Here is a 127189-nt window from a genome sequence, read left to right on the forward strand (position 1 = left end):
AAGTAAATACATCTTTAGCAATGATAATCTAAACCAAAGTATTATCACCTATATGTTATTATTATCACCTATACAAAAGTCATTTGAAAGCCAAGGATGCACAATTATTGTCATTGTTTTTCCATTCCCAGCAGAGAGGTTAACAGGCCTACCCATGCTCTAGATGGAAGAAAGTAAAAAACTTCTCAAGACAAACTGAGAAACTTGATGCTAATCATTCTGCTATAACCTGAAACATCATCAACACATTTCCATCTCCAGGTTTAAACAGTCACCTTGAAGCAAAGGTTGAGTTGAAATGTGCCTGGAATATTTTCCCAGGACAAACATTCCCTTCACCAGTTTACCAGCTATGTCTACACTAAGAGCTTCCCCATGCAAAGAGTCACTCCAGAGGTGTTGCAGCTGCACTTCAGGATGAGACTCAGTGTCTGGGGGGGCATTGAGGAAAAGTAGATACAGGGAAAAAACAGGAAGAAAATGTTCCCCAACATGCTTCAATTCACTCATGACTATCCAGATTTTTAGTTTGGCTTATCAATAGATTAAGATTGCAGCACACATGAGTTCTTCTGCTTAGATTCAGTTTTTCAATGAAATTTCATCTGTTCTGCATTTAAGAAACACATTTTCTTTATCTGCTTTTCGCTTTTAGCAGTAATGTCCTAATTTACTTCTTGGAACTAAAAAAACAGCTCCATGTTAAAAGTGCTAGAATGTCAGTCACAAATGTTGCTTTAAACAGCACTATTTTGATTGCTTTCTACTTCTCAATGTGTCTTCTCTAGTATTCACATGTTTGTTGAATTCTGGAAATTCTTCAGAAGACAAATTTCCAGAGACAGTTTCGACAGTCTTCATAGTCACTGAAATGTTGACAGCAGAGGGAACTAGATAGAATCATAAAATCCTTTCGGTTGGAAAAGACCTCCAAAATAATTGAGTAAACCCAAGATTACCATGTTCACTGCTAATCCATGTCCTGGAGTGCCACATTTATGTGTCTTTCAAACACCTCTAGGGATGGTGACTTAAACACTTCTTCTAGCGCTTGATTTCTTCTTTCAGTGAAGAATGTTTTCCTAGAATGCAGCCTAAATCTCTCCTGGCACAACTCTTGTCCTGCCACTTGTTACCCGGGAAAAGAGGCCAATCTCTCATGGCTGTACCCTCCTGTCAGGGAATTGCAGAGGTTAGCAGGTTTTCCCAAATCTCCTTTTCTCCAGGCTGAGTGCCCTCAGCTCCCTCAGCTGCTCCTCATCAGATTTGTGCTCCAGACACTTTCCCAGCTCTGTTGCCCTTTTCTGGACACACTCCAGCCCCTCAATGTCATTCTTGTAGTGAGGGGCCCAAAACTGAATACAGGATTTGAGACGTGGCCTCACCAGTGCCTGGCACAGAGGGACGATCACTGCTCTGGTCCTGCTGCCACACTGTCACTGATACAGGCCAGGATGACATTGGGTACCTTGGCCACCTAAGCACACTTGGGCTCATGTTCAGCTGCTGTAACCAGCATCCCCAGGTCCTTTTCCTCCTCTCCAGGCACTCTGTCCCCAGCCTGTGGCACTGTCTGGTGTTGGTGTGACCTAAGGGCAGGATCCAGTAATCGTCCTGATTGAGCCTCAGACCAATGGCCTCAGCCCATTGATCTAATCTGATCCCTCTGCAGACCCTTCCTGCCCTCCAGCAGATCAGCACTGCTGTTCAGCTAGGTGTCATCTGCAAACTGCCTGAGGGTGCACTCGATCCCCTCATCCAAATTACTGATAAAGAGGTGGAACAGAATTTTCCCCATTACTGAGCCCTGAGGGCACCAATTGTGACCAGCAGCGAATTGGATTTATCTCCTTTCACCACCACTCTGTGGGCCTGGCCATCCAGACAGTTTGTAACTCAGTGAAGAATACACCTGTCCAAGCCATAAGCAGCCAGTTCCTCCAGGAGAATGCTGTGGGAAATGGTGTCAAAAGGTTTATTACAGTCCAGGTAAGAAAACACCCTCATCCTTTCCTTCATTTGCTAAGCAGGTCACCTTCTCATGGAAGGCCATTGGATTGGTCAGGCAGGACCTGCCTGTCACAAACAGAGCTGCTGGGTCTGATCTGCTGGCTGTCCTACAAATGCTGTGTGACTGCACTCAGGATGGTCTGCTCCATCACCTTCCCCAGCACTGAGGCCAGGATGACAACCCTGTGGTTCCCCTTATACGCCCTCCAGCCCTTCTTATAGATAAATGACATATTTGCCAATTTCCAGTCATCTGAGACCTTTCTGGGTTAACCAGGACTGCTGGTAAATGACTGAAAGTGTCTTGGATAAAAAACTCAGGAAGCCAAGAGAGTGAGATTGAAAAGAGTTTTTCTTTATTGTTTCTGGTGAAGATTTTTGGGAAAGGAAAAGATGGTATGGATAATGAGGAAAACAGTATGAAAGTAAGAAGTCAACTCTTACATGGAAATGATACCATGCCCCTCCACTGCACAGTTCAGTGTCACCCCCAGGTTTAGTTAGAGGTAACGTGAGCGTCAGAGTGAACACATCAGCAGATGCACATGTAGGATGATAAAGTCCTGATCTTCACAACAGCACTGAGATCAGAAATCTGCTGAGATGCAGAAATTCACTTTCAACCACTCTTTTAGAATTACCCTTGTTCAGTGGGAATCCCCATTCAATGTATAAAATCAACTGAGAATTGCCAGGATGAATCATAGCTGTGGTTCAGCCTGCCCTAGCCAAAACCAGAGATGTTGTTCCAGACAGCTTGGGCTTAAAATCACTAAAAAATATGTTGCTTTTTAAAGTCAAAGCTTTCATTTGCCATTATTTCTGTATGAATTTTAAGCCCAGTCTACATAAGCCATGTTTCTTCATCATAGCTCTAAGACTGCAGTAATCACAAAGAGACACATTTATTCATACATATATACAAAATTAATAATTCTTTTTAAATTGTTGCCTGTAGCTTGGTGGCCAAATGATTTAGGTTTTTTTTCTTCTTTGTGGCAAAAGCATGAAGATCTGCAAAAATTAACATAAGCAGATTTCAAGAGATGCAAACATTTAATAAGTCAGAATGATCGCTGAACAGTATTCATATATATCACAGAGTAGAACAGCTCCACCCTGGGATGCAAGAAAAAGCTGGAATTATAAGGGAACTTAATGGCATGTATTTATCCAAAGGAAATAATAGTCATCTCACTGCCTTCTCTCCCCATCTGTGATTTAGAGGCCTTAAAATACAAAAATAAAAAGACTCATTGCAGGTGCAGGTCCCAAGAAGGAAGCAGATTACCAGCCAAAAATGACATATAAATGTTCTTTAGGTAATAGCCTTTCTCAAGGTTTTGTTACTAAGGATCTAAACAATCATTTCACTGTCTTCTCATGTGCATCATGGTGATCTCCACGGATCCTGCAGAAATTCAGGTTCTGATCCTACAAATTTATTCTACCTTAAACTTTTCAATAGTCCCATTAGGTTTTCCTGGAATTCCTCTTTCACATGAAGCCAAGCGCTGTTATCACAATTTCTGTGACTACAGGAAAGTTTCTAAAGCTCATTAAAATATTTTTCAAAGAAGCAGGTTGCTGAGTAGGCCACTAGGAGTGAAAGTGAGGTGTAGGACACTTCATGTCAACCCAAGGAGAACTAAACACAAACTGAATATTGCTGAAATACCTGAAAATTGCTGAGCATATTTTATCTGAAATGCTCCTGGAATAAAATAATTTGAAATGTATTCAATAAATTAATAGTGAACTAATTAAAAAAAAAAAAAAAAGTAGTGAGAACAGGTATCATTACTTTTACTACACTTAATGCTTCACAAAAAGATAATAGATGCACTGTCTCCTGACACACTGAACAGAGCAGTTCTCACTTCTGTGTGCACAACCTCTATAGTGGGCCTGTAGACCAGGAGAAATGAAGGGAAGGCATCACTTCATCTTCTCTGAGAGCAGAAGACAAGTTTGGGAGCAAACTTCCCCTATGGCTGGTAAGAACCCTGAGTAATTTCATATTAAAGCACAAAGTTTCAGCATGAAAGGTGTAAAAGAAGAGGTTTTAGATTTTCCCTGTAACATTCCTAAAAGACCTGTCAAACCATCCCCACACTAGTGAGATTCTCAGCTTAAAATAACCACAGGCCACTACAAAAATCAGATTCATTTCTTGAACAGAAACATGAAGAAGTGACACTTGTGTAAGACTCCATATTCTTTCAGTTTCAACTAGTTTTTCATTCTGGGACTTGATTTTTAATTTTGAATAAAAGATAGTAGTTGAGTTCCAAATTTATTTAAAATTAAAACAAAAAAAAATTCCAGATGAGATTTTCTACTTCAAATAGAGAAATTTGTCCCCACATCATTTTTCTAGGTGTTGAGACATTGGAAAATCAAAAATAAGTAACAGTTGCATGCGACAAAAAATAAGATTATACAAGATTTTCTATTTAATTTAACAGTATGTTTTCACAGTTTCTCTGAATAAGTGCATGTATGATACTAAGGTATCATGTATCATACATATATATATATGTACCATACTAAGGTATTAGATATATAGATATATATATATATATCTTTGTTCTTAGAAATAATTCATATTTTCAGTCTTCATATATTTGCATCCAGCTTTTTCCAAAGTCACAGTGAAGCAAGTGAGAGTCTTCAATAGATACAACATTATGATATATATGTAGGAACAACATGAATAAATCCATTTATTCTCTCCAGTCAATCTTTATCAATTTTACATAATATTCAGACAAAATGAAACCTGCTATTCTTATGGTATATGTCCCATGGGCTTCAGTGTTAAGATGCTAGTTAATATGGGTTTGAATAACCAACTATTTTTAGGAATCCATTCAACTAATGAGTAACCACTGTTCGTTGTTAATGCCATGTTATACCCTGCAAGAAAATTGGCTTCCTACTACATCAGTGTTAAATTTAATTATATATTCCAGATGATAATACATTTCTTTCTATTTAGCTTTATTTTATAGTTTCTTAGCAAATCTGTTCCAAAGGAAAAGTCTGGAAAACTCATACTGCTTTTTAAAAATAAGTAGGAACATGTATGCCAATGCAAAAGTTTTATTGTTGTGGTTTTAAATTAAATATCACTAATGTGTTTCATATTAATGGACAAATTACCTTTCTTAGTAGCCTATCCCCCAGAAGGAACTGAGAATCTCAGATTGCAATTGATGTAACTGATTGAAATGAAGCATCTTTTCTTTTCCAAGTCCTTCTAGGTCACCCTACTCCACAAGTTAATCTCTTCGCTCTCGTGACCAGTGGCAGGACTCAAAGAAATGGCTGGAGCTGAGTCAGGAAAGGTTTATGTTGGATATGAGGAAAAGGTTCTTCACCCAGAGGGTGGCTGGGCACTGGAACAGGCTCCTCAGGGAAATGGCCACAGCACCAAACGTGACAAAGTTCCAGAAGTGTTTGGATGGCACTGTTGGGCACATGGTGGGATCCTTGGGGTAACCTGTGCAGAGCCAGGAGTTGGACTCCATGATCCTGATGGGCCCCTTCTAACTCAGAGTATTCTATGATTCTTCGATTCTAACTTTGGCTGAAATTCAGCTTAGACTTTTCTTTAAAAAATAATTACTTTTTTCCCCCCGTGCATGTGCGTGTCTCAGAAGTCAGTCAGAATATAGTAATTTTGTTTCATAGGGAAAATGTTGTGGCTAAAACACAGTCCTGTTTTTAAAAATCTGATAAAATTGAGTGGCATTTCCTGTTTGAAAGAGGGGAGCAGCAGAGTCTTTCAGGAGCGTGCAATGCCAGAAACACTCAAGTGGTGCAACTGCTTTCATAGCACAGTGCTCTGAGCAGTGGGGTGTGGAGTAACCTTTGCTTGCAGCTCAGAATGTAAGAAAAAGCATTCCCTGCACTCAAACCCATGTGTATTGTCTTACCTATTTCACCAGGTGGTAGGAATGCAACATCAGAGGAGGTCCTTAGTGCACATCTAAATAAAGGTACAATGTGTACTTCTGCAAAGCTGTGAGTAAATTCCTTCCCTACCCACCTTTTTATGTTTGTGGCATTGCTAGATTATGGCAATGCCATAGACTGTGATCTAGATTATGTTAGAACTAGTTTATGGATCCAGTCTACTAACTCCAAACAAATCTGATCATCTGAATATGGCAAGCCTTTAAGGGCTCAAATATGGGTGTCATAATTTGGACTTCTGCATATAAATATCCACAGAAAGTTTTGATGTTTAGATCAAGATAAATGTTCTTGCATTGCATTCCGTAAATAAGAAACTAATCAGTTATCTGCAATCCCTGCCTGTCAAGAAAGCCTTCACTGTGCCAGAAGATGTCCAGTCTCTCTCCTTATTTACAGCCTTTGGCAAGTAGAGGTCATTACAGGTACATTTACTCAGATGGTTTTTTTGAGCCAAAATTGATAAAGTCCATGTAGTATCTTTCATAAATGGATTTCAGATGTTTTCTTTACTTTTTAACTGTGGAATCTTAGAGACTTATTTGGATCATGTTATAGCAAATTCATGCATTCATCTGCAACATCATATGTTTAAAATAAATAAATTTTGTTAATTCACACCTGAAATATTTTAGAATAACTCTACAAAAAGTTTGGAATTGTGTTCATGTTGCTAAAGTTGGTAATCAACACTGGATCTCAAATCCTATACCTATACAACCCCTGTTTCAGGAGAATGCTGAGATTAGTGCACTTCCTTGGGCTCTTCTGGTTAATCTAAGAGTTAGGCTGGGCTCCAGGAATAGGATTCATCTGAAAAAATGTAGTGTCTAGCATAAGTAAACCTGAGCATCTGAGGTAAATGTATAGGTTTTCTGTGTAGTCATGGAGATAAATAGGTCTTCTAGATTACAACTCATCTCCATCTAAAGTAGAAATCTAAACCAGGCCAGATGAACTGTGTCCAAAAGAGTATGTTTCTTCCCACTTACAGATTGCAGAGAATCTAACACAGACACAGATATCAATATCATTTAAGTCCATCTCATGAGATTAACCCCTTGTCAATGACCTAAACTTGCTTGCATTCAAGCTCAAAGGGACTTCAGAATCACCCTGCTCCTGTACAAAGTCCCAGATCCATTAAAATTATTATCCCTGGAACATCACTGGCAACAAAGGACTCCATGAACCTCTTTGTTCACTGCATATGCAGTAAATCTTGAGCAAGAGCTGACCTTTTCCATGCATCCAGACCTGCTCAGTTCTAGTTTTCATATGAAATAGTTAAACTCTGCGCTAGGCAACTCTTACTGGGCTTTTGAAATATCCAGTGTTGGCAAATATTTGGAAATCTATGAGGTCACCATGTGCTGCAATAGGGCAAATGAATTACTATACAAATGACTATCAATTGTTTAAACTAGTAAAATTAGAACAGTAAATGTAAAATAAAGCCATATCCCTCTAGTATGACATACAGGAGACAAAAACACATTTATCTGGACAAGCTAGTTTTTAGAGTTCATTTTTAAATGTCTGGTTTTTTTCAAAAATAAAGCATCCAGGCAATATATGTCATGCACAAAAGTCCATGTGATAAATGGTGTGTCTGTAAGTAAATGAACACATATCCTTATACAGGATTAAAATAAAATCTAAAACAAGAATGAGTGTATAAGTTTATGAATAAGTGAAAGTACACAAAGTTAGGCATATGTAAACTTATCTTGTGTTATATGAATCATTCTTGACATATGACTGTAACGGTAGCCTTCGTTAGAAAGGGGAACAGCAAAAACTTCTAAGAAATTAAATGGGAATGCTTCCTAACGTTCAGTGGTTTGGCATTCTTTGTTTAAGAAGGTGAGGAAGTCATAAACAGAGCCTGAATGCATTTCATGAGTCACTTCAGAAACTCAAATTTTGTGCATGAAACTATGTCACTTTGAAAAGGGGATATCTCTGTGGAGGACAAGAAAATACTAGACGCATTTCTTGTTATTAGTTTTGGATGTCCTTTATAAATGTTCCTCTTTCAAAGGCTGAAATTTCAGAGAAGTGTGTAACATTTAATACCTGAAGGTTTTCTTTTTATCCTAGAGTGTGGGTACACCATGTAGAAAGGGATTTTAGGATCTGGGGCAAGAAGTGTGCATGCATGTGTGTCAGTGAGTTGTAACCTTGTACATTTTCTGGAACCATAAATTAAATTACAAATCTACTGATCCTCTATCTGATGTTGTCTAATTTTTTTCTGAAAATCATTCATCAACACGTTTAGCAGTCTGAGAAGTGCCCACAGTCATACAGCAAAGACCATTATGGCCTGGGGTGGAGATGAAAGAGATAAATCCATGTTAATGCACACACAATGATTATATTCAACCTCCAAGGGCAGACTGAGCAAGGTCTTTACATGTCCTAGGAGGAATGGACTTTTGCTTGCAACCAGTTTCTTCATCTCAAACTATCTTCCCTTGGGTTAAGGTGCTTTACAGCTACAGATCTGTGTCATCTCTCCCAACTAGATCATCCCTTTCCATCTCACCAGCTCTGCCTTGGCAACAAACTTTCTGGCCAAATAAATGTACTTTTGCATGCTGAAAACTGGAAATTCATATCAATTTATCTCTTTGTAGCATCCAATGCACAGCAACACAGTTGTCTGATGTTTTGAATCATTAGATGGGACTATGTCCCACAAAGTTTCACTAGTGCTTAGTTGCTGATAGCTACTGCATGGAGCTGAAATGACAGAGGTAAATGTCCTGGCTGGTACCAGATCTTCCTTGTTCTACTCTGCCACCTGTTCTTCCAGCAGGACAGGAGAATGCAGGGTAAAGGAGCACAAGCTAAAAGAATGAGATTCTGCTGTGGCTACATTTCACTGGGCAGAGCACAACATTGAAGTGTTGGGTTGTTGGGTGTTTTCCTTAGCAAACTTGGACTCAAGAATTCTGCAGTAACATCATAGTTCCAGTTTTCATTCAGGGAAGCTTGCAAACCTTCATGGCTGCACACAAAGAAAGTAAAAAAAAATTTCCTAAAATGGAGAATACATGAAGGAACAGGGAGAAAAAAAAATGTTTTACCACTTCTAAGTGAATATGCTGGCATTTTGCTTCTGACCAAAGCTTTTGCCCTTGGAGACATCACATAGAGTGTGTCAAGAATCCAAAAACATAGTGCAAATTTATGATGACCATAGGCCTCATGGAAACATTTCTGTTTCAAAAGACTTTCACTAAGTAGGGAGCAGCGTTTCCCCTGGTTTCCTGCCACCTCATCTCTCCCAGTGAGCTCTGCTCACTGAGGCCTCTGGCCCCAGACTCTTACTTGCCTTCTACTAGGACTGCCTCAGGACCAAACTGCCCTAAATTAAAGTAAGACTTTTAAGATGCCTTAGCAAAAACTCCAGCAGTTCTGGAGGAGCTGGAACCTCGGTCCCTGCTGTGCCCCACTATGCAGGGTTTTATGGAGTCTCTTCCGAAGCCAGCCATTCTCCTGGGCTTGGCACTTCATACCAGGGATCAACCACTCCTGTGTGCCAGAGCGTAGGCTCCTATAACACCACAGATTCTCTGGATTGAAATACCTGCCCACAATTTGATGGCTATTTCTAGCAGCCACTGATTTGCCCAGACCTCCAACTGCATCACATTTGAGGAATCGCTCTTCTACTTCATTTTCATGCAGTGACCTATGTGTCCAGGTTAGTCTTTCTTAGGCTGAGGTAGCTTGAAATGCTGGAATATTCATATAACTAAAACCTACATGGAAATTATGGATAGATAGATAGATAGATAGATAGATAGATAGATAGATAGATAGATAGATAGATATACTCTGATATACTCTGCTACACTGTCACACTGTCAGCCACTTTATTAGGAATAAAACTACTTCTCAGCTCATATGTGTTGAGGAAATCTCTGGTCTGTAGTATTTTAATTTGTTTTTCTCTAGTTCCAGAAATGTAGATGATCCAGATCCTACTGTTAACAGACATGAGTGTTTAACCCAAGACATGACTGGCTGTGTGAGGAAAGACTCCCATCTCACAATCCTCAGTGCTGCCATGTCCTTTTTTAAAGATATCATGCTAGTACATGTAGCTGTAACTTTTCTCAATGAAGGGCTTTGTTGCTCTCTTTCCAACAAGACAGACATATTACTTCATCCCTCTCTCCAACAGAGAAGAAATCTGTTGAGGCTGTGACTCAAAATAAAAGTGATGGCCCCACTGAAGGCCACTGCCTCTCCTTTGAAGGCCATGTTAGGTGTGAGGTAATAACATGACTTTTAGGTACATAATTACTGGTTGGCTGCCCAAGACAACCTGATGCTGGCACCACATGCTGCTATATCCTCAAGACTTGATTATTCTAGTTCTGCCACTGCCACTTAGAGAAGGCTGTGATTAGGAGCCCTAGAGCTCCTCATGGCATTGAAACACCCTGTCCTCCCTGCAGCCACAAGCTTCCAGGATGCCAGCCCAGGAAAGGTAGACCCCATTGTTCCTTTCTTCTAAAAAGCTAAATAGAAGTGACGTTATAGTGATATTAGTTATAGTGGCATCTTCCCTACCCAATGAGTTTCTGCTCCCAGATATGATTTTGTGACACTCTCATGCCGAAAAATCTTTCTCAGAGGTGTTACCTCCCTGAAAGACCTCTCCACTTTTTTATGTGTTGTTTTTGTTTTACTTACCTATTCACCCATTTCTTAAATGCAGAGTGCTTGTATCTAATGAAAATTTTTAATGACTATGATTCAGCAAATGAGTTTTTAAATTATTTGTTGTTGCTCTTACTCTGTTGCTACTGCTACTTTATTAATAAACTTTATTGATATTTATTAATTCACATTACTAACATTTAAAGAGAAAATATAAATGTGGGACAAATTATAAAGTTATTCAATTTTCCTAGCAACACAGAAAAGCATAGAATACATCTAAACATGTAATTTTTTATTCAACATCCCTCTCCCTCTAAGACACAAAAATACTTACTACCATAGTACCAGGCAATCTCTTTTCTTTCATTAATCTCATGTCTCTGTAGTACCAACCAATATTGTCATTAAGGGTATCCTGGGAAGGAAATATTCATCATGGAGAAAAAAGGCACAAAATCCCGTGTACTTTACAGAAAAAAAATCATTGATTGAAGACTGACTTCTTCAGAAATTTTTGAACTTTTGTAGAGCTTGTAAAAATTCCCCACCCACATTACTGTCTTTGAAGACCTCACAGAGCTGCTCCTTCTTGCCATAAAGCTGTCAGCTGAGTGTTTGACGGTGTGATACAGCTCTCTATCGTACAGGAAATTGATCTAAGTCATTTTCCTGTGAATATAAAAAAAGGAAATAAACTCCATTAACCCTTTCAGTACACGTTGTATTTACACACTTGTAACCTTGCATGTCATGCAATAAAGAAAAACAGTCTCAGTGGGAAACAGCAGTGGCTGTGAGGAGGGTTTTTTTCTTTATGAACTTTTTGTTCTACTCACTGGGTAATTTATTTATCCACAGAAAATATTTATGGGTGTTTTCATGTTCTTTACAACATTGTTTTTTCTAACAGCTACAAAATATTTTTATCATACAAAACTTTAGCATACTCTCTCAGCCTAGAAAATTAACATCTGTTTTTCTTCTTGATTTGGCAGCCTAGTATGTTCTAGTATGTTGTTGAAACAGAGGTGTGCCATGAGCTCAGACCCAGCTCTAAATTACCAACTCATGATAGATATTTCTCATTTAGTTCTTGCTGAAGTCTTTTGCTGGATGATTATAGATGGGCAGACTGCAAGGGGTTAGGAACTGTGAATAAAACAATGCAAATTCATAATCGTTATCTAAATTTTCCTAGACATCTAGACAAAGAGAAATTCTGGAGCTGTAAGGATACCTTGCTCTGTGGAACTCTTAATGATTCCTAATGTTCTGCAGATAATGGCTTATCAAAATAGACACTCACTTAAAAGTATCCTAATATTCCATATGGATAAAATTTGTGGTACAAAGGGGAGAAGACAGGGCAGAGGTCCTTAGCTTACACCATAACAAGAGGTGAGCAGTGATCATAAACTCAAGATTCAAACCCCAAAATATGTACCATTAACTTCATCTTCTATCAGAATATTTTGTCTATTATCTGTGAGTTTTGCATTCTTTTCCAAGAAATCCTTTATCTTGCTATATTCTACCTGAATTCTCCTGTTGGAACCGCTGAATGACACCAGGTTGGAACAAAATTCAATTACAAGATCAACCTAATCTCACTGCATCTGACCATAGGGCAAAGTGAGTAAACTCAACCATCAAAGAGAACACAGATGCCGCTCAGGAAGGAGCAGCATGCAAATCATCTTTAAAGGCAAAATAGGCCTTATTTCAGGGAAAGGATTTTTGACTTTCCATAAGCACTCAGAAAAAGCTGCAGACAGCCCCTAAAATATTGTCAGCTCTTCTCTTGCGAGGAAACAAGAGGCTTGCCATTCTTTTGCTTTTGTATTCAGTCTTACATTCTCATAACTTCTGAACTGCTGTTCTACTTCCCACACTTTTGCTGAGGGTATATGACCATGTACTTTTGGAATTTAATAATAATATTTCAGTAAGTTCAAACAGTTAGTGATTATTTTTGAAGGCATATGTCCCTTGGTCCAATTTCACATCTAAAACTACTTATCTGATCTGGGGAAAGGTGGGAATAAGAGAATACAGCATTTCATTCACAGCACTAACCTGGCTTATGCAAAAAAACACCCACAATTAAAACTCTCAGAAATACACTAAAACCTCTGAGAAAATAAATTCCACAGACTTGCCATTTTATTCAGCTTAAGTGATCAATAATCTAAAGAAATTTTCTTCTGATTCCCAAAAATTTAACCCTGACTTTTCAGAAGGAAGTGAGAACTGAAGGATTTGATACCTGGTCTGCCCTTGGGGGCATTTACCTGTGACCAACACATTTTTTCTGTGTAACTTGTATAAAAATCATAAAACTACTGTTCTGACTGCTCAGGGTACCTATTCTCAAATGCCACATAATGAAGGCATACAGTAGCAAATGGCCTACAGAGAGAAGGAGGTTCCACAGCAGTGAAGGCAGTCAGAGTATTCTGGTTTCCCCTTCTTATGGCTGTATTGAGAAGGCACCAGCAAAGGAGGAATGAGAAATGATGCATCTGACTTCATCTTATCAGAAGGCTAAATAATTACTTTATTATACTACAATATTCTGTGCTGTATTACATTACATCTAAACTGCCAAGCACTCCACTCTGCACACAGCACTGAATCTCGTGACTGTCAGCTGACACACACACGCTTGGCCCTGATAGGCCAAGGAAACAAAACACCATCACTTTGGGTAAACAACCTCCATATTGCATTCTACTTTTGCACAAACACAGGCACAGCAAATGAGATAAGAATATTCTTGGGAAGAATTGTGCCTTGCTTTTCTCTGTGAAGAGAAATGTGGCTACACATTCTCTGTGTGAATACAAATGCAACAGTTGGGCTAGGATGAGAGAAAACCTTCTCTTTTAGTTTTGGGTTGAAGCTTAGCTGTGATCCCGACTAAGACACATACCAGATGTTTTAGCTTAATGAGGGACCTAAGGGGTTTGCGAAGGTCATTTCTCAAAGATGGTGTCATGTTGTCCCATGCCTACCAACACCAAGGGTAAAAAAAGCAATAGAAACGTAAAACATCCCTGCTTAAGGTTACAGACATATTTTTGTGGTCCCAGCTTGGACTAAACACATTTTTGGGCTCATTAACTTCCTCAGTTGTATTTTCAATGCCTAATGGAATTGTAGACTACATTATGCAGCTGAACAGGAAAGCTCCTATGAGTTCTTCATGAGTAGATATATTGAAATTCAACTTTTATGAACTCTGCTACAAAAGCATCTTTTGCTATTTCATTACACATGCAGCACTTCCCTCTCCTTGCTCCTTTTTTCTCCTGCCAAGCCCTGCAGGGATTTCTCTTCTACCTGCCCTATATTGTCCCTTCATTCCTAGAAATCAAGTGGAAAAAGCATGCATGAAAAACATAATGAGAAATAAAGGACTGAGTCACAATCTGATAGAAATTAAAATTACTGAAAGCCTAGTTCTCCGTTAAGAGTGAAAGGCTGTAATAAAGAAAACATCCAGAAACTATGCAAGCTCCAACTGTAAGTTGAGGACTCTGTTAGGAAAAATGACATTAGGATATAAATGCAAACATTATTCTTTGATGTCTGGATACAGTTCAAAGCACTTAAAAATTACACAGAGTATTTAAGCATTAAAAAACATCTTTTTAATTATATCTGAATTCTATTCAGTCACATTTACACTTATCCAGGACGTATTAAAATGTGTATTTTATGACCATAACCCATTCTGCCATGTAAAGTTAATCTCAAAAGCAATTCACATTAACACCCATTTCCTTCTTGTATTAAAAATCTGCTAACTAGTTCCAGATTTCATTGCTCTCTGGGACTGAGTCTTTCCCTTAAAGTAGAAGAAATCTGTTTTCCATAGGATCCAGCTTTTCAAACATTCTTCTCCATCACTGCTGTGTCTTTCCAGGGCTTGGCCATGGGGACTTTGGAGTTCATGTTCCAATTCTGATGTCCAGTTTTTTCACTGGAACACCCTTCAAGCTGCACTCCACCATCTGCACCACCTGCTTATTGTTCTGGTACATGCTCCTGGATTCCTCACTGACCATTTTGACATGAATGGAGGAGCACCACAAGGTTTTCCTGAGCCTGCACATCTCCTGGGGCACTGGCTCTAGCTCTAGGTCCTCAGAAAAAACAAGTTCCAAGTAGATCCTGCAGAGCATCTTCCTTTTGTGGCAGATTTAGAAAGCAGCATCTCCATTGCAAGGACAAGGAAATGGACAAGAAAGAGAAGGCACTGTTCATCAGATTTAAAACTCCACCAGAAAAGGAAGATAGATCTGAGCAATCACATTCTGTCTTCTCTCTGGCTCATCAGTAATTTCTACTGTGATAATTTCATTATCACAGTAGAAGGCACTTAAAGAGTAAGTCTGGCAGAAATTTGGTGTCCACAAGAAGAGCAGATTTTCCTACAAAAGCAATTAATTTTATTTTAAGACCCAGGATTGCACAACTTGAACAACCAGAAACTGTGGCAAAGGAATACAGGAGAATGGGAAGAGATGATTTTAAAAAGCTTCAAACATCCATCTAGATTTTTTTAGACTGCACAGTGTGACAAGTACTGATTAAAACATATTAAATACTTTTTGGCTAACTGAAATGGTGACATTTAAGGAACTTTTTTTCAAAAATATCTTGGCTAATAAATGTCAAAATTTCCATGAAACTATTAAAAGGGTACTGCAAATAAAAATTTACAGGCAGGTCTTATTGCAAAGACAAATTTTAGCAATTTTGAAATATTCAATGGAAAAAGCTTCATTAAGGAACAAAACTTATTTCAAAAGGGGAAAGATAAGTCTGGAAAGTCTGAAAAAAATTGCAGCTAATTAAAAGAGAAGCTGGCTACATGTAGATTTTTTTATTACATTTCCCAGTGACCCATATTTTAAAGCTTGGCAATTACTCATGAAGAAACTCCGTTTCAAAATAGTACTTCTGTCATTAAGCAACTTAAATTAAACCTAGCATTTCCACCTCCTCCACTGTCTATTTTCTAATAGAGCCAAACTGTGGTTTGCTCCTGTCTCTGGTAAGTTATTTTGAGCCTTAACCACTACCTCAAGTGAAGTTAGAGCTGAGTGTTATGGGTCTGACCAGTGTAATCCTCAGCTCAAACTCACCTTCAATCCCATCAGTTTTGGACTGGAATCTATTCCTTGGATGAATATATTGCTCATAGGAGACAGGAAACTCAAACGTCTTTGCCTTGTCATCCAGGAGATTTATGTTTCTATGTAAGCTGGACAACTAGAAAGACTCCAGAGCTTTTTTACATTCCTGCAAGGTGAAATTGCTTTGGGCCTCACAGGAGCCACTGGAATCATATGAACACACCTTAAAATACAAATAGTGTTTGTCCTAATCTCCCTGGAAATTATGCTGCACCATACTCAGGTGCAGAACCACGCTGATAATGCTGAAAGGTGCTAAATAGAGTTTAGGGAGGGAAACCCAGAGGAGCAGGAAGAGATCCTGGGACAGCCTCAGCACCCCAGACCACAGGAATGCCACCAGACCACCTCACAGCATCTGTGGCCTGAGCATTTGGAGCTGCTTTTCTACCTGTCTTCAAACAAACCCATGTACAGAACCCTAAACAGTCTCACCCTAAGTAGGCATCTATACCTAGCTGAGTTATCCTGCTAAATTACCTGTGCATATTGTTCTTAGCAACATTAGGATTTTATATGTTGTTTAACCCAAAATTATGTATCAATCAATGCATCAAGTGGCGTTTTCATGCATTTAAAATAATCCCTTACAAATCTGGTAATATTTTGAGTGGCAAAATGAACAAAATCTTATTGCCTTTAGAACTGCAAAATTGTGATATTTGATAAGAGTTGAACTCCAATTACCATCCTTACCACAAAAGGAAATTTTAATAAGGTCTTGTCTAATCTCCACATTTGTTTTCACAGAAATTATAGGAGTTTCATATCCTCAAAATATCTCTTCACCATCAAATGTGTTCAAATTAATCCCTGATTTCAAGTTATTAGAGAGGAGACCAACAGATATGCTCACAGATATACAAAATAATTCCCTAAGTCTCATCTCCTTAGGTTTTCAATTTATACTGAAATCAAACTAATCAAGCAAGTTTAAAAAAAAACAAGAATATGTGGTAAAAATTAAGAAATTGTCTTGTAATATGATCAGGTTGGAGACAATCTCAGTGTCCAATCTCACACTTGCTTCCCATAAAATCTGGCCCCAAGTTTTGGCCCTACATCAAGTACCACATGGGAGAGGATCATTGGGGAAGAGAACCAAGCAGCTCAGGATTTTTCTTTTTCCTCAGTAAGTGCCCAAGAGAAATCCAGCCTTGTTTCAAGGCACAGGTGCAGGAAGAGCACAGAGAGGTGTCTGCCACAGCCTCCCCAGCTATCCAGAGGCACCAGCACCAGAGCTCAGCCCAGCTGACCACCCGCCTCTCCTCCTGCAGTGCTCCCAAAGCAGGCGCCCTGGGAGACAAAATTGTGTTTCCAAGAGCTGCTTTGCCTGGGATGTGTCAGGGAAACACCAATGCTCCAGCCACAGCTTCAAACTCATCTCTATAACCACGGAAGCCAAACCCTATCCCATTGTTAATGAGCAATGAGGGTCTGATGGAACCATGGAAGTGCAGATCTGAGCACAAACACCAGAAACTTAATGTGGGCTTACTGGGGAAAATTAAGACATTTATAATCACACACCTAAAACCAAGAGAACAGCAGTATGTTTAAGGTGGGATTTGATGGAATTTTTTCCTTATATTTCAGTGGTTGGTAAATGGAACTGTTGTGTTTCAGCCATCTTAGTGAGATCTGAAAGAAAATATTATTAAAAGCATCATAGAACTTCCAAAGCTCAAGGCAAAAAGATCCTGTATTCACAGTGAAAATATATTAATTTTGAAAAGATACAAACCTCAGTGTCTGAGAAAAATCAGGTGATAGCAGCCACCATTTTTGCTGCTGGAAATTAAAATAAACTGGATTTTTCAGAGAATATGTTCAGAACCTAAGGACTGTATAATACTGTATCTCCTGTCCATTTAGACCAACCTGTCTTTCCAGTTGTCTGCAGTAGTCTTTCAATGGTGTTAAAAAATGCTATATAATTTCAGTAACAGGTTTCCACAACCCACTGGTTTACAGTCCCCCACATACACCCTAATTTCACCAAAGTATGTCCCTGGTTTTAGAGGTTTTGCAGCTGTTCCAGCTACAGCTGTCCAGTGTCTCTGAACATTTCTTGAGGGTTTTTTTTTGCCTAGGTCTGCCTTGGTTAATTGTTACACAAAAATTCCATGCAGGACGGCCCTGGATGCAAAAGGAATAGAGAGAAAAGTAGGAAACACCTCACCACAGTGGACTCCCTCTTCAGTCAGAAGATACTGGCATGAACTCTCTCTCTCTCACAACATACCCACAACCTGTTTAAGTGTTACCAGCACCACTAAACAATCATTTGCATTATTATTATTACTCAATTCAAAGGCTGATGTCAAAATGTCTGAGGCAAGGAAAGTACATGGTGCATTTTTAAAAAGTCCTCAATTTGATTGGAGTTTTCTGTTTTCCTTGGGGTTTCTCTACTTTTTTTCTTCTTTTTTTTTTTTAAGCTCCGTTCTAAGAAAAGGAAAGCGGGGGATTTACTAAAAGCAAGGCGAGTCGGTTGGTTATGAGTCACCTTCATGACTTATAAAGGGTCTCAAGTTGTTTGGAGAGGCTTTCTCCACCTAACTCATGCTGACGGGATACCAGGAGCCAGCCAGACCAACACACCTCTGTGGCAACTATTCCTGCCTCGTTTTCCATTTACCTTCTTTCTCTGTCTCTCCTTAAAAAGGAAAAGAAAAAAAAAGCCAAGCTGAGTGATCATGGTTAATCTGTGAGATGGAACAAAGGAAGTCTGTGGCCTTCTTGCTGCATTGGTTTTGCTTGTGTCTCTGTGTAAAGACACTGCCTCATAGCAGGTAGGTTTTTTTAGCTTGGTTCTTTGGTGTTTGTTTATTTTTGCGTGCACTCTCTTTTAAAAATGAGAAGCTCCTGTGCTAAAGGGACCAGGCCGAGGGAGGGGCCCCCAGGGCAGGGCTTAGAGGACTCAAGAGACAGAGAGGCTGAACCTCAAACTTTTGCACACATGCAGAAATGCTCTAGCATTGCGGAATATGCCTCCAGCCATCCAAACTCAGAGAATGCAAAGGCAGTTCCCTTGCTGGTTTTGAATTCACCTTCATGGTGACCTCATTTATCTGGTGGGACAGCGCACAGAGGAAATTGCCTGCATGCGGCTTGTCAGCTCATGCACTCCTCCTTTTGCTCTGAGGTCAATAGTTTAGAAGAACATGCAGCATAGAATAGAATTTCTACAGCATTTACTTGCCTATATGGAAGAGTTTCATTATGCATCTGCAGTTACTGTCTTGCCTACAGCTTGTCAGAGGCATTTTGAGGTGTGGAAAACTAACTGTGTGACTTTTAAATTTTGACCAAAGAAGTAGTTCTGGTTAATGTGTCAAGTTTTTATCCTCATTTCATAAATAAACAGCAGAGAAATGCCTTCTTTAAAATACACCCATTAGATTTGCATCATTTACTATGGTTTGTTTTAATTCTTTTTAAAATTAACATGATTCAAATGCTGATATAAGAACTCAACATAGCTTTCTTGAAATCCCTAATCATATCAACAAAACAGGATCTCCATGCTCATCATTAACACCTGTCTGGCAAAAACTCTAAGGTTTTATTTGATGATTAAAATTTGCTCTGGATTCAAATTTTGGCAGCAAATATCTAGGATCAATAATTTATTCTACTGGTTTTTCAATATGGAAATTCTTAATTTACAAAAAGGAGCAAGCAAAGTAGGTGAAAGTTAGTATTAAAAAAGAGATTATCCAGCTACTGAGACACAAAATGGAGGTATGTTTTATTATACAGAAATGTTTTGGGCAGAAAAAAGCTTTTCTATCTACATACACATCTTTGGACCTCTTCCAGTATCTTAAAAACCTGAATTCAATTTTTTTTAATGTTTTTAAAAGAATAGCTTTGTTTTCTGAGAAATTAAATGAGAAGACTTAAAAACCTCCTGAAAAATGTAAACAGGATATCTCAAAATGGATGGTTGTATATTGTTTATATTTAACAGCCTTTCGTAGGTGATTAAAACATTCATAGAATTTTTAATTGTATTAACTCTAATTCTCTTTCAGTCAGAATTAGATTTCTGCTATTCAAAGCTAAAAGCACCTCTGAAACTGGTACATTCCATTTTGGTCTTATTTTTTTACAAAAAATGGGGTTTTCCATGACTGCAGAACAGTAAACTTTCTCACTACCAAAGCATCCAACTTGGGGTCTGTCACAGTCTGATTCTTCCAACAGGACTGTGAGTTTACATACTTATACATGAGTTTATATACTTATACACTGCAGATTTGTAGCCTTTGTGAACTGCCTTTCCTCCCATCAGAAAAGGACTTGGTAGATGTGACAGCACAACCCTAAGCATCAGCAGATAAGGCTTCCCAAACGCAAGTTCTAAATTATTTTTGCTGTTTGGAGAACACCTTTTATCTTTCTAAACTGACTACTGAATTTTGCAGAGTTGGCATTACTTTCCTAAGCTGCACATGCTTTTCTCAAAAAAAAAAAAAAATTATATTGGGAAGTACTACCAAAGCTTGCATGTCTTCTTCCTATCCAGCCAGGGACAAAAAGTTGAATTTTATTCCAGATTTGTGACAAAGAAGCCCCTCCACTTGGGCAACAAGTAAATAAGAATTTGCTCATTGGAACTGGAGAGGCAAAGCTGGCTAAGATTCACAAAACCTGACTAATGAGCTGGATGCTTCTAATCCTTCAGTGGACTACACTGAGTCCCCTCAGAACCTTTAGGTACTATACAAAAATGTCCAAATGTGCAGGTGGGGAAAGAAGCATTTGTCACAGTTTAACTGAAGGGAATCTGACTTTTTAATTGGACAGCTTCCATGGAGGCAGTGGCAGTGAAAGCAGATACAAAGTCTGAAAATGAAAATAAAACACCCACCTATCTGAGGTCACTGCAACAGGTGAGGGAACAGAGAAGCAGATGAGTGGATAGGGCCTAATGACCAGAGGTCAGCAGATAAGATAGGAAGGATTCATGTTTTGTTCTGATTGCAGGGGAAGAAAGTCAGTGCTGGAAAAGGGAAGAGGAAGGTCACACCAGGTCTTACGAGCTTTTTCTTTATTAATGTTGCAAGGGAAATAACAGGGGATTTTATTTCGTTACATTTAAACCTGAGAAGATGGTCGCTGTTTCCCTGATGTTGAGGCCACATTTTTAGAGCTGTTTGAGAAGACAGCAGGGAGCAATGCAGGTATTTCTTCATGTAAAAGAAACATGACAGCTGTACAAAAGGCTGTTACAAAGGTTCAGCAAGAGGAAACACGTGTCATTTCTCACCACTTCCTGATAAAGCATGATTTGTATTTCTGCCTTTAGCACACAGAAGCCAGACAGTTTGCAGTGTTGGAGATGCTATGCAGCTTTTAAATCCAAAACTGAAATGCAAGTATAGCAGCCTAGGCAAAACTATTCCATTACACAGATCCAAGATGATGGGAGCAGAAAAGCCCCAAAGCAAATTCTCATCTGTGGTTATGGCCTTGTGCTTTTGGCAGGAAGGGCTGGCTCTGGAGTACAGCTGCAGAGACCACGTGCTGCCCAAAGTCTCTCACTTCTATCACTGCTCAACAATACTGCTGGAAGTTGGCATGGGCAAGTACAGCACTCATTCAGCTTCTAGAGAAACAATTATTAGATTATTTAAGTGATCTGTTTCAAAACTATCTCTTCTCCAAGTCTGAACACAGGCAGGCTGAAAAGTACAGTCAATCACATATGGCTGCAGCAAATCACAGATAAAAACTTTTGCCTTTTAGCAAAACCCATGTAAGACATTAAACAATTAGAATTTGGAAGCATGGTGTAAAGAATAGCAACCTGGAATACATTTAAGATAATGCAAATTAACAAACGTATTCTACAAATATTCTAGGGGCAGTAGACTTGGAGGTGACAGAAGTTTTGGTATGAAAGCTCTGTCCTATTGCCTAAAGTGATCCTTATCCAAAGCTTAATGAGGACAAATTTAGTGTTTCCACAGAAGGAACTGATGTTTTGCATTGAGCCCTTCATACATACCTTTGCTTACTGGGTGAAATCAAGTGAATAAGGACTTAGGGACATTAAAAGCACAATAATTGAATTCAAGAATAATTTAGGTTAAAAAGATTCTCTGAACATCATCAAATTCAAAGCCCTGCTCAAAGAAGGTTCAATGCAGAATTAATTTGGGTAAGACAATAACCTTTTGTTGACAGAAATTACACGTTTGCTTTCTTCCTTAAAAACAAACAAACAAAAACCCAAACAAACAAAAAACCCACCAAAAATTAATACCTTAACTTGGATCTTTTATCCTTCTCCCCTGGCCTTTGTCCCTCATCTTACAAACACATACCACAAATAGACACACAACGTTTTATCACAGGTTTAAAAACTGTTCACTTCACTGCCCACAAATGCAAATCTCACACCACAGCTCTCTGTGCCCAACTTTAGTGGGAGTTTACTCTGAACACTCACCAGAGCTCTGAATCATCACTTTAAACCTGAGGTTTGGAAATTTCTAAACCGCCTTTTTTCTGCCTACCAAAATTTTATATTCACCTTGGAATTTTTGCTTGACACTCACATATTGCAGCCATGTACGAGGCTGGTTTCATTTAGAGTGGTACAAAGTGAAAGGTAATTTCCCTAAAATCTCTAAATTAGATCACACTCTTACTATGACATTTTAACTTCCCCTTAAAACATGTGTTAGTAACAGTAAGGAAGTTATAAAAGTACATCAGTTTCTTTAAATTTACATACACAAAAAGATCTCCAAAACTGCCTCATATATAATGTCTCATTTCTCATACAAGCTTTCTTGTTACTTTTTGATTAAACAACAAAAATGTGTTGGTTTTTTTTTTTAAGCGGTTACTGGGAGACCAAAGAGAAAACAAACAAGATTCAACTATTTATGGACTTTGCACAGGAGCTGATACTTTATTTCAGAAGGATAGATAAAGAAAAATATATTTCAACCAAGACGTACTTAGCAGAGAACTAAATGGGCATTACTTAGGCCTTTGTAGAACTGCTTGGAAAGACTGTCTCAACAATTCAACCCTTATTACTGATGTAAGTAACTGAAAATTGTAAAAATAAATCAGGTAGTTTAATATATAATGATGATTCTCTACCCTTGCTTTTACTGAGTGTATTTCTGTGTCATGATGTGATTTCTTTGCAGATATTTGAAATTGCTGTTTTCTAGAACTGTATCTCCTTGTTTGTTTCCAGAGGAGAACTGATAATAGGCTGAAATAAGTAAAAAAGTTTTCAACTTTGGTCTAAAAGATTCAGCACATTAATTTTAGGTCAAAGCATCAGTTAATGGACTAGTTAATATTATGGAGCAATTAGCAAATGGTTCAACACAGGCAATTATATTAATTCATCTCATTCTAATGTACTGGTTAGAGGTGTAGGGTGTAGGAGCCCTGCATATGCATTCTAGAGCAGCAACTAAATCTGTCCAAAGGGTTTTCTTTCTGCTTGCTCATTTATACCAGAATCCAAAGGAATATTTGTTGCCTAATCATTAACCTTGTATACTGATGAAAGTATGATTGTGTTTTAGCTCTGTTTCACACATCCTGTAAAAGACTCAGCTCTCCTGAGAGACATTTTTTCTTAGCTAAATCAGAATAGATCAAGTCATTTTTGGTTTTGTTTTTTGGGGAGTTTAAAACATTTGGAGGAACTAGGTTTATACTAGAAGTCTTCATTAACTGAGATCTAAAGGGACACAAAATTAAGCAAGACCATGCTGCAATCTGTAGACTGCCTGCTCACAGCAAGCTCAACACACTCACTGCTCAATGCACTCTGGTTCTGTCTCTCTAACTAAAACAATGGCAAGTTTGACTGGATTTACATGTACAGCAGATGGTTCCTGTGTATTTAACTGCAATAATTCCCTCACTGATATTTCTCATCCTCTGCCATAATTTCTTGATATGTTTTTTTTTTTCTTTTTCTTTTTTTTTTTTTCCTTTAGGTATGTCAAGGGGAAAACCCAGTGCTTTGAGTTCTTTATGTCTCATACTCCAGCCTCTGGGGTTCTGCGGGCTGTATGTTGTTAATGCTAATCGTGATAGGGGTTTTTACCTATGACTGACTCCTACACGTTAGCATTAACACTGTACCATGCCTCTTACCAGAATTCACACGGAACAAACTGGTGCAGCTGTGGGAGGAGAGCAGAAATCATGAATCAGTCAGTGCTGTGCTGGGAAAAAACCTCTGCTCTACATGTAAAAAGACAAGTTGTTCTGCATACAGGCGTGCTTGTTGGGTATAGAGTCTGGAAAAGCAGTGAAAAAACAGCAGCTTTGTGTATTAGCAGGTCCTTACCAGGATGTCAAATCTGTAACAATTTGAACACAACAATCTATGTTTTACTTTATCACTTTTTAGCTCTTTTGGTCTTACTTACTACACAAATATTTCATTTCTTCCTTTTTATTTAGGAAAGAAAAAATATGGATTAAACTTTTGGCGTGTACAACTTCTATTCATTTCTATAGAATTTAATTATACATAAGAGAAAAACTGACAGAAAATTTTTCTTTGAGATTCCATTATCAGTTCTTTAGGAGAAATGGGTCAATGGGTCATTAGGAGAAAATGAAAGTATCTTTAGTTTACTTTCTATTACAAGCTTCAAGAAGTCTTAGAAAATTGTAGAGAAACAGGAATGTATTGTTATATTTATTTTGTGGAAGGCCAAAATAGTTCCTGAATATTCACAGTCACAAAACCTGAGTTTCAGAGCCAGTCCTCAAAACTCTCTCTTATCTCTACGTAAATCTGCTTGGGGAATAGTTTAGTTATGGAACATTAATTTGATGGGAGAACAAAAGGGAAAACTAAAGAAGTCAAAGAACTCACCATAAATTAAGAAATATGGTTAATGTTTGTGATGTATCAATATGAACACCTCTTTCTGTTAGCAGTGTTCTGCCTGTGAATCCCCAGTACAAGGAATGATGACAGAGCACTCAAGACCACAGAAACTTAGAGAATGTTTTCCAAACCAGGCTCTAGGTTAAGTGGCTCCCTCAGGATGCATACATCTGGGGGGCCATAACCACCAAAAAGGAAAAGCCACTTTTATCCCTTCCAAAGTCATAGCCACAGCTCTGAGAGGGAACTCCCAAAGTGGTGCAGCATATTTCACTGAAGAAAAGCATAGTCCTATTAAATTTCCAGAGAAAATGGCTTTAAAAGCAGGAAGAAGATTGTGGCAAAAGAGAGGAGAGTCCAGAGGCAATCTCATTTCTTGGGTGACACTGAAGTTCAGTTTGATTTCTCTGTCCATTTGAGGCCACATTCAGCAGCATTGGTTTGCTGAAGCAAAGATGATCCTAGAGCATCTATCCTGTATAGACACATGTCAACAGAAGGTGTCCTAAGGAAGAAAACAGATCTTTCCCCTCACCATCCTGATTCATAGTCATGCCATAAAAATCAAGTATTTGCTCCCTCACATTTTCTCTCTTAAAAATGTGAGTAACTTGCAAACTTAAGAAATAGATAGCTATTATAAATATGGTCAAATGCTAGACCAATTATGTGTATTCTTTCTGCATAGCTGGTTCCCCAGAAAAGATGACATAATTAGGTAGTGGATATTACTTTAGCAGATACTAAAATAATAGGGGTTTTTTCACTCTGAAAAAATGTTAATGCTGTCCATGACTGGGGTTAAGTCTTGTGAAAAACCACAGCATGATAGCATTACCATTTTCAGATGGTTGGTGTTCTTCAAGAAATACCCACTGTCACCTCTTGCCATCAAACACTTTTATGCTGCCAAGTTCCTGTGTCTGTAAAAATAAATAAAATAAATGTAGCAAGTTCACGGGCTTCAAACATAGCAAAGTACTGTGCTGAGTGGAATAGTGCTAGATAAGTTACCAAAAAGCAGTAGAAGATTACACCTTGACAGAAGTTAAAATTGGAAGGGAAACTTGTTCTGCCTGCTTTCATGAAAGGACTTGATGTCTACTGATGATTGTTTTCATCACTTGCATGTGTTCAATTTCCCAGGGAAGACCTTTACTGCCTGGTAAGGAAAAAAACCCAACTCTTTCTTAGCATTTAATTCCTTCTCTTATGAAATAAGTCATACCAAATCCCAATTGCCTTTTCTATCTCCAAAATCCATGATAACATGAAATACAGAATATTTCTTTGGAAAAAAATTTCTCAGTTGGTTACCTGTGTCAGCTGATACTGCTCAACCTTCCTACTGTCACCTCTTAGGATCAAGACACCATGTAGCTTCAACCTTAATATAGGGTTTTCTTTTTTTTGGACAAAACCAGTAAAGAAAAGGGAAAAATTAAAAGTTTCAACTCTTTCAAACAAGATGCAGAAGGAGGAACAGCTTGAATGTGAGAAGACATGAAACTACTGCTGAGATGTGAAACAAGGAAGAAGGCTTCAGGTCTTTTCCCCTGTCACTATAGAATCCTGGAATGGGTTGGGTTCAAAGAGACCTTAAAGATCATCCTGTTCCACCCCTCTGCCACAGGCAGGGACACTTTCCACTAGGTCAGGATGCACCAAGCTCCATCCAATCTGACCTCAAACATTTCCAAGGCTGAGGTACTCACAAGTTCTTTGAGCAACAGGTTCCAGTGTTGCACCACTTTCACCACAAAAAATTCTTATTTATTCCTTATCAGAATCTGGCCAGTATCAGCTTCTGTTCATGTATGTTTGCCTAAGTGACCCTGCCCTCCCCTTTCTCCACTTTGCAGCATTGTGTCCTCCTAGACACTTCCTTACTTTTAGCTGGCTCTGCAGTTCTTTAGCTGAGTAAAAATTGCCTCTTTACACACAGAAATTTAATAAAAAGAAATAGCCAAGAAGGGTCTTGGCTAAATTCTGCAGTCTCATTTGTCCATCTATCCATCCCTAATCTCTGCAGTTTTCTATAGCATTCAGTATAGAAAATAACATCTACTTCCTTGTCTCTTTTTGAACTGATCAATGATGGTGCCTTCTGACTATTTCCAATGGAGAAGACTGGGCCATGCCCCAGGGAGGGCGGGACAGTGCACAAACATCCAGAATCCACACTCAGTCAGAGCTTTGCCATATCCATTTGGTATTTTATATAGCCCCATATGTTGAAGTTTGGCATACAGTGATAGTTGCAGGTGTGTGTCTGAGCACAGCCCCAAACATCCAGCCAAGCTGGAACCACCCTGCAGTTCAGCTGAAGTTCAGAAAACCTAAGTCAAAATGAGAAAGGAAGCATCACTCTGGCTCAGCTGCTGCTGAGCCTTCTCAGCAGACAATTCCAGCATTTTATGCACCAACAGGCACTGGTAAAACAAATGGCCTTGAGCTCAGGGTTGTATCTCCCTGCTGCTCTGTGGCTGCTGGGGGAACTGAGCACTGCTTCCATTTGTTCTCACCCTAGTTTCAGAAATGTTCAGGACTTCTCTAGCAGTGCCATCACTTAACACAGATCAGGCAGGGAGTACTCAAATCACTGCATGAGCCATCTCCCCCAAAAACCACAGATGTTTGTGACCCTGTTCACAGGGGTCCAAGGATGAGGAAAGACTCAAGGATCTGACTCCATGTTTCAGAAGGCTGATTTATTATTTTATTATATATACTAAAACTATACTAAAATAATATAAGAAAAATTTCATCAGAAGGCAAGCTAATAATAGAAAAAGAAGGAATGATAACAAAAGCTTGTCTTGGACAGAGAGTCTGAGCCAGCTGACTGTGATTGGCCATTAATTAGAAACAAGCAGATGAGACCAATCACAGATCCACCTATTGCATTCCACAGCAGCAGATAATCATTGTTTACATTTTGTTCCTGAGGCCTCTCATCTTCTCAGGAGGAAAAATTCTAAGGAAATGATTTTTCAGAAAATATCATGGCTACAGATGTTCTTCTGTATTTCATGTATTTCATGTATGTATTTCATGATAACATGAAATACAGAATATTTCTTTGGAAAAAAATTTCTCAGTTGGTTACCTGTGTCAGCTGATACTGCTCAACCTTCCTACTGTCACCTCCTAGGATCAAGACACCATGTAGCTTCAACCTTAATATAGGGTTTTCTTTTTTTTGGACAAAACCAGTAAAGAAAAGGGAAAATGTGGCTCTGAATCCCATACTGGCAGAACAGACTTCAATCCACATTCCTGTTTCAAAATCTGCTATGGTGAGAAAGAAACGAACACTACTGCCCAGTTCTCTTAACTGTTGCTGTGCTCTGTGAGGCTCCTGGTGCTTTTCAAAGGCATCCTCCAGCTACATCTCTCCCTAAAGAAGACCTGCCTTCTGGACCCCATGGAAGTCAAGGTGTGAGACAGCCCAGAGTTCTATAGAGGTTTGAGCTTCCACCATTTTATGCACAATCTCCAGGGAAGGGTCTGCTACAGACATCAACAGCATTTTCAGTATTGTAGTTGCATACTTGCAAAAGTCTCTTTTGTGGGGATTCACCTGTAGGGTGACTTTCCTGCTGCTCCAACCGAAAAATTCAAACCCCAAACATAACAAACAAACAAACAAAAAAAACCCCGCCTCTCTCCCCCAAAAAAGAACATGCCAGAAAAACTCTGAAATTCCAGCCAAGGTTAAAAAATGTATATTCCTAAGTGATAACACCCATCTCACCTTCCTCTGCAGCTGGTGGAATCCAGGAGGAATTCTGGATACCCAAAATGGCAAGCAGACATCAGGAGTCTTTCTGGGTTGTAATAGAACAAGCTTAAGATTCAAAACAGACCACATGGATTGGATCCCAAAATTCAGATGGCAAAATTTCACCAGTCTTGGGTGAAAAAAACATCCAGAATCCAGATGGCAAAACTTCACCAGTCTTGGGTTAATCAAAGATGGCAAGTACTACATTAAACAACAAACAAAAACCAATCAACCAACCAAGCAAAACTAAAAGAAAACCACAACAAAACCCAAAAAAAAAACCCAACAAAACAGCAAATTTTTGTGTTTCTTAAGACAAAAACAACGCCTGCTTCTTCAGCAGCACCAGAACAACAGGTTCAAAGCCAAAGTACGCTCCAGCAAGTTCAATTTAATGAAAATATACAGAATGTGTAAATGCATGTGTGTGCATTGAAGGTAAAGTGCAAATCAACAATCTTATTTAAAAAAAAATAAGCATCTGATACCATTATAAACAGTCCTCTGCAACATTAAGAAAGAGGAAAAAAACCCCATCCATTTTCCAAGTATCCTGAGAAGACATGGGCTATACCTAAATGTATTTTACTGAACCCTGCTCTCACAAAACAGTGGTGTCAAATGATTAGGAACCATGTGATGCAGTTAATGGTAAAAATAATAATTGGTATGAAATTCAGAGAAAATATCTGCACTCACTTCAAAAAGTAATAAAAATTTCCTCTGGTATAATGAGAGCAGTTCTAATTAGTTAGGGATGAAAATACAAAACATCAGAAAACATCATCTAACAAAACCCCCTTGCAAAATTTAACTGAAGTTACCATGTTTAGATATCAAATGAAGAAAATGCATAATAAATCTCAGTACACTGGAGATCCAAGTAATGAACTAAATTCTTGGCATGATTCTGGAAAATTATCTTTAACAGCACTTGTGCAGCAGAAAGAAATCATTAAACTCCAAGAACTTTCTGTCTTCTACATTCTACTATTTTTGTATTGGCAAAGCAATGGCAATTATACCTTTACATAATTTTAAGGGTATCTTTTTAAGATACTATTTGTCTCAACTTTCAGTTGCCGTAGGCAACAACATATGGATGGACACATGCAATTACTGTTGTCAAGGTAAGGACAGGGGCAACTTGCAAGTTACTGCAGATAAAAAATTAACTTCCCTCCACCCGCCCTTTTTTTCTTTAAGGAAACCTTTAAAGGGGACTGAAACATTTTGTGTATACCGGTGTCTATACTTATCTATGATTTATGTCACAGAATTCAAATTAATTACCCAAGGTATTTTTGTAAGAGGCACAAAACAAGTCATGTAAAAATACACAGTTTATTATGTACATTTAGAGGTTCAACCTAATTTAAACTGATACATGTTTTCCTTCTTCAGTTCCATCTTTTGCCTCAAGACATTGTTCTGCTGTTTCCAAATATTCTTCTTCAGTGACCTGCAGAAAGATATCAATTTTGTTTCAATTTTAAAAATTATTTCACTATCCAGGATTTTCTCCTGAAAATCCTCCCCTCATACTGTCATTGTAACAAGAAAGGACAATCTACAAAGACTATTATCTCCAAAATTAAACGACCTGAAGAACAAGAATATTCAAACTAAGTGCAGGGAAGATGCCATGGGGCAGGCTCAGAATATATCCAAGGCTATCAAGTTTCAGAAGACATGAAGTACTTTTTTATCCGTCTCTTGCCAAACAAGTAAGTAAAATTATTGATTGAAAGGCTCTACAACAGCTGCTCTTTAATTCTTACAAAGACTTCCTACATTTAAATATGTCTTGATAGTGGTTATTTGGTCATATATATTGGTGGGTTATAATATCTTTATATTTACCTTCAGGTATTTTTAATTGGACAAATCATATCAAATAGTATATGTTTTTTAAATGGCACAATGCTTTTTAATAACAGACCTCAGAAACAGTGCTACCACATTCTCTATTAAACAAGCCATTAGATTTCTGATTTCTATTCCCCTGTGAATATTTCCATTCCCAAAGATCTGTTCTTGAGTATACTACCTACCTCTAATCATTCAAAGTGTCCTCTATCAGAGCATACCTTTGTATTTGGTAACCTGTACTTCACCTCTAGTGAGACTTACCAGCCTCTTTGATCTTTCCAGCAGCTTGTGCCACACAGTGTGGTGAGCCTGTGTGAAATGCCATTAAATGATGTTAGCAGAGGTAAAAAATAATCTAATCATAGAATAGATTTGACAAAGGTACAGAAATGACACCACAAAAGCATAATAATGCCCAGTTCAAATGTTCTGTTTTAACAACTTAAAAATTTGGTGTCCAATTTTCCCATATCCATGTGGGAGACTTGAATAAATGTCTGCCCATCACATGCCCCATCCCTGAAGTGTTCATGGCCAGGTTGAATGGAGCTCTGAGCAACCCAGTCCATGGAAGGGGAACTGGAACTGTATGAACCTTAAGATCCCTTCTAACCCAAACCATTTTATGGTTCTATGATTCATCCACTGTGTGGAATCCTTGAGGAATTAACTGCCAAAAAAGGGAATTATGCTGAGGAAGGGAACACAGAGATCAGCTGAGGAACTCTTGAAAACCTTCTCCAACTAAGACAATAGTACATGTGCTAGATAACAAGGTCAAAATCACCTTAGTCAACACAAATGGGAATAAAGACTCCTGCCTCCATCTTCAGTTCTTTATTTAAGCTCATTAGAACTTGGACATTTTTTGTTGTTGCTACTTTTTACTTTGGTGTCATGAAATTCTTCTGCTCTTTTAAGCACTGTCAGTGACCTAGATGTCAGAAGACTGGCATGCACAACTTAGGTAAGCAGAATGAAATATCCATGCAGGAATTATAAAACTGAAACAACACCTTCCATACTGAAAAATAACATCACATGCCCTCTCATGCAAACTTTTCTAGTTCTGACTGCACATCCACAACTGCTTCAGGAAAATGAACCCCAAATATCCAACACAGTAACCATCAGGGGCCCTCCCTTTCTATGGCTCTCAACTATGAATTCCCTTTAGCTACCAACACAGCACCTAACAAAAATGGAAACACAGGTAAAATGCTCTAATTTAAAGAAGGGAAACCCGTGCAAAATGGATCACTTACCTTCAAATGAACTGGCAAGGACACACCCTGGAATCTCCTTATCAATTCAGACTGGTCAGTCTGAAGATTATGGGCTGCTGTTATCTCATACTGGAAACAGAAACTTGTCCTTGGAATATGAGGACCTTCACTGACATCTACAAAGTCACCAAACCTGGGGGGACAAAAAAACCCCAGTTTATATGCCAAATATATTTGGAGCAAAATACAAGGAGATTAGGTTTTATTTTGATTAGCAAACTCCTATCAACAGAAATAAAATCCATACAAAATCCCAAACCAAATCTAAGCAAATCTCCAGCTCAGCATTTTGAAGTTTCCTAAACCAAAAGTACAAGTCACACAATTTCCTTAAATGAACTTAGAAAATTTAAACCTCAAGTCTGGGAAAGGATGTTAGGTTTAAAAAGTCTTTAATGCCATGTTGGCTCTAAAACTGGGATAACTGTCATTCACCAGAAAAAGATTTGTCTCCAAGATCACCTGTTTTCCACAATACAGTGTTTACAACCTGCACAGTTATTTCCCTTTACAGTTCTTGGAAAACTGCAAATCAATTAAGAAAAGAGAGACAGCATAGTACAGCAAAGAAATACTGAGAATGAACCTCTCTCAGAAAGCAATAGGTAAGCCCATTTTCCCCTTTATTGAGCAAATCAGAGTGGGAGGAAGGAAAGAATGACACAACATTGTTCTAAAATTTCAAGAACCACCACTGCAAAGACATCTGTTCCTTTAGATAGATGATGCTCCTTAAGATAGAACAAAAACAAATTAGGAACTCTTTACACATCTACACAACTGAATATCCTACAATAGCCTAAGACAGAGAATGGCCTGAGATGCAGGCAATTAACCTGCCTCCAGACTAAGAACTCTGTACCTTACACTGTATCCCCATGATGCTGTTCTATTCTCATCTCCACCACTATAAAGAAGTAGATTGCAAGTTAGGAAGATCTTGACAACTTTGAAAGAAAAATCCATTATACAATGCTAACTCTTGTTTTCAAACCAGTATTTGGTTTGTATTTTATTCAGCATCTCAAGCTCTAGAGATTTATTTAGTTTTCAAGTATAAGCACAGAAAACAGTAAGACTTCTCTGGCACTTGGCGCCCTTAACATAACAAGAAATAGAAACGTAGTATCACAAAGTATCACAAAATAATGGTTACATTAAAAAAAACAAGCAAACAAACCACACCAACTTAAGATAGACCACAGACAGTAATGAATACAAGTGATCTTTAAATTTAAAACCATCCCAAGTAACTTGCTCTTCTCACTTGCAGAGAGTACCTGCAATATACTCAAATGTTCCAGCAAATCATTACAGAATGGGAGTTCAGTTTTGCTTACCTATGCAATGGTACAATTCCTTCCATATTCTGAGCAGCTTTTCTTTCTATCATCTCCATTTTGTATCTGGACAAGAAAAAAAATTATTTTAAAAATCCTCACTTTTAACACTTTGCTCTTATAAGAGCACTTCAGAAACTAGTTTAATTCATTTAAAATTCCTAAAAATCATGCTTGTATTTATGTGAGCTTTGAGACTGGTTTAAATTCCTAATGAGAACACATATTGACATGCTTTCATTAACAGACCTGTTAGTTAACCTCAGTTCATGGAAAAATTACAGAGATTTTACTGAGCACTACTGAAAGGCACCCCAAAAATAGTGCAATCATCAGGCACTGCCAACATGGGATCCTGAGACAGGATGTTTGGGACTGGTTTAATGCTGGGAGGTGGTTCAAACTGGACACTAGGAAGCATTTCCTTAGGAGATAAGTGTTCAAACACTGAACAGGCTTCTTGGAGAGGTGGTCAGTGCCCCAAGCCTGTCACTGATTAAGGAGCATCTGGGCAATGCCTTTAATAACTTGGTGTAACTTGTCAGCCCCACATGAGTCAGGCAGCTGAACCAGGGGGTTGTTTTGAGTCCCTTCCTATTGAAACATCTATTCCAGTCTATTCTGTGCATATTTTATAGGAGGGCCATGCTCCCACAGCAGTTTTATTCAGAAAGATACAATGGACCTACTACTACAAATAAGAGATTTCAGGTCACCTGTAAGAAAACACCATGACACCACTTAAACTGACTTAATGCAATGTGCAGCCCTTAATAGCTGGTTGCCTGCAATACAGGGTAGTGTTCTCTGGGCTTTCTATACACAAAATCTAAAGAGACCATCAAAAGTCAGCTCCCACCTGCTGTCAGTGCAGCCAACAAAGTGGAGATGATGATCCATATGTCACATTAAAATAACCTTCAGCATTAAGCTAAAAAAATTGCTGTTTTGCAACTTTAGCTTCATTGTAGTTTAAGTTTGGTTCACAAAATGATAAATTATTTCTCATTTTCCCCTACATGTCTCCAACGACCAAAAAGCTGAGGTATTTTTTTCAGCAAAGAAGATGGGAGGTTTTGAACAAACCTTTTTTGTATAGCACAGACCCATTTTTACCCATTTTATTGGGTAAAATACCCAAGTATTTTACCCATTTTCCCCTGCACAATTCAAAAACTGCATTTCATGAAATCTTCATTTGAAGATAACAGGACATGAAAAATATACATTTCTTTAAATATGGAAGCCTTGCAGAAAAAGCCACCATGTCAAGGCTAAGCACCAGAGTTTCAATTTAATAGTAGTGGAATCTTAAAGCTCACTAGTGAACAAAAGAAGTCTCAGTCTTTTCTCACAAAACTATGTCCAGTGAAGGTGCCTGGTGCTGGCCTCTGAAGACAACAACAAGAACTAAGTAAATTGGTGTGAGTAAGTTGGTGGGAAGGGAATGGAGGCAGGCTCATTCAGAGCAGTGGGAGAAGTACCTTCTTATTTCACATCTTATTTTAGATTTAAAAAACCAAGCAGAGATTTGACTTGATTTCTAATTGCCTCTTCGAAAGAAAGGAAAATTCAGACACTCACTTATTGTGCTGAAACATTTCACGTGCTACTTTTGCTTCAACATGCAGAGTTTCAAAGGGCAGGTCTTGATAGATTAGTTTTTTGGCATCCCTTGTAAAAGAACAGAAGTTGTCCTAATAAAAGAACAGAAAAACTGTAACCACCTTTTCACAGCTGTAGTAAACAGATAAAGCACAACAAACACTAAATATCAGTCAAAGCAACAAAGATCATTTACTATGAAACCTAAATACAGCAATTTTACTGTAGGAGTGTCTTATTATTATCATAATAGCACTACAGATCATCACTGTTTTAATGCACAGACTCAATGTCCAATCATTTCAATGAGAAATAGGCATTTTTCCATCAAAAACAATATATATTAATTAAACTGCCCATGTAGGCAGTAGGTAGTTTTGATAGTAGGTTTTCCCTACATGGTACTACACACACAGTCTTGCTACTGCTGAATACTCATCTATAACTCTTGTTTCCCAGAGTACAGTCTTCACTTATAAATAAGCTCTATTATGATAGATCAAAGTGAAAAAAATGTACTGAATATTTATTAAATAAAAATTTGTAACATTGGACCAGAATCTGTAGTTCTGTGTAATTCAGATTTAGTCATAAATAAGAAATTGTTATGAGGTGGAATTACATTTAAAATGTCATGTAGAAAATATTTCTAACTAAATTACTTCAGCCACAAGATCATATTGAACAAAAATTCTGCATTGTACCAATATTGCTTTGCTAGCCATACACCCCTCAGCTGGTTTTTGGGCACAAGAACAAGAATGGGCCCCAGATGGGTAAAACATTTGTGATCACAAATGGTTCTGAGATTTAGAGCATTCAGATTATTAGATTTACTGCAGAGCATGAAACATAAGCAAGCCATTAAGGAAAGCTGCAGCTGAATGTGCTCACAGATTTTATTCAACAGCAAGCTGATTCTGCTGTAAACCACCAGAAAATATGCCTTATACACACTTTTATTTTCAGAAACTCTACTCACACAAAGACTGTGGCTGCATTTACATTACCAGGCAAGAGCAGCTGAGCAGGAACAGATCAGTACAGTAACAAATATGGCACTGAGGTCCCAATGGCCCCATCAACTGTTTCTGAACTTGTACTTCAGACTAGAATTTTCTCTAGCTCCACAGACCTAAAGCCTGAAAGCGTGTGGAAGACAGCATAAAGTTTATTTTTGTCTGAAAGGAAATTGAGAGCACTCTGCCATAGCACCAGTGTGTGGTAAATGCAGAGATCAGCTCCCAAAGACTACTCCAAATGTGCACTAACAAAAAGGGAAAAAAAGCTCTGCCTCTTCTCCCCTATCAAAAAACAACAACTGGACAAGGACACAAGCTCTGGAACTTTTGGGGTTTATGCCTGAAAAGTGCTTACGTTTGTTGGTTTCCAGTCATTCAGTTTATTGTCCAAAACCACATCATAACAGAAGGCTCCAGAGATCACTGCAATTCCAATCCAAAGACAAAAATATTCATGTTTGTAACAAAGTATGCATTTTACAATCATACCATTTTCTTACAACAAAATAAATTAGAAGAAAAACAGAATTACTTCTAGAAATTCATCACAAAAGTTTTCATCTGTGATTATACTATGAAATGACAGATTAACTTGTGTTGTTTTAGTTTCATTTCACTGAATGAGAAAGTAATTTGAAAGGAATTTTAATGCAACGTCAGTATAACAGAATCCAAATAAAAACAGGAAAAAATAAACTGCTTCACAAAACTGCATCTAACACTGCAGAAAAAAAACCAAAACCACTCACTTTAAAAATACTTCACCGTTTTTCCATTGTATGCCTCACACAATAAATGTGAGCTATTAAATTATAAAGAAGAATTTTTTGCATAGAGAAATCATACAATATTAGAGCTGTTTATCCATTACACAAGCAATGCACAAATTTCTGGCACAGGCAACACAAATTTATCTAACAGTTGTCAGAACACTCTTTTGTGTATATTGAGTTATGGCCTTTTAGAAATCAAATCTATAAAACCAGTAAGATCACACTATTTCTATACATGCAGTATAATGATATAGCTGAGTATATCCAAGATTATTCCAAATTCTGGTAGAACTGAAATATTTACCTGTACTTACCAATCACAAAAAATGCTAAAATTGCTAAAAAGAGAAGCAGTTATAGCACCCTACATAACCAGCAACCAACCTTCTCATATATTAAATGCATTATTATGCAGGTTTTGTTATTGAAACAACCACTTCTATTGTGCATTTTCTCACTTTTCTAAATCTTAAATCAGGTCATGGATGAGCAGAAGTTGTTACTAAGCTTGTTTGTACCTCAGTAATCTTCCAATTTGGTGTAGACATTGTCATTTTTAGAAACTCAAGTGATGGACAAGGTTATGCAGTTATTAGAGCAAATTCCACAGAATTTGTCTCATTTGATGTCTCATCACATCTAGAAACTTTGCTCAAGTCACTTCACAATACAGAGGTTTAGTTACTAATTTCAGCCAGGAAATCCTAAGTGGAAACACAGTGGCCACACAGACCTATTTTCTGAACATTGATAACAACATTGTTTCCAAGTGTTGTTATTATAAATTAAAGGCAACTACAACAGCATGTAATACACATATCAATGCTAAGTACCATCAATCATTGGAAATAATTTTTTTCTAAGTTTGGTTCTTAAACACTCACTTGAGAAGCAGCATAAGACAATCAATATAAAACACTTTTATCACCTGGCACTTCTGGAGCTTTAACTAGGTTGACTGAGTATTCATCCTTGAATGCTCTCTTTAGCACACAGCCCATGATCATGGCACAGGAACGCCAATATGCCTGCAAAGAGAATTTCAGAACAGGAGTTTAATGCCTAGAAGCTAATTATTCAAAAAAAAAATCACCCAAAACTTAACTGGATGATGCACAAATCTAGCTGCCAAGCCAAGCATTCCACCCCTGAAGTGTTCAAGGCCAGGTTGGACAGGGCTATGAGCGACCTGGTCTAGTGGAAGGCATCCCTGCCCATAGCAGGGAGTGGAACTGGATGAGCTTCTAACGTCCCTTCCAACCCAAGCTTTTCCATGATTCTATGATTACTTTCTTTAACATTTAAACTTCTGTTCAGAGATGATTCTCCAAACAGAATCTAATTTTTTAAAAAAACCTGCAATTAGAATGCAAGCCAGACGTAACCCTGGAGACATTTAAATCTGAAATCCCTGAATAATACAAGAGTTGAAAGGAAAGCCAACAATTCACCTAGCCCACACACTAGTCCAGCCAATGATAACCATGGTGCACCCACCATTAAAAAGACATTAAAAATGTCTGAACTTTAATGACAACAAAGTTCAAGAAAGCAGACAAGCGTGGAACTGAAAGGTGCACACAGAATCATGGAGTCATAATTAGGGCCACCTGCAATGAGACAAGGTACAGAGAACCAGGGTCACCTACAATGGAACAAAATAATAACTTACCTTGTTTACTTCCTCTGGATCTTCATCTTTGAAGGTAAGGAACTGAATTTCACATGATTTGGTCAGGGGTCTGTACATGTCCCAGACTTCGCCATCCACAAAAGCCAGAACAGAGTTCTTGCAATGCCATTCACTTAAATCTAAAAAAAAATTAAAAACCCTAAAGTATTAGTTAGTTATTAACCATATTTTTCAGGATCAGCAGTTCAGACTGCTGCATTTCTAACAACTGCAAGTTTCATATTTGGAAATGACCTGGAAGGATGAACTGTGAAATAAACCTCCAAAAATTAACTGTTTCTATTTCAACTAGCAGCACTACGTTCAGCACGAGAGGCTAATTCAGAAGTGCATCCACTTACGCATGGCACAGTTGTAGGGTGTGGACAGAGCCTTGTTCATGACAAACACAGTGCCAGGGTGTGGCTTCCCCGTGTATTTCACTTCAATCTTCTCAATCCGTGGGTGAAGGGACAATTGTCTCTCCTTCTCTTTGGTGAAGAGCTCATTTCGCATCCGAACCACCTCATCGGATGTCAGCCGAGAGACGGCCGGTGTGGAGATGTACCCTGGGCACAGGAGAGACACTGAGTAAGCAATAATCCCACAGCAAGCAGAGTGTGAGTCCAGCAGAGCATCCCTGTAATGAGGAAAGCCTGAGGGAACTGGGGCTGTTCAGCCTTGAGAAGGGATGAGTGAGAGGGAACCTCATCGGTGCCTGCAGGGAGGGGTCAGAGCAGGGACCAGGCTCTGCTCAGTGGTGCCCAGCAATGGGGCAAGAGGCCACAGTCAGAAAGAGATGCACAGAAGTTCCACATGAACATTAAGAACTTTCCTGTCCAGATCAAGCACTGGAACAGACTGCCCAGAGAGGAGTCTCCCTAACTGGAGATATTTCAGAACCACCTGGACGCAATCCTGTACCATGTACTCTGGGATGATCCTGCTTGAGCAGAGAGGTTGGACCAGATGACCCACTGTAGTCCATTCCAGTCTCAACCATTCTGTAACCCATTCTGAGTTTTCAAAGCCTCTTTATAAGGTTTTGGTTTCTACAACACTACTGATTACCCACCTGTCTGTCTCAACATGTACAAGGTAGCACTTTTGCAGCTCCAGCATGCTGGGACCCTGCACTGCCTGCCCAAAATCACAACAGGAAACTCTGAGGCAACAACAGGGGTCAAAAAGATGATGAGGGGGTCTCAGGCATCTCTCTTGTGAGGAGGCACTGCAGGATCTGGGCCTGTTTGGTTTGGAGAGGAGAAGACTGAAAGGGAATCTCATTAATGCACATAAATATCTCAAAGGTGGGTGCCAAGAGTTTGGTGCCAGACTCCTTTCAGTGGTGACCAGCAATAAGACGACAAATAATGGCCATAAACTAAAACACAAGAAGTTTCACTGCAACACGAGGAAGGAATTCTTTCCATGGAGAGGGGCAGAGCACTGGAATAAGCTGCCCTGGGAGGGTGTGGAGTATCTCCCTGGGGACATTCCAAATCCACCTGGACACGTTCCTGTGTCACTTGCTCGTGGAGCGGTGTGGATGATCTCCAAAAGTCCCCTCCAGCCCTAACTACCCTGGGTTGTTGATCCTATGCAAAGGTTAATGTCGCTCCCTGGCTGCAAAGGCCCTTCCCTCAGACATGCCAACTCCCCAGCGGCCTAAAAAGGCCCCCTCAGCCCCTGAAAGCATGGCCGCAGAACGAGCCCGAGCTCGGCCTGCCTCCCTCCGGCACTCCCGGTTCCCGGCTCCGTGCTGCACTCACGTTTCGCGGCCCGCAGCCCGCGGGCGGCCCACGGCGCGGCCATGCTCCCGCAGCAGCCCCGGTGCCTCCTGCCCGGGCTCCGGCAGCAACAGCGGCCGCAGCCGCGCCGTTCCGCCGCTGTGCCGCCCGCGGCCGCCGGGAGGCGAGAGCCTCCTGGGCCCGGTGCCGCCGCCACAACTCCGAGCCACAGAGTGTATTGGGGCTTGGAAGGGACCCGCAGCGGTCGTCGGACAGTCTCATCCCGGTAGGTGAGAAGATGGCCCTGGCCTGGCCATTGGGAGCCCAGAGCCCCCCGTGTGCTGGGCTCACCCAGAGCCCGTGGGCAGCAGGGCAGGGAGGGGATTCTGCCCCTCTGCCCCCTGTGCTGAGAGCCCACCTGCAGGGCTGCATCCAGCTCTGGGCTCCCAGCACAGCAAGGACAGGGACCTGCTGCAGCCAGCCCAGAGCAGGCACCGAGGGCATCAGAGGGATGGAGCAGCTCTGCTGGGAGGAAAGGCTGGGAGAGCTGGGACTGTTCAGCCTGGAACAGAGAAAGCTTTAGGGTGTCCTAGTTGTGGCCTTCCAGCACCTGAAAAAAACTTACAGAAAAGAGAGGCAAGACTGTTTACCAGAGCTTGTAGTGACAGAATGTGAAAAATGCATGTATTTTATGATTGGCTTTTCGCAAATATTAAAATGAATATGTGTTGTGTTAGAAAGTAGTGTTGTATTAATTCTCTTAAGTACTGTGTTAAATATAGTTTTAGGTTATAAAAATTGTTAAAATAGAAACTATGCTATGTAAGATACTTTTTTGTAAAAGGCTCAAAGCGAGATAGCAGCCACAGGACTTGGCAGCCACCTAAATCTTTCAGAGAAAAAGAATTTATTGCCCTCTTATCAGAAGAAACGAACTTCTTCCCACCTCGAAGGCGCTGTTAAGATGCGGAGGAAGAAGCTGACACTGACCAGACAGAATCCTATATTTGAATGGAATTTATGCATCATGTATGAGGTGTATGAATATGCAACAGGCTATTCTTTTTAAGGGTTAATCCTCTGTTAACGTGTGTCTTTTTTCAGGCTTGTGCTGCCCAGAAAAAGGTACCCGGACATCCGTAACTCTTTGTATTTGTTGTCTCATATTGTCCTAATTCAAATTGTCCAAATTATTATTACTCTAATTGTATTACTATTTTTATAACCATTTTATTACTATTAAACTTTTAAAGTTTTAAAAACAAGTGATTGGCGTTTTTAAAACAGAAGAAGGAAAAATGGCCTGAATTGAAAGAGAGTAGGTTTAGATTAGATATAAGGAAAACATTCTTCCCTGTGAGGGTGGTGAGGCCCTGGCACAGGTTGCTCAGAGCAGCTGTGGCTGCCTCCTCCCTGGAATGGTTCATAGCCAGGTTGGATGGGGCTTGGAGCAACCTGGTCGAGTGAATGGTGTCCCTGCCCATGGCAAGGGGTTGAAACCAGATGACCTTCAAGGTCCTTTCCAACCCAAACCATTCTGTGAATCTATGACTCTGATTGCAGTCCAGCTCCTGGCCCTGCACAGGACAACCCCAAAAATCTCATCACCATGTGCCTGAAACAGAGCTTGTGGAGTCACACCATGTTTACCCAGAGAAATTCTGGAGTCTCCCTCACTGGAGATATTCCACAACCGTCTGGACATAATCCTGTGCCATGTGCTCTGGGGTGACCCTGCTTAAGCAGGGAGGTTGGACCAGGGAGCGTCTCCCAATTCCATTCTGTGATTCTGAGAGCATTGTCCAAACACTGTGTGAGCTCTGACAGTCTTGGTGCTGCTTCCAGTGTCCTGGAGAGTAGTTCTGAGCATTACTCTAGGCAGGAACATCATCCCAGGATGTTGTGCCTCCACCACTGCCCACCTGCACTGGGTTTGCATGGCTAGGCTTTGGGAAGATGTGGCAGTTTCAGTTTGAAACCAGGCTGCAACATCAATTTTGTGTAGTGGTTTAGGTTTGTTAATTTGAGATTTTTCGGCCAATGCACTAATTAGTGTGGTGGCTTCAGTGCTGGCCAATCACTAATGTACTCACTAGAATGTACTTACTCATCTTCTGTGAGGTAGGATTAGAAGAAAGGCAAAGCAGGCCCAAAACTTTAGAGGGTATAAAGAAAAATTTATTAATAGTAACTAAAAGAAAAAGTAATAAGAATAAGAATCAGAACAAAAGCTTCAGGACACTTCTCCTCCCCCTACAACCTTTTCTTTCCCACAACGTAAAGAGACAAACTTAAAATTTTCAGTCAGTTTGCCACCTCTAGAATAGTCTTTCTTCGGTTCATTTAGGTAGAGAAGTCCCTCATGTTAATGTTATGGAGCCTTCTCCACAAGAAAACAGTTCTCTCATGGCTCTCCATTTCTATGAATAGCAGTTGCCCAAGGAAATCTGCAATCGTGGAATTGCTCCCATGTTCCACAAGTTTTTCCTACAGCTGTGTTTGTGGGCCATTTCAACTTATGGGGTACTGATTTAAAGATGAGCTGTTCAAATGAAAAGGTTCTTCTCATTGTCTATCTCTGAAACCATCTTCATCTCTAGGAACAGAGATCTTCTTCTCTCCCTGGGGGTACAGGATCTTCATCACTCTTCTCTCTTTCTATGTTCAAATTTCTTACAGCATCACAGCTACTTTAACATCTACTTACTTTAGCATGGGGGCCTTTGCTTGATATATACAATTTGAACATTTTCATCTCCCCATACCTTCATGCATTATAGTGAAAAAAAGAGTCCTTCTCCATAGCTTTACAAGAAGATTTCAGCTTAAAAGATTGAATGCCAGTAGAAACTAGCTGCTACCCAAGTAGGAAAACCATGGTTCACATAAAAAAAATAAATTTATGAGATAACTGAAGAGTTCATTTTGGTGCTTTACAGTTAGCTGATCATGGTCTTCATTGCAATCCTCAGCTGGCAATGATATAAGTAGCCATCATGAAACCAATGTCAGACAGTGGCACTGAATTAGTGTCATTAAGAGCTAAAGAATGTAATTAAACTCAGCATTAAAAAAATAAAAGACATGGCATTTTCCACTGTGGAAACACATCTGTGGAGCAGTGGGACAGCTGGGTCCCCTTGGTTTGGTGCGGGACACTGGCTTCCCTCTTTACCTGGGCTCTCATCCATAAAAAAAGGGGTGTGAGTAAGGTTGCTATTTGTGCCTTTGGTTACATTATTTGATAGGTTAAGAATTTCAGCAACTCAATCATCCTACTTCTTCATTTTTAAAATTAGTTAAATAAAAGTTACATAGAATGATGCCAATATTTGCATAATTACAGCTCAACTACACCATTTCTCCTGTTAACTCAAGGAATCAGTTGCAGTGAATGATCACATGACAAATAATTTTGGTTTAAATGGTTAAAAAGCCATAAGCAAAACAAGGTTACTAGAGTAGGGTATAAAAAGAAGACTTTTATTCTATAAGTAGATAATTCAGAATGTCCAGAGAATGAGAGACAGAAACAACCCTGTTCTGTCACTCTGAGGGAGTATTGAACGACAGGAGTAAAGTCCCACTTAATACTGCACACTTTATTATACATATCTATATTAAACTGGCACTTCCCAATCTCAAAATCTTCTTTTGTACAAGTATTTGCAACTTTTTCTTCAGCTGAATCTTCAGAAAAAAATGATTATAGAATATCTGCTCTGTACTTTTACTTCCTTGATGTAGCTCTGGAAGCACAATGTAGATTTTAAAAAATCTGGAATTGGTAACACACTGAAGACTTTAGAGAGGAGCAAGGTTATCTGCCTTTTGGTAACCCTCAGCCAACAGAATGACAGTGCAAAGCTGTACCACGCAGAGAAAATCAAAGTAACTCCAAAAGTGCTGGGAATTTCACCCAGGGTTCATTGAGAGCAGCTTTGTGTAGAAGGACTTAGGGGTGATGGTTGATGAAAAACTGAACATGAGCCAGCAGTGAGTGCTCATAGCCCAGAAAGCCAATTGTGTCCTGGGCTGCATCCAAAGGAGCCTGGGCAGCCCACCCTCACTGCCTAAAAAAAAACAAAGAAGAGATCACTTAACAGAACTGTCCAAGAATAATTACATTCTACCAGTCTTCATAAAGCCCTTTAACTTCCAGGAGAACCATGTCTATTATTTTATAATGGTCAGAAAATATGAGGTTTCTCTCTGAAGCAACAGGAGCCCTATAATTGCTCTTAGGCCATGGTATGTGACCCAACAGAAGAGTGTAAGCAACAAACCATGACTGTTTATCACCCTCATAGTCCCAGAGCCAGCTTTGAGCTCACTTAAAGATTGCTTCAAAAGTAAAATTGGCTTTAAAATTCCTGAGCCTCCCTTTGCCATTCTTGGCTGTTTCTCACTGCTCATCCTCTAGGTAAACAACTGTAGCCGCACTGTGCAAGGCACTGAATGCAAGGTCGCTGAAGTGATACAATTTGCAGGATGATTACTGCTGAGAGATAATGTTTTATTCATATGATTAACATTATTTCTTATACTAATTTTCATGCACAAGCAAAGTGAGAGCAGTAATCCATAGCCAGAAGCAGCAACAGCCTTGTAAGACAACATGCAGTGTAACTACATCTTAAGAGTGTGTTCTTCATAACCCCATGGAATTATAGAACATGGAATCATTGAAGTTGGAAAAGACCTCCAAGACCATCAAGTCCAATCTTTAACTGAATACCACCACATCTACTAAACTGTATGACAAAGTACCACATCTACTTATTTTCTAAACATTTTCCACCACTTCCCTGGGCAGCCTGTTTCAATGCTTTACAACCCTTTCTGTTACAAATTTTTTCCTAATATCCAACTTGAACCTCCCCTTGCACAGCTTCAGACCATTTTCTCCTGTTCTATCACTTGTTACCTGGGAGTAGAGACCAGCCTGGCTACACCATCCTGGGAGGTAGTTGTGGAGAATAGTAGGATCTCCCCTCAGCCTTCTTTTCTCCAGGCCAAACAACTCCAGGTTCCTCAGCTGCCCTCATCAGACTTGAGCTCTAAATCCTTCCCCAGTTTCATTGCCCTTCTGGACATGGTCCAGCACATCAATGTCCTTCCTGAATTAAGGGGTCCAGAGCTGAACACAGGTTTTGAGACGTGGCCTCACCAGTGCTGAGTGCAGGGAATGGTTCCTGCCCTGGTCCTGCTGGCGATACTTTTTCTGACACAAGCCTTTGGCTTTCTTGGCCACCAGAGCATGTACTGGCTCATGTTCAGCTGCTGTAACCAGCACCCCCAGGTCCTTTTCCTGCTCTCCAGCCACTCTGCCCTAGCCTGTCCTGCAGGGGGTTGTTGTGGCCTAAGGGCAGGACCTGGTAATTGGCTTGGTTGAACCTCAGACCACTGGCCTCAGCCCATTGATCCAGCCTGTCCTGCTTCCTCTTGCAGACCCTTCCTGCCCTCCAGCAGATGGACATTCTCACCCAACTTGGTGTTATCTGTAACTGACTGGGGATGCACTCGATCCCCTCGTCCAGGTCATTACAAAGATATGAATCTGGGTTGTCCCCAGTATTGAGCACTGGGGACACCCCTGGTGAGCAGTTGCCAACTGGATTTAACACCACTCACCAGAACTCTGGGCTCTGCCATCCAGGCATTTTTTTACCTAGTGAGCAGTAAAGCATTAGGAACACTGTGGCAAAATGATTCTGAATTCTCCACCAGCAGCATTGTGACTAAAGCATTGTTCACTGTTCCTTAGGCTGAACTGTGTCCAACAGTGCCATCCTATGTGATGATCATTTTTGGAAATGTACCTTTAATTGCTACTGAGCTGCCTACTCAGTGGCAGTAATCTTGCAAGTTCAGTTAAAAAAAAAAAAAAAAAAAAAAAAAAAAAAAAAAAAAGAAAGAAAGAAAGAAAAAGGCATTGATTCTGTACTTTGCAAGTCCAAGATAACATCATACAAGACATTCCAGAAAATGAAGGTGGGCTGTAGGGGGTTTCACTGAAAAACACTACTGAGAACAAGTAATTTGTATTGCTCTTTACTTCTTCTGCCCTCACATTTTGTGGCCTTCTTGGCTGAAGTTTGGCAGTCCCACTAGGTATGAAATATTTTAACAGTCTAATAGCAATGCAGTGTTCTATCACTACTCTAGCCCATTGCATTACAGCCAGGCAGCTAATCCATGGCATACTCTGTCTTTAAACAGCCATCAATTACAGCTTGGAGGAAAAAAAAGTATCATAACATATGAAAATATGTTTTTGATTCTTTTATCAAAAACATACTTGGTCACAGTTTTTAGTTTCAAATTACAAAACAAGCAGATAATGTGTCAGATGTTTTTTTCCCCCAGATGTGAGCTAAAACAATTCACATGAAGCTATAAAAAATAATAAAAAGCCACAGAACTCAAAAGGATACAAGGCCTTCTGTAACCAGGGGAGTGGACATCCATTAAAGAAATTCCCCAGGACATTGTAACAAACCAGGTGTGGTGATAACTAAAATTGCAAAGGAAAAAAAATGTCCCTTAAATTGGAAATATCAGCCTGTCTACACACTTACATATAGCTGCTGATTATTCTTTACAGTAAAAGGCAAGGCTTTCAAGCTGATAGATTCAATGTACTGCAGCTGGCAGTCAAAGCTGCACAAAAAATTAATAGCACATCAATCAATGGATTTTAAAAAAAAATTGTGATACAGATTGTAAAAAAAGCATATTGGCAATTGAGCTAAATTCAATGGAGTCTGTTTTAGCAGTTTTACAACATAGTTCTCTGTCAACTTGTCCCAAAGCTGTGCCTGGAATCACAAACCAATGGTCCCTTCACAGCTGTATGCTACTGTATTCAGCATTTATTAGAGCAAATATATGTGACAACAACTTAATGTGCTTAGAAAAAAGATGTGTACAGAGATCTTTTGCAGAGGCTATGGCACCAAATCTCAAATGGCACCTCTGACCATCTCAAACATAACATTTCTCTTTTTTAGAAACATGAAAAAATCTGTTTCTTCTTCGTTAAATATGGAAAAATATTCAAAGGTGTCTTCTTGATCAAAGCCTGAACCATGTGAGTTCCAATAACAGTAAGCTCTCAAATCTCCATATAAAGAATGATAGGCATGCTTATGCTTTTTTTTTTCTGTGTCTTTCATTTTCTCCCTTTGTGGCTCCAAATTCTACATCTTCCCCACTGCTACTCTTATCATTATCAGGCACAGTTATTATCAAACTTGCTGGGTTATCTTCTATTATAGATGAACCAAGAGACACTAAAACATTTAAAGAGCAATCATGGTAGGAAAGCACAGGAAGAAAAAGGAAAAGCAGCACAGAACTGCAATCCTTTATGCTTTGACTGGCATTTCAGTCTGCAAACAAGAGAACAGCTACTCCCAGATCATCAGACATCTATACTACCTGCTTATCAACAGGATAAAAATATGTGCTTTCTTACATGGAATGAGGGTTCCATTATTTAATCTACTTAAATTCAGTGAGTAAACTTGAGATATGCCTGAATGTGACTGACTAAGGAAACATTGTCTTTCATGAAATTTTTTCCTAAAGTTATTTTTAATGGTAGTGCAGGGATGAACATTCATTATCTCTGCTGCAACTATCTTCTAGTCTGGCATATGCAAGGCATAACAGGGAAGAGATTCCATAGAAATTAGCATCTTACTCTTCAAGGTGCTAATTAAACAGCCTGTTCTCTTCATGTACTGCACTGCTTTTGCCCCTCTTCTATGCAGGTTTTTGAGAAGAGGAATCAGTGATCTTCCTTGCTAATCTATCTGTGATAGGTGTTTGAGTATCTACATTGCAACAGCTTTGCAACCAAATTTAGCAGTTCTAATTTGTTATACTGATTTTTTGTTGTTGTTATTTTACATCAGAGCTATTCTAGAAATCAGCATGCAAAATATAATCTAGAGAGATTTTGTTCCCCCTGCAAAATAAAATATATTTTGAATGGAGAAATCACCAAAAGGAGGATTCTCTTAATATAATTTGATTTATCTTTATTCATTTTTAGCATCCTACAGCTAGGAAAGATAGAATGTTTCCCAAGTGAAGAGCCAGAGGCTTATGGTCTATCACAGAATTTTTACAAATTATTTTTCAACACAATATTTCTGTTAGGTTAGGAGAAAAGAACTCTTCAACAGTATATCACGGACTGAAGTGGTTCATGCTTTAAACCTTGTTATGAAGGAGTTTTTCCCATTATGGCAAAAACTGTATAAAGAAACTACAACCTCAGAAGCCCATCCCTCCTTGAAGATGCCTGACTGGAACTTGGCGCTGTGAGTTAAGCAGCCCGGATAAGATAAATGCAACATTATGTTCAATCATCTCAAGTCTTCGGGAGAAACAAACAAGGCTGAGGGAGAAGAATGCATCCACAAGAAAGCCAAACCCAGCACAGAACCATCCCTGGCTGGTTTTGGGGTGGGGAGACCACAGCCCTCAGAGGCCAGGTTTGCACAGACTGCCCCCAACCGAGGGGTGAGGAGGAGGTTTCGGATGTGTGGTGTAACCTCTGGTCAGAGGCAGTGAACACCCATCCTCCCTCACACAAACCAGCCCAGCTGTGAAACCCCCAGCCCCACAGGCCACATCCACGGGGCATTCACGTGGGAGGCAGCTGAGGGGGTGCCATAATCCATCAAAGATCCTGAAACTGCATCCCAGAGGCCTGGCACCACAGGAATGCATGGATGCAAAATGATGCAGCAGATCCAGAGTCTGCTGGAAGAGACTGCCTCCTTCCAGGGGAGGTGCCTGGGCATTCTCAGCTGGCCTGGCCTGAGTGTTCATTAATCCATTGGATTCTATGTTTTTCAGGGAGAACCTTCACCACCACGACCAGCTGGAGAGGATCAACAGAACATCATTGGGATTCACAGAGTAGTGATATTTTCTTTGATCTGTCTCTATCACTCTCTTTCTGTCCCCCCACCTCTTTTCTATTTCTTTCTTTCTCTCTCTCCTTCTCTCTCTCTGTCTCTCTCATATTTATAATTAAATAAAATCCATATTATTTACTTTGGCATATGATTTTGTTTGCACCTTAACTCAAGCAGAGGCATCTCTAATAACTCTAAAAATTGGACCGTAACACAGTGATGCTGCAATAATAAAAGAGGTGAACTCATTATTAGAACAGATTATTGTCAGCACTTCACATTTGCAATAGAAAGTTTCATTTAGAAGAGGAAGAATTCCATTACGATGTACAAATGTAGATTTATCTAAAATATTGTCTTATAAAATGAGGGCAGTCTTTCATTTTATTAATTCCTGAGATTGCTACAAAATATCCAAATCTTGAAATCATGTTGCAATTACACTCACTTCTTCAAGGCTTTTCTATACAAAGAACTTGACTAGAAAAGCTATCACAAAATAAGAGAGCTATTCTTGACTCGCATTTTGTGTGCAGATGTTAATTATAGACTATTTTTATTATTCTAAAAAGGAGTGTCTGTGGAAAGTTCTCCAAGAATAACTGTTAAACTGAGCATCTCAAATTCCTCCATTTGGGGCTCTATGTGTGTTATTTAATGAAAACATTTCTACTCCAACTTTAAAAGGTAAAAAATATGGATAGCAGTCTTGAGCCCTTCTAACAAAGTATTTAACAGTATTTTTAAGAATGCAATTGTTGAGCAAAGTACATAGAGAAAAACTGTATATATTAAATGAACTATATGTATTACAACCACTTTTCCAGTAATTCTGTAAATGCCTTCAAAATACTAACTTTTAACTGCTGGTATTTCCTGTAGTTGTAAAAAGCAAGTGGAGAAACCATGATCTAGTCATTGCTGAAATAAAAGAAGGGAATAGAAAGAAAATATGAACTCTACTAGAAACAGTGAGAGAAATGTGGGGGAAACACTAGGAACTTGCTTCAATTGCAAGAGAAATGAAATAGTGAACAGAAGAAAGGAACTTTAGTCTGACCTCATGCTTGTATAAAACCTTTTCTTTTAAATGGATTTACTATAGTATAAGATCTGTGTAAATGAATCACAGAATCGCAGAAAACTTTAGGTTGGAAGGGACCTTGAAGTCCATCTCATTCCACCTCCTGCCTTGGGCAGGGACACCTTCCACTAGACCAGGTCACTCAGAGCCCCATCCAACCTGGCCTTGAACACCTCCAGGGATGAGGCAGCCACAGCTGCTCTGGGCAATCCATGCCATCATGCTCACTGTAAAGAATTTCTTCCATATGTGTAAACCTAAGTTTTCCCTCTTTCAGTTTGAATCCATTATTCTTTGTCCTGTCACTACATTTTCTCATGAAGAGTCCCTCTCCTGCCTCCCTTCAGATACTAGAAAGCTGCTGTGAGTTGTCCATGCAACCTTCTCTTTTCCAGGCTGAAGAGCCCCAAATCTCTTAGCCTGTCTTCATCAGGGAGGTGCTTCAGCCCCCCATCACCTTGGTGGTCTCTGGATGCACTCCAGCAGGTCCCTGTCCTTGCTGTGCTGGGAGCCCAGAGCTGGATGCAGCCCTGCAGGTGGGCTCTCAGCACAGGGGACAGAGGGGCAGAATCCCCTCCCTGCCCTGCTGCCCACGGGGCTCTGGGTGAGCCCAGCACAAGGTGGGGTTTTGGGCTTCCAGCACACATGGCCAGGGCATGTTAGTTCTTCGTCAGCCATCAGTATTAATAACATCCTATCACCTATCCTTTAATTTCATTCCATACTGCCATTTCTTAACATTCCCCACGTTTATAACTTTTCCACCAGACTCTTGCCATATTTAAACGTTATATCAAGACAATATTTCCATCACTGTCTGACTAAATAGCAAAACAGTCCCACTGAAATCAATGAAGCTTTGTACTTGCCTAATGCTATGATGTGCTGGGACACACAAAAAACTTTTCTGTTTTCAGTGGGACAGTTTTGATTTTATTAAATGCATGTCATGATGCTGGTAATATATACTGGACATACATACATACATACATATATATATATGCATGCAGATTTCTTTTAAGAAATATTACTTGTGATCTGTATACATTTTTTCTACGTGAAAAATAAACTAAGAAGATTTTGCCATGAAGAGCATCGTGGCATCCTAATTCCTTGCTCTCCATTAAAATAGCTGTTAGAGATTTTATTTATAAATGATCTTTCTTCATTTTGTTGCCCTCTAACAAAATATAGCCGACATTGCTGTTCTGATTACCAAAAAAAACAAATACTTGTGATACTTTTCTTGTTATAGAACTGCTTTACATCAGTGGTAATGCATTTTTAAGATGTCATTGGAAACTACTCAGAGTATTAACTGTCAAGATGAGTAATTTTCCTTGATTCATAAATTTAAAGAACCATTACACCACATGTATATTTAACAAAAAAACTTTCCTAATCTGGTACAAAATAATAACTTAATAAAAATGTTTTGAAGGTCACTGTGTGACCCATCTCCTGCTCCAGGTGGGATTCTGTCCAATCCAGCTGTACAGAGAGGCACAAGGAGTCACTGTGACTTCTTTCGCCTTAAAACAGCGCCTCGCCTCGCCCTCACATGGCTTTTTTTTTTTTTTTTTTGTTAGCCGGAATATCCAAATGTTTGTTCCGTGATTTCACCCCGTTATCCCTACTTCCTCCTTGGGGGAAGCCGGAATATCCAAATGTTTGTTCCGTGATTTCACCCCGTTATCCTCCTTCCTCCCTGGGGGGGATTTGCCTGAGGGAAACGCACCGACAGGGACAACGCTCTTCTTTGAGAAATTAAATCTTCTCCTAACGAAAAGTTTATTCTGTTGCAACAAATGTCCTTGAGTTTATGAAGATGTCCCCGCTTAAAAATAAATAAATAAATGAACGAAACGGATAGAACTTCTGGGTTCAGCCCAGCGCAGCGCCCGGGCTGCGGGGGCGGAGGAGGAGAGGGATGCTCTCGGCACCGCAGCCCGCCGCGGCTCCCCGCTCCGGGCGGGCGGCCAGGGCACATCCCCGCCTCAAGCCCCGGAGGAGGAGACGCCTCCTCGGACACGTTAAAAGTTTGGGGCGGCTCCGGCTCCGGCTCGGAGGAGGCAGAGCGCGGCCGGGCGCTGCGAGAGCTCCGCGGGCTCCGAGCCCCCGGCCCCGGGCACCGCCCCACGCCGCCGCCGCCGCGGGAAGATGGCGAGCCGCAGCCTGCGCCTGCTGCTCCTGCTCTGCCTGGGGCTCCTGAGCTGTAAGTGTCCCTGTCCCGCCGGGATACCCGGGATACCCTGTCCTATACCCTGTCCTCCCCGGGCTGCCCGACCCGCTGGAATCTGTGTGTGTGTGTATGGAAGGGGATAGCTCCCAGAGGTGCCGCTTCCCTCCCTCATCCCGGAGCGAGAGGAGCCGAGCGAGCCGCGTCTCCAAGAGCGAAATGCCACAAGCGCGTCCCCCGCCACGGCCGGGGCGGTGCGCGCTGATTCTTTCCATGTGTTTTTTTCCATGAAACCTGTTTAAGGCCGGCCTGGCTAAGTGCGAGTCAGCGGCCCCCTGCCGCCGTGCAAACTTTAGGATGCGAGCTGTTAGTTTGTTTTTCTGGTGGCCTTTGCAAGGTGAATGAGAGAGGGGCGGGAGGTCGTTTTTTGTTGCCAGGGCTGGATGCTGCATCTTCGGAACAGAGTTGAGTGTCCAGTATTTTATGGTCCTAACTCCTTAAAAACAAAAGGATAAGGTTAGAATAAGTTGGGCGAAGATTCCCCTGCTGGAAAGCACGCATAAATAATAGGAAAAAGAGATGTGCAGCAGGTACCTGCAGAGCCACTGAATTAATGCTACTGTTAGTAGTGCCAGTTGTGATAAGGCTGTCACTCTCAGATCTCGTCTTACAGTGCTTCTGTTCAATGCTTTTTGTGTCTTACTGATGTTTGGGGAAAGGGCAGTACATGAAAATAGTGTTTTGAAAAGACTTATGTAGCACTGTCTTCCAATGAAATGACCACCTAGGACCAGCCCAGGATGGGTTCTCAATCGACTGTAGATGTGGAACGTCCATGGTACTGATGCTGGGTATATTTCAAGGTTTACCTTTCATTCCTCCTAACAGAACATCACCAACCAGAAAGCTCTGTGTGTGTAAACTCTCCTTTTTTTTTTCAGTGTTCTGCAGTGGAGATACTTGAAATTTTGTATGTCTGATAGGTCTTTGGCTTGGAAATTTTTTTTCCTCTCCTTTTTCTTCTACAAGACCCTTATGGAAATGTTGGGCTGTTAAATGAACAGCTAGTGCAGAAATTCTCTTTCACATAGTAACCAATAATAATAATACACATGGTTTTCTTTTTTTGTTTTTTTAACTTAATTTCTTCTTAATTGCATGATATATCTGAGCAGGTGAAACTGCTGTGATTTTTTCTGGTGACAGGTTTCAGTGTGTTCAGGCTGCTCAGCCTCCTGGTTAGCTGTCTGTTGGCAGTGCTGGCTTTGACTGCTAAGGAAATGATAAAGCAGTGCAATACAGTGCATCAAAGTCTGGTGCCTACATTGCTATCAGACTTGGAGGTTTCTTCTTGGTGGGCTTTTTTTCCCTTCCTGTCACAATTCCAAAGAAACACTAGGTGGAAAGCAAGTTTACAAGCAAGGTGCTGATAAGGAGTCTTTTTGTGAAGAAAGTGATTGTAGGTGTATGGGTGTGCAGATGCCTATTGTTTGTGGGAGCCAGAGGAAACCCAGGAAGAAATCCAGGCAACCAGAAACCTGCTGCTGCTCCTGTGGCTGGAGTGTGTCTACATGAACAGTAAGGCTGAATAATTCAGGTGTCCAAGTCAGGCATATGGGCTGAGCAGTCTCTTCTGTGGGACCCATGTGCTCTGGAGATGGAGAATGGGCAGAAACCAGTGAGGGAAAGGAAGGAGTGGTTGATACCTCACAAGCAGCGTAGGAGTTGGCCTCTTCTCCCAGGCAGCCAGCAACATGGCAAGAGGGCACAGCCTCAGGCTGAGTCAGGGGAGGACATCAGGAAGAACATGGAAAAGTTGTTAAGCACTGGAATGGGCTCTCAGGGAGGTGGTAGGGTCACCATCCCTGGAAGTGTTCAAGAAACAACTGGACGTGGCACTCACTCAGTGCCCTGGTCTAGTTGTGAAGGTGGTGATTGGTCAAAGGTTGGACTCAGTGATCTTAGAGATCTTTTCCAGCCTAAATGGTTCTGCAGTTCTGTGGTTAAATTGTGGAGCAGGTATAGAGAGCTTTCTTGGTAGATGAGCTGCAGAAATCAAAAGCTGTGTAAGTTGGTCACAGGGCATCAGCCTAGCCAAAGCAGATGATGTTTGAATTGGTTTTCATTGAGTACTTGCTAAGAAATATTCATGACCTGCAGAAATTGTAGTTTCTGTGAGCTAAGCTTCCCTTCCACCTTTAATTTTGGGAAAGTAAGGGAGCTGGGAGTCTTTAATCATGTTCTCTTTCAGCACAAGCTTCTGGAATTGACATCTCAAAGTCGTCAAAGGTGCCACAGCCTAAGACTTGTGAGCTCTGTTGGCAAGACAGAATAGGTACAGAAATTGTTATTAATTTCTAATGGCTCCGTGTGAGGAGATAGTGTGTACTGACCAAATGGCCTTTCTGAGAAGCATCTAGATGTGATTTTTTCTTAATATTAGTGCACATTGTAATTAGACTCCAGGTGGTGATGCTGGAAGCAAATGCAGTACAATACGTGTGTGTGAGGACTATGCAGAGGCAATAAATAGTAGTCTTACCTAAATATTTGATGGAGCTCACTGGGGTAGTTTGAGCAGTAAGTAAGGTGATATTTTGTTTATTTGTTTTGGCTCAAGAAAACCCCACTCATTTCTTTCATACAGAGACAGAGATTCTAGACCAAAGAAGCCTTTTGTTTCTTTTCTTCCCCAACCCTGACAAAAAAAATCACAAAGCATGACTGCGTTGTTCTAGGAATTGACAGTGGAAGTGTTTAAACTATGCTTTCTTGACTATATGTGATACACAACTGATGTACTCAAAATTGAGACTATTGTCAACCCTTTTGCTGAACCCTCTTTGTTTGCTGGATGAGCTTGGTAGGAACTGATTTCTAAATCAGACCATATTCAGGTGAGATGGGATTTCTTAAATGTGTAAGACTGCATAGTTCTCTAGTAATATCTGTTCAACATAATGCTATAAAGCAGACAGCCTGGTTTTGGAGGAGGAGAGGGGGAAGAGGCATCAACTGAATGCTCATTCTCTTGCTGGTTTAGGTGAGAAGCAGTATTTCTTTGCTAAAGGCTGCTCAAGCTTTACAAGCATGCGCAGACTCTTAGACACTACAACATAAGTTGTAGGAGGATAATAAACTGCTAATACATAAACAAACAAATGAAAACTAAGTACAAAAAAAGCCATGTTTGTTTCTAGTCTTCAGCTTAACATTTTCCATTTATGACTGTGGTGAGACTGCACAAGATTCCCATATGCTTCTAAAACTGACACAAATTGACATGGCAGGAAAGACTATTTCTGTCTTTAAAAGGGATACCTGCTTCTGTCTAGCTTACTTAATAACCTTTACAATTTTGCCTTCTTGCTTAGATCCTCACGCTCAGAAGAAACTGTCTGTGAGTTATTGGTATCTCTCTCAGAAATCATGGCTTTTGCTGCATTTCAAAACAGCAAGTCATGCTGTTTTCCTTAAACCTAGGTGTGCTGCTTAGAAGGGCTCTGTATTCCTGAGAGGGCTCAGCCACAAGTGCTGCTGTTCTGTCTCTCTTTCTGTCTCTCTCCAGCAGAGAGGAGGCAGAGGGAGCTCCTCCTTGGTTGCCCCCCATGGTGTCATTCTTCTAGGCTGCTGGCCCCACAGACTGCTATTGGATGCCCAAAAGAGAAAATGAAGGTGGTGGCTGTCTTCCCTGACTGTATAGAGGAGACAAGAAACATGCCTGGAAATGTTACATCAGGACAGTTGCAATTCCTTGTTTTTTTTAAGGCGGATGAATGCAAGAGGAGGATTTGCTTTTGTAATTGCTTGGCCTCTGAGGTCCTGTTTTCTCAGCTTTAAAGTTGCAACAATTCTTTGTTCATGTTGTAGGATACACATTTCTGGTAATTGTGAACATCATAGGGCATCTGGCATGAATAATGACAGTTAAAGCTATCACTGTGATTCACAGATCTAATTAAGCCTGGATGAGGTCTTCCCATTGGCTATTTAACTGAATTACAGAAAGATATTTTTGTGATTATTTCCTGTATTACACCTGTAATTCCTGCTGCAGCCTGTTTTGGTAGCTGCCAGGCTCTGCTTCAGAAACTGGCTGATGCCAGTGCAAATGATTTGGTGAGAATACAGAAGCAGCTGAATTTTGACATCATCTTTTCAGGTGATTGATTTAACAGAACATCTGGTTTCATCTTTCATGACCTAGAGCATCCAAACTTGTCTGTGTTCACTGGCTAACTCCAAATATTATTTGGGGTGTGTGCAGACCTGTTTTTAAAATGAACTAAAAACATTACAGCAGACACTTACCCTTCCTCCAAGGGTGCCCCAAGTGCTTTAATTTCTTCTCAAGTGCTGGTAGTCACTAGGAAGAAGTCTGTAAGACAGAAGTCCTCTTGTGAAGTATGGGAGAATCTTCTTGTACATCTGATATTAAGAAAATTCAGTTTCCTCATACATTCACATGAGTAAATAATAGTATTTATTCACTGAAGATAGACAGTGACATGCATGTGAACATTCTGCAGTAGCAGTAGCCAAGCTTCCTTTGTTTGAGGGAGAAGAGATTTGGGTTGGTGGTGCTTTTAGAGAGACAGGAACAGCTAGTAATATAGTTCTGCAGTTGGGATGTAAAAGTGTCCATCTGGTATGATCTACTTAGAATCCATCAACACTCAAAGTGTAATCTTCATGTTGGAGCACTTCTGAAGACACTTGCTCCCTGCACATGGTGAACCCTTTTATGATCACTTTTCTTAAAGTAAGGCTTAGTGTCATATACTTTCCCTTAGAAATGCTAGAGGTGACTCCAGTACAAATGCTTATGTAAAGGAAGGTTACTTAGAAAATAAATATCTTGTCTATTAAAGCAATTGAAGCAAAGGCAGACATATGTATTTGTCCTTGCAGACTGTTTGACAGGGCCATATGGAATGGCTAAATTCCCTTGAAGTTATATAAGGATATCAGGCAAAACAAAATTTGCATAAAATAGTGTCCTTGGGGATGTGTACAATGAGCTGTCTTACTGCTGTTTTTTCTTGTTTTGCTGGGATTTTTTTTTCTCCACCCTGTTAACTTTGCGGCAGTTTTGCATATTTGTGGGAAAAGAGATGGTTTACAAGTTCTTACTGTCTAGTTCAGGGTTTAGTTTAGTTCTAGTTCAGTACCACGGGGAGAGCACTTTAATGGAAACTGAGGGAAATGTTATGTGGAAGCTGTTAATTTTGTTTCAAGTCATTTATTCTATTCTGGTTAGCTCACCCTCTCTCCCACCCCGCTTTTGTTAAGCTAACTTTGTTACAGTTTTACTTTCTAGCATGTCTTCTCCCATCCCCAGTACTTTTGAAAGATCCATCAGTTTCAGCAAAACATTTCTGCAGAAAAGCCTCTCACATCTCCCTCAAAGCACTATGATTGTTCTGTAATTCAGCTTCAGGAAGCTTAAAGAAAATATTATGGTGTGTTGTAATCAAGACAAATTATTTGTTTCCTTCATCTAAATGCTGGGGTTTTTTAGAGAATGGAATATGAATTTCAAAGAATGAGACAGCAGATGAGGCTGGAGAAGCATTTGGATGATTGCCATTGCTTGCACTCACCTGTATTTCCAAAGTCACTTTTTTTCCTGGAGGACTCCAACTGATTTTGTGACCTCTATGCTCACAATATATCAAGCACTCAAGTGCTTACATAAAATTTCTTTAACTGGGCAGAAAGTAAGCTTGGCAGCTGAACATCTGGTCCTGTTCATTTGTTGGTTTCTAACGCAGTAGGAGGTGGAGGAGCTTTTGGAGAAAGAAGAAGGGGAAAATGGCAATTTCTGAAACGAGGAAGTCATGTAACAGTCGTAGCTGTTGAACCACTAGTAAGTCTGTCAACCTTTCTGATTAATAAAAATTAAAGCAGGCATCCAATTTCTCTGAAAGATTATTTGCAGGGGAAAACATGAAAAAAAAAATCTGGTACTGAACCTTTTTGAATTATTATTCCTTTTTAGAAGTTCAAAATTTTAGCAGTTTTCAGTAAGAGATGGGAAAATAAAACTTGAATTGAAATAGCTACAATTTGATTCTGATTGTTTAAAGAGGTACAAAATGGCGAGATTTGAGCGGGAAAGAACAGACCCTACAAGTACGAAGTTTCAATAGATATATTTCATAGCTCTTAGGTGGATTAACATCCTAAGGATTGAAAATGCTTTTGACCCCATCCAAACCACTGGATCAGATTCAAAGGGGAACAAAACATATTATTGTCTGGATGGAAAAATTATTTATTATCTGTTTTTTTGATACTAGATAATTTTAACAAAATAGGCTTTATTTGTTGTTCACAAACTTCTAATATACTACTTGGAGGTAATGATGGAAAATCCCTGAGAAATTACATTTGCTCAAATTAATATAATATACAAACCAAAATTATTGTATCTCAGCCTGCAGAAAGTGCCCAGCATGAACTGGGAGGCAATAATGGGGGTGTTATGCAGACTTGTCTATGTTTGTTAGAGTTGGACAAGCGTTTGTGTTTGGCATACTTGTAAAACTACGAGGAAGAATATATGCAGCGTGAGAAACTACCTCTCATTTTAGGATTTCAAAGGTTTACTAAACCTTAATAAATACAACAAATGACTGAATAAGGAGAAAGAAAGAGCAGTGCTGGGAGCATGGAACTAAACCGCCACGTGCTCACCCACAAAACGGCTGCTCCACCTTTTACACTCCTGGTGTTGCATCAGGTAACCCCAGCCCCTACCAAAGTCCATCAGCCAATTCTTCTTTGCCTTCCAATGATGGAGACTCCTTTCTTGCAGTTTGATTTAAGATCAGGTGTTGCCATGCTGTGCCCCCCCAGCAACAAGCCTTCCATCCCCCCAAATGCCCCGACTACCAAGGCCACCCTGTGACAACAATAAAATGGGAGGGGAAAGAGGAGTATGGGGAGAACATATCACAATAACATAACCATACATCAATAAAACTTCTCTTAGCATACACATAATATTCATTTCTTAATTGTGGGAGCTAACCACCCATTACCCAACTATAACCTGCAGAAAAACAGCATTTTAATGCCTATTATGTGAGGCAGACAGCAGTTTGCCACTAGAATGCATAGACAGTACTTGTCTCTGGAGGCCCTGTCTCAGAACTGAAGCCTTCTAGTAGCTAGCAAAAATGAGTAAAAAAATATTGGAGGTTGGGATTTTTCCTTTTTTTTTTCTTCTTTTTCTCAGGGAATTTTCTTCCATTTGTTGCCTAAGAGATGATAATGAGGATACTTTTGAGAAAAAAGATGTGGCTGAGAGGAGAAAGAGGAGGAGGGGAAAGGGTGCAGTTGGGTATTTGCAGAAGTTAATGTACTTGCCTTCTATAGCAGTTGTCTTCAGACTCTTGTTTTGGGGGATAAAAATCATCTGGGGAGGCTCTGTCAATGGGAAATCAGCAATATTTGTAGAGACTGACTAAAGATTTTTTCAGCTCTGCTTTTTCTCTGCCACTGCACACTCATTGTTATTTCATTTATGTTCCAGTTGTATCTCTAGCTGTGTTGTCAAAACAGGAACAATTCCATGCAGTTCCTACTCACTTTCCAGTTGTGTTTCACCTTTCTAAGGGGTATGGAGGAAGGGAAAACAGTGCTACAGAGGCTTTGCCCAGTTGCTGAAAGACAATGGCTTTCTAGCATAAGTAGGTTTTGGGAGGATTGATTTTTGTGAGAGAAGAATTAAGTGATGTCTCTGTAAGCAATTGCACATATTTAAAGTTTATTCAAAGCTTTTGAAAGCTATATGAACAGAGGAAGAGGAGGGGGACAGCCAGTTCTTTTGTAGGTATGGACTTTCAGGTGCAGAACATATTTCCTGAGCTAGGCATACTGTTTAAATAGTATATTCAGTGTAGATATATTAGTAACTTAAACACTCTCAGTTTTGGGAGGGGACTAATCAGTTTTGAAATGGGAAAAATTTTCTAATACTTTGTGTTGCTGTTAAAGCTGCAATCCTGCAACTGTATGCTGTGTTTGAATCCCCTGTACCTTTATGGAGACCTGAAAAAATCTGGTTATTTTAGATTGCCAATTGTGTTGACTGAAGGGTAGACAGTTCATTCTTAAGCTGCCTCTGCTGTGGGATGGGATACATGTGCTGGGTGGACACATAATCTCCAAGGAAGTTTTATGGCTAAATGGGACAAGAAGCTTTGTTATAAAATTAGACTGTTTAGGTACAAGATATGTGTAGACTTGGCTATGAAGAGTTGTGTACAAAGAGTTGCATTACATATCTGTGAACTCTGAAGTGGATAATCCTTCCTGTATGAGAGTAATTAATTTTGTCCTGTAAAGAACCTATTCCTTTTCTGCCCTAAAATAACACCTGATGCTCATAAACAATAAAAACTTTCAGGCTTATTTTTCAAAGGTTTTTTCAGCAAAACTGTTGAACTTTGACTGAGTTGGCAATGGTTTCTCTTTGGGTATCTCTTGGGTAGCAATGTATTATTCAACAAGCCATCTTGTTCTCTTTCTTGATTTCTTGGTCACTCATAGAACTACTGATGCGCTGTACCATCCAGGCTCATTGCAATAAGTTCAGCCCTGCAACAACAGTGGGAATAAATCTGCAAATGTGCCTAGATCCTGTTATAAAAATGAAACTGTTCTGTGAATTTAGAGCTGAACTCTGAAGACCTTATTTTGTGATCACAGTATTTATGCTGATGCCTGAATAAGTTGTTTTCCAGCACAGTCCTTGGACTGTTCTTCAGTCAAAGTGGTATTATTTTGTCTTAATGTAATCAGGACCAGGGCAATGATTGTCCTCCTCTCCTGGGCACTGGTGAGGCCACCCCTCAAATCCCATGTCCAGTTCTGGGCCCTCACTGCAAGAAAGACATGGAAGTGCTGGAGCATGTCCAGATAAGGGCAGCAGAACTTGGGAAGGGAACTGGAGCACAAGTCTGATGAGGAGCAGCTGGGAATTTTCAGCCTGGAGAAAAGGAGGCTCAGGGGGCAACTTCTCACTGTCTACAACTCCCTGAAAGGAAGGTGTTGCCAGGTGGGGCCATGCTCTTCTCCCAGGGAACAAGTGACAGGACAACAGGAGTTGTGTCAGGGAACATTCAGGTTGGACATTGGCAAGAAATTCTTCTTGGGAAGTGATCTCAAGCATTGGAATGGGGTGCCCAGGGAGGTGGTGGAGTCCCCACCCCTGGAGGTGTCCAGTGAATGGCTGGACATGGCACTCAGTGCTCTGGTCTGAGAGACAAGATAGGGATTGGTCACAGGATGGACTTGATGATCTTGGAGGACTTTTCCAACCTTAATGATTTTGTGACTTCCAAAGGAAACTTTAAGCAATAATTGTGTCACCCAAGTTTCTAGACCATCAATATGCCATGAGCAGTTGGTTATGAAGGGAATACAGGCAGAAGTAGGAAAAGTACATGACAAAACATTAGCTTAAAGCAGCATATATGCCTATATGGCAGGCATGGCTTAATAAAATATGTTGATCTATTGAGTAACAAGTATTCTAGAAATGTAATGTGGATTTCTTCTAATCAGCCTTCTCCTTTGAGTGTGAAAAACATCCTCTGTTTGTTCTAGCTTCTCTAGACAAATGTCAGCCTTAGAGTGGCTTCAATCTTGTTCAAATGTGCCAGATGTTTCTATAAAATTTGGTACTAAACAACTAAATTGATGATATTTTGTGTTACTGAGGTTTTGCAGACAGCCACTTTAACCACCAGACTTTTAAGCACAGAAGTTGTGCTGGAGATAGTAGTGACACAGGGGGCAGAATCCTTAATTGCATGTGGTTTATTCTAAAAAAAAAATCATGGCTTTAAAAAATATTTTTATTGTGTTTTTAAAGAATTGCAAGATTGCTGACATCTTTTTTTTGTTTCATTTTTGTCTCAGTTTGAGACGATTTAAAGAAGAACACTGGAATGAATTGCCTCCTCTAAAGGGTTCCAGCAATTCCTTTCCAGCAATAGGAAATGAATACTAATAGATGAAAATGAAAAAAATGCCCAAGGGTTTGTTAACAAACAGAATGCCCACAAGGCAGGGAAAAAAGGAAATAACTGCTAGATATCAAACTGTTAGATTACACCCCAACACACTGGAACAAAGACCCAAAACGGCAGAGGTTACCTGCTCTCAACCTGCAATCCGGGATGGTGTCAGCTTCCCTCTTGGGAAGGCAGAAGCTTTCAGGGAGCAGTTCCAGCAGCAGACGGAGGCCCAGTGGCTCATCTGGCATCAGCCTTCTCCCCAGGACAAAGTCCAGCACATGCCAGCAGGTAAAGCAGCTGGGCTGGAGCCTCTCAGTGTGTTTTCTTCCCAGCTTGATGTGGTTCATGGAGTGTGGCTTGCATTGGAGTAGGGCAGCTCCGCTCCTGCTGACACAGTGTCCCTGGTCTCTGAGCAGGAGCTGCTCAGTTCACCTCAAGGCAGCTCAAAGGCTGCTGCTGCAGCATCTCTGAGCCAAGGAGAGGAAAAGCTTTTTGCCTGGGCCGAGAACCAAACCAGCCCAGCAAAACCCACGCTGCACAGAGCCATGAAAATGCTGGGCAGGGAGCTTTTAAAAATGCTCATACAAAAGCAAAACTCTTCATCACCCTGGTCCCCCACACACCGAGTCTTGGGCTGCAGGGTGTTAAAGATACAATACCAATTTTTGGGCACAGACCTGAGGATTGTGGAATACATTATTGTAATAAATCCCTCTAAGATGATTTTTGTGACAGTGCAACAGCTTAGTGTAAGTACCTGCAGACAAGATCATCAAATCCCATTACTTGAAGGATTTGACCACTGAACCACTGAATTGTGAATATTGGCTCATGTTCTGAGCTTCCCCTTCTTCTGATGCAAAGCTGCAAAGTGTTTAATCCGGGAAATACTTTAGAGGATGTGGCTCCTAAAACATCTTTCCTGTGCAAAGCTGTGATGATCACCGGGTTAAGATTTATGCTTGATTTAAAAATGGATAAGGCATAGAGTTTGTTTATTCCTCTTTCCTGTGTAACTTTCCAGTGTTGTTCTAATTTCTTCTAATCTGAATACCTGTATGTTGCTTTGCTTGTGTAGCTTTTACTGTGATGAAGACTGTAGTGATTTTTAGTTGGATTTTTTAATTTTCTTTGTCCCCTTTAAGGAAAACTTGGCACACCTTATACTGTGACCTATTGTTCCTAGCTCTGCCTTCCGGAGGATTTCTTCTAATCAACCTCCTCCTTAGAGTGTTAAAAACATCTTCTGTTTGCTGTAGCTTCTCTTGGTATGCGTTAGCCTTAATGGAATTAGAGTCGCTTGTCTTGTTCATATATGCCAGAAGATGTTTCTACAAAATTTGCCATTAAACAACTAAATTATCTATTAAAGGCCTGTAGAATTAGAGTTAAAAATATGCATTCATACTGTAAGCTACAAAGCTGATTGAAGGTACTGTTCATCAAACACAGCTGTTAGTAGCTTCTGCCAGGAGGGGACTATTGAGCAACCTTGGCAATGTAAAAGAACTTGTGAATGAAAATGGGATGAGCAATTTGGCCATTGCATTTGGATTTTAGGAAGGGTTCACAATATTCTTTTAGCTGTGAGAGCTGGTAATCATGTTCCCTGCTCATATTGGCAAGGAACCTGGTCTTTAGTCTGGAGGACAAAAAGCTTAAAAATCAAGTTCAGTGCTGCCTAATGGGATGCAGTCCTAAAATTCATGGTTCAAGTGACATTTACAGAAGTGAAACCACCACTCCTATCCCCAGTTACTGGAAACATCTCAGAAGTCCTAAATTCACGAAGCATTGCACAAGACCCTTGCTGAATATTTACAGAGCATCCTACTAGTGTTGGAAGAACTTTTTTTTTTTTTCTAAATGGGCATACTAAATAGAATGAAGTCATAGTACTGTGTCCCAAAGTCAGAAAAATTTGAATGAGAAAAAGCATATGTAATGCTCTTTTTAAGAACTCAGCTCAAGGAGTTACACACATTGTATATAGGAATATATTCTAGGTCAATATTTGCTTCAGAGAGAATGGGTTTTAAAAAATTTTAAACTATTTCAGATGTTTTATCGCCTTCATTGGTGGAACATAGTGGGATATAAGGTGGCAATGCTGACTTGGTCATTATACTTTGCTGCAAATGAGACATTTCTCTGTAGTGAGCCAAATTAGCTATCCTGCCTGCTATTTGAGATGCTTGCTGTGCACGATTCTGGTTAGTAAGCTACTCCTATAACTTTAGAAGCCAGAACTTAATACAGAGTTGTATGTACTCATCCTCTGCAGTGTGTTCAGTAGAAATATTGAGATTAATCACAAAATGTTGAGAAGATCCATTTGAGAGGGACTGAGGATTGCAGACAGGTTGAAACTGCATGATCTTTAATGTTTTTTCCAACCCAAATCATTATATAATTCTGTGATGCACAAGAAATTTGGTTCCAGCTTAAATTAATAGGACCAACTACAGGATGAGACACCCTCTCACTTTACCAATGTATTTACTTAGAACAATTTTAATTTATACTGTCAAGGTGTTCCTCCTAAACATCTGGAAATATGCTCCAACAGTAAGGGAACTTATCTGACTTCACTGGTTCTGAATGAGCAACAACTCCAGTTTCATATGGAGTATACTGGAATTGTGAGTAATACTGGTTGATACAGTTTGAAAGTAAACAAAATCTGTTTTCAGGATTTAAAGATAAATAATGGGTGTATTTATAGGTTTATAAATGAGGTGACTTCATGAAAGTGTTTATTCTTTCCAAATTGTTTGGCAATTCCAGCAAAAGTCACTTAAAGCTTGTAGGAGGCTTCAGAGATCTTTATCACAAATTGGGGGCCAGAATGGTTGTGTTCATTTGGGGAATGCTGGGGTATTGTTTGTTTCTTCTGGTTTTCCAACTCTCTTGTAGTTGATGTAAATCAGTCTTGGAACTATTGACTTCAGAGGAACATGCTGGTTTGCACGGGGTGCCAAGCTTTCTTTTGCACATTCAATAACATTATGCAGTTTCACCAGGTGTTTGCACAGGGAAGTGTTTCTGCTGGATTGTTACCCCCTAGAAATGCAAAGGGAAATCTGTTTGTTCAGCTTCAGCTTTGCACTGTTTGATATGAGGGGGGTGGGACAGCAGTCATAAGGGGCTTATACACCAATGGCCTATTCACACAGTCTTTTGAAAAATGGTGGCACTAGACACATGTTCTCAGCATCTTGATGCATCTTAAAATAGGCAACAGCTGAAGCGGCTATAGGCTCTCACTGCATTTACAAGCTGTCTTTGAGCTGCCAATGAGTTGCTGTGGAAACCATTGCTGGGCAGGACCAGGAGATGGCTGGAAAACAGGCTTTTTCTGAGAGCCTGACTAGTTCAAATCCCCATCCCCCATTTGCAGAAGCTCCCTCTGAATTGCCATGGAGACAAGAGGAGTACTGGTGTTTTGAGAGTTGTAAAAGTGCAAGCTATAAATATTTATCTGGCTAACAGCACATGCTTTCTGTGGTGTCTCCCTGTTGGAATAAAGTCCGTGCTACATTGAACCTTTGCAAGTTGCATGTTCTGTGCATTCAAACCCTTCCTCTCTTCTGTGTGAGTAGAAAAGAAGGAAGCAATATAAACATTGAAGGGAATTAAATTTTACATTTTGATTATTAATTATAAAACATTAAATTATAATTTTTCCTCAGTATTTCCCCCTCTCATGCAGTATTTTTTTCAGTGTCTGGGACTACTGAAAGCACTTAGGAGGCTGTTGAGTTTATCTAAAATTGTTGTACTTCTGTGTTCAGTTTTTCAGAAAGGCTGACCTAAATAATCTCTTGCTTTCTTGCCCTGTGCCACTTGACTTTTTTTCCCTTCCACTTTCTTCTCTTCAAGCACTTCAAGTTTTTTGTTTCCAGAGCCAATTGTCCTTGGGGCTCTGAAATGAAATTAACCTTAAATTCTTAGGACTCCCACTGATAACTTTAGATAATTGGCTCTGAAAACTTCAAAAGTCTTAACAAAAGCCTTTTGTTAAGTTGCTTTTACTTTAAAGTTTTTTTCTTTTTTTTTTCCTTAACTTGAAAACTAAGACACCATGACGGATGTGCTGGCTTTCCTGATTTCACTTAACAGTCCCCACAAAGCTGAGGATTAAGGTAGCTGAGTGACTGAAACTGAGTTTCTTTTGCCTATTTTCCCCCTAGTGATGTGGGATAACTTCCTCTAGCTCTTGTTCAAAATTTGAGGTCTTAATGCTGTGTTTATGTTGTTAACTTAATTACAGGGTCGCAGAATGGTTTGGATTGAAGGGACCTTGTTGGAGACTGAAATGTTATGGTTTATGGCTTTAACATCTTTATGAAAGACTTTTGCCTATTATAGCAAAAGTGTATAACACCATTGCACCAGCAAAACCCACCCTGGATGGACCTCCTGACTGAAAACCCTGAACTGTGGGTTAAGCCACCTAAGGCAGATTGAGATAAAATGACACCATTGTGTGAAGCATCTGGAAGAGCATCCAGGACAGGGCCCAGCCCAGCACCTTTGGGGTAGAAGCCCCAGCCCCAGGTTTTTCTGCTGCCAGGCTCCCACAGATCCCTGCACCAAGGCAGGGAAGGAGGAGAGGTTTTGGTGTGTGCCATGGCCTCTGGCCAGATGCAGTGATCACCCATCCTCCACCAGACAGACTGGCCCAGCTGCGGGGCCTGCCACCCCTGCAAGGCCACATCTGTGAGGGACAACTGAGGGGGTGTCAGGGCTCATCAAGGGCCCCCCACCAAGGGGGTCCCCAGACCCCGCACTGTGTGTGATCCTACATGATGCAACAAATCTGCAGTCGTGCAAGGGACAGTGCCAAACTTGTCCCCCCACCAGGAGGTACCTGTGTGTTCCCACCTGCTCAATTGTATAATTATCCATTGGATTTTATACTTTTTGGTGGGGGACCCTCACTGCCAAAGAGACGAGATGGAGGGAAGCAGTGAGATGTTCTGGGCCTCTCAGTTTGGGAAGGACATTGAGATGCTTGAGCACCTCCAGAGGAGGTAACGAGGCTGGTGAGGGGCTGGGAACACAAACCCTCTGTGGAACAACTGAGGGAGCTGGGGGTGTTCAGCCTGGAGAAAAGGACACTCAGGGGAGACCTTACCACTCCTTACAACTTCCTGAAGGTGGATGTAGCCAGGTGGATTGGTCTCTCTCTCCAGGCAGCAACTGACAGAATGAGAGGACAGTCTCAAGCTGTGTCAAGGGAAATATAGATTGGCTATTAGGAAAACGTTTTTCACAGAATGAGTGATAAAGTACTGGAATGGCCTGCCCAGAGAGGTGGAGTCACCATCCCTGGATGTGTTCAAAAAAGACTGGATGTGGCACTGGGTGCCGTGGTTTAGTTGAGGTGTTGGGGCATGAATTGGACTCGATGATCTTGACAGTCTCTTCCAAGATAGTCATTCTGTGAATCCTGTGAAGTATGGCAAAAAGGGAGCCAAAACAGGTGTGCTTAAATACCGTGACAATGGCAAAACTCCAGGTATCATTTGAGTGCCTTGCGGTAGGTAGTTCCATGGCTGAGAAGTTTGCATCAGCACCTAATCATGAAGCTGCGGCTTTACCCTGAAGTGGTCACGTCTGAAGGATGCTAATGCCAAACAGATGTCTGGTTTCCTTTTCTCTTTCAGGGACTTCAGTGAGAGAATTGGCATTTAGTTTTGAGATGCTGGACTTCCTAAATTTACAGTATCCTCAGAAACCCTTTGTTAAACTTTGCTTTAGACCACCTGTTGTTTAGAACTTGGCAAAACAAACGCAAGACTGTTTTTTCTCTTGTACTTATAACTTTGTTTTGATTCTGTTCTCATGTAATTTCTTCCAGGCACACTGTTTCTTTTGATTTGATTTGACTAATATGTTTTTCCTTAATGATTGGTCTAGCTAGTAGTTTCAGTTTACAGCCATAAGTGTTTATCAAAGGGAAAGTGTGGGTTTTTGGAGTTTACTTCTAAACAAACATAGCTACTGACATATAAAAGCAGCTTTTTTTCCTTTTTTTTTTTTTTTTTTCTGATCTTTAAAAAGCAGCCTGAATAAAAGGTTTACTGGTACAATAATATGTCATCTTTTCACTATTGCTCTTTATATGGTGAACTAAAATCCAAAGCTGAAGACTTGGATTCTGAATATTTGACACAGACATTTCCCAAAGGATGTCTAAGGGAGGAGATGCTCTAGCTTTAAGGACCTCTCCTCTCTTTCTGCTTGACCAGAATATATAATGGTTTTAATATAGTCAGCTGTCTCTGCACCACCTTACATTACTGTTTGCACTCTACAGCTTCTTGAAAAGGGTCTTGTATATGTGTGGTTTGTGTGTGTATGTTGAACTTCTTTCTCTCCCTTTCTCCCCCTCTTTCTCACATTTTCTCCTTAATTGTATTGTATAATAGAATCTTCATGTATTCTATAAATCCCTTGATGTAAGGGTAAATATGAAGACTTTCTGCAGTTGCAAGCTCCCAATAAAAAGCATGCAAAGTAATTCTGTAATGACTTCCATAGTGGTCCTGCCCCAGAAGTCATAAAATATGTTTTCCATTTTTGGTTTCATATTCTGTGAATATTTTGATCATGACAATGAGCTGCATGACGCCTGTATTAATGAGGAGGGGACAAATTTCCAGGCCCATGAAACAGAGAATGTAATAGAGTGGTGAATTGCATGTACTAGAGCTGTTCTGTGTCCAGACAGAAGAGGCTGATGAGACAATAATTTATAAATGGTTTTATCCACACACTGGACACCTAGAAAGGCTTCCTTTTGAAATGTAATCAAGTATTAGCTGTTGTCAGTCTCAGAATAAAATGCTCCTCCCCATCATGAAGGAAGATGTTATTTCAATAGATAAATGTGATTTGTTAACTATTAGCATCTAGAATATGGGGGAAGAGGGATATTGTTCTAGAAATATGGTTTGGGTAAAAGTCACATGTTAATTCTTTCTCATAAATCTAAATAGGACCTAATAGGTTTAAAAGAAAATTACTTACTGATTCTAGGCTATTCTAGCCTGAACAAAAAAAGGAGCTGGGCTGTGTAGGGACTTGCAGGAGAAATTATTGCTTTGGGACAAGCTGGAGAAATGGTTTCCTCCTCCAGTTTCAACAGGGTGTGAGGGGTCTTATACAGAAGATTTTTAAAATTTCTTTCTTTCAAGTTTAGTAGGAAAGTTTTCTTACTTAGAGTGATGGAAAAAATTTCTAAGTGCTATTTGTAGTGCAAATATTTTTTTGCTATTTCAGTATTCTCAGAGTAACATGAATTTCATTGCTAGAATTCTTCATGTCTTATTTATTTCATATTACAAACTTCTGATTATAACTTTTGGCGTAACATTAAGTGGATAAAATTTAAACATATTACAGACAGGATAGCTATACCCAATTTGGATCTTTTGGTAATGTGCACACATGAAAATTCACTGTACACTGTCGGGTGAGGCTGTGTTCTTTTAGACACAAGAATTGTTGAGCATGTATTTGGAAGGGGATGTGAGATAGTGAGAAAGCACCACAGAGAATCCATGTTGGAGCAGGTTCCTGGCAGTAACTGTGACCTATAGAAAGTAGCCCATGCTAGAGTAGGGGAGAACATGAGAGGAAGGAGCAGCAGAGAAGAGCACATGCCCACAACTACTGCATTTACTCTGTTTTAAACTGGCAGTAAATTTAATTTTTTTTCCCTAAATTTACTCTGCTTTGTCTGTAATGGTAACTGCTAACTAAACTCCCTGACTCCCTGTCTTTCTGTTGACCCATGAACTTTTTAATCTTATTTTCTCCCTGGTCATGTTGAGGAGGAGGAGCTGTGTGGGTGTCCGGCAGCCGCCCAAGGTCAAGCCATCACAATATACAGTGAATGAACTCTTGCTACAGTGTCAGGGCCTCAGATAACATTTCTGAGTGGTGCTCCATGACTCTGAGGCAGTGGTTATAGATACCTGTAGAACTGTAATTTGTATTTTTTAAGGATGCTGATAAAAACTGCAGAAAATTCAGGAGGAAAAAGGCCATAGGAACAGAATGAATGAAGAATTCCCTCTGTTGTGTCAGACTTAAACCATAAGGAATGATCTTTAATTAAGAAGAAAACTATGATAGGGTACTCTGGTGTATGGGATCAATGCTATTTTGTGTCTTCATTATTTACATAGACAAAGCGATCAAGTGCACCCTCAGCAGATTTGCTAATGACACCAAGATGAGTGGTGCTGTTGCTGCACTTGAAGGATTTGATTGTCATCCAGAAGGACCTGGACTAGCTCAAAAACTGGCCCATGGGAATGTCATGAGGTTTAAAAAGACTGAGCACTGGAGCACTCATAGTTCTCCACCTGGGTCAACCCCTGGTATCAATCCAGGCTGGGGGATGAACAGAGCAGGCCTACAAGAAGGACTTGGGGGTGCTGGTGGGTGAGAGGCTGCACTGGGAGCCCAAGAACCCCCTGTGTGCTGGGCTGCCTCCAAAGCTCTGTGGGCAGCAGGGAAGAGAGGGGATTCTGCCCCTCTGCTCGACTCTGGTGAAGCCCCACCTGCAGGGCTGCATCCAGCTCTGGGTTCCCAGCATAGAAAGCACATGGAGCTATTGGAACAAGTCCATAGGGCCACTAAAATGATCATGGGGATATGGCATGCCTCCTGTGAATATAGTCTGAGAAAATTTGGATTGTTCACCCTGTGAAAGAGAAGGCTCTGGGAACACCTTACTGCAGCCTTCCAGTACTTACAGGGTGTCGGTTTCTCGGCTGTTTAGGTGACCTGGAAAGGCCCGGGGTGGCCTTGGACAGCCCGCGCTTCAAAGGACGAGAAGAGGCTTCAGATCTTTTCTCGATCTCGGTGTTTATTAATTGTTTATCTAAAAGATTTTCTCTTGGCCCGACAGAGGTCTGCACAGCAGCCAGCCATGAGCACACTGAGAGCCCCCGGGGCGGTCACTTATCTTTATACTCAAAGTTACGTATACGATATTTATTAATTTTCCCCAATGCCTTTTACCCTTATTAACCAGTGCACTTTTAGTAATTACCAATCCCAAAGTGCCAACATCACCACAGAAGATGGAGGCCACGAAGAAGAAGAAGAAGAACAGGACACGCCCCAATTCCTCCATCTTACTTCTTTAGACCCCCCTGTACAGAAATCCTAAACCCTGTGTCTTACACTCTAATTAACTTATCCCTTCACCATTTACCCCAGTGAAATCCTCCTATCCTCATACAGGTGTCGTCTCCTGTGTAGGATCAAAGTCCAGCCACCAGACACTTCTGGCAACATTCCAGGACTCCCGAGCCTCCCAAGGGTGATCTCGGCCACTCTGCACCTCAGTCCTGAGGTGCTGAGATCCCACAACAGGGGACTTACAAGAAAGATGTTGCCAAACTTTTTAGTAGGGCCTGTTGTGGGTTAGGACAAGGGATAATGGCTTAAACTAAAAGAGGGTTGATTCAGACTAGATATAAGGAAGAAAGGTTTTACAGTGAGAGTGGTGAAACACTGACATTCAAGGTCAGGCTGGATAGGGCTCTGAGCAACCTACTCATGTTGAAGATGTTCCTGCTCATTTGCAGGGAGCTTGAGATAGATGACCTTTAAAGATCCCTTTCAACATAAACCACTTTGAGATTCTATGATGATATCTTCGAACAAACAAAACTTTGAGCACTGAAAGCCCAAATGGACTCACTCAAGGCAGAAGTGAGGCACTAATTTCAACAAAAGTAATCAACTGTTAAAAGAAAGCCATAAGAATCAAGAGATTGTTAATTTGTTTGTGTTTTCAGGTCAAGACTAGATATTCATCTGCTAGGGTGTGTGCAACTCTTCCCCCAGGAAGCAGGGGAAAGGGAAATTAATTAGGGATGGACAAAGGAGGTCTGTGTGCTTAAGAACATCTAATCTTGCCATTTTCCTAGTTTTTATCAGTCAAAATAAGATTATTTTTAACCAAGTCAAGTTTCTAAACATTGATGGAAATGGGTTCTCAGTTCTTGTCCGTATCCACTATAGCAATTGTCCAGTTGGCTGATGCAGACGGAGGAAATAGACTGCATTAGAAGTGTCTGTGCTGTCTTCAAAGCTAGTACTAAACCAAGAGAACTTGAGATGCTTTTGGGGAAAAAAAAAAAAGTAGACCTGTGTAAAGACCTGTGTAAAGACCTGTGTTCAGTTGTTGTTAAGCACTTGCTAGCCTGATGTGGATTAATTGTGATACCTGTGCCCAACTCCTGGTAGCTGGGTGGGGGTTGATGTAGGTCTAGTGGTTATTTCACTTGTTCTTTCTCGAAATTCAGTGTTCCCAATACATGAGTGTGAGGAACCAATTTAATTCTGAGTTCTGTCTCAATATTGTTTGAAATTACCAGAGGTGTGTGGAGAGGGGCTGTACAAGTGCTACTTGCAGTGTTAATGTTCAGGAATACATAATCATGGAATGATTATATGCAGGTGCTTCTATCTAAGAACTCTGGGTGTCAGGGATACACAGACTCAAATCTGACTCCGACATGGTTTCGAGCTAAACGTGTTTTATATTCTATCATTATATAACTTACATATTAATTATTAAACTTACATTGTTCTATTGTATACATTGGTTTCATCCAAGCATGGATTTCTCGTGATCTCCCTCAGACCCTCAAACATAGTTTCTCATGACTCTTCTTATGATTAAACAATAATTACACCTAATTATTAAGTAATCATCACACCTAACAATCATATCATTTATCATACACTGATTACACTTGTGCAGTTGCACATGATCTAGCAAACACAAGGCCTGACATTTCCTAGGGCCTACCCTTAACATTTTCCCAGGGCTTACTAAGCCTAACTTTCTTTCTTGCTCCCCAGATTTTCTATGATTTTAAAATCTTTCACTATCAGGAGGCAGCTAGGAGAAGATGGAAAGCCCTGTCTCTCAGGAGCCTTTGCCCGGCAGCCATCTCACATCTCACATATAACAGGCTGTCAGCAGGAGGCCACCAGGGACACTGACCTCCAGAGAGGTTCTCCAGTCAGATGGTGAAGGGACAATGGGTTGTTCTGGAATGTTGGACTGGGCCAATGATCTCCTCTCAGCATTGCAGATTTTGGGATGAGGCAGGGTATAAAAGTAACTGTGTCACAAGCTTCAGAGCTTTTCGTCATTTAGCCCTGACTAGCTGGACATTGAGGGCCACTCTGAGGTTCTGCTGGTAATGCCCATTTTTTCTCTCAGTCACCCCCCCCCCTCTTTCTCTGCCCATTTTTCCTTCTCCTTGTTCATTTTCAGTCTTTTCTATTCTTCCTTAGTAGGGCAACATCCTTTTCACTACCAATAAATGGTTCTCAGATAGAATACAATTTCACACAATTCCATTCTCAGCCATCTATTTTAGAAGAACCCCCTGCAGTTCCTCCAACAATATCCAAGAGTATATGGGGATTTTTTCTTTCTTTGAGTTAAAACAAGATAAATCTTTATTATCTTCCTTCCCATTTCAAGAAGAATTTGAGATAATTGCCAATTACTGTACATATTTTTTACCCTGTAGAAATTGTAAGTGGTATTCTTCAGAAAATATGCATGCCTTGTAATAAGAATGTTATGGAAAATACACCTATGGATTAATAGATGTCTCCCCAGTTATAAACAGACATTACCATAGCATAAAATGTTTACTAGTTATATAGAACTTCTTACATGTTAATGTCATTATGCCATTGCAAAAAAGAATTACTTATTTTTTACAGATGCCAGAACCTGGAGAAAAAAGATAAACTGTTCAAGGCCAGCCCTAGTCTAGCTCTTACTTTGTACTCTTTTTCGTAAGCAATGTCTAACTTGTACAGTGTGAGGAGGTCTCAAAAATATTGCTTGTAGCTGCCAAAGCACAAGCAATGTGCTTTGTGTGAAATCACAAATGTTTATTGCTGAATTGCCTTTTTTTTGCTGTCCCCTTGCAGATCCTGATGTGTCTGGAATCTCCATTGAAACAGATAACAAAAATGTAAAAGCAGAGGAGTTTAAAGGTACAGTATGGGCATTGTTGTGGTAGTTTTTAATACATACACAATACATGCAAACTGTGTATACAGAAGCTGTGCAGACATTGAGGTATTCTTGCTCCTTCCTGAGGGGTCTTGTGCCCACTCTCTCCACTGATTCTGCCTTATCTTGGTCTTGTCCCCGTTTTCTCTTACTCGAGGTGGGATTGACCTAGGTGCTCCCCAGACATCCTTTCCAACCTCACCTGTTCTGTGCTTCTATGACTTGTTTGTCAGTCCTGTAACTTCTGCCTGGTTTCCTTCCACACAATATTATGGGACCTGATGGAAAGGAGAAACATTAAATATCTTAAAAGACAGAAAAGTGAAGGACTAGAAAGAACAGATTAGTTAATTTTAAGTAACAATAATTGAATGGCTATTTTTACTTGTCAGTAACTGTAATGGCTATTTACATAGTTATATATGTATATATATATGTCATATGTAAAATACAAATTATTTCCAATAATGGGGTGGAGAACTTACAGAGGAAAAGAGGAAAACCTGTTTGGTGGGTAGATGAGAAAGGGGAGTACTGTAGAGTGAGGTTTGTGGGTTATGTGGGTTTGTTTTTTGAATTTGCTTGGTGTGGAGAGAGGTGGAAATTTGGGATAAAGAACCTGTTCTCTGAGCTTTAAACCTTCAGCATTTTGAGGTAATAATCAAATATTTTAGAGGTCTCTAAAACTGTCATGTAGACTTCTGTTAAGTATTCTCTTGACAGAATGAATTTAGAGCTCAAGGCAGGCAAAAGCAGAGAGAAATGCCTCAGCTAATATTAAAGCTTGATTAGGTTCTGTATTTTTATATAGTATATGGCTTGCATTTTTTCTTTTGTTATTTGTACATTGAATGGAATCAGTTTAGCACAGCCCACATGCCAAGCCAAGTTCTCCATGTGTAGCAGCACTAAGGGATGGCAGGGCCAATGGACAGCTATTCCACTGAGTGCAGCTGGTCTGAGATGCATTTTCCTTTTCTCCTCTAACTCCTCTGACTGTATAGGAGGATGGTCAGGCACTGGGACAGGCTGCCCAGGGGAGTGGTCATGGTACCAAGCCTGACAGAGCTCAAGGAGCATCTAGGTGACACTCCTGGTCATGGTTTTGTTCTAGGTAGTTCTGCAAGGAGCAGGGAGTTGGGCTCACTGATTCTTGGCATTCCTTCCAACTTGAGATATTCTATAATTCTATCACCAATGATAGCCTCCAGACCAGATGTAAATCCAAATTAAATATTGTGCAGATCTCTCCAAGATTCCATTGGGCTTTTGCAGGCCTAGCAGTACCAGTGCTGATGCACAGTATCCAGTGGACCTACCTTAATGCAAGTCTGGAAAATGCCTCTCCCTGACTCTATTATTAGGGGGAAAAGCATAACTAAGGGACAATTTTATTATGTTGTCTCTGTTCTGTGCACACTCGCTTTCTTCCATGCATTCCATTTCTCTGAATAAGATTAGTGGGTGGGCATCAGTGCTAGGGTTTTTTTCTGAAACAAAAACATGTGGGATGCAAGAAAGGGGCAGCTCGTTTGAGACAGAGGTGACTTGTTCAGCTGAGAACACTTCAGCTGAGCTGTCTCTCTGTCAGCTAATAGAGACCAGCCCATTTGACAAGCCAGCTGTCACAAGGCCAGTAGCAAAAGCAAGCTGAGCTTGAATGATGGTTTTTCTTTGTTAGAAGGACACAAAAAACAAAGTGGGAAGGAAATTAGCAAATCTTAAGATTCAGGAAGCCTCCACCCATACACTCAACCTGAAGTCAGGAACCTCAGACTTCCTGAGTGCACAGTATGTTTTTCAAAACAGCCAGTGCACGTGTAACGTGTTTCTGGCAAGGAACGCCCTCCTGCCTCAATTTTTCTTTCAAGTCTGGATATTTTTTTCCCCTGTGAGGTATCACCAAGGCTACCAGTCTGGGTTTTTGTTTCTTTTCAGAGCAGACCTAGGAAATCAGACTCTGAAGGGCAAGGGAGTAGATCTGTCTGTAGCTCCTAATTACCTTCCAGCCTCATTTGTTTAGACTGGAAAGGAGGATGATGGTTGATTGTGTTTGAGCAGTGCATGTTGGCATTATGAAAGCTAGACAGGCCTTGTCAAACCTATAAAGGCTTTTACTCTGGATATTGTGGCCTGTAATGGAAAATTATTAGCTTACAGGTAGCAAGGTCTATATTGCATTTGTTTCTTAAACCATCTTACTGCAATATTTTTCATCTCCATTAAGTTATAAATTTAAACAGAAAAGCTATTGATACTGAATTCAGAATGGTAACTCAAAAAATATGTTTACAACAAAGTCAGAGTCCCCTTTTTTAGGGGTGATCTGCTCAGAACTGTTTAAACTAAAATGAGGGTAGTAATTGAAAATGTAATTGATAAAGTAACATTCCCATGTTATATGGGGAAAGTAATAAGCCCTATCCAGCATGGGAATCCCCAGCATCTGAAGTTTTACTCAAAAGCCACTGAAGTATAAGAAAATTACTGGTTTCTTTTTCTCTACTGTGTTTGTGTAAATCTGGAGAAGCATCACTTTGAGAAGTAGATCTGGCCATTGCTGCTGTACAAGTTCTTTTGAAAGAGGAACATGAATTTCATAGAACCTGAATGTATACCAACACAATACTAAAATCTTTAATTTTCCCTTTTGTCTTTTTTTTTTGTCTTCCCTCTAGAGGCTATTCTTAGTTGCAAACACAAATTTTCAAAAGGGATGAGTTTAAGAATAGAGTGGAAGAAAATCCAGTCTCAAGGAGTCTCATTTGTCTACTACAACAGTGAATTTACAGGTACGGTACTGCAAAGGGATGGTTTAACATGTCGTTCTCTAGCATAGCTATTGACTCTTTCTTGGGGACACCAAGAATAAAACTGAACAAGAAGGCTCTTAATTGTTCATATAGAAGAGCTGTTGTTTTGAGAAAGAGAACTCTTCTCTGGGGTAAAAAAGGCATTTCTAAAGTCATCAATTATTAGTTACCTTTTAATTAAGTTAAATATAATAAAATTAAAGGCTAAAAAAATGATACTGCAGATTTCTTGTGATTTTTCAACAATGAAATTACATGTGGATGTAAACTCCCCTAAACTACTGCAGGCTCTGCACTCCTATCCTAAAAAGAGGTTTCTGAAGCCTCCTGTAAAGCAGGAGGTTAGATATGAATAATTCAGCATTTTTTGTATACATAAAATATAAACTCAGCTGTATATTATAAATTATTTGTGTTCTTTTCAGAAGTAGAATTTCTCTTTGTATGTTTTGAAAAGGACTTACTTAAGCTTTGTATGCTGGAGAACATATGGGTCTCTGTTACATTGATCACAATAAATGAAGGCTGAGAAGTAAAAGAAAAGCAGAGATTTTGTTAGTTTGTAGACCTTGCAGATGTGTTGACCTTGATGAACTTGGGTTTTTTCTGCATATATTTAATTTAGAGAAACATTGGAACTCATGCTTCTGTGTATGTAACTTTCATAATAAACTGTAGAATTACAAAAACTTCTTTATTGTTAGAAGTCTCATGGCAATATTTTTGCTAAATCCATCAAGTTTTTCTTGCCAAGTTAAAATGTCAAATATTCTGCTGTGGTCTCACTCACAACTTTTTCTTTAAGGTAATTACGTTAGTGATTGTCATGTCTCTAGTGGAAAGGGATGTCTTTCAGTCACCTCACTACTGAGATATATATATATATATATATATATATATATTTTCTTGAAACATCTGCAGAAAAATGCATTCCATCTTCCAAGTGGATAATGTATGGCAGATGGAGGTTTTTTGAATTGAGGGCGGTTTTTTGGACTAAATGGAAGGTTCATACTGTTTTCAGAAGGAGATTACATATTGCTCTTTGCTGACAGGTAACTAACCCTGAACTAATCAGCAATAGTTTCATGTACAATATGACATAAAATATCAATAAATTGTACATGATTTCAGAATAAGCCAATGAGCCATAGATATTTGCTTCAGACTGAAAGAGGGGAAATTTAGGTTAGATATGCAGAGGAAATATACAAAGGAAGTTCTTCCTTGTGAGGATGGTGAGGCCCTAGCACAGGTTGACCAGAGAAACTGTGGGTGCCCCATCCCTGGAAATGTTCCAGACCAGGCTGGATGGGGCTTGGAACAACCTGGTCTGGTGGAAGGTGTCCCTGCCCATGGCAGTGGGGATGGAACAAGTTGATCCTCAAGGTCCCTTCCAATCCAAACCACTCTGTGATTCTATGATTCTGTAAGCAAAGAGCAGAAACCTCTCTGTCTGTTCTCCCTGAAGGTGATCTCCGAGGCCGAGCAGAGATGCTGAACACAGGAATCCGAATTAGGAACGTGACTAGGAGGGATTCTGGGACCTACCGCTGTGAAATCAGTGCCAAGAGTGAAGAGGGACAACGCCTGGGAGAGGCTACTATTACTCTCACAGTATTGGGTACAAACTTTATTACTTAGCCTTTTTAGAGAAACTGGATGATGGGGTGTTGGGATGTTGAAGGTAGGGTGGCCCACACAGTGTGTGGGTGCCGGGTTTTTGGGTCTCCTTCGGGCTGGGTTTATAAACACACTTGCACATGAACATTCTACAACATCACAAAACAGCTTGGCAAAAGTCAAACTTGCTTTAGAAAGAGACATAACTATGGTTTTTTTAAATCAAAGTGAGTTTCAGTTCTCAAAACTGAAGTTGCTCAGTGACTGAGAATCTGGATAAGACGATCATGGTGCTTGGCACTGGAAAGTCAGCATCTGTCAGCACTTATCAAATATTCATAAGCAAAAGTTCTTTCCAAGATGCTACAGTCTCGTCCTGGTTTTGGAAGGAGAGAGGTTTTGTGCAATGCCAGCCAGAGAGCTGGCAATCAGTGGACTTTATTTACAGGAGAGATGGTGGTGCCCTACTGGGGAGCAGTTGTTCTTTGTGGGTCTTTGTTTTCTTTCCCAGTTAAGGAATTTATGGAAAAGTGAATACTGAGCACATTGCTCTCACATTGCATTTGGTATTTGCTGCACTGGATGAGTAGTAGAGGCCAATAGTTTTCCTTTTTTATCTGTACAGGGACAAAAGATCTGCTTTTGTAGATTCTATATTTGTCCTATTAAAACTAATAATAATTGATCATTCAAAATTATACATAAAGTTTCTAAGTTCTTCATAAAAGATGATAAATGCGTGAACTTCTGATTAGCCTCAACAATAAATTAAACCCACTTTCTTCTACTTTCTCAACAGCTTTCCTGTTTTAAATGTGGCTTCTTAATTTAAAGTTGAAATCTTCGAGGCCAAAGGAGGAAGGGTGGGGAGGGGGCATGTGTTGCTTACAAACCTTTTTGAAAGTTAATGTGAATTAGTATTTCATTTGGTTTTCTTTATTTCTGCTTTTTATCTTAAAATCAACCAAGAAAAAAATTTATCAATACTAGTTAAGGTGTCAGTTGTTCTTTTAATGTTCCACAGATGCCTCTTCACCATTATTTTTCTTCTATATAATGTTAAGTACCAAAAAATAAAAAATTAAGTTTCTTTTCTGTTCACATATTAAAAATCAAAAAAGAGATGTTCATCTTCATAGGAGAAGGAACAAACAGTTCTCCTGCGTCTGTGTGGGGGAATGTTCATTTTAATTTAAACTGGAATGTAGTAACCAATTGGTTTTGGTCCTCAGACTGGAGTTTATGTAGTGCCTATGATGACTGCCAATGTCTCGGTGAATCTTTCTGACATTCACCTCTCAAAAATTTACTCCTTTTAATACAAAAAATCTTTTTTCCTCTTCTTCACTTCTGTTTTTAAATACTAGGGTAAGGAAGGGGCCAATTGCTGGACTACAGATTCCAAGTTATCCCATCTCTCTCTGTTGCATACAACAAACAAAGTGAAACAAACTCTCTGGGGTTGGATGAAAGTGAACAGATTGGAGAGAGGATGACACAGCATATGGTGGGGGGAGGCTGGCAGTAAGCACCTCTTTCATTTTTAGCGACTCATAAATTTTACTGTGCTCTCAATAGCAGGGTTGTGCCTTCCAGCCCTTCTCCTACTCTTCATTTCATTGATGTAGTAGTTATCAAGTGCTCAGCTTCTCACAATAACTGTCAGCCTGCTGTCATGTTGTCATGATCCCATTAGATCTTAGAAATGCCCCTGCCCAAATCAAGGTGCAAACAAGACCAAATGACAGTGACAATAGTATGGGGGTTTATTTAATAGTAAATATATGAGAGAAGGAGAGAGAGAAAAATAAGAAATAGGTAGGAGGGACTGAGAGTAACAGGGACAGAATAAAGAAAATACAACCACTCCATGGATCCCAGTGATGTTTCAAGGATCTTCTCCAGCTGGTCTTCTTGGTGGTGAAGAAGAAAAGCATAGAATCTGAGTGGTTATTATACACTCAGGCTAGGTGGGAAAATCCAGGCTCCTCCCTTGGGGGGCAGGGGGAGTTTGTCATTGTCCCTTACAACAGACTGGGTTTGTTGCATCATGTGCAGTCCTGGGGTGCCAGGCTGCAGGAATGACACTGGGGAGCACTTTAGGGGCCTTTGATGGATTAAGGCACCCCCTCAGCTGCCTCTCACGTGAATATCCCGTGGATGTGGCCTTCCCAAGGCTGGGGGTTCCATAGCCAGTTTCTGTAGGAGAGGCTGGGTTCCCTGCCCCTGAGCAGAGGTTACAACACACCAAAACTTCCTGCCCCCACCTTGGCTGGGATGGAAATCTGTGCAAACCTGCTCCCAACAAATGGGTCAGTGGGCTACTGTGACAGCTATAGCTGGTCTATGGCTGCACAGATAAATAGGCTATAACAGATACCAACTCAACCAGCCTAGCTCCTTAGAGAATAAGGAGTAAACAAGTTCCCAGGTTTTAAGTGGACAGGCTGAATTCAAGTTCAAACAAGGGGACCCCAGCTAATCCCTTTGAACCAGGAATGCACCTGTATCATTGGCCAGTGAGCTGGGCAGAGTTAAGACCTTTGACCAATAATATCTGTAAGCAGGGGAAATTCAAAGCCCTCACAAAGAGGGCACACATCAATAAACTCTGGCTGTTGCTGCATGAACCTCGCTGTGTTCCAAATGTCACATTCCTGTCTCCACCATCAGTGACAGGCTACAGCCTCCCTCACCCCGAAGCAAGCCTGAGATGATTCTTAGCTGGGTTTGGCTCACACTCTTTTCCTTGTTTACTTGCTTGTTTCAGGTGATTGAAGAATGAGTTTTCACTTTATTTAATCTCAGCACTTTGACTTTCAGTCCAAAGTCCCAGTCAGGTATCTTCAGGGAGGCTTCTTTGGTTGTAGCTTCTTTATACAGTTTTTGTTATAATGGGCAAAACTTTATATCAATGTTTGAGGCATGAGCTATTTCAGACTCTGACAGAGGTGGACAGTATAAGTACACATGTAACAAGTTCAATTTCACTGTCCAGTTGCTCCGACTACTCCAGTGTGTGAGGTACCCAGCTCCGCAATGACAGGAACGGTCGTGCAGATGAGTTGTAAGGAAACTGAGGGCTCCCCTCCATCTGAGTACCAGTGGTACAAGAATGGTGTTGCCTTGCTGGAGAAGACAGGAACAGGCAGTGCTAGAGCAGCAAACATAACTTACACCATGAATAAAAAGTCTGGCACTCTGGTAAGTGTAATAACCAACTCTGTCATAGACAGTTATCAAGAAGACCAAATTTACTGTTCAGTAAAATGATCCACAGGAGTCTAAATCCAAAAATTCAGAAGGTTTTTGTTAGACGTCAATATCATGCTGAAATGTGCTGAGAAATGTAGAAGGTGGTTTCTGCCTCAAACCAGTGACAAGCCATAGATATTGAATGATACACACAAACTGGGTGAGGTGCAAGGCTGCAGTAGTGGTAACTGAGAATCTAGAAATACATGGCAAATTTTACTTTGTTAAACTAGTACTAGGTGAGAATGAGTTTTGGTATGGCAATAGAGATCTATTTGACAGAACTTTAAAATTTGGAATAGTAGCTTCATACACGTCAAGGGGAGTGCAGCACTCAGGACAGTACAGAATCTCTGCAGTCCAGTGCCATTTACAAGTTCCCATCCAGGACCTGTGAAGTCAGGGGGAATGAGTTGTGACTGTAAGTAAGCTCAGTTCTTCATTTTTGTTATAGTTTGTTTTGTGGGTTGTGTGTCTCTCTCATTCTTCCCCCGTTAGCTGATCCTTCAAAAGAGCTTGATGCTACTTAGGGAGCTGAGATTTTTCAGAAGTAAAGAGCTGTTCTAAGAACACTACTCTTGTGCAAAATCAAACATGGAAACTGAAGTATGACTAAGCATTCAGATGTTCTGAATGCTCATCACGGAAATAAGATGGATACTCAAACTTACTAATCACTTCTCAAAATATCAAAGTATGGCATACATTAAAAAGAAACAGTTAAGAAGTCTAATAATTAGGAAAATAGAAATACTGGAATTGATATGAGGTCAGTTTCTATTCATCTCTGTTACAGATCAAGTGAGAGCTTTAGAAAAGCCCTGCCTTAGGCTTAGATTTTTTGCAGCAGCTCTACTTAGGTGAACTGCACCTAAATTGCTCTGGCTTACAAGTTCTTAAGAGTGGACAGTTAGGTCTATTATAAAATGAGTTAGTGATTGAATTGGCAGTATTAATAATAAAGTAACAGACAAGAGGCCTTAAACAGTTATTTATTACACAGTGTAAAATATAAGAACTACAAGTAGATTACATAAAACAGTGCATGGCATTAAGGTACCTATATTACAGCTAGCAAGGAAATAGCATAGGTTAGGAGTCAGTGTAACTTACCACCGAATTGCTGATAGCATACACAGACTCCTTACACTCAGCCCCCAGGAGAGAAACCACAAACTGGGGTCCTGACTTTGGGGGGGAGACCCCACACATTTCCAGGAAATGTGCAGAAGATTTCAGCTTTGTGAAAATGTGGTGTAGCTTTTACAATTTGTAAAGTGAAGTGTATGTCAGTCAGAAATTCCAGCTTGTCTTTCCATATCTGCTTCCACAGCAAGATGTTTACTGTCAGCTGAAAGCATCAATCTCATGGCAATGAAATAATTCACCACAAGAAAAACTGTCCTGATTGAGTTACTTCACCAAGGCTCCTGTGAGGCTCATGAGAGAGCAAGATGCTCTGAGTTATTGCACCAACTAACAAGCATCAGATAAGCTCTTCTGTGGTGGGGGGAGATGTCCTGCCAGCCTCATTTTAATTTCATTTTCATTTTACAGTAGTAGTATTTGATAAATAGTATGGTTTAGCATTTCTCTGTTGGAAGAAGACAAAGTGTATTTTTGGAGGGTTGAGAACCACCCAAACAATTTCTGAAAAATTTCAGTTGACAATGCATCATAAGCAGTATGTGTCAAGTTTTTTGAAGGATCAGTTAATGGGGTTGTCGTTTTGATAAAATGAAGAAACTGTTTGATTTCAGATATTATGAAATTAGAGCACATCTAAGAAAGTGATATTATTGGAAAGTTCTGGTCCACTAAAAATTAATTTCCTTGTAGATACACTCCACTGAGTTAAATGTCCATCTAAAGGAAACTCTTAGGCAACAAGCAGAAGTTGAAGGATCAGGGAATGCGACTAGGGTGCTCTTACAAGGTTGAAATGGACCAGAATTTCTTACTTGTCTTCAGGGTTTTTTGGGTATCAGTTTTGGGTTTCATTTCAAACAAACAAATCTACATTGACATGTCAAAATTTCTATCCTACAGGATTTTTTTCCCGCTGTTCTGATAATGGTTTTGGACTCTTTCTTAACAGCTGTTTAATACAGTTACAAAGAATGACACTGGAGAGTATTTTTGTGAAGCCTCCAATGGGATTGGATTATCTCAGAAATGCTCAGTGAAGCGAATGCAAGTTGGTAAGTGTTAAACAAAATAATGGTGGAAGACAGTCTTGCAGTAGGATTTATGTAATTGCATGGTACAACTAAGAATCTAAGACCAGATTGATTTAAATATTTTTATTTGATTATGGCATTTGGGGGGAGGAGAAATAAGTTCCTTATTGCAGTAATTAGCTTTTAGATTGCCAAACACTGAATTCACAGAAAATCATCAGCCATATGAGAACTTTAATATTTCCAAATGCTTTTGTGGAAGGCTTACAGATGAGTGTGCCAGTCCACTGGGGTGTTTTCTTCACATAAAGCCTGCCTTTTGGGATTCATTCATGGGAAATCTTAATGTAACAGTCTGTAACAACCCAAAATGTGTGAGGAGTTTTCTTTACAAAATATACAACTGGTTCTTGTAGATATCATAGGAAAGCAAATGGTAACAAATCCTAGTAACTACTGCAGGGAAGATCCTGTCCAAGTGTATGGAACTGCAAAGTTCCATATGGTGCTTTCATGGAACTTAGCTGAAAATCATGTCATGGGTTTTAATGCATTCTTGGTGGACTATGAGCAAATGTTCCTCAAGCTACTGAGATAGAATCACTTTGTGAAAATATGCACTAAGACCTAAATTGCTGTCAGCCTAAATTGTACAAAAATTTGGTGGGGTTTTGGGGTAAAAATCTCAACTATATATCGAAATGTGCTTAAAGTTGGGATCCAAATAATTGGAAACATAACAAAAACCCATGAAAATTTTTCTGCTTCTTAATAATTTTGGTTTTCCTAAAATGTATGATAGTCTGAAGTTCTTAGTGAGTATATCAGGATATGGGTGTGGTCTTTGTCATGGTTGAAGTCAAGCCATCACCTTAAAAATAAATATGGCCAGATGTTTCAGTAGCCTGGTGTAGAGTTTAACTTCAGGCAACTCAGCTTTATTGTGTTGTATTTTTAAAGCCTTGCTATTTAAATATGTAAAAATCACTGCGTTTCAAAAAACTAATATGAAGAGTTCTTTAGAAGTGGAACTCAATTGCCATCAGCTGTTTCATTTGTGTTAAGCAAATAAACTATATGAAAAAACTTGCTTAACATTTACAAAAATTTCAAGCTGTTTTTCCTCAGAGACATATGACTTGGGTAATACTTATCTGGGGTAGATATAAGGAATATGTATCCCTTGGTTCTTCTTATTCTTTCCTTACTTTTGACCCAAACTAAGCGGTTGATGTGTACCAAGCACTTGTGTTAAAGTGGCTGTGGCACATTAGTGCATTTTACTGCTTAAATACATCTAACTGTTACTAATTAACTTATGCATCTTGGGCCAAAGCCCACCTCTAGGTACAAAAATGCCTGTGGTAATTAGGGAAAAATCCAGCCAGTTAAAATTTTTACAATTTAGAACATAGGACTTCTGCTTTATAATTACAGATGACCTTAATGTAAGCGGTATCATTGTGGCTGTAGTAATTGTGGCTCTTGTGATGGTGCTGTGTGGCCTTGGAGTATTCTATGCCCAAAAAAAGGGCTACTTTGCAAGTAAGTAGAATAAAATCACTCTTTCCTTGAGTCAAAAAATGTCTTTATTTAGCAGTGTTTCCATGACACTCTTTCTTGCCTAGAGAAGCTGTGGGTGCCCCATCCCTAGAAGTGTTCAAGGACAGGTTGGAGGGAGTCCTGAGCAAGTGGATCTAGTGGAAGGTGTCCCTGCTTATGGCAGGGAGCTGGAACCAGATGGTCTTTAAGGTCCCTTCCTACCCAAACCATTCCATAATTTTATTATTCTGATGATGCCCTCCTTTCCATGAAGGTTCTAACTCCATGGTACTAAAGCTGGAGAGCATTAAAACAGCAACATTTTGTGCAGACATTTTTATTCTGCCAACATCTACTGCAAAAGGTACTTTGAAAATGACATGGGGATGTTTGTGCTAAGGCTACCAAACAACAACCTAGGGAAAGCAATGAGCCTGACTCTGGTTCTTGGAACCTCTCCACCCTAGTTTTGATAAGGAATGCCTAAGAAAGGCAAAAGAAAATTAAACCTGTTTTAGTCAACAGTGCCTGACCAACTAAGTTCTGATGAAAGGGAAACTAAATTAACTGTCTTCTTCCTCTGGGTCATGGAAAAAGTTTGCTTTTAGGGATTCCTACATAAAGCTTGACATCCAGCAGCCCCCTCTGTAGCCTTTACATTGGTACCTATATGCTTAAGCGCAGCAACAACTGTGTCAAACATGGGATGTCAAACATTGAGATCTGAAAAGGTCAGCTGCCTGAAATTACCAGAGGCTGCAGAGCTGCTCATTAGAGTTCACTTGGGGCTTCATTTACCCTTGAAACTTAATCTTTCTTCTGCCTAAACTCACTACACCAAAAAGAGACATTTGGTTCAGAAACTCCTTCTAGAAACTGAAGAGCTGAATATTCTAGAAATAACTACTTCAAAGAACTTTAAAACAGCTAAGGAAAACTGTTCTTGTGCTAATTCTTTTTTTTTTTCCTTTCTTTTTCAGAGGAAAGTTCTTCCCAGTAAGTATGCAAGCAGTACATAAATCACTGCAAACCTCATTTACATTTCAGATGATTTAGTAACTCTAATGATTTTTACAGCCTTTCTAATGTGATTTTTGTGCAATAGCTTTCTTGACGCTGAGATAAATCTGATCCTACACACTAGCTGGTTTCCTTAATAGAAACCAGTGTGGTGGTCAGAAAGTGAATCATTACATTGCTGTGGTAAATACACAGAGATGTGTCTATTTACATAGTTCCAGCTTACACTGCTAACTCAGCTATTCATGTGTCTCCTCTTCAAACTAGACAGAAGACAATCAGAACCAAATTGAACTGCTCTCATATCCATATCTTCAAATTATTTCAGGAAGTGTTTTGTAAAAATATAACTGGTAGAAACTTTCTGACAGTGCCTGGTCTATTCCTTTGATATGGATTTATTTCACTAAAATTTCTTAGTAGCAAGTCAGAATTTCCCCAAGCTATTTTAGTTCTGGCCATGAGCTAGACAAAAAGTGTAACTGGAAGAGTTGGAACGACAAGCTAGAGAAGCTGTTTGGCAGTGGTTTATGAGATAATGACTGCTATCTAAAAGTATTCAATGGATTTGTTATTGTAAGCTTTTTTCTGAGAGGAGGGGAAAAATCCCTGAGGATTGCTGGAAATCTGGAAAAATGCATTCATATATAAGGCTCCCAAAGGGGTAAACCCAACACCAGAAAAGTCACTTTTTGACTGTATTCCTTTCCTGCTCTGTTAACAGAAAGAAGACAAACTATCAATCTACAAGTGAAAAGGCAAGTCTTTCATGTTCACTAGTGTGTTTGAAAAGCTTTAGATATCTTCAAAGTTCTTTAGATCTGTAATGTCTTTCCGTGTACACAAACTCCTCACTCCTGCTGTGCCCGTACCTGGCAACACTTTATCAGCATTAACAGCTTCCTATTGCATGGTCTTAAGTGCAATACTTTGCTCCATACTTTGCATCTTCTTGTACATATTGATTAACTAACTGAGACACAGTCCAAGACAGCAGTGAGAGAAAGATTGGGCCCTAACTCTTCTAAGAATAATGTGGGTCAAAAGACTTGAAATATGGAAGCTGAATTTACTACTTCCACCTCCCCTTCCTTGAGTCAGCTCAAAGGGCTTTTACTACATCTACACGGTTCCAGCTTTTCAGATTGGTGCAAAAGGAATAGAGTCCTATGTAAAACTTCAACTAGGAGTGACTCAATATCACTATCTACAGTTTAAGGACAAGAGGAGTTAAAGTAGCATGAGTAAACTGATGTAACCTTAAAAGATCCCCGAACACCACCCATTTTCTTAATCAAAACAGAACATATTAAATTGCATAAGCTTAATCCTTGACCTAGTATGTATATAAGAAACTTACTGAGACCAACTGTTTGCTCTGAGTGAGAAAGATAAAGCTTTGAAGAGCTATGGTATCTGTTTATCATTGTTAATGCACTTAAAAATCTGATGCTCTGAACAGAGCTGTTTGATACCTATATTTATTAATAGGTTGCTACTTCTTTGTAGAGTCCATTTTGTAGACCTCCCATCTCAGAAAAGAACATTTACTAACAGCACATCAGACATATTTCTTGTCAAGCTCAGTGCCTTAGTTTCTTCTGAAATGTACACTAAATATTAACCTGCTTAAAATCTTTGAACTATTATTTATTGTAACCTTGTTTGCTTCATTTAGGATTTCAAGCATACCAAGTCCTTTGTTATTTAGAAGATATCAGCCTCTGTGAGGGACATCAAATTACTACTTGTTATACAAAAGTATCAATGTCCTGGTTTCAGCTGGGATAATTTTCTTCATAGTAGCTGTGTTTTGGATTTAATATCAGAATAAAATTGATAACACACTGATGTTTTAGTTGCTGCTGAGTAGTGCTTACTCCAAGTCAAGGAGTCCTCAGATTCCCATGGTCCTCCAGCGAGGAGGTGCAGAAGAAGCAGGGGCAGAGCACAGCTGGGACAGCTGATCTGAGTTGTCCAAAGGGATATGCAGAATCACAGAATTATCGAATAAGCTGAGTGGGAAGGGACCCATCAGGATCATGAAGTCCAGCTCCTGGCCCTGCACAGGACACCCCAAGAATCACACCATGTGCCTGCCATGTTGTCCAAACATTTCTGGAACTCAAACAGGCTTGGTGCTTGGTGACTGCCTCCACGCCAGAATGTCACTCTCGGTATTTAAACTGGGGAAGTTGGCCAGGAGGAGCCAACTGCTGCTGGGGGACAGGCTGGTCATCAGTCCGTGGGTGGTGAGAAACTGTTGTGCATCACTTGCCTTTTTTGGGCTTTACGCCTCTCTCTCCTTTTCACTACAATTGATAGTATTGTTGTTTTTATTAGTATTATTAGTATCTTATTTTACTTTGTTTCAATTATTAAACTTGTTTTCTCAACCCACAAGTTTTACTTTTTTTTTCCCCAGTTCTCCCACTGGGCTGGAGTGGGGACAGTGAGCAAACAGCCACATGGGGCTGAGCTGCTGACTGAGCTGCTGGCAGTTCTTTTTGGCACCCAATGTGGGACTCAAAATGTTGAGACAAAACCAGATCTGACTAGAGCATGTTAAAACAAGTTTGTTATAAGCCTTCATTGTATTGGTTTAATAGTTGCTGGTCACCATATCGATTCATTCGCTCTAGGCCTGGGCTAAGGTTATCACTGTGTTGTTCTGTGTTGTACTGGCTTGTGAAATGATAGAATGACACGAGCCTGTCTGGTGTGTGTCCCCTCTGTCCTTTGGGAGCCATCTGCTGGAAACTATCCACAGTTACATCTACTGCCTTTTACCATCAGAGAGCCAAACCATGGGAAAAACACCTTCCTTCCCCTCCAGGATGATTACAATAGCATTTGAGAATTTAAAGGACTTTGCATATCCTGTGACTACCCTTGAACCTGGTCCTTTTGGTAACAATCAGTGTGTTGTTGCATTTGGTTCAAGCCTTATTTAGGGTTAGGAAATTATCTGTGACAACCAAAACTCCACTGACGTGTACTGTACCTACACAAACTTCAGTAACAGGCCAACAAGAGGCAACCACTCAATCCTTACTCCTGAGTGAGCTGCAGGATATACATAAATATTTCAGCTGTTGTCCTGATGAGCATCCTACCACCTAGCTGTTCCAATGCTGGGATAATGGGACTAATGGGCTGGAACTAGAGGGAAGGAATCACTTTCTAAGAAAGCAAGCATTGATTGCAAGAGAGATTGCAAGAGAGACACAAGTCCCCAGCCTCTGGAAGTGACTCCTGTCAAGCCTGAAGGAAAGGTATCCTTACAGGAATGACACTACATGTCACCATGCAAGTGGAAAGATATCCAATACTTGAGGGAATTAGCCATGCTAGAGATTTATTTTGACCTGGACAATACAAGGTTCCCCACAGATCCAGACCAATTCCTTTGAGGTGGAAGTTTGTAGAGTGTACCAAGAGTACACACCAACCCACTGGCAACATCAATCTGAAAAGACATCACACATCTGTGGATACAGTGGCTTGCCGTCTCTGGGAATTTGAAGACAACCTCTCTTCCTCTCTCATCTGTGAAGAAACTATCAGATAAACTGTCCCAGGAGTTTCAGCAGCTCAAAGAGTTTATGTTCTATTCCTCACCTCTACAGCCCCATGCTAATGACAGTAGGCATTGCCCCAAGAGGGAGGATATGGAAGGTACACGCCATGGGATACCCTGTGGGTTTAGCTGAGACACCACAGAGAAGGCATGAAGAATTGGGATGGGAGACCTACCGTGACCCTAGAGACATGAATTGTAAGGAAAACAATCCCAAATTGAGGTTCTTCCAGGAAAGCTGCTACTCCCATCTCCAGTGGATGGTTTCCCAGGCAGAGTGGAAGGGCTGAATTTACTCCTGATCCTATAGAAAGAAATTCTAATCCATTTCTTCAAAATGTAAGCTTACATGTAGGTTTTTTGAAAATGCATATTCCAAACTAGTCTGATTGTAAGCCTTCTTTATCAAGTGATTCAGAAGAATGATTTTACATGGGGCCCTGAGCAACACCTTTTCAACAGAATAAACTAGAAATACTTGGAAAACACTCACAGATGCTTGGGCCAAGGAACATGGCATTTAGTGGGTATATTGTATCATGCACCAGCTGAGAAAACCACATGATCCAATGGACTGTTAGACTACACTGAGAGCAATGGCCAGGGGGAACCTTCAAACACTGGGATGCACATTGGCAAAGGCCACCTGGTGCGTCATCTGCCAAGTGGGCTGGCCCTGCCCAATCAAAACTTTTACTGTAGAAGAGAATAAAGTTCCTGTAGTGCACATGAAAACTGTGCTGATGAAGACAGTCTGGGTTGTTCTTGCCTTGGGCAAAGGCAAACTCATCTGTGGGATTGTTTTTGCTCAAGGACTTGGGCATACTTGTTAAGATGGAAGGATCTGCAAGTCTGGTTTGTGCATTGGTTTCATTGAATAGCCAGTGCATTGTGTGATGTTAATTGTTGTGAAATGCTGTGTATTAGCACTTTTACATCAGCTGCATGCCCACAATTGTACTGGGCACCTCATGGTGCCTGTCTCCACCCCTCCAGCTTTGGGGATGTGAACTCTGCTCCCTTTCAACTGCCATATTAAGAATCAACTGTGAAACTGTGATGTAACGGGACAAGCAGAGCAGTGACGGAACCAGAACTGGCTTCAACATGCACCAATCCAACACGAGACCCCCTCTTTCCTGCCCTGAAAGACTGTTCATGACACTCACAAGTCACAACTGTATACGCCAAAAGTCATGGACTGAATGAATTCAGTAGACATCTATGGGGATTGTCTATAGATAAAGGAAATGGTATCTGTGTGTGCATCTATAAAAAGACAGGAAAGGTGCTGGTATACTGGGAAGTGCGGGATCTGGCATGACATAAATGGTATGGAATAAGCAGCTGATACTTCTCTGGTTTCAGCTGGGAGTTAATTTTCTTCCTAGTAGCTGGTACAGAGCTGGTTTTTTTTTAATTAGTATTAGAATAATATCAGTAATACAATAATGTTTCAGTTGTTGCTCAGCAGTACTTACCCTGACTCAAAGACTTTCCAGTGTCTGATGCTCTGCCAGTGAGAAGGTGCTCAAGCCACAAGGGATCAGGGCCAGGACCCTGACCTGAACTGGACAAAGGGATAGAACATCATGCCCAGTATTTAAACTGGGGGGAAGTTGGCTGGGAGGGGCCATTTGCTGCTGGGGAACAGGCTGGACTCAGTCAGTGAGTGGTGATGAGCACTTGTGCTCTGCATCACAGGTTTTTTCTCAGTTTTCTCTTTCTCTCTTTTTCCCATATTATGACTTTGGTTCAATTATTTAAGTGCTTTATCTCAACCCACAAATTTTGTTTCTAATTCCCTTCCCTACAGGGAAGGGACAGGGAGTGAGCCAGAGGCTATGGGATGCTTAGTTGCTGGCTGGGGTTAAAACCACAAGGGATCTTTGGGCCTCTGCTCTGTAAATATTGTTTCCATGTCTTACATGCTGAAAATAAAAACTGCCAATATTTAGTCAACCTAGCTGTGATGGTATTTCAAAAAAAAACAACCCCCAAATAAACTTGAAGACAAATTAACTTGTATATTCAATTTAGTTCTGTGTGAAAGCTTCTCATTTTGTTCATTTGTACATGCAGCTATACAAGATTCACTCTTGCAGCTTGGAAAAATCTATTCAAATAACTTTCATAGGTGATCTCACTACTTGTGTCTCAACCATTGTCAAGGGCTCAATTTCTCCTGCAATTCTGATGTACTAGGACTTAAGAGATGACTTTGGCAAATCTGATACAATTGCAAAGCATGTAGCAGTAAACTCACTATGCTGACAAAATAAATCTTCCTGTAATAAAAGCTCAAGCATTGTTTTAGTGCTTAATGTGGAAGTCTCTCTCTCTGTAGACTGCATATGTAGTTTTATTCTGAAGAAAAATCATGTCAATACAATTCAAACTAGTATGAAGACTGTCAAAGTGTTTATGTAGTTTCTCAGATATAAGTTTTATAAATAAATAGCTCCTCAGAAGTTAAAGTGTTTGTGTCAATAGTTCAGTTGCAGAGATTTGCACCTCACAACTTCTTTAGCAGACTTCATCACCTTTGTGTTCATTGATGCAGTGTAGAATTAGGGCATTTGTGCCTGTGCTTTTGACTGTGCACCTCCATCACTATTGTAGGGCTTTGCTACAGACTTTAGGTTCATGGAGGTTTTTTTTCTGCAGAAGCTTTTTGGATAAATTCAACAGAACAAATAGTTCCTTCCTGGTGTACCATTACAAGTGTTATAGTATCTAAGCATTAAAACACAGCACACAAATGAGTTTTGCAGTTAACACAGAGCAGCACTATCAGCTGCCTCTGTCATGTAGGAGCTGATGATCACAGCTAGCCACACTCACCATGCAATTAAGAGCTTCTTCACACCATGAAATCAAACTGAAGTACTACATTTATTAAATTACAATCGGTGCCACGTTCAGCAACTCCATGGGTGTACATTGCTGTTTGGTGTACAAGCTGCAGAGATCACTTTGGAGTCTCCTCAAACTTGGGCTCTACAGGAGGAATGGGAGAGAGAAAATTCCTATTAGTTTATTCCATCTTCAAACACCACAATTAATTTGTAATTCAAAGAAAAGTAACCATTACATTGCCAAGCTAAAGGAGCACATTGCAGTCTACACCTCCACTGACTGATTAAATGTGGGCAGCAGTAAACAATAAGTAGGATGGAGACAGGTCTTTTTCACCTTGCAGGAGTTATGTATAAAGGCTAAGCCTCAGTAATGTTCTGCCTAAACAGCTTTTAGTGACACCTGGCACAGGGGAGAAGACAGCAGAGAAACTGAAGAAGTCAACCAGAACATTACTGGATGAGTATTTCCAACACAGCTCTATAAGAACAAGTAATCTCTCTTTTCTCCCTTTCATTAGTGTATCATCAGTGTTTATTAACAGAGAGGAGCACCCAATTTCAACTCAACTGAGCAAGATGCTCTCAGTGCAAACACTGACCAAGGAGTTCTTGATGTCAAAGGTACAAGCTCACCAAGTTTAGGGCTTTGGGCCCTAATGCCTGCTGTCTTTAATACAAAGTCTGAGAGGCAAGGGTCAGCTTATAGTAAGCAACCCTAAGGTAAAGAAATTGATGTTCCTACTCATATAATTACTCAGATTAATAACAATTTGAAACCTAATTGAAATTAGATCAAGGGTAGGCAACAGTGGCAAAAGAACAGAGTCATGTTGTGTATGTGCTTTGCTCTGTTCCTACGGTCACAAAAATTCCTTTTCCTTACAAAAACAAGTAAAATTTTAATATGCATAGTTTCACACATGACACAGAAATAAAACTGAATGTAGTGAAACTACATCCCTAAAACTGTGGAAAAATCAAACAGAAAAACCATAGATCCCTACTTTACAGGTACTCTGTTTTATCTGCACCAGTAACAACCTGGCATCAACTTTACCCAATGTAGTATTTCGTACTACCAAAATCCAAAACATTTTCAGGTTTGTTCCAAATCTAAATTAGAATTCCCAGACAGTCTGATCAGAACTACAAGCTGCTCACTATGGTTGCTTGGCCTTGGCTGGCTGCCAGATACCCACCAAGCCTCATGCTGTCTGCCCCTTCCTTTCCACACTAAAACAAACTTACAGCAGTTAAACAGAAATCATATCCAAATAGCTGAAGAAAAAGGTTTAATATAATTTAGCCACAAAATATTCATAAGTAAGGAAGTTAAGACCTATGTTAATTTTCTGAAATCAGTGGCTTTACAGAGGAGCTTACAAAATCAAGAAAGTCACAATTTGGATGATTTTAAGACTAACTGATATTCACATTATAGGCTGCTGATCTTTCTGGCAAGATGAGAAAAATACAGACCTTATTTCTGTATTTCTATTTCTGTTTGAGGTCTTTTTTAGGGTGTCTGAAGGACAATTAAGATAGCCTGATCTGACTGCAAGTTTTGTTAATCATTAGCAAAATGAAGACCACATCCTTGCTAGAAAAGACAAATAATCAACATGGAAACAGATGTGAACTGTGCAAAAGCGTAAGATTCCCAGTGGGCATTTTACACCAAATTATTGGTACAAATATAAACCAAAGGGGAATTTAAGAAACCTGTGAGTGAACATGTCTCTACTTGCAATTAGAATTCAGTAAGATTGTTAACTTACCCTCAAATTTAAATTCTGGAAACTTGGTGAGATCTCCCTCCCCATATGCTCGCTGGAGTCTTGCAAGGGATTCATTCATATCTTTTTGAAACTCAGGTCCTGCATCAACAGGCCCTCCAGCTTGCCTAATAAAACATTAAAAGTTGTGATTAACAACTCAGTTCTAATATTTCACATGAAAAATTCTATGTTTTCAAGCCCATTTATAAATTAAAACCTTTCTAACAGCCAGTCAAAGGAAACAATTTAAAATATTTCCAAATCTATATGACACCTTAGGGCCTCCTTACCTTACACACAAACAAGGTTCTAAGGGTAAAGGTTTTCTGCAGTCAGTGATGAAAATCCAGCTATCAGGGATGAAAATCCAAGCCTTTTGAGACAAGAGATGGTCTTACTAGGCAAAACCACTGATGAGTATGGAAGCTCTCAGGATTTTAGTTTTGTATGTTCCAGGTGTGAATTCCTAACAAAACTGTGATTTGCACGTCTTCTGTCTCTGAACTAATTATCTCAGTTAGTAAAGCTTAACTGTTCTTGCCAAGAAAATGCATTTTGAATGCTAAAGAAGCAAAAATCTCTTCCACAACAGGAGCTTCTTGGCATTCAAGCATCAGATAACTAAAATAGTAACTCTTTAGATTGCCAGCACTCAGTTGTACCAGCACGGGATCCATGCTTAGAATTGGTAAAAATCACCAAGTATCTCCCTCCCTCCACAGATGGGTTTGTAGGTAGGGATAGACACATCTTCTACCAGTAGAGCTAGGAAGCATCTTAATTCCTTCCCAGGAATACTTCCCAAGAATAAATTACACAGAATTACTATAGCTTTCCTTTCCTGGTCAGCAGTTCATCCAAACTTTACAAGAATCTAAGCTTCCATTTGAAGGAACTGCTTATTAACTTAAGCAGTTAAGTAAATGGACCATCCTGATAATTCCATTAATTCTTAATTGGTTTTGGAGGCTATTTCCATTCAGCTTCTGGAAACAAGACTACAGAATAACTGTGTTTTCCCCAGCCAAAAAAAACCACCAAAAAACAAACCAAAAAAAAAAAAAAAAAAGAAAGGGTTTATTTAGCTTTTCCCCCCATATTTATAGAGCATGTAGATGGGTAAAAATTAACACACCAGTACATTCATGCAGAGTGCAAGAGACCTTAACTGTGTAACTTAACTGCCCAAGAAAGAATGCCATCAGATTTTTTCTTTTTTAAGAGAAAAAAAAATGCTATTTTCTATTAGATATGCAAGAACAATCTTTCCCACCAGTGAAACCACAAATGTTGCAGAAAAACACACCTTAAATATTTACAGACCAGCCTACAGACATATCAAACTGTCAAAAATCAAACACTTCAGGGCTGATGTTTTTATGTCAAAATAAACGGATTTTCCCCTTAAGACAAATTCCTTTACTTACTTGCTCTTGGTGTTGTACTCTCTGATCTTGTCCACGAAGAGCTTCTGGACGGGGTCGAGCTCTTTTGCCTTGTTGAAGGCAATGGCAGAGAGCCCAATGTTCCTGCGCAGGTGAACGGACACGGCGGAGTGGAAAAGGGAGGAAAGCCGCAAGATCTGCTGCAGGATCATGGTGGCACTACTGCTTTAATTAAACACGAAAGGAAGAATAAAAAAATTAGTCACGGCGATTTAATAAATGCATTTTAAAAAAGCAGGAAAAAAAAAGCTTGGAGCTAAAACCAGAAAAAATATTTCCTTTAGGATATTACTAAAATAAATGCATAAGAAGAAAAAAATGTACTTTGGAGCTGAGCTTTAAAGCTCAATACCTCCAAGAGAGGTAGTCAAAGGTTATTTAAAACAGCATGGCGGGGAGGGGAAATTCCAGCAACCACTGAACCCGAGGGCACCGTGATCCCACGGCTGCAGCTCCGCGACCTGGTTCGGTACCGCGATTCGGTACTGCGGTTCGGTACGGAACCGCGACAGAACAACCCAGACAAACCGTGAATTCCGCCCTTCGCGTCGTTTGAGTAGGAAAAAAGGCGACACTTCCAAGCCCAGAGTCACCTTGGCCGAGCCGCTGCCTCCGCTCGGCCCCGCCGCCCTCGCAGTGCGCGTCGGGAGCCACCGTCCCCCCCCGCCCCTTCCACCCGCACACCCGGGGCTGCCCCACCCGCGCACACTGCCCGGCCCCGCTGAGCGCCCCTGGGACAGCGCGGGAAGAGCCCCGGGAGAGCCCAGCACGCACCGTCCCCGCACAGAGCCGCCTCCAACCGGGGGAAAAGGGCTCAGGGCCTTCCGGAGCCGCCGGGGCTGCCGGGAGCCGTAGTTCGTGCGGGGGCGCGGCGGTGTCCCGCGTTTCCCCGCGCTGGGCCTGCGCGCCGCCCCGATTCTGGCGCAGCCCGCTCCTGGACCCGCTCCCGGAGCCGGTCCTGCACCCGGAGCTGGGGGAGTTCCCGGACGCGGACGGACGGCGGGACGTGCCGGTGCGGCGGACGGACGGACGGACGGACGGACGGTGGCGGCGGCGGGTGAGCGCGGCCCGGCCCGTGTTTTGTTTCCGTTTCTCTCCCGGCGGCTCCGCGGTCCCATTTCCGTTTCGGGTTCAAACAACGACGCGGAGGCGCCGCGGGAAGCGGGGCCCACGGGGAGGTGGCGCCTTGGCGGCCGCGGGGAAAGGCCCTGGGATCGGGAACCGAGGGCTCCCGCCGCGGCGATCGCGGGGCCTCCACGGCGTGTGAAAACTTATCCCCGCTTGTAAAAACCCTGCTTTGGCCGAACACGTAACAGCATGTGTGGCTCTCCCCTTGGCGTGGTGAGAAGCCTCTCGAGTGATGTGACCGGTTCTGGGCCACTCTTTCCGAGAAGGACATGAAGGGACTGGAGGGAGTCGAGAGAAAAGAAAGGCAGCGGAGTTGGGAAAGGGTCTGGAGCGCAAATCTGATGAGGAGTGAGTCCCTCCATACTCACCTCGGGGAAAAGCAGGCCCAGGAAGGACCCTGTATCTCAGACAGGAGGTTGCAGCCAGACAGGAGGTTGCAGCCAGGTGGGCTCTGCTCCTCTGCAGACCAGTAATAGAGTCCTAGGCTGTGTCAGGGCACGTTTATGTTGGACAGTAAGAGGAATTTCTTCACTGAAGGGGTGATTAGACATTGGAACAGGCAGCCCAGGGAGGTGGTGGAATCACCATCCCTGGAGATGCTAAAGGAAAGACTGGATGTGACACTTAGTGCCATGCTCTAGTTGGTGTTCAGTTGTTGTTCGTGGTGTTCAGTCGTGATGATTTTGAAGGTCTTTTCCAACCTAATTGATCCCATTATCTTGCATAGTTTGCTTCCCATTGTTTGGCCAGGTACATGCTGCACAGCCACAGCTCCCAGTTTGGCTTTATTTTCTCACTTCAGGCTGTTGGTAAGGAAGTTAAACACATCAAATCTGGTGTGGTTTTCCCCCACCCTGTTCAGTGCTCCACTGTCACCATCATAAAGCTGAACTGGCTCATGATTGTAAAAGCTGATCTGTAAAGGACAGGCTGTCTGCTTTGTTACCTGCTTTGTGTTGGTATCTGTAATTTGGATAATATGGATGGATAGGAACCATGTGCTGCACACAGCAGAGCTTCTGTGGGGCATAGATAACTCCAGGGACTGGGCTTCAGTATCAGCTGATTATGTGTATGATCTCACAATTACCTGGTGGGGTAGCAAACAATTCTACTCCTAGAGTTTGTGCCTATTTCCCAGTGGGCTCATTGCTTGCTTAACTCCTTGTGTTCTAGGAAAAAGATAGATTTTAAGCAGAATGGGGGACTACTCTCCTTACTGTAAAGGATACTGGAGTAGCACTGGGCTGTCACATGGGGAAAAGGCTCTGTTGACCATGCCTTCTTGTATGTTAGGGGAGGTCAGCTTTCTTCTTGGCTAACAGCTAAGTCTTAGGGCTTGTTAGGTTGAAGGAAAAAGAAACAAGCAGAAATCAGTAGGCTGAGCCTTCCAGCAATCAACCACAGGTTTTATGTTCCTTTGAACAAGTGCTGCTGTTGAAGTGTTCCTGCCACATGACCTCTCCATGCAAGCCAGGCTCTCTGAGCCTTCTTGTCTCTCAGCAGCCTTCAGGGAAGGGGCAGGCAGTTCAGTCCCATCTGAGCCTATATTCCCTTTCAAACTCTGCATCATCCTGTAGGAGCAGACTGATAGACTTCATGTGAAATATTCATATTGTAAGAAATCTCTTTATGCTAGATTAGGAAAAACTGAATAATTTCCCCCTTTCAGCTTCTGTGAACTTTAGTGACTTTATGTGTTTACATTATGTTGTTATTCTTTATACCCATCTCCCTTCTTTGTGTCTGTGCTCAGCAGAACCATCTTTCTTCCTCTTTGTGTGCTTGCTCTTTGTGCACCTGCTTTTTGTGCCTGGGTTCCTCTTTCCTGTCTCTCCAGGGATCTGGAAATATAGCAAAGCCTGAGAGATTCAACCATGAGCTGCCTTTGAAGAGGGAGTGAGCAGTCACTAGTACCAGCTGCCAGTTGGGAGTCCAATCCATAGGGACCTCTAAATGCCTTAACTAAGTCTGCACTGCTGCTGTGGGCAGTAATATTTTCTCATTATCATAACTCTGCATTTAGCTGTATTGAATAATTTCTGGCAGAAATCTATCAAGGTGGTGAGTTCTTTCTGTACGTTTGCACTGTTTTCTCAGTAAATAACATATGAATATGTCAAAGAACAGAAATCCCAGCCTAACCCCTTTGTGACCTTACTGGTAAACTCCCTTCATCACAAAAAAGACAATTTACCTTGGTTTTCTGTTTTTAATCTGATTGCTAAAACAGAAAAGACATTTACCCCTTTTTTATCATATCAGTTTGCTTCTTTGGGAGTTTTCAGCAAGAGACATTGCTCAAATCTGGGGTTTGAAATATGTTTTTAGCAGTCTGACAGATCACCTGTAACCATGTGGGTGTTAGTGCATTCAGGTATTTAAGCCTGTCTGCATTCTTCAGAAGTTGTGTTTCAGTCCCTCCCATTTATCCTGAGAATAATACACAAGATTAAGCGGTACAGGAATTGGATTCCTGGGGCCCTATTCAGTGGACACTACACTGGCCATTTGGAGATTTTCATGAAGCCAGATCTGTGAACAGGTTCTGGGTTTGCTTCTTGTGGTGAGATGTTGATAAGGTGGTTTTTTACTTCCTAACCTTGGTAGTTTCTTACAGAATGAACCTCATTGAGCACTTGATTTCTTGACAGCTAATCTTACAGAATAGTTTTTGAAGGAGATGATGAGTAGTTTGAATTTCTTTAGACAATTTACGTAGCAGCTGTAAAACACAGTTGGTTACTATTGCTTCTGAGAAGTTTTAAAGATTATGCATATCCTTATTGTCTTGTCTTCAGTAGATACTCTTGCTAACAGTTGGTTTGGGATAGAGTAGTACCTGGGAAAGGAGGATTCCAGGATGGAAATCTTGGTGACCTCTTCTATTTGGCCATTTAAATAGTAGTAATGTTTTGCTTTTTCTCCAGTGGTTTTTTTTTTTCTTCCACCGTACTTCTGATTCCTACTTCTTTTGCTATGAATTCATGATGTTATTTATTGTAAACTGTTAATATAATTTGGCCTGGTTTTTATCATATATATTTCGTAGTTATGGTATATGTGCTGGTTAGTGAAAAATAGTAATGCCAGACTGACTATGTCTTACAGACCAAGTGCTGTAATTCTTTGTTTGCCACTTATGTTCCCAAGAGGTTCCAGTGTTCTACAGGGCATGAAAATCTGCAGTGTTAGTGAGAATGTTGTCACAGAATAGCTTTTCATTTCATTGCTAACATCCTGCTTTAGTTTGGGACTTCACAAGATGCATTCATTGTGTTCATGTCATCAGCTGTTCACCTATGGGAGGCATGGGTGGAAAGATGAGATGGTCAACAAACACTTTGTTGTTGACTTTATTTGCCTATGAAGAAATCACACATCTTCTCTCTAACTGCCTCCGGCAGCATTTCATGTAAAATGCTGCTCAAATTTATAAGCATTTTTCAGCCATGCTAGGAAGGTAGTTTGGATTTTTCAGATGTGCTTTGCTGTAGGTGGCCTATAGCAACAACAAAAAAAATCCATAAATTTGGGTGCCTCCAAGAGAATCAGGCTTTGGGCTCTGTGCAAATGTCTTAATAGTCCCATGTTTGCTTCTAGAACATTTATTTGAGACCAGGTATAGTAATATATTTTGTGCAATATGAATTAAGTTTTGGATTTATTTTTGGCTTTCAAAGGCTATTTTGGTATTTGATTTTAAAAAATGTGTGATAGGACACAAAATATTGTCTAGTCTTGTTGGTCTGTGACTTACACAAAAAATTCTTTTCTGTTCATAGCTCTGTTCTTAAGACGTTGCAGCCATGACTAAGAGAGAGGCAGAGGAGCTGATAGAAATTGAGATTGATGGAACTGAGAAACAGGAATGCACTGAAGAAAGGTATGTACTGTCTTTGCTTTTTGGGATCCTTAGGCAGCATTTAATTGACTAATTAGTTTTTCTGCTTCTTATCTAATTAAACAGTGGTTTTCCAGAAGTTGAGATGTAGCAACTATAGGAAATCAGTATAGTGCTGTCATGTTCCTCAGCCTTCATTATCTAAAACTGTTTTGTTTATCTCTTGCTACGTAATTAGTACTTTACTTTCCCTATTTTCATGTCTGTAGTAGTATGTCTGTGTGTGTGTGCTGCAAACCTTTCAGCTTCAGTGGATCCTTCTGTAATTGAGATGGACCTTTCTGTATCTCCAGTCCTTTGCTTTACTGTTGTACAGGATTTGTACAGGATGATTTGTTTTTAACAGGGCAGAAATGATGCTTGGTATCTACTATACCATTGTTAGGGCCATTGAAAGCGTACATACTGAAGTAGGATGCCCTCTGATTTAATTATCTCAACCTGGATTTTTAGTTTTGTGTGCTTCCTTTCTAATTTTCACAACTGTGTTTGGAAGCTCAGAGCATCAGTTAATGTGTAGGATAGTGCTGCATTCTAGTCTAAGCACAGAAGAGCAAAGGAAACTAAGTCTCTCAGAATAAAACAGATCAAACACAGAAAGGTATGAAACATAACCCAAAACTTAATTAAAGCCAAATGAGGTTAGATGTTGATACCAAAAAAATTGATATATTTTATTTAATACTAGAGAGAAAGAGAAAAGAAAGAAAAAAGCAGTAGAGGTGGGAGGCTGGGTCAGGGAGAGTGACAAATATTAAGTGGAAGCTTATCACCCTTCCAAGGGTCCCAGTGATATCTTGTTGCTTCCCTCCATCTGGTCTCCTTGGTGGTGAGGGTCCCTACTGAAAAGTAGAGAATCCCATGGATTACTACACATTTGGGCAGGTGGGAACACACAGGTACCTCCTGGTGGGGGGACAAGTTTGGCACTGTCCCTTGCACGACTGCAGATTTGTTGCATCATGTAGGATCACACACAGTGCGGGGTCTGGGGACCCCCTTGGTGGGGGGCCCTTGATGAGCCCTGACACCCCCTCAGTTGTCCCTCACAGATGTGGCCTTGCAGGGGTGGCAGGCCCCGCAGCTGGGCCAGTCTGTCTGGTGGAGGATGGGTGATCACTGCATCTGGCCAGAGGCCATGGCACACACCAAAACCTCTCCTCCTTCCCTGCCTTGGTGCAGGGATCTGTGGGAGCCTGGCAGCAGAAAAACCTGGGGCTGGGGCTTCTATCCCAAAGGTGCTGGGCTTAATCCTTTTGTGATAGATAAGTAATGCAATGGTTGGCTCTCACAATCAAAAGGCAAATATTATATATATGTTAAGAGAAGTTTTATAGTTATGGTTTACCCCCCTGTGCATTGTTATCACGGGGTTACGTGAGTAGTCACGACATTTGGGAGGGTCAGCTTGTTATTATAGTGGCACCTAACTTCCAATCAGGATGTAAAGAAGTTAACTCCACTACTGGACAGTGAAAAAGGAGTCGATGGACAGTGAAAAAGCAGTCAATAGACAGAACTTTGGGAGAGGCTAAAGGGTTAAAAGGTGAAGCATCCATTGTGTAGTTGAGCCCATGGCAGGAAAAATCCTTTGTTCCTGGTGCTGTAATATTTTCTTTATTCAGTCTTATGTTGTATTTTTGATAAGGTTTTAATATACCTTTTAAAATTTTAGAAGTGACTATCATTTATCACACTCTTGTGAATGTATTCTTTTCCCCAAGCCCAGACTTAGGTCACTTTATGTTATCTGTCTTAGCTTGCAGTTGAGGACCTCAAGTCAGGAGGCCCATTCAGGGTGTGGTGGTGCAGTTCTTGTTACCCACTTTAGCTATAATAGGCAAAAGTCCTTCATAAAGATGTTTAAGCCTTCTACCATAACATTTCAGTCTCCAACAGGTAGAAAAACTGAGGCTGGTTAGGTTAACTTCTTTTTAAGAACGTATTCTGGAGAACTGACTCAAAGCCACTTACTAGTTTCTTACTGTTCTAAGTTCCTTGTGTATTTTTACCACTTACAGACTATGTGTGTACATTCTGGTTTCCTTCTGTGTAAATGAGAGACTGTGTAAGATCATTGTTATAAATGTGTCCCATAACAATGACATTTCCCAATGCTTGTGCCAATACTGTCACTGTTGTAGTGTGGGACAACCATGTCATGTGACTAATATAGTTCCTTCAAGGCTCCATGTTGCTGTACTTCTTTCTGGTTGTCCCTTTTATGTGTTAAGCTTATTATTCTTGTACTGACCAGTGAAAAGACATGGAAAGTTGCTGTGTATGAGTGTGAGCATTTTTCCCTTCTATTTTCCCTGTGTTTCTGTGTTTGCATTTAACCTGAATGTCTTTTAAATACAGTCCAGGCAAAGCAAATGAAATTAGTCTACTCTACATGCAAGTTAACAACATATGATATGCTAACCATGGCTTACTGTCTTGAAAAATGTGATCTGAATCTTGGTATTTACCTGAGCTTTTTTTGTGGTGACAGGGTAAAAGAGGAATTACACAACTGTAAAATTAATGAGACCAAATTTAGTGACTGACTCTACTCAAACTAAGAGTACTCAAACTAATACTGCACTGTCAGTTTTCACCTTGTGGGGGATTGGTTTGGCGAGCTCTGGACCCCAGCAACACCAACAAGGACAAAAGCAAAAGATGAGAGGCAGTCTTTCTGCTTGGGACCAAAGTCCTACAGCTTTAATGTAGAACAGCTCTGGGAGAGTAAAGAGGGAGTCTGGCAGAGGAAATGGTGTCTGGGAGAGGAAAGAGACCGGGTACCTCATGGTGGGAGATTTTTAACCCAGGGGGAGGAAAGGAACTACAGCCAATGGGATACAGCTGATGAGAGGTGTGAAGGGAGGAACCAACCTGGGGGAAAACAACACCTCAGGACTTGGGGGGTGTACTGAGCAAACCCTGTGATATGAAACAAACCACTCAGTGCAAAATAATAACTGAATAAACTACTCAGTGCAATACAACACTGCATGATATTAAGATTTCAGAGTCAGTATTACTTTTTATCTAGTTTACTTCCAACTTTTATTAAGCTTTCCTGTACCTGCTCTATTAACATGTAAGTAATGATTTATTATATTGATTTGCTATTTAAGCATTGTCGAGCAAAGCTACACCACTGCAGAATTTGTGAGTCAGGCTATTGACATCAGTGAGCCCATTGGAAATCTTAAGAAGTTGCTGGAACCCAGACTGCAGTGTTCCTTGGATGCACATGAGATTTGTCTGCAAGATATCCAGGTAAATTGAAAGGTTATGAAAGATTTAACTTCGTAATGGAGAAGTGTTTTACATACTTTTTCCCTTTTTTCCATTGTCTGTGGAATTCATGCTTCATGTGGAATATTAACTGCAGTTAAGAGTTTAATTTCATGTCAGGTTCATTATCATCAGACCATTTAATATATGCATACTAATTCAGTATGAATACAATCAAAATATTCTTGGAGTTGCTGGCATGAAGTTAAGACACCACCTTGCAAGTGAAAGAAGAATGAGGGCAATGACCATACTACTTTCTCTTGAGGTAGCCCACATAATTTGTTGCTGCCAGAAGTTCCATAATTCTAATCTTGTTTTTAATATAAATGAGAAGGTTTCTGTATTATTGAGGTATAGAGGTAGCAAAGCATTACTCAAGAAATCCCCCTTCCCCATTTTTACAGGCATTGGCACATGTTAGACAGTGTAACTGTTTTGTGTTTTATTTGAAGTTACCATCAGACATCTGTGGCTTTTCCAGAAACAACAGGAGAATATTGTTATAAAGATAAAAATTTTTTCACAAAGGTGTTAAAAACTCAGAAAAGGAACTGTAGATAGTTTTCAGGTAGTGGTGGTACCTCCTCCTATTGCATTACTTATTTTAGGTCAAAAAATATTCCTCTAGGCAAAAATATCTTAAACAGAGGGGCAAGTTTCAAATACAGTCAATTCTTTTCTGTTATGTACTATGTCTAAGACAGTACTAAAAATATTTGCATGCTTCTTCAGAAAATTTGCTGTAGGTACCCAATGTTTCTAAAATTTAAAGGAGAGCAAGTTTATTCTATCTATGAGACTAATACATATTTTTAATTTTTTAATTTTTAATGCTTTTACCTCAAGCTGGACCCAGATCGAAGCCTTTTTGATCAAGGAGTGAAAACAGATGGAACAGTGCAACTCAGTGTACAAGTAATATCTAGGCAAGGTAAGCAGTTACATTTCTCTGTTGTACAGACAAACTAATGTTGCATGAATATTTGTGAGCAAACCTAATATCTTATTCCTAGCTGTAAAATTGAGAAAATCAATGAATGGTCACAGAGCTTCAGAATGTCTTTTTCATTGTGTACTGTAGTTCTAAGTAGTAAAATTAAAATAAATATCATTCACTAATGCTATTTGAAATGTTTTTTTAAAGGAATTTTATATTGTTTTCATAAGTAACAAAATTAAACACAAATCCAGAACCCAAACAACTCTTAGTCAAGTAGTATCAGTTACAGTATGAGGTTTTCCTCAAGGTTGAGTAGTTACTCATATCAGACTAAATAACACAGGCAAAAGATTTTTGTGGGTAGGTGGCAGTTTCATCCCTGTGAGGTGAAAATCCTTATCAAGGTCCGTGATCACTGTCTATTGTCTGTTTTCTTTGGATGAGAAGTCAGAATCAACCATTGTGTAAGAGGAACGTTAACCAGTTGGGTGTGGATTTGTTAAGGCACAGTTTTTATTTGTATTATCTGGTATGATAGGATTTCCCTTTGTCAGATTCTCAGGAACTAGAAGCTTCATTGTTTTACTTTTTGTCCTAGTTTTCCGCTTTGCTCCCTCCATATGTCTTGAGTGGAAGGACAGCCAGACAGCCACCACTCTTTATGGTCAATGTACATATTGGGCTGTGGCAACAGCTACGGGTGTTTATTTCTGTATTTTTAAACAGAGATGAGTTTGTACAGGAGTAGGTTAGTTGTCTGTTTTGAGTTACATCAGCAAAGCAGATGAGCAAAATTTGGAGTGCACTTTTTGTTTTCTTTTGGCTTCATTGTAGATAAAACAGAAGAAAACTTTTCTGCTTTGTATTAACAGTCTTCAGTAAGACAATTTGCATTTAATGCTAAGTGTCAGGTGGTTAGTGCTAGGTTGACTCCTCAGTTCCCCATATGTAATGGGAGGTGTACTGCTCTTCTACTTATAAAATAGAATGGAAATATCCTTCAGGGAACTAGAGTAACTGTTCTTAATTCATGCCCAGTAACTTCTAGTATTCAGTGCTCAGACTTCCATTTTCAGAAGGATGTGAGTGATGAATATTTTTACTATCATCTTCCACGTTTGTCATGGTTTTGCATGGGAGACTTTTAGGGAAGTGGTGCAAAGCTTCCAGCCACTGGAAAGCTGGACACACCTCTGTGAAAAACACATGTTAAAGATGAAAGAAGTGTGGGAACTTCCTCTTCTGGTTTGCAAAGAGGTAACACGCCCTGGCCCCCTGTGTCAGCCAGGCCAGGGCTGGGCAGTCCTGGCCACGGGGCTGGGACCCTTCCCCATGATGAGGCCCCTTGCCATTGGCTGCCAGGCAGGGGAGGGCGTGCCATGGGCCAGGCCAGGCAGGCTCTGCCATGGGGCCAGGCCCCTCTCTGGGGGCCCAGGGGCACCAAGCCCTGTCCTGCCCGGGCCAGGCCCCAGCAGCTGCCAGGCAGGAAGGCGGGGAAGGCTGTGGAGCCCTGGCTGGAGCAGGACCGGGCCATGGCTGTGGAGATCTTGCCACCAGGTCCCTTTCCCCCAGCACGGCCACCACACGAGATGAAGTGGCTGAGAGCAGGGACAGCCCTGCAGCCTGTGCAGAGTGGCCCTGCAGCTGGAATTGAATGTGGAGAAAATTAAAGACCAGCCATGAGGCTGATCCTGACACAGCCCCAGCCAAAGTTCCCACCTCTGGCATTGAGTGACCATCTGCAGGTCCTGAGTGAGATGTTAACTTTTCAGTGCTTCAATCCTCCCTCAAGTGAGAGAAAGGAACAAGATGCAAGCATGTAAAGGAGCAACATGAAGACACCAATGTCAGTGAAGAAGAAGTCAAATCCCAGATAGGAGGGATGAGGAGATGCCTTGGTCTTGGGGCTGAAATACTTTGTAAAGCTGTGGAGGAAAGACTCTGTTTCCCTGTAACACATGAAAGCCATGGGGAGATGAAGGGTGCAATTTGATATCAAGCAAAGGCTTCCATGCTCAAGTAAGCAGATGTTAAAGTAGCTGTGATCCTATGAGAAGTTTGAACAGAAAAGAAGAGTGGTTCTGTACCCCCAGGAGAAGAAGAAGACCTTTGTTCCCAGAGATGAAGATGATTTTAGAGATAGAAAATGAGAACTTTTGCCTTTGAACAGCTCATCTTTGGAACAATACCCATAATTTGACATGGCCCATAAACACAGCTGTGGGAAGAGCTTGTGGAATATGGGAGGGACTTCATGATTGCAGATTTCCCCAGGTGGCTGCTATTTGTGACAGATTGAGAGCCATGAGAGAACTGGGTTTTTTTCCCTCATGGAGAAATCCCCATAACATTAGCAAGAGGGACTGCTCTCCCTCAGTGAACTGAAGAAAGACTATTCTAGAGGTGGTAAACTGACTGAAATTTTAGGTTTTGTTTCTTTACATTGTCAGTGGGAAAGAAAAGGTTCTGGGGGTGGAGAAGTGTTCTGAAGTGTTCTGATTCTTACTACTCTTTGTTTTAGTTATTGTTAATAAATTTTTCTTTATACCCTTTTAAAATTTTGAACCTGCTTTGCCCTTCTCCTGATCCTACCTCACAGGAGGACATGAGTGTATTGGTGGTTGGCCAGTGCTGAACCCATCACACTCCTTGATGTGCCACCTGGGAAATCTCAAATTGGCGAACCAAAACCACTCCATAAAATTGGTGTTTCCACCAAGTTTTAAACTGACACCGCCACAATGTTGTTCCTTTGTTTCATTTTTTCCCTTTAATGTAAAACTGAGGTTCATGATCACATAACACAAGGAGCTTCTTGCTCCATGCCCCCATCACACCTTGTCTCCCTCCCCCCCCTCCCCCTCCCTCCCCCCCCTCCCCCTCCCTCCCCCCCTCCCTGCCTCCGATCTTAAAAGAAACACTTGAATATTAAGTACTTCTGTGTCACTTTGGAATACTTCTCAATAATGTTTTTTCAGCCTTGATACTTTAGCAACTCATAAGATACCTGTTTGTTCAAGGTATGTAAAATATGGCAGGGCAGAATATCAGAAAACAAACAGCATGCATATGAATAAAAGGAAGATACTTGAATTACTCACAGGAATATGGACTTGTTACTCTTGACCACAATGCCCCTTTGGGCCAGATGGGAAAAAACAGCTTCTTACTCCATCCTCTTATTTTACTTGCATGAAAGAGGTTTCGAGATTCTCAGTTCACTTATGTTTATTTTCTCCTCACTTATGTAATGTATAGAATTCAACTAAGAGTAATCAGTGATGCTTATCCTTGTGGTAGATTGGACTCTCTTATTTCTTGAAAGAAAAGCTGCTATGTCAGTTCAGATGTTCTACCAAATTTTGATGAGCTGGCTTTAAATTCAAAGACAACAGGTGAAAAATAGTTGTTCTTCTATAGTTGAACTTGAGTGTAGTTATTTTATAGCATTTCATTCTACAGCAGATAAAATACCATTCCTATTTTTTCATTTTACTAGTAAGACTCTTATGGTGCTCTGCCTTGCCATAACTCATTTCCTCTGGTTGGAGGAATGAGAATCTGGACCTGATCATCTCTTATGGATAGGTAAAGGGAGAAGAGATGTGAGGAGAGATGCAGGCAAACCCAGGGAATTAGTGTTGTTCTAGTGTTGCAGTAAGTTAGCTGGCAGATTGTTAATTCACATTTTTACTTACAAGGTGTTTCCTCTACAGAGACTCATTGCTTTGATCTCCATGTTTGTATTGTGGATGAAGAACAAAGTTCTTCTGACATGTAGTTTTATGACACACAGTGAATTATTTTACTGAGCAATAATGAACTGTATCTCTTTTTTCTTTACTTTCTTTTTTGAGGATCAAAAATAGAATCTTAACCCTCTAGTAGCTTCCCTTACCCATTTTTGTATGCTTTTGAAGGAAGCCTATGTTGTGCATATTAAATTTTTCATGGCCTAGATAAAACATTCTCCTAAGTAAGGTATTTGTTTCCTTTTTATTCAGATCTGCTTCTTCATCTAATCAACCACTTACTGGTTGTCAACATCTGTTTTCACCTCCTTGATTTCACGTTGCTGAGTTTTGTACTCTTGGGTCTTTATAGTATTTGATCCCTTTCTAATATTTTTTTCAAGCTGAATGCCTATTAAAATCTAGAGGAATAGTTGTCTGAAAAAGACTTGTTTTTTCTTACCTGTAATACAGGTACATGCTCCATTTGTTTTCCCTTACAAACTATGACTGGATTGTGGATTTAGCATTTAAGGCTGTTACCTGCAGAACCATCTCATGCTGTGCTTTAATATAGATCAGACAGGAAGGACACAAATAATATCTTTATGATACAAGATACTGAAGTTATTTTGGCCATATGATGTTCTGTGAATCCAATTTTCATCAGCCTAACCATAGTCAAGGTTTTCCAACTTCTGATAAAATAGAATTGTAAGGATTCTTTTTTTGTGTGAAAATATGTTTGATAAAAATCTCTTAAAATAAGCATGCTTGTTGGCATTATAATGAAAATTGTATGTTACAAAAATTGAAATAATTCTGAAAAATCTTTTGTACAATATATGAGAATTGGTGAGACACCAGCTGGACAAAACACCTCAGAAGACAACAGAGAAGGTTGTGATACAAAGCATTAGTGAATGTGTCCTTTCTTGCTGCAGAATAGATGCAGACATATCTTGTTAGCTCCATGATCTAATAGCTGAAATGACAGACAAAAAGCCAAAACATTAATAGCTGATAAAGCCTAAGATGAGGAGAATTTTCTGTGTTTCTTTTAACTTGCTGTTTAACACACTGTCTGCTTCAGAGTACTGAAAGAAAATGTTAGCTGCTTTCTGTAGACCCCAGAGATATCAGGGAAGTATTGTAAATGCTGAAAGAAATGCCTTATGGTTGGAGTGTAGCTGGATACTTGTTCTGGGTCCTTTTGGAGTTTGCTTTTTCTATTTGTTTTGGGGTTTTTTATATGATTTATTTCTTACAGACCAAAATACTGTACTTTATGCTCACATGCTGACCATTCTGTTCAAGATCTGTGAAATAGATCACTTATATAGAACAAGAAGCTGAAATACTGGGGGAAGAAGGAGGGACAACTTTGTTATTCACCTTACTAAAGTATATGCTCTGTAATAGAGTATGTAATTTTAATTTAGGACACTCACAGAAATTTGATGACACTCCTGTGTCCTTCCTGTGTCTTTCCTGAGTTTTGCTAGTCCTTCTTCTTTCTTGAGTTTGCTAGCCCTACTAATCAGAAGGGTTTAAAACAATGTTTTTGTTTTTGTCATATTTGCACTACTGTCTCTTAAGTTTTGTGATGTTTCCATGCTTAGGGATAGAGCCCAAGCTGAACATCCTGGAAATCGTGAAGCCTGTGGAGACCGTGGAGGTTGTGATTGATCCAGATGCTCATCATGCAGAGGCTGAGGCTCACCTTGTTGAGGAAGCTCAAGTGATAACCTTGGATGGCACCAAACATATTGCAACAATTTCAGATGAAACGTCGGAGCAGGTGACGCGGTGGGCGGCAGCACTGGAAGGCTACAGGAAGGAGCAGGAGCGCCTCGGAATTCCTTACGGTAACAGTGCACAGCTGTGGGTGCACCCAGCCGGGGGCTGGTCCCTTCTGTGCTGGGTGGGGTTGGTGCTCAAGGGCCTCAGAGGAGGAAAACTGTGGTATGGGTTAGTTCACTGCAAATAATCTGCATAAGGGAATTGTAGAATCGTGGAATGGTTTGGCTTGGAAGGGACCTTAAAGTCCATCTGGTTCCAATCTCCTGCCATTGGCAGGGACATCTTCCACTAGATGAGGTTGCTCCAAGCACCATCTAACTCAGCCTCAAATACATCCAGGAATGGGGCAGCCACAGCTTCTCTGGGCACTGTGCCAGGGCCTCACCCCTCCTCACAGGGAAGAAGTTTTTCCTAATACCTAATCTAAAATCCAAGAAGTAGAATGAATGCTCATAATAGTTTCATTAAATGAGTGCTTTTGTGCCATAACTACCTTGTCAATTCAGTTTTTAGAAAGCACTTTTCTTCCTGCCCTCCTTAAAAATGTGTGTTAGTGATAAAGCTCTTCATGTGTGTGTGGAATTTAACAGATTCAGTAATGGGGCGTTGCCTGTAAAGTTGCTGAAATAAATTGTTCATGGACTGGAGGATGCTGAATATTCTGTTAAATTAGATTTTGTATGAGAAACTGTGCTGGACTTCATCATACTGGAGGAAGATTATTCAGAACCGAAAATAAATATTCTTCTAGATGATCGTCTTTTTTTGAGTTAATGTTTTACTTAGTAGGTTGCTCTTTTAATGTTAGCTTAAAAAACATCTCCGAATGTCTGTTTAAGATTGAACTGGAACTGTGGGATGTAGACCTGCATCATGTTTGGGAGATTATCCACCTGAATTGCTTCTTATGACTGGCAGAAATGTACTGTCAAGACATATTCAGGAAGCTGTTCCATATGAGCAGACCTGTAAAACTGGAATATATTTGGCTAGAGGGAAGTTTGGAAGGATTTAAGAATTCCAGTCAAGTCACTGGTCTTTGCAGGACATGCAGCTTGCCAATATTTTGAGCATATTTTTGATAACTAAAGCAAAGGCTTTTTCATTACTTTTTCGTTTTCTCATTGGTAAGCACTTCAAAAATCGTTTTCCTCATGTTATGTCTGTTGATAATCAGGGATTTGATGTGTAAAGTTTGAAAAAAAAAGTGAGGGATTATCAGAAGCAGATTAATACTTTTTACTTTTCATCATGCTGTCACATTAATATTAGAATAAACTTGCTTAAACCAATGCTGTTATGTTGAATAATATTTTTAATAAACTTTTATAATATTGATGCTTTAAGAAAACCCTATAACCCACAACTGTGGCTTCAAAAGTTCAATGATTTTTGGGCCATAGGAGTGCAGATTTTTCAGGAAAATCATATTAGTTCATTATGATCGAGATCCATATATTATGAAAAATAGTCTTCTCTTGATGTCAAAAAATATGCTAAATTACCCCCCTAAAAAGAATAACATTTTAAATGTTTTCTGAGTAGACACTACAGCGATCTGGGATGGAATAAGGTACTCCTATGTTATACATTATAATCCAAAATTATTTCTTGAATCTTCTCAGGAGACAGGATGCATTGATGTTAAGAGTCAAAGCTAGTGAATAAATAATCATCCAGAAAAGTAGTGGTTCAATGTCTTCATCCTTACAGGCTTCTCTGGTTTGCTGCAAATGGAAAACTGGCATTTAGCAGGTCTTTAAAGTGTTGGTTTATGTTATGTTTTGGGTGGATTTTATTACAGATTATAAATATTTTTCTGTTAGAAGTATTTCTGCTATTGGAATCCAAATATTTGGTACCTAGAAGGAAGGAAAATATTAATTGGTATGAGAAATAAATGCAGAAAATGGAGCAGCAGAAAGCTTGGACACCACAGAAGTGGTTAGAGAAAGTAATGATTTTTTGTTTCCTTGAGAAGAAATTAGCAGCTTTTTGATGGAAGCTCACTGCTGCTGATGTTTGGTATATCAACCCTCTTGTGGTGTGTCTTTTGCCACAGGATTACATTCCTTTGTTTTAGGTAGCATTAGTGAAAAATGATACCATGTAGCTGTTCTTTGTTAACCAAAATTAAATTTGTAGCTCCTAGATAAATGTTTATAGACTTAGGATACTTTGCTTTCTCTAAATCTTAATTTTCTTAATTTTTCTTAATGCCTAATTTTATTTGTTTTAAATCATGTTAACATCCCAAAATTTCATGGTCTGGCTGAAAAGGTCCTGCAGAAGCAATCACTCACCTGCAGTAGGCCAATGCTCAGACAGGCTTTAAGCCAGGGATACTTGAAAAAAACCGGGTCCTTCCTCAGTTTTATTGCTCAGTATTCCCTTTGGTCAGTTGAGGTCAGCTGTCCCTCCTCAGTTTCGTGTGCACCCCCTGTCTGCTCCCTGGGTGGCTGAATGAGAAACTACTTGTATTGGAGTCCAATAGTCTGACAAGATAGTTTGTTCTTCTGGATATTCCATGTGTGCAGAAATATCTAGAATAATATTGAATATCAGATTTACTTGAAAATCATTGATATTACATGGATTTCTGGTCTAGCAGAGTGATACAAGGTACATTAAAACCCAGCACAGAGGTAAGATACACTTGAATGAATACAGCAGTTTCAGAACATTGCACAATAACCCAACAGGATTCCCTGTACAGGTGTCTATAATATACTGACCATCACAAGGTTAGGTGTTCCTAATGGCCAGGAAGGAGAACATGAGTAGAGCCAACTCAAGCCCATTGTTCTCTTCAAAATTCTCTTGCTAGTTTTGTGCTTTATGTCCTCTCTGTTGGGCTGAGCCACATCTTCATGGCCTCTGCAAGCGCTGCTCACCAGTGGACAAAACATCTCAGTGTTAGTAACAGTGGTTTGGTCACCAGCCTAAAGTACAACACAGCAGGGGCTTCTGGAAGAAAATGAATCTATCCCAGACATAGCCAGTGGTGGCTTTTGTCGGCAGAAACTGAGATGTTGTGGATGAGTTTAGAATGTAGTATTTTGTCATAATTGCAAACTGATCAATATTTTTGAAGGAGAGTATCCTTCTGTGAGAGAAGGTACTGTTTTCTTGAAGCTAAAGACCTGTGGAAGAAGAAAATTCTTTTTTTTTTTTTTATGTTTGAGATATGTCAGGCATAGATCTGATGTAAAAACTTTCTCTGAAGAAAATTGTTCTTTCACCCTTTCTGTCACCACACCATTCCACCACCATTTTAAGTGCAGTCACCAACTTTCCAGGTAGATTTGGTCTCAGTAACTCTGCTTCTTGATGTTGTGCCTTTACTCTTATGGAAGTTAATATATAATAACCTTGCAGTGTATGATGAGGTGATTTGCAGTTTCATCCATCTTTTCCAGACCCAGTTCAGTGGTCGACAGACCAGGTGCTCCACTGGGTGGTGTGGGTGATGAAGGAGTTCAGCATGACTGACATCGACCTCAACGCACTCAGCATTCCTGGCCGCGACCTCTGCAACCTCAGCCAAGAAGATTTCTTCCAGCGTGTCCCACGGGGAGAAATCCTCTGGAGCCACCTGGAACTTCTTCGAAAGTGTATGGCAGTTTGTTTTATTTTTTTTAAGACTTTTTTCTTGAAGTATGAAACCCATTATGAGCAGTCATTTTTCCTTTACTTGATATTGATGGTAAAAACAAGGGTATCAGTACAAGATAAGAGAAGGTATTAGAATGTCTCCTGCCATGAAACATTGGCTGCATATTAAACACTGCCTGTCTTTTATCAAATCTTATAACTGGTGGAAGGTAGTGAATGATTATTCCACCTTTGTTTTTTATAAAGCTTCATCGTTTCTGCATCCACTGAATTTGTTAGTTCTATAATTAAATATTGATTTTGAGTTATGAAATGTACATTTCTGTGTCATATTGAAGTGGAGATTTTTAAGGACAGGAAGTGAAGTCCTAGATGGTATACAACACAGCTGCTAAGTATGTGCATAATACACTAACATAATAAATATATGTGCATTTCAGATGTACCATGCTTGGAGGTAACTTGCCTGACTAATAACTAATTATGTCTTCATTTGCATAATATAGCAGAAGGTTTTTGGGGATGGAGCTAGTGGAAATTTGCCACGTACACCTTTCTAAAAATGAGTGACAGATGTTAAATGTCTCCACTTGTAAGGCCATGAACTGTACATGTCTCTTGCAAACTGATACCAAATTTTTATTTCTTTCCTCTATGAAATAAGGAAGTTTTTGATCTTCAGGTGCCTTACTATTTGCAGGTTAAATATAAGCCTGTTGTTCTTTTTTCCAATCTGTAGATGTGTTGGCTAGCCAAGAACACTCTGGAGAAATAGCAACTGTTACAATTGATCAGCGTAAGTACTTCTGTCAGCACTAATTCACACAATTCACTGTGTGCAGGTTTAGCACTGTACTGTGGTTCAGAAGTTTGGTAGTATAACATTTAGAAAATCACTCGAGAGATTTTCCTTGGGAAAGGGAGGAGGACATATTTTAAACTTCAAAGCATAACATTGAGTTTCTCTATATTTTGTTACTGGCTGAAAGGTAGTGTTTGACCTGAACTGTGGAAGTTTATAACTTTCATTTTGGATGGTAGATTCTTCACTTTCTTGAAGTAAGCTGTCTAGGGTACATATTTGAGGTTTTTAGTTGTTTCAGGGCTTTAGGTTATATATTGCATTAATGAATGGATCTATTTAAATATTAATTTCAAATAAAAAAGTGTTTCAAAAAACTGAAGGGTTCTGTGGAAGAGATGACTTGCTTAGAAACCAATATTAGAAATAATACATTAAAGTAACTTTCCAGTTATTTGAAACTCATTCTTTAAGCTAAGCAGTGTCATAAATTATTGAAATTAATCAATTTTCAGATGATTTATAAGCATCTTACATGTTAAATAGACATACTGTTTATTACATCCTGTGGTTGTGTCTAGTTAAAGCCAGCTTGAGTGTGGCATCGGTGTCCCCCTACACCATTGCAATAGAAGGTGTTTGCTGTTTGAATATCAGGTATGGAGCTTGTGCAGTGACTGTAGAGAAAAGGGCATTAGGGCAGATAAGGTGGGAACAGTATGAAGACAAAAGAAGGGCTTGAGAGAGTTTGTATTCTTTTTGTGGAAGCATGTGATACACATGATAATAAACTAAAACTGGTGTTTTATCTGTAATGTGACACTTCTGCAATGAGTCTAAAACTGCAATTTTCACATAAGAGGTAAAAAGGTCTTTAAATTATACTTAGCATTGTGACTTAAAGCAGTGTGCCTTTTTAGCAAAGGAAAAAACTAGCTTCTAGATGTTATGATAATACAGGTAATAAATAAAATATGCCTGTTTCTGTGCAAACAATTTATAGTTGATGTTCTGCAACATTCTCTGCCCTACAGCTGTGCAGATTATACCAGCATCAGTACAGCCTGCTACCCCCACCACCATCAAAGTGATAAACAGCAGTGCAAAAGCAGCCAAAGTACAGAGAGCTCCAAGGATCTCAGGGGAAGATAGGAGTTCCCCTGGGAACAGAACAGGTATTGCCTCCATTATTGTACATGCTAATGCACTGAACACTGACCCATTCATTTGAATTGCAGTTTGGTGAGACACGACTTTGTAGCTCCAAATGAGAGGTTTGTAGTGTCGGTGTGGAGGGAGCCATAGGTACAAAAATCTGTGGTAAAATCTGCCTGCACTAGTTGGTCAGCTCACACAGGCACCATGTCAACATGATGCTGCAGTTTTTCCATCCTGCAGCAAATAAAATGGATATATTTCCCTATCACTTAACAGTCTCTCCTCTCAAACCACTGCATAGCATTTATTCAAGCTTTGAACTTCTTTCTATTTGTAGAAAGGGAAGAAAACAAACTCTATGTTGTAAAATGTAGCCTAGCTGCTACTTGCACTGTTGTGCTCCTCCTCCATTTTTCCCCAATGTGGTGACTTCAAAATTTATAAAGTTTCATATTTCTTTTTTAGTTAAATGAATGCATGTCTGGAAAACTGCACACTAAATTTGCAGTTTAATATTGGAATTACTGTTATTTATACATACTCTTTGATTATTAATTTATTTTTTTTCTTGCTCTCATTTTTGTTTTGCTTCTCCATAATGTTGTGAATTTTTCTGTTAAATCTTTCCTTCTCTTCCTCCTTGAGTTTTTATTTGTTTTAGACTCTATAAAGGCCTCTAAGGATGTTATTCAGAATTTTAAGGTTTTATTGGCTGACATTAGTGAGGAATACTTTGTGTTTCTCTCATTAGCCATCAGGTCTGCTCTCCTTATCTCATTGAGAATTTAGGAATTTTACTGTGCCTACTTGAGTTAGAAAAAAATCTTAACTATTGGATGTGAAAGATGCAACATCGATATAAACTGAAATTTGGGGGTTTCTTTTGTGTTTTTAGTATTTCATTTTGAAAATTTGAGACCAAATTTTTTTAAAAAACAGCTATTACACATGTGTGTGTGTATGAAGAGGAATTAGCAGCTCTTGATAAATCTGTTCTATTTTAAAGACAGATATGCTTCTAAATCATTATGTTGTAGGAGCTGTGTTTTTTGAAGTTCTAGGGGAAGATTTATGTGAAATCTTGATTAATTTTCTCCTGTATTCATGCTTTTTTTAATAAGAATGGGTACTGATGACTTTGCAGGAAATGTTTGTGAAAGAATCATTAGGAGAGATTAATTAATTGAAAGTTTTCCTTCCATCATATAGTCTATGCTGGTCTGCTTTAATATCTTGGTTGCAAGATTTTAGCCATGAGTGGAACATGAAAAGGATAAGGACAAGTTGGAGTGAAACTTGTTATTCCTGTTTTAACAGGGAACAATGGCCAGATCCAACTGTGGCAGTTTTTGTTAGAACTTCTCACGGACAAAGATGCCAGGGACTGTATTTCTTGGGTTGGTGATGAAGGAGAGTTTAAATTGAACCAGCCTGAACTGGTTGCACAGAAATGGGGACAGCGCAAGAACAAGCCCACCATGAACTACGAGAAGCTGAGTCGGGCTTTGAGGTAAGAAACTGAAGGAACTCATGGGGTATGATTTGCTTTCATTTGGCTGCCTCACTTTTAATTAACATAATGCAAAACTTGCAGCTTTTTTTAGTAAAGGCAAATCTTCTGAAGCTGGTCCTTGCAATGAGATCCTGCTAATCGTAGAGGAGAGGCATTTGCTGAGCTTTTTACCTTTGTTTTGGAGTTTTTTAATTCATTTTTAAAGAAGCTAGTAGAATAACTTCTTGAAAATAGATCTTCTTTTTTCAAGATCATTAGTTTGGGTTGCTCGCTTCCAGAAATATACCTGGAAGTGAGCAACCCAAACTAATGATCTTGAAAAAAGATCATTTTTTACTTCTGAACTGGTGCTTCCAGTAGCCTTGTAAAATAATTACTGTGGTTTATTTCTCCTTAATATACCAAGATACAGACACAATTTTCAACACTTCCCTTTTCTCATATAAGAAAATGCCTAAGCAATATCTTGGAATATGAAATTATGAGAATCTCAGGGAGAAAAAGAATAATATTTTAGCCTCTGGTGACCTTGAGTAAGTAATGGATGCATATGAAAACTGCAGATAATTGCTAAAATTCTGTTTTCTATTTTGCAGGTATTACTACGATGGAGACATGATCTGCAAGGTGCAGGGCAAGAGGTTTGTGTACAAATTTGTGTGTGACCTGAAGACTCTGATTGGGTACAGTGCAGCAGAGCTGAACCGCTTGGTCACGGAGTGTGAGCAGAAGAAACTGGCCAAGATGCAGCTCCATGGCATTGCACAGCCAGTGACAGCAGTGGCCCTGGCCACAGCATCCCTGCAAGCAGAGAAAGATAATTAAGCACTGGGACCTGTAAGTGGGAACCTGAGGCCTTTCCTCTATAACCAGAGCACTTGGTGCTCTTACCTTGATCAGAATTGGAAACATCTTTTGTTTCTTGATTGTACAATATAGAGCATGAATTTCTATAAAGAACTCAGACATGCATAAATTTGGATCTTTTAACAGCATATATTTTAATGTAATTTAAGGGATCACCCCAACTTCTGCAGCTAGTGAGAGGTGGAGCCTGTGACCACAGCTGTGCAAAGTAATTTCTGCAACACTTTTAACAAAAATTAAGTCCCTGTAGTCCCCAGGCTGATCAGTTGTGTGAATGCAGCCTTTTCCAGTCTTTTGTTCTCTGCTGAACTACCAAATGGCATTTGATGCTTTCAAAGTTTACAGTTTATTCATTATTCTGTTAATCAAGTGGAGCTGAAAGACATGTTAAATGTTACAAAGCATCAAGTTCTTAAAATAGCTTCTGTGTTTAAAAGCAAAGGACACTTAAGACTAGACTTAACTGGAGATCAGTGCTGAAGAAGAAGATCCAGGTTTAGATATGGCTTAAGTGAAAAGCCAATTATGAGTATTTCATTGTAGTATGCACATAATATACATACAGGAGGGCAAATACCTGTTTTGAAATACATACTTGACATTAGCCATTTGGCAGAAAGCAAAGGTGAACTTCTTCCCCCCATGCCATTCCCCATCAGGTAATTCAAAAACTTGAAAAAACAGCCCTCACCCAAAGAGTAGATTGTTTTGGTGGGGAATATTAATGCTGTGTTCTGCAAGGTGCTTATACCTGCATGGTAGTCAACCTTAGTATCCAAAGACTTAAGTGAATCACAGTCAGTAGTCCCTGGTTAGGAACAGAAAGCAAATTGCAAATAGTTTTACAGAAAACTGCGGTTTAATTTCCCAATCATTGTACAGTCTAACGTATATTAACTACAAAGAGGTACTCTTTATTTAAAATTAAGTTCTGTTGGAACTTCCAAGTGATATTTTTGAAGCTTCTTAAGCCAAATGCATGCTCCAGAGCAGGGTGCAATTTGAAGTCTGGATGATGAGCCAGCAATAGTTGGGATGTATATCCTGAATTCTGAGCTACTCAGTGCTTCTTGCAAACTTACACATGCAGAAAAAAGTAGGCTTCAGCTTTTGAGTTTCCATACTGGTTAGACTGTTTCTTTTGATGTCTGAGAACAGTAAGATTTGGGGGTTGCTTTTGGCTCTTCTGCTAATAAACAGCACAATTACTATGTCAGCACTGATGTTCACCAACTTTTTAGAAATTAAACCCCCTCTGGTAACACTTAGCAATTACAAGGGAAGACCTTTAATTCTGTTAGGGGTTGAGCTACTCTTAACCCTTAAATCTGAAGTCCTTGAACAGTGAGATTCTGAACAAAACCCCACAAATCTGAATAAAGTGTGTTTGTGCTGAGCAGTGAGAGCACTGGGCTGCTGCTCTTGAGCTGAGCAGGAATGGTTACACTTGCAGGCAGAAGGCAGAGAATACAAAGACTTGTGTGTATCCTAAAGATGTGTTGAGGGCAAGGTTTTTTTGTAGGTGGATGCTCATCTGCAGATAGTTTTTGCTTGACTAGAAGGTTTGCATATAGTTCTAACTTGTGTTTTTTCATCATTGACATGATTATAAAATCAAAGGGTTTTTTGCTGGATTCTTTTGGTAACTCTTACTGTTGTTCTCATCCTTGAGTTCTTACAGCACTCCATCTGCTGAGCATGCTGATGTCATTTTGCTTGTAAAAAACATTGTAAGCCCTGAGCAAAAAATGTAAATGTATCTGTCATGAAAGGTCAACATCACCCCTTTTCTTGCTGTTGGAGTTGGTGTCACTGATTGGTGTTGGAGGCATCTTGTGCAGGAGGTGCAGGTCTGCTTAACCAAGAATTATGTGAAGTGGATGCTTGAGGGCAGCAGCTCTGCTTGTAACAGCATTCTGTGACTAAACACAAGTCAGTACAAGTCACTGGTTCTAGACAGCAGAGTTCTTGAGAGGCATTTTTAGTTCAAATACAGGATAAAAAGAAAAGAAGCTTAAAATACCAACTTTCAATATCAGACTGGACTGTGGGTAAGCACACAGCAAAATTGAAAAGCAGTATCAATACTTCATTCCCCTGCCTCTTCCTGTTCCATGGTAAGTCTGATGGGGGAAACCTCTGCTCCCATCCTTTGTTTGTGGTTTCATCCTGTTGTTGCTTTGCAGCCTTTCAGTAGGAGTAATGGTCCTTGGGGTTCTTTGTTGTGGCTCCATCTGCTTCTCCACCAAGTTCTAATTAGTAAAGAAAGAACCTTTCAAGTGGTATCAAATTATTATCACGCTGTCTGTAGTTGAAGGAGAAATCTGTGACTAACTTGATGTCTCCAGTAAAACAAAAGATGTAGAATATATTGTCAAAGGATTTTCTGTTACTGCCAGAAGGAAAACATAGAATATTCCCAATTTTTGTAAAACAGAAGGGGTTTTGCATACTTTTTACTCTTTAAATAAAGACACTTATACTCTGCTAATTATTACAAATTTCTTTGTTTTGCCTTTTTTTTTGTAATTTTCCATGAAACAATTATTTTCTATTTTTACTCTGATAAAGTATTTGTGAATAAAATGTCAATACAGTAAAATAAAAATGTTATACAGCTAATTTGCCTTCTTAATTTTTCAGACATTTGTAATATCTTTCAGGGATAAGCAGTTCTGAGATGCATACTTGCCCTGTATTCTCTTTTCTCTTCAAGTCAGAAGCTCAGTACAGAAAGAAGGCAAACTCAGCTTATATTCTGAAGATCTATCTTCTTTGACTCAAAATTTGGCCATGTGTTTCTACTTTTAAACTATAACTCAGTGTCCTTTATTTCTGTAGCAGCTTTCTTTAACATCTTAATTGTAAATCTCAGAATGGTGCTTAGATTAAACAAATGATGAAAACTCAGTAGTAGGACAGAATGGATCCCTGTGAAATTATTCCATTTATGCTTTTATCAGTGTTTAAATCAGAAAGATTCACACTGACCTGTAAATTTTGGAGTTTTTCATTCCTTCAGATGGCCCCATTTACTTCATGTGGCTCTGCTAACAAAACTGCATGTACTGTCCATGTTAAAAACAAGATAAAATTGTGATTGTACTGCTCTTTATTTCTACTGAGACACAATTGAATAATATTCTCATTATACTTCTGAACTCCTCCATCTGGACTGCCAAATTAGAGACTGAAATACTTTGTCATCTTTATACCTACCACATCACTTGATTTTAAAATGTTTATGTTCAGCTTAGCAGCAACAACATGTAATTGACAGAAAATACTGGTTTTCAGACATTTCAGTAACTTGTTGGACCTGATGACCTTAGAAGTCTTTTCCAACCAAAATTAATCTCTGATTTTAAAGTTCACTTACAAGTGCTCTGGTATCATATAGTGGAGGAATGGAGGACCTATTATTTGGGTTTATAGCTATTAGTATATTTATCCAGTGTGAGTTTCTTTTGGGATTCCTACCATACAGAAATTGTTATTGAAACAATGTAGGGATTTACAACTAACAGCTTGCAACGTCTTTCTTAATCAAGATAAGCTGATGTGGGACTGTGCTGCCTGATCAAGAAACTGTTATGTGGTCCATTAACACAGGTTTGAGGGGAATATTTTTACTGACTGGACTGGGATGTCTTGTTCTTCAAGGTCATACATATTCTTAAAGGTTGTGGATTTAATATTGGGCTGTTAAGGGTGTTAAAATATATTTGGGTTGATAATGTTTAATATTTTTCCTTTTGAAAAGTAATTCTTAATATGAATGATGCTAAACAAGAAATTAATTAAATGACAGGAATTAATGATTGACTGGTTTTGAGGGTTGTAACATGGAACCCTGTGCATTAGATACATTATTGCTCCATTACATTTTGCCTCATTATTTCATGATTGGAGCCCATAGAATCTAATCACACACCAAACTGACATTTTACCATCTTGCAATTTTAGAGTATTGACATCTTACCCATTCATAACTTGAAATGAAGGTTAAAAAATGCTGAAGACGGAAAAACAAATAGTCTGATATTTCAGGGGTCTAATTTTAATTAAAATTGCCTTTTACTTGTGAAACTGGGCTTCTGAAAGCCAAAATTAAATGCTTCTAGAGGCAGTTGTTGCATTTTGTTCCTTCCTTTTACTTTTATGACCTTTGAAAGCCTTCAATGAAGTGGCAATACAGCAGGCATATTATTCCTTTTTCCTGGCAGTGGTCCCAGAGAGCGTGCTAGCTCAGCACCTGCCTTTTTGCCAAGGGACATTGGTGCCAAAGTAAGTCCAGGAGTCATTCTCTCCTGGGAAGCTTGGCTTTTTCCTTTCTTCAAAAGGACATGCTGTGCATGCAGACTGGTTTTCAGGAGATATTTTCAACATCTTTTAAATTAGCTTGTGTCTAGAAAATGCATTTTTCTGCATGACCTCCAGGGCAATCAGTTTTCTATATGGAAAAGAGGTAATTTCCCTTTGCAAGGTTTAACTTAGACAATGAAAAAATGCCTGTCACTTGCTGGAACTGTAAATCTTCAGTCATTAAACAAAATTTTAATTGAAACCCTGGCTGTAGTGGTTCAGCAAACCAGTAATAGGTGTAAGAGAAGCAAACATAGATATTGCCAAGATCTCATACAGCTTTTTTCCCAAAAGATGACCTCAGCTGTACCTATAGAGATTTTTGGCTAAAAACATTGAATAAATAGTCTCCTGCTCCAAGGAAAAGAAACCTTTTTTCAATGCTGATCTGAGTCTCTGAGATTTTCTTTACTCATCTTCCTCTCTGAGAAAGATTTCTCCACCCACACCTATCACACATGCAGAAATACAGTATGCATTCTTTATTGTCAAAAGAACTCCTGATGTATTTCCCACTTGTCTGCAACAATTCTGGATAGCTTTCAGAAAGAAATACAGTTGTCCTTTATGCCTTGATCATATGAAATTCTTGCATAGTAATGCATGTGGGCAGCCTGTGACAGCAATTATTATAAACATATTGATGTAGTGTTGTGTTTTAACTGCTCTGCCTTTTAATGAGGAGCCTGTAGTCCTAATCACAGAATCACAGAATTTTCAAGACTGGAAGAGACCTATAAGATCATCTAGTCCAGCCGATGTTCTAACTGTTCAACTAGATCATGGCAGCAAGTGCCACATCCAGTCTTTTTTTTAAATTCTTCAAGGGATGATGCCTCTACCACCTCACTGGGTAAATGATTCCAGTTTCTGACCACTCTTTCTGTGAAGTATTTCCTTCTTACTTCTAACTTACATCTCGCTTGATGCAACTTGAGACTGTGTCTTCTTGTTCTATCCGTTGTCGCCCGGAGAAAGAGGCCGACCCCCAGCTCACTACAGCCACCCTTCAGGAAGTTGTAGAGAGTGATGAGGTCACCCCTTAGTCTCCTTTTCTCCAGGCTGAACAACCCCAGCTCCCTCAGTCGCTCTTCATATGGCTTGTGTTCCAAGCCCCTTATTAGTTTCGTTGCTCTCCTCTGGACACGCTCAAGTAACTCAACGTCCCTCTTAAAGTGAGGGGCCCAGAACTGGATACAGTACTCCAAGTGAGGCCTCACCAGTGCCGAGTACAGGGGAAGAATGACCTCTCTGTTCCTGCTGGCCATGCCATTTCTGATACTGGCCAGGATGGCATTGGCCCTCTTGGCTACCTGGGCACATTGCTGGCTCATATTCAATCGACTGTCAACCAGCACCCCCAGGTCCCTTTCCACCTGGGCACTATCCAGTCATTCCGTCCCCAGCTTGTATCGGTACAGGGGATTATTATGGCTGAAGTGCAATACTCGGCACTTGGACTTATTGAAGTTCATCCCATTTGATTCTGTTCATATGTCCAGCCGTTCCAAGTCTCTCTGCAGAGCCCTACACCCCTCTAGTTGATCTACACTCATACCCAATTTGGTATCATCAGCGAAACTACTAATAAAAGACTCTAAGCCCTCATCCATATCGTCAATAAAAATATTGAACAAAACTGGTCCCAACACAGAACCCTGAGGGACACCACTGGTGACTGGTCGCCAGCTGGATGTGACACCATTCACCAGCACTCTTTGGGCCCGGCCATCCAGCCAGTTTTGAACCCAGCAAAGGGTATTCCTATCCAGACCACGGCCAGCTAGCTTGTGTAATAGTAAATTAAAAAACAATTACTATCACCAGAAGGACCAGGAAAGAAACATTCTCAGCAGCCAGCTCTTCAGTATGACCACTGTCACCTCCAGCCCCCATAGGAGCTGATGCTGAAGCTTCATTCCTGTGTGACTAAAAGAAGAAACTCCACTGTGCTGAGCTCTGTCCCTCAGCTGTGATGCTGTGCCTCACTCTTTCTCATTTCATCTGTGAAGAATTTACAGTGGCAAGAAATAATTAAAATACAACTTCATTGGATGTTAATCTTGGTAATGCTCTTGAAGAGGGAGGTCATTGCTCGCTTTCAGATTATGGAAAGTTACAATTTTTTTAGGATTTTTTGATTTCGGAAGAACTGAGGTGATTTTCTATGTACTGTAGGGGGGAACTTACTTTTGGGTGCAAAGTAACTTCTTAAAAAGAAGTCCTACTCCACTAGCAGCATTTCCCAGCTGCTGTCACTCTGACAATAGATTCAAGCACACCAGAGGTCACCAGCACTCTTTATAAAATCTAGTGATGCTCTTGAACAGAGACAGCATATCCCAGAGTTGCAGGAGGGAGATGCACTGGCACACCCAGCAGAGCTGAAGGCTGAGCCCCACTGGGAGGGGGCAGAACAGGTGTGGGCAGGGGGCTGGTGCAAGGACAAATGCCAGCATGAAAGGCCAGACACTGTGAGGGGACACTCTGCAAACAGAACTGCAATGGACTGAAAATGAACAGGAGAGAAAGCAGTAAGTCTGAGAGTTTTATTTGCTATCAAATACATCCCACACACCCACCTACACACAATCCCCATCCCACCACTCCAAATTGGGATCCCACTTCTCCCAGTCTCCTCCCAACCCCATCTCAGCCATCTCAGTGGCTGTGGAATCTAGTTAGTTTGGTATGGCATTGAGTTTTTTTGAGGTGGGATTGAGCCTTTTTGGGGAAAGACTGAGCTGTTTTCACTGGGATTTGAGTGGTTTTGAGGTGACAGATACATCGATATTGGCTTTTGGATCGCAAAGAGGTTGAGAAGAGAAAGAAATTAAGGACAAACCGAAAGGCTAAGCAACCAGGTGTGTTCCCAACACGGACCACAGGGCATGTGAGTGACCAGGGCTGTGCCCAAAGTACCTCCTCCAGTGGGGGATGGAGCTGGAGCAGCGCACACAGCTCTTCCCGCACTCGCAGGGCTTCCCTTACCGGTGCCTCCGTTGGTGTTTGCTCAAGTTAGAGCTGCTGGAGAAGCTCTTCCCACACTGGGGACACTCGTAGGGCCTCTCCCCAGTGTGGATGCGCCGGTGGGTGATAAGTTGGGAGTTCTGCCTGAATCCCTTCCCACACTCAGGGCACTGGAAGGGCCTCTCCTCTGTGTGAACCCAATAGTGTCTGAGGAGTTTGGAGCTGCTCGTAAAGCCCTTCCCACACTTGGAACACTCGTAGGGCTTCTCCCCAGTGTGGCTCCTCTGGTGCCTGATCAGGGTGCAATGGTGGCTGAAGCTCTTGCCGCACTCCCCACAGTCATAGGGCCTCTCAGCATCGTGGGTCCTCTGGTGCTTGATCAAGTCAGAGTTCCAGCTGAAGCTCTTCCCACACTCAACACACTGGAAGGGCCTCTCCCCAGTGTGGGTCACCTGGTGGCTGATCAGGTGGGAGTTCAGTCTGAATCTCTTCCCACATTCCCCACACTCGTAGGGCCTCTCTCCAGTGTGGATGCGCCGGTGTTGGATGAGGTTGGAGTTCTGCCTGAATCCCTTCCCGCAGTCGGGGCAGAGGAAGGGCTTCTCGTCTGTGTGAATCCGCTGGTGCGAGACGAGACTGGAGGTGGTCGGAAACCTCTTCCCACACTGCCCACACTCATGTGGCCGTTCCCCAGTGTGGGTCAGCTGGTGCTGGATCAGGCTGGAGCGCTGGGTGAAGCTCTTCCCACACTGCCCACACTCATAGGGCTTCTCCCCAGTGTGGGTCCTCTGGTGCTGGATCAGGCTCTCTCTTTGTCCGAAGCGCTTCCCACATTCCC

The 127189-nt window shown here is 40.3% G+C and overlaps 4 protein-coding genes and 1 pseudogene across 8 annotated transcripts; 2 read left to right on the forward strand and 3 right to left on the reverse strand.

Annotated features, from left to right (window-relative positions):
• Positions 1 to 28945: 28945 nt before the first annotated feature.
• Positions 28946 to 39973, reverse strand: MRPL39 (mitochondrial ribosomal protein L39). The gene is made up of 10 exons (XM_058799923.1): positions 39904 to 39973; positions 38494 to 38700; positions 38132 to 38271; positions 37388 to 37487; positions 36042 to 36109; positions 34644 to 34756; positions 33060 to 33125; positions 31699 to 31852; positions 30695 to 30742; positions 28946 to 30023 (listed from the first exon to the last, which is right to left on the reverse strand). Exons 1-10 carry the CDS (start codon positions 39944 to 39946, stop codon positions 29937 to 29939), a joined length of 1026 nt encoding a protein of 341 aa, XP_058655906.1. The 5' UTR covers positions 39947 to 39973; the 3' UTR covers positions 28946 to 29936.
• An 11963-nt stretch (positions 39974 to 51936) lies between these two features.
• JAM2 (junctional adhesion molecule 2) lies at positions 51937 to 92648 on the forward strand. The gene is made up of 10 exons (XM_058800313.1): positions 51937 to 52096; positions 74086 to 74151; positions 76849 to 76962; positions 78455 to 78607; positions 81605 to 81810; positions 83960 to 84062; positions 85479 to 85586; positions 86564 to 86579; positions 87328 to 87361; positions 88282 to 92648. Exons 1-10 carry the CDS (start codon positions 52042 to 52044, stop codon positions 88312 to 88314), a joined length of 888 nt encoding a protein of 295 aa, XP_058656296.1. The 5' UTR covers positions 51937 to 52041; the 3' UTR covers positions 88315 to 92648.
• A 411-nt stretch (positions 92649 to 93059) lies between these two features.
• ATP5PF (ATP synthase peripheral stalk subunit F6) lies at positions 93060 to 97276 on the reverse strand. Of its 4 annotated transcripts, none has more exons than XM_058800314.1 (4): positions 97042 to 97276; positions 96250 to 96429; positions 94823 to 94947; positions 93060 to 93183 (listed from the first exon to the last, which is right to left on the reverse strand). In XM_058800314.1, the coding sequence occupies exons 2-4, from the start codon at positions 96417 to 96419 to the stop codon at positions 93155 to 93157; spliced, it is 324 nt and encodes a 107-aa protein (XP_058656297.1). In that variant the 5' UTR covers positions 96420 to 96429; positions 97042 to 97276; the 3' UTR covers positions 93060 to 93154. The 4 variants fall into 4 exon arrangements, with proteins under 4 accessions (XP_058656297.1, XP_058656301.1, XP_058656298.1 ...); XM_058800318.1 differs by having other exon boundaries at positions 96250 to 96432; positions 97042 to 97072; XM_058800315.1 differs by lacking the exon at positions 97042 to 97276 and adding an exon at positions 96796 to 96984.
• On the forward strand, positions 97181 to 121632 carry GABPA (GA binding protein transcription factor subunit alpha). Of its 2 annotated transcripts, none has more exons than XM_058800310.1 (10): positions 97181 to 97324; positions 101181 to 101281; positions 104422 to 104566; positions 105434 to 105518; positions 110881 to 111126; positions 114481 to 114675; positions 115416 to 115472; positions 116513 to 116653; positions 117954 to 118146; positions 118746 to 121632. In XM_058800310.1, the coding sequence occupies exons 2-10, from the start codon at positions 101205 to 101207 to the stop codon at positions 118972 to 118974; spliced, it is 1368 nt and encodes a 455-aa protein (XP_058656293.1). In that variant the 5' UTR covers positions 97181 to 97324; positions 101181 to 101204; the 3' UTR covers positions 118975 to 121632. The 2 variants fall into 2 exon arrangements, with proteins under 2 accessions (XP_058656293.1, XP_058656294.1); XM_058800311.1 differs by lacking the exon at positions 97181 to 97324 and adding an exon at positions 97615 to 97743.
• Positions 121633 to 125972: 4340 nt separating this feature from the next.
• Positions 125973 to 127189, reverse strand: part of LOC131554971 (zinc finger protein 271-like) — a 9274-nt pseudogene continuing 8057 nt past the window's right edge.

The sequence above is a fragment of the Ammospiza caudacuta genome, chromosome 2 (assembly GCF_027887145.1).
Source record: "Ammospiza caudacuta isolate bAmmCau1 chromosome 2, bAmmCau1.pri, whole genome shotgun sequence".
In the NCBI taxonomy this organism is placed as follows: Eukaryota; Metazoa; Chordata; class Aves; order Passeriformes; family Passerellidae; genus Ammospiza; species Ammospiza caudacuta.

Bases quoted from the DNA above. Each gene is read 5' to 3' on its own strand.
- MRPL39 (XM_058799923.1), bottom strand. From the start codon at position 39,946: ATGGCCGCGCCGTGGGCCGCCCGCGGGCTGCGGGCCGCGAAAC. The intron at 38,701-39,903 runs GTGAGTGCAGCA...TCCTGTGCCCAG, and splicing joins CGGGCTGCGGGCCGCGAAAC to GGTACATCTCCACACCGGCC. The intron at 38,272-38,493 runs GTAAGTGGATGC...ATTTTTTTTTAG, and splicing joins ACCCTACAACTGTGCCATGC to ATTTAAGTGAATGGCATTGC.
- JAM2 (XM_058800313.1), top strand. From the start codon at position 52,042: ATGGCGAGCCGCAGCCTGCGCCTGCTGCTCCTGCTCTGCCTGGGGCTC. The intron at 74,152-76,848 runs GTACAGTATGGG...TCTTCCCTCTAG, and splicing joins AAAAGCAGAGGAGTTTAAAG to AGGCTATTCTTAGTTGCAAA. The intron at 78,608-81,604 runs GTACAAACTTTA...TTCACTGTCCAG, and splicing joins TATTACTCTCACAGTATTGG to TTGCTCCGACTACTCCAGTG.
- ATP5PF (XM_058800314.1), bottom strand. From the start codon at position 96,419: ATGATCCTGCAGCAGATCTTGCGGCTTTCCTCCCTTTTCCACTCCGCC. The intron at 94,948-96,249 runs GTAAGTAAAGGA...ATGTTTTATTAG, and splicing joins GAGTACAACACCAAGAGCAA to GCAAGCTGGAGGGCCTGTTG. The intron at 93,184-94,822 runs GTAAGTTAACAA...TTCCTCCTGTAG, and splicing joins TCCAGAATTTAAATTTGAGG to AGCCCAAGTTTGAGGAGACT.
- GABPA (XM_058800310.1), top strand. From the start codon at position 101,205: ATGACTAAGAGAGAGGCAGAGGAGCTGATAGAAATTGAGATTGATGGA. The intron at 115,473-116,512 runs GTAAGTACTTCT...TCTGCCCTACAG, and splicing joins AACTGTTACAATTGATCAGC to CTGTGCAGATTATACCAGCA. The intron at 116,654-117,953 runs GTATTGCCTCCA...CTGTTTTAACAG, and splicing joins TTCCCCTGGGAACAGAACAG to GGAACAATGGCCAGATCCAA.